Source organism: Maylandia zebra, linkage group LG17, assembly GCF_041146795.1.
Source record: "Maylandia zebra isolate NMK-2024a linkage group LG17, Mzebra_GT3a, whole genome shotgun sequence".
Taxonomy (NCBI): Eukaryota; Metazoa; Chordata; class Actinopteri; order Cichliformes; family Cichlidae; genus Maylandia; species Maylandia zebra.
In genome coordinates this window covers 16,732,938-16,854,833 of record NC_135183.1, presented here as the reverse complement: position 1 = coordinate 16,854,833, position 121,896 = coordinate 16,732,938, and the positions used below count along the sequence as shown (strand labels likewise).

The following is a 121,896-nucleotide window of genomic DNA, read 5'->3' as shown; positions in this document are numbered from 1 at the left end:
GGCACTGGTAAAAGATTTAGCGTCAAAAGAGGAATTAGGCAAGGGTGTGGAAGCTCTCCGTTGTTGTTCATAATGGTTGTGGAGATGCTCGCAATTCTAATTAAAAACAGCAGCGTTGCCGGAATTGAGATTATGGACAATTCTTTAATAATTAGTCAACTTGCGGATGACACTACTCTTTTCTTAAAAAATGAACATCAGATTCCCCTGGTAAAACAAATAATCACTACATTCTCAAAAGCTTCAGGCTTAAAGTTAAATTTAAATAAATGTGAATTATTGGCATTAAAGGAGTGTAATTCACAATTACTGTACGATATAAAGGTGAAGAAGGAGGTAAAATATTTGGGCATCACAATTTCAAAAGATCACAAAGTCTTAGAAAAAGTAAATATTTTAGATAATGTTGACAAATGTAAGACAATCCTAAATAAGTGGTTACAAAGAGACATCACAATTTTTGGAAGAATATTATTAACCAAAATGGATAGTTTATCTAGATTTATATATCCAGCTTACTCTCTATCAATATCGAATAAAGTTATTAAAACAATTAATAGCTTGAATTTTAATTTTATTTGGAGGAATAAGTGCCATTATATATCTAAAGATGATTTGGTTAAACCATACATTGAAGGCGGTGGAAACGCAATTGATTTTGACATAATGAATGGTGTTTTGAAACTTAAATGGTTAAAATCCTTCCTAAATAATCCACACTCCATTTGGTTTTTTATACCAAGTAAGGTCTTTAACACACTAGGGGGTATCGACTTTCTCCTAAAGTGTGACTTTGAAATTACTAAGCTACCTGCTAAACTCTCTGAATTCCATAAACAGGTCCTTCTTTATTGGAAAATGTTATTTAAACATAATTTCACTCCACATAATAGCCCAATTTGGAACAATAGATATATACTGATGAACAGAAAATCTATTTTTATTCAAGATTGGTTATCAAAAGGTGTTTGGGCAATTGCCCATTTTGTAGATGAGGAAGGACATGTTCTAGGACATCAAGATTTTTGCCAAAAGTTTAATATCCAATGTTCTAAAAGTAAATTTAATCGGGTTATAAAATCCATTCCATTGTCACTTAAAAACATAGTTGTAAATGATATAATATATTCTGACATCTCCCCCAAGTTAAGGCAATTATATATAGATGGTATTCGATTTTGTGATGTTAAATGCAACAATAAGTTTCTTAGATCTTTATTAAGGAGTCTTTATTCTCCAAATTTACTTAGACGTAATTACATATTAAAAGATTTCCAAAGGGAAGAAATTGAAAAAATAAGAACTGATTATATCACCTTCCCTATCCCTCCTAAAGGGAAAGAAGTCCAATTTAAAATCTTGAATAAAATTTATCCGACAAATAGACTCCTTAGTGATAGATTCAAAATAGAAACGGGTAATTGTGTATTTTGTGAAACAGAAGAGGAGGATTTGGACCATCTATTCTTTTTGTGCAATTTTATACAAATATTTTGGTTGGATTTTCATACCTGGCTTTATTCCAGTGGGATTCAAATTACCCCATTTACCTTAAATATGATAATGTTTGGAGTGTTTTTGAAAGAAAAGAAAGCTAATTATGGTGTTAATGTGTTATTAATCTTGTGTAAGTATTTTATACATAAATGTCGCTTTTTTAAGATTAAACCAACACTGGCTCACTGGAAAAACGACCTAAACCTGTTGGTTAAATCTTTGACTTTAGTTAAAAAGAAAAAGGCTGCTTTTTTTGTTTCCTTTGTAGAAGATTTTGATTTAGTGAGTTAATAATCTGTTAATTTATGTGACCCCATCTTTATATTTTATTTTCACTATATTTGAAAGTTGCTAATATGTAAGAAATGTTTATTCTCTGAATCTGTAATATATGGTGCATTTTGTTTGTATGTTTATATTACTAATAAAAAAAAAAAAAAAAAAAAAAAAAAAAAACTTCGTGGCCCAACATATCCCACAATGCATAGCGCAGCGGTGGGTGTGGATAATTTTGCCGAAAAACAAGAAGAGTAAACTTTAAGTACTGAATATTAGGAGGGGTGATCATGGCTCAAGAGTTGGGAGTTCGCCTTGTAATCGGAAGGTTGCCGGTTCGAGCCCCGGCTTGGACAGTCTCGGTCGTTGTGTCCTTGGGCAAGACACTTCACCCGTTGCCTACTGGTGGTGGTCAGAGGGCCCGGTGGCGCCAGTGTCCGGCAGCCTCGCCTCTGTCAGTGCGCCCCAGGGTGGCTGTGGCTACAATGTAGGTTGCCATCACCAGTGTGTGGATGACTGGATATTTAAAGCACTTTGGGGTCCTTAGGGACTAGTAAAGCGCTATATAAATACAGGCCATTTACCATGTCACTTATTTATGTGCAAATGTTTAATAACGAAGAACATTAAAACATTACTGTTGGCCACATGTCGGCAAAGTTATGTGACATTAGTGATGTTTGTACTAACTTGGTTTTAAAGCTTTTACTTTAAAATATACACCGTTCAATAGCTGACCTTAATCTTACAGAGAATGATCAAAGCTCATGTAGAAACAAACAAACAAATGAACAAAAGATTTTCTCCTTCATTTCTGTCAAACAAAGCTATATGAAACGTTTCCAGCTGTTAGTATCATGGTTGCTAGGCAACCTGGGCAGCGCAACTGAGGCTAGACCGTCCCATTTCACAAGCCTCACACTTCCGGCCTTAGCGGTCTTTAAGTACGCGGCCCTCGAAGATCGTTGAGGCTGCGTACTTTAAGGCTGCAGACTCTGAATTGGGATACAGCCTGTGTTGGAAGAAAGATTGCTATGAACCATACCTAAAAGCAGGTCAAAAGAAAAATAACGGTATAGAGACAGACTGGGTCCGGATGCAAAGAGACGGTACTTGCAAAAAATAGCGTGCATTGGAAATGTGGACCCGTATGAAATAACGGCAGTGGAGTAGAAACCCTGAAGACCAACCGCTTTTGACGTAGCCTGATATATTTTCGTACCTGTGGAGTCAGCGCGTACACAGCGAACCAATTTCGCAATTATAAATGTCTGGAAGCGCACATCCAATTCACCAACGGTTGGGTACAAGATTTGACTATTTTTAAGCCTGCACATCGTGAATACGTCATCATTCAAACAAAGGTAAGTCAGCTTGAGTGCTGCGAGTAAAATGCGTTTGATTTCCTCCCGAACATTCAGATTAGTGCAGCATAAATTCATTCATGAGGGAGAATTACAGTGAGAACATGTGGAGGCTGTTAGAGGGATAACATAGTGAGTTCAGTGCATTGATGTGACATTGTCCTGAAGGATTTAGTCATTCTCTATGGTTAAAGAAATTGCACTAATTAATTCATATTTATTATAAATAATCCTTATTACACATCTTCTACGCATTCTATTTTAGTTTTATACATTGATTCATGACCTGCAGAATCTCCTTATCATGTTAGGTGATTCATAATTGTCACTTAAAATCGAACTTTATGCTTTCTCCCTCTTGAAAGTGATTACATCCTTGCATTACATACTTTAGGTAAATTTTTTGCTGGCAGATTAAAAAAACAAAACAAAAAAAACCCAGGCAGATTTAGAATATAACATGCAGCGTTCTTTAGATGGATGCATAAAAAGATAAAAAATTACATGTATGTGCCAACTTTCTAAACACTTTTACATTTATGATAAAGTAGATTAAACACATTTATGTCGGCCTTGGCTCATAGTTCTTGTCTTTAAATTAACTTTGCCTGTGTGTGTTTCAGGTACTGCACTCTCAAAGACTGAATGAACCAGCATTGCAGCCATGGGTCACTGTGAGCATCACAGGGAAGGTTGAAGCCGCCCACTGCACCTGTATGGCCGGAGTCGCAGAGACCTGCAGCCATGTCGCTGCTCTTCTGTTTAATGTAGAAGCAACAGTGCAGATCCGTGGCACAAGGACTGTTACAGATGAACCTGCATACTGGGTTTTGCTGGGTAATATGACCAAGATACAGCCAGTGGTTGGACATAAGATAGACTTCTCCTCTTCAGCTGCCCCAAAAAAGGCTCTTGATCAAAACATAAACAAACCATCCGTAGTGACAGGTAAAAGAAGTTCCACCTGCTACCGTGGAGGAGTTGTCTGAACTGATGGGAAAATATTTCTCCAAGCATAGTTCTGTTCTGAATAACCCATCATGTTGTATTTAGGGGGTCTACATTTATGCCTGAAGTGCACTGCCATGTAAATAACTTGCATTTACTGAACATGTTCTTACTAAGTACCTCTGTTCAAAAGTTGAATAAAGAAACAAACTAATGTTTGCCTCTTTTATTTTAAATTAAAACCACTTTGTAGAACATCACATCAGTAGAATCAATGTCATGTATAGTTTACAAATGACAAAATGTTTACATAAAATCATGACAGCATTTAAATAATATCACCCACTACTAGCATTCTGTAATTTACTGTCTCTTTTGAAAACTTATCACTACATAAACAGCACAAGACTTTTAAGAGTATTTAACAAGAGCATTTTCCCTGGTTTTACTAACACACTGGGGCACATGTTCACCAAAATGCAGCAAACCTTCACCATCTTATCCAGGAGGGTCGGCTCTTCACCCACACATGGAAGAAGTTATCTGATTGGCAGGGTGGTGTGTAGCCAGGCCGTTCTCACTCCCGAGGCGTGTTGATGCAGCATGTAGTTTGAAGCAGGGATTTCGTAGTGCCCCATGTGTAGCGTTGGAACCCATCAGGATTTGTTTCATTCATTCCTTCGGCTGGTTTGCCTGCATAATGAAAAAAAAATTAGCAACTCTATAAATAGAACGTAAATCTACAAAATCACTCATTAGGATGTTTGTTCTAATTTGCTATGACCTCAGAGCGCATTGAAAATAAAACTAATAGGCTAGAAAGAGTGATATGAAATTATGTAGAACTTACCCGAATGAAAATGTCTGGAGCACCAACAGATATCTGTGGATGGTAGAGAACTGGATAGCAGCTTGTCTCACAGCTGCTATCCAGGCTAGACGCCTTCTTTTGGTAACGTCGGATACATGAGCTCCCTCACATTGCTTCCAGGTGGGGAAAGAATAAAAATAGAGCCCATTTTCCAGCTTATTCCCTTCCCGATCGTGCGATCTAACATTACAACTGACAACACAGCAAGGATGAACCATTACTCATGCTTTCGCTCCTTTTGCCCTTTGTTTGGCCTACTAAAATGGCGCCTCGGCAGCCTCTATGACGTCACCGAGATCCCAAATGAGACTGTGTGATAAACACAGTGTTTGGCTTGGTCTGCAGCCTCCTCAGGAACAGGACACACGTGATCAGCTGAACTTTCCCCCACAGTTGCTGTCAGAGGGATAACCTGGATTTCTCATCAGTCTTCGCTGTCTCTGGTTCTAAGGACCCTTAAAGCATTTATCCAGCTAGGCTTTATTAGTGTACACCACGGCTGGTTGTCACGTTGTTTGTTACTGCCACACAAGAGGGCGCTGTGGAGCTCCTCTGGTATCACACGTTTCACCTGACAGTGTGGTCAGTTTGTGGACATCCACAGAACTCTTAGGGGAGGACGTATTTTGTGATGGGTCTTTGGTAGGTAACAGTTATTTTTCATCATGATCTTGTGTTTATATTGGAAGCTCTCACAGTGTTGGTCGTTATGTTCCCTCTAAGCTGCGCGCGTGTGCAATTGCGCACTGCTGGCACGGTCTCTGCGCACAGAAAAAAAAATCAAACCTGAATTGAAATTAAAATTAAAACTTTAACAATTCTGATTTGCAGTGTTAGTCAGTAAGTGACTGGCTGCTCCCATATGGGATTAGAACGATGCCACCTTATCCAATAGTCCAGCCAATAATGCGATTCACATTTGTATATGCGCAGCTAATCAACATTGTTGACAGGCTATGACAGCATCCTTATGTGCCAACACCGGTGTTTTAGCTAGAAAAGCAGTGTGGCTGATGTGGAGTGAAACCGCCTTAATGACAACGTGGACAACCATTGGAGATGTGACCAGGACAGACGGAACAATTGGCGGAAAAAGTGTGGACTTTATACCAGTTTTTAAATTGTGTTGATAGACCACGAAAACCAGAGTTATGATAAAAATATTTGCAATGTTTGGTTTTCTTCCTGAGCACTATTGTTGTTTATATTTACTGCGAAGAAATGGTAAAAACGGCGTTTTATAAGGAAAACGCTCGAAAGCCCTCTCCGCCTGTGAGGAAAGATGAAACCAAAAAAACCCCACCCTTTCCTATTGGTGGAAAAATGTACCATGTCAACCAATCAAAGAATGAGATGGCAACATGGCATTTAGTTGTTTAGGGAGGGGGGAAGTTTTAGGAGTGACGGCAGTGTTTTGAGATGTGAGAGATTTGCTACGTTTAGCGCAAATCTTGTGTTAGTGTGTAGTGTAGTCAATAGTTTTGTTGTGTGTGTCAGAACAATGAGGCGACTACTGAATGTTACAGGTGTTACAGGAGTGATACATCTCCTGTTGTCAGGCCTGCAGGTAATCAGGCTGTTGTTCTCCTTTATCTCATAGTGGACAGAAATTACTTTTTGGAGTGGCACAAATAATTTGTGTGACATCAAATTTGATGCAGAACAGCTGATTTTTCTGTAAATAGTTTGAAATGTTTATTTAAAAAAACGCCTTAGCTGCATTTTTAGGTAAACAGCTGCAACAAACGTTGTTGTTTGCATAACTCAGTTACTTTTTTGAAGAAGTAACTATATAATTAATTGCCCAACATTGGTCATTATATACTGTATTTCGCAGACAGAGAGTTACAGGACTCTCTCCCAGACCACAGACTCATAATACAAGTCAGAGCTTTATATATATATAAAAAAAAGAAAGTTGTGTTTTCAAAATTGGAGTTCAAGTTATTTTTACTTCCAATAGTGTTAACATACTACACAGGTCATGAACAAGATTTCTTTTACATTTTCATTGTAAGTGGGCTAAAGCAGTTAATTAAAAGTAGTGTAACATAAATGTAAACGCTGTAATTTGATTATTTTAATAAACCATGTAACTTGGATGGATTCGATGCGTGACCACAGTGCACACGTCTGATGTTGCTCACAGTGCTTCAAGGGACCGCTCAGGGAGTTTGTGTGTTCGCTCAGACACATGAAAAATTAGAGGGAACATTGGTCGTTAAAAACGGGCATGGGGTCATGCGTGAGAGATGTTCTCCAGCTTCTAATGGCAGACATGTTTTTGTCTCTGTGCTTGCACAGTGGTTTGTGTGAGGACGCCTGGCTTCCATGTGGAGACCGCTTCCTGTTCAGGGGCTGTTCATTTCTGTCTCCATTTAAAAACAGAAAAACAAATCTGTTTTGGAATCATTATTTTTACTGAGATCTCATTGTTGAGTACAGAGACAGCCAGACATGCTGGCTCTTTACTTTAAGTTACAGTTACTCTTGAGTTACAGTTGCTTAATCTCAGTTACAGTTACTTACTGTGAGTTATTGTTACTCTGAGTTACAGTTACTCTGAGCTCTGATGCAGTGAAGAGTGATCACTGCGTCAGTGAGCAGCAGAGCGATGTGATTTTAATGTGTGATGTGACGTCACGTGACGGTTGTGTTTTCTTCCTTGTGTTTTTTATGTTTGCGGTGAAATAAAGTTTGGAGACAGGATGTCGTGAGTAATTTCAGTCTGAGCGCCTCTCAGAGGGAGCTGATGAAGAGGAGGAGGAGCGGCTGCGGGGCGCAGGGCGGGGCGTCGGCGCGCAGCAGCAGCAGCAGCTCCATCACCGACACCGTCACCGACCTGCTGGCGTCTGCGGGCTGCGGCATGGACCCCGCTGCCCGGCCTGTCTGTGAGTGTGGGCCGGTCCGGTGCTGCTTCCCGCGGTTCTGATGGTGAAGGCGGTGCGCGCTCAGAGAAGCGGAGCGGACACAGACCTGTGCGCGTGGAGCGGCTCGCGCTCCGATGCAGCAGCGGGAGGAGGAGGAGGAGGCGCCATTGTTTGGATGCGCAGCAGATTGAGAGGAAGAAGGCCAGGGATCGCGCGCGCTGACCGGGACACGCGCACCATGCTGCACCCGTTGTTCCTCGCGCTCCACCTGCTCTGCTTCACCCAGGTAAGGAGCCGCACTTCCGGCCGCAGCGGCTTTGTTCGACCGCAGGAACCGGGGAAGGGAAGGAGGGAGGTGTGTGTGTGTGTGCGCGCGCGCGGCGGACACGCGACAGCCAGCAGCTCGATGTGTCTGCGGAAAGTGGGTCAGTCGGCTGCAGCATCACACACACACATAGACTCAGACTCACACACTCAGTCTCACACGCACGCCACACAAATACAGACGGACTCACACACACACACACACCCATACACACAGACTATCACATTCAGTCTCACAGGCACACTGCACACACATGCGCAAATACAGACTCACACAAAGACACATACACAGTCTCGCACACATCACACACACACACACACACACACACACACACACACACACACACACACACACACACACACACAGACTCACTCTTAGCTGGTGCATCTGGGTAAATCTACTTTACACTTACAGGTATTAGGAGCAATGCCTTTATTACTGCACTCCTGCACATGCTCAGTCTGTTCTTTGTAAAGAGACTGAGTGGTCATGTGTGAAGCCAGATGTTCCTGATGTTTCTGCTGAAGCCAGAGGTTACTATAGCACCCCCTGTGGGTGTAGTCCATCAGCTGTTGACATCATCACACAGACTCGTCCATTTGTGCTTGCTGTGTGTCGTTTTTGTGGGCACAGTAACACAAGTGAGGTTACAAAAACAGAGAGGTGCCTGACCAGTGATGATGATGTCACTTTTGTCATGCAGTGCTATTCACCGGGGTGAAGATGGCAAGATGATAATGGCCCTGTGACATGCCACCTGTGGACACTTATAAAGCACCCGTCGGTTTCACGGTTAAAGTCAGCCTGTTGTGAAGGACCAGCGAGTGTTGCGCTGATGCTGGACGACTTCCTGTCTGCGAGTTTCTGTTTCCTGTCCCTGTAAAATCATCTGGAAGCTGCAGACTTTTATTTCCTGTTCAGTGTCGAGATAGTTGTGAAGTAACGTGGTAGGTTTACAGTGTAACGGGTTCCCCTCCACCTCGTTATCCTCGCTATCCGCATGCGGCGTTAATATCCTGCTCTGAGCGCTATCTGATGCTCCAAGCTTCCAATTTCCTGTCTTCTGACAGCTGCTCTGATTCGAGGCGCTGAATGTAAAGAGTATGAAGAAGAAGAATTTATGAAGCATTTCCTGTTTCACTGACATCAGCATCTTAAGTTTTGGACTTTTATTTGGACATAATATGACGCACATTTTAACAAATGTAACCGTGTGAGGAACTTTTACTTTGAAGAATAAATGTTTTATCCAAATCCAGATTTGTTTTTATCCAAATCTCCTGCTTTGTCTCTAAAATTTCAGGTTTAACAGCAGCGTACTACATTGCCCACAATCCTAAGGAAGACGCTGAAATCACTGATATGTTGCAGCTGTTAGTAAAACATATTTAAAATCAGTGCCATCAACTGTGGCAGTGGGCTGAAGGCCTTGGGAAGGTTTTATGTGGCCCGTGATGAACAAAGACTGTTCATCTCTCCACTGCACCCATCCACTGTTCATGTTGTAGAATGAGACAAGCCTGAATCTCCTCAGTGCAGGTGTAATTTCAGGTCTGGACAGGAACTTTAACAGCTAAGTTAGCTAAGAGCCATGAGGTGGCACATTGAAATTCACTGTACTACTGTGGCCACGCCCCCCAGTGAAACCTATGTCTCAGAGGTCCTTCAGATGAAGCTGACCAAAAATGAAGGCGACCTGATGAAATGTTGAGTTTGGCACCTGAAAACTTCAGAGAACTTCCTGTTTAGCTGTTACTTATGTATTCTGGCTTCCTACCACAGTCCAAAGACATGCAGTTAGGTTACGTCTACACTAGCCCGGATAAAATGGAAAACGGTGTATACATCTGAAAACACTCCGCGTCCACACTATTGTTTTCATTTGTTTTCACAGAGTTGTTCATCCACATTGAAACGCAATACAGGAAACACGTATTGCGTTCAAGCAAGACAATTCGACCTGCCTGATTTCTGTCTGCCGTTTATTTACTTTTCGGCTCTTTGAAATGTCGCGGAAAAGCACAGAGTTTTTTAAAACAATGAGGTGGAGTTGTTGCTCCAGCGCCCCTGCAATCCTGAAAAAGATAAGCGGCAGAGAATGGATGGATGGATGGATGACTTTTGTACATGCGGGTGTAGAGGTGGGAATAGGGGGCGTGTTGTGGGTCCTATTAGTGTTTGGATGAGCTTGGAGTTCAGAGGTCAGATAATAACAGCGGTTTTTTGTATTTTTAGGAAATTGTTTAATGTCAATCAGCTGTTCTCATTATTGTGGCTGTGACATCATCAGTGAGATTTATGGGTGATGCGTGAGCCATCACGTCCTCAGATCTGCATCATGGTTCTGGGGTCACTTCTGGACTGTAAGCCCACAGTAACCATGTGGCGCCGGCTGTGACTCAGAGATCTGTTTAAGTCGGCGCTCCACACGGTCTCTGAATATTCACACATTCGTGACTTTAATGTGCGTCTTGGATTACGTTGGAGGGTTTATCCCTGTATGTGACAGAGGGCAATAATGTGAGGGCATAATCAGAGCGGCGGAGGGTTAACAGAGGCCCGATTAGAATTTAATCAGAGTTAGATCTGCAGAGCAAACACTGAGCTTCTTCTTTGAGCCGCCATGTCGCCCATGCGATTCAGCTGCAGCCGAGTGGAATAACAACGAGTACAACCTCAGACACCCAGAACAGAGGCTGGACGGGCTTCTTTAGGTCAAAGGTTTATAAAGAGCAAGTGCCAGAATGATCCAGAGCCAATCACCACACACGACCAGTCTTCATCCTTCCTCATCCTCTCTGTAGAACATGGAAGGTTCTTCCTGCTTCAGCCCTCTTTCAGAATAACAGTTATCACAGCTCGACTTTGGGTTTTTATCTCCCTACTAATGGGAACGTTTACTTTGAAAGGTCTTATAAATAAGATAGGCTTCCTGTTGGCTTTGATTGTGTAATCAGCTGATGGACCTTTTACGTGTTGTTAGTCACATGATGATGGTTATGGTGAGCTGATGAAGAGAAGGTGATTCGCCACTTTTCCTGCTGAGCTCTAATGAAACGTTTAGGAAGGTCACTAAAGAAGCTCCTCCACCTCCAGCTCCACCACCATGATGCATTGGGATCTGATGAAGGACTGAAAATGATCAACTTCACCCTGAAGCTCTGTGTCATTTCAGAATCCAGACGGTGAGAACAGAAAGCCTCCACGGAGGGACGCATTGTCATTGATTGGTCCACAGTTTCACATGGGGCCATCTGATTGGTTGAATCTAAAATATATATGGAGCTGCAGATCCTTCTGGATCTTTTCTAGTGACAGGCGATGAAAATGAGGTTCACTGAACCCCTCAGTCCACATTTAAGGTCAAGAAAAACATCACTTACAGTAACGTGTTGAATTTAATTCCAGAAGTTAACTTTTAGTTTCCTTCCTCGTGTTCTTTACCAGAGCGTCTTCACATGAGTTAAGACAAACTTCCCTAATGGACATTAGAGGAACTGCAGCTTTTGGAGTTGATACTTACTTATAAGAAGTTTCTTCTCCATTTTTTGATTACAGCAATGAGCCCCAGCCCTAAATGTCGGACATTTTACCTTATTGTGGTCACATTACCTCATTAGGCTTGTTATAGTACTTGAAATAATCAACCAATCAAGTCCCTGTTCCAGCTTCTTAAGTGTGGGAAAAACATTTTCAGTCTCTTTCTGTTTTTTTACAGATCTTGAGAGCCGTAAACTCGCTTCCCGGCGTTTGATGCCCGATGTTTGTACCTCTGCGTTCCGCTTCATTCGGTTTGGTTGTTGCAGCAGCTTCTTCTGTGGGAACCTGCTTTGGAGAGCTCGTTGGAAAGGTTCTCATTGTTCTGTGAATGAGGCAGAGAGCTGTCAGCCATCTTTTGTTATTCCGGTGAAAGGAAGCACCGCATGAAAAGACCTCTGAGCCTCACCAGGCTACATAAAGAAAAGTGGAGATTTTAGTGTAACACTCTTGTAAGAGAGAGGCCAGAAACATGATGAAGGAAAGGCCTCAGATTGGATTTCATCAGAAAAAAACACCAAGCTGAACTTTTCCACGCAGGAAAAATAGAGTCAAGAGGAATCTGCAGAAGTTGTGAGGCTCAGGTTGTTTTTAGAGTTATGAAATTTACCCTCACCAGACTACATTCAAAAAAGGGAAGATTTACTCTGCTCTAATCAAGCCAAAAAGTCTGAGGTGAGCCATAAAAGTCTGAAAAAAGCCCATCCAGAACACCCCCCCCCCGTCTTCCCCACCTGCCTCCACACAGCTTTGCAGGTTTGCATGATAATGCTGGCAGCTGCCTGAGGGTGAAGCCTCCCGACCCCTGACTCCACCCCCTGTTGGCTGTCCGTCTGCAGCCATTCACAGGGTCACATTCATTCACTTACTCAGAATCACTTTCCCCTCATGAAAGGATGAGCTGGTGTCCTGACACAACTCTGAGGATTCAGTGTTTTTAGTTTTAGTTTCTACGCTCTGTTTGCTTCTTTCAGTTCATTTGTATTATTTAGAAATTTTAGTGTTACTTTAATTTTGATCTTTTTTATGATCAGCCTACAGTTGTAAGAAGTTCAGAACAAGTTTTACAATAGAAACACTCATCAGGACCTGATCATTAACACAGTTTAATACAGGGGTGTCCAACTCCAGGCCTCAAGGGCTGGTGTCCTACAGACTTTAGATGTGTCTTTGATGCAACACAGCTGATTTAAATGACTAAATTACCTCCTCAACATGTCTTGAAGTTCTCCACAGGCCTGGTAATGAACTAATCATTTGATTCAGGTGTGTTGACCCAGGGTGATATCTAAAACCTGCTGGACACCGGCCTTTGAGGCCTGGAGTTGGACACCCCTGGTTTAATAGAAGCCAAAACCTGCAGTTCCTCTAGCACCCAGCAGAGGCCAAAGCAGTGAGTCAGTCTCCATAGACTGTAATGTTAAAAACTTTACAGCAGAAATAAACATGTTTACAGCCTGATACAGAAGTGTTGTGGTCTCTATAGATAATTTCCCCCTTCATTACAACTGTACCAAACTTTTGTTAAGGAATAAAGATAAGAGTAAGTAAAAGAGAGGAATGAGAAGAAAAGCGTCTCTATACGCAGATGACACAGTTCTATATACAGGAGAAGAAGGAGACTAACAGTTTATCTGGGGTTTATATCAGGAGTTAGAGACACAAACAACTGCACAAGAGGAGAATATTATTGTAAGTCACCTTATTAACTTGCATTAGAGCTTAAAGTTTGCATTATTAGAAGCGTGGCCTCTACCTGCAACCTGCCTTATGTCAACTAATTTGAGTCTCTTAACTGGACCTCTGGACCATATTTGTGCTGTTGGAGCCTTTGGGAGCATTTTTAATTACTTTATCAGACCAATAATATGGCTGCTGTGAGATTACTGTACTAACAGGCTATCCAGGAAGTCTGAGCACCAGTTTTAGGAATTTATTTGGATGTTACCAATTAGCAGGCATCAGCGTCTGTATGTTGTTCCCATACAGTTTTTTCTAAGATGAGTCCAAAAACCAGTGACTGCTTCCATCTTTTATTTACAGTGTGTCGTTACAGACATTGATTGAAAGAAAATTGATCAGTGCTGACAGACCATTGATGTTGTTTTGTTCCTGTCTGAGTATGTACGGCAGTGCTTGACCCTCAGAAAGTCTGTGATCTGCAGAGAAATCGAAAACCTTTCTCTTTGGAAAAGTGTAAGCGGTGCTGAGTGTGTAGCTCTTGGAGCTGTAGGATTAGTTGGACAGTTAATGAGTGAACAGTGGGTGAAACTAAAGATAACCTGAGGAAATGTGTTGCAGGTTTTGATGTTCAGGCTCTCAGAGGATCTTCTTATTGACCAAACTCGCTGATCAGTGAAACAGCTGGGGTCATGTGATTCTGGCCCGATGTGGGGGCTGGGGGTACATTAGTAGCATTGAGCCCCCATGCTCTGCAGCGTCTCCGTGGTAATCCTGCTGCGCCGCCACCCACCCTAAACGTGGTGCTCCTTTCATCACTGTTGCCATGGCGACAGCAGAGCAGTGGAGCCTTGAATGAGTCAGTGTGGATTTTCTCTTCCACTCTCACTCAGGCTGATGTCGATGGTTGCAATGTGGCGACAGCTCGGGTTGTCACGATACTTGAATTTCTAACTCATCACTGATCCCCAAGAGAGTATTGCATATATGGGAATACTGCAGTACCACAGGAAAAATTAGAGGCTTTAGTGTTTTTCTTTTAAATAGAGACTGGAACAATACAAACAACAACAGAAGTAACAACAGTAACTATGTGACTGGTACTTTAAGGTTGTTTCTGTGCAGCTTCTGGTCGACTTTTCTGCTTCGGTCATAAAGACAAACCGGTCTGTCCACTGACCTCTGAACTTCCTCCTGAAGCTGTGCCTAGTGTTAGTGATGGGAGGGGTTCTTTCAACTCAGAATAGCTGTCTGATCAGATTGTAATTTAAGTATTGATTAATATCTGAGTATCAATTTTTGCCATCTAAAATAAGTTTTCAAAACTTGATTGTGTGAAGCTGACATATACATTCAGCTCATTTTGAAACTTATTTTTACTCTTGGAATTTGAACTGGATATTGGTGCAGCCCCTTAATTGGTCCTCTGAAACAAGCTGTTTTAGCTTCTCCCTGAAAGCACACTATCTTCTGATTGACTAACTTCACAGGCATGCAGAGGGGCAGCACCCAGAGGTTATGAGGTGTACTACAGTGAAACAATATATCCACGACAGATAATAAGAAAATAAAGAATAGGTACCCTTTAATTTAGAAAGTAGAAAGCGGCTTGTGGATTGTGATTAAATATGTTCTGGAGGTTCGTGTTCCCATTAGGATCAGCTCATCTACCACCTCCATCAGGTTATTGATTAAGCTCTAAACAATGAGAGCCATGCTCCACATATGAATCAAATCAAAACAAAATGACATAATCATGAATTAATTCTAAAAAAAAAAGTTTTGTTTTTCAAAATAAGGGCAACCTCCACAAGGTTGTAGATAGCTAAGACTTTCCACATTTTAAGAACTGAAGAAACCTCTTGAATAAGAGGTGAAATGCCTTCAAGAAATTTAAAGAAGTCCACCTGCCACCTGCTTGCTTTCCAAGCTCCTTAGATTATCGTGACCTTAATGACAGAAAACCTAGACAGACAGAAGAACAATTTCATTTTGATCCAACATCCAACTTCCTCCAAATACCCTGACTTCCAGCTTCAGGAAAGTAAAGAGGTACAGTTGAGTATCACCTGCATACAGGAAAAAGCTCAGTTAGATGTACTGTTGATGTAAGTACAGAAAAGAGGAGGACCCAGGATCGAGCCATGAGGTGCACCACACAGTCAGTTTCCTTTCCACAAACAAACCTATGTTCTTCCTTTTTCTTTATCTAACTCCACAAATAGACCTCAGCACCTCCTCCCCCACCTCCCTTCCCATCTTTATGGACCTGCTCTGTCCAAATACCGTACCACAGCAGTCATTAAGCCAGAGTGCCGGCCTGGCATTTTAAAAGGCCAAACCAGAGTAGGCTGAGCTTTTATTTGCCTCCTTTCTATAGAGAGAGACAGAGAGATTTATCTTCTACAGTCTAATGTGGAGGCGTGCTGTTAGAGGAGGTGAAGCTTCGTAGGCGGAGGTCGTTCACAGAGAGTTTTAACAGCAGTTGAAGGAAAATACAAAAGTTTTATATCAGGCACAGCAATTACAAAGATGGCTCTTTGATAAAACTGATAGTTTTATTTGATTCTGCATACATCATACAGAACATTTCCCTCATCTCTTTAATGGCTTTTTGAGAGAATTTGTGTGAAACACTGAATGATAACAGTTTTATCATTTTTAGATCATATATACTGTATTTACACAGTGTGTTTTTGTGTTCTTTAAATAGAAGTCAATTGATGTTTTCAACCTGAGGGTTTTTTTTTTTTTTCAGCGATCCAAATGTCTGTAAAGTCTAGATTGAGGTTACACTGTATTCTTATTAAGCACAGCGCTAAAAAGACAGTAAAACCAGAGCCTGTGTCCTGCATGGAGGAGTTGGGATAATGGTTGTTCTCAGCTGAAAGGTTCAGAAATGTTTCCTTCCTGGATGTAGGTCAGCTCCTGCTACACTTTACATTTACTAACATTTAACCCGCTTCGCTTTCTCTGTTTGTCGCTGAATATTTAACGTCCTCACGGTGTCAGGGTAGATTCCATCATGCCTCGGTGCAGCACACGTTCGTGACTGTTTGAAATGTGGGTCAGGTTCTGTGCGGATGGATAATCTGCTGCTCCGCAGTCACAGCAGGTCGCAGTGCTTTCATGAAGCTGCTGTAGGCAATCGTGTCACTGAGCTGCTGCTGATCCACAAACAGGAAACGCAGGCTCTAACCGACCGATCCGACCTCAGCCGGAGCGCAGCCGCTCTTAGATAAGATACATGGAAACTGACGGCACAATAAATACACAGAACCAAAACACACGAATCCAAGAATTAGTTTGACACTTCTGTATGGTTTTATCATCAGGAAGAAAAAAAAAACTCCTTTAAGGTGGAATCAGCTGACATCTCCTGTTTCAGACCAGGAACCAATCAGTGACCAGTATCAAATAGTGGGTTGTAACTGAATGAAATGTGTGGTGCTGTGATCATGTGATTCAATCAGCAGCGTGACCTTTATGCACACGGATGGTGCTTGGCGGGGAGTCGACCTCCTGATGTCAGATTTAACGAAGGCAGACCAGCCTGCTCAGCTCAGGACAGGAGAGACAAGAACACAAATCATCTTTGCGCTCAGAAAGAAGAGAATAGAATAAAACAGGCCGAGATTACGGGAACTCCGATGCTCAGTCTGAGGCTCCTCTTCACCCAGTCAAACGTGTTTAATATTGGTCATTAATTGATCACCAGCCAATGGGAGCCCTCTCTGCATCCTCAGTGTTGTGTCTTCTATTTCTCTTTGGCCTGATTCTTAGAGCTCTGGGGCCAAAGCATGATGGGAAATCATATTCATGGACACTGAGACTGCAGGGGGTAAAACTGACGGCTGGCTGTTGGCAAGTGTGAGAGGCTGTGCAGCTTTTGAGCTGTTTTCACTTTTGATTTCTTAACTTTCAGAAATAAATCATGTTCTGTTCCATGTTTCTTCCTGGACTCCACCAGAGCTGCTCTGCATTATTCACAGTTAATAATAATCCTTCTTTATCTAAACAAAGCTGTCTCTTTAATAACCCCTATCCGAGAGCCCACTTTCTTCTGATTGGCCTATTCTGGGAATCCTGTTGAGGGGCAGGATCCAGTGCGTTTGGGCCTCACCAGAGCTCAGCGGGTCAGAGTGAAAGGAGCTGCTTCATCTAAGCTGAAATAAACTTTAACCTCTTTGTTTGCTCACATTTTTCTTTTTCAGAGCATGACGGCGTTCCAGGCGACCGTAAACGACGAAGGTTTGATTGTGGCGACTTTGGATAGCTCAGACCTGCAGGAGAACGTCACGGCGTATGCGGTGCAGATCTCTGGAGAACCTCGAACCATCCTGATCCAGTTCGTAAACACCAGCGAGCCTCTGCTGTACAACGCCTCCTTCCACGGCCTCTGCTACACGGTGGGGCTGCTGCTCAGACGGGGACAGGCTTGGTCCCGCCCCATGAAGACAGTTGCCGTGCTCACGAGTAAGAACCTCTCCAATCACGGGGTTGGGGGTTCAAAATCACTGATTCTGATATTACAGGATCGCACCATGTTTAGCTGCTGGCCTTTACAGGAAATAAACCTGAGAGTCACTGCTTTCCATTTTTAATAACCTGGAACGTCATTTTGGACATTTCTGATGTTTTCTGATGTTTTTAAAACCAGTTAAACGATCAACTGAAATAATCAGCAGACTGTTTTTACCTTCAAATTCTCTTAGCTTGATCATCATCGGTGACTGCAGAAGTCAATGCTGTAAAAGTCTGATTTATCTGGATTATTCTGTAGATTTAAGCTTTAAAAGTGGTTGAGGTTTGTTTAATTGATTATGTGTAATACAGGAGCATACAGGGAGTGCAGAATTATTAGGCAAATGAGTATTTTGTCCACATCATCCTCTTCATGCATGTTGTCTTACTCCAAGCTGTATAGGCTCGAAAGCCTACTACCAATTAAGCATATTAGGTGATGTGCATCTCTGTAATGAGAAGGGGTGTGGTCTAATGACATCAACACCCTATATCAGGTGTGCATAATTATTAGGCAACGTCCTTTCCTTTGGCAAAATGTGTCAAAAGAAGGACTTGACAGGCCCAGAAAAGTCAAAAATAGTGAGATATCTTGCAGAGGGATGCAGCAGTCTCAAAATTGCAAAGCTTCTGAAGCGTGATCATCAAACAATCAAGCGTTTCATTCAAAATAGTCAACAGGGTCGCAAGAAGCGTGTGGAAAAACCAAGGCGCAAAATAACTGCCCATGAACTGAGAAAAGTCAAGCGTGCAGCTGCCAAGATGCCACTTGCCACCAGTTTGGCCATATTTCAGAGCTGCAACATCACTGGAGTGCCCAAAAGCACAAGGTGTGCAATACTCAGAGACATGGCCAAGGTAAGAAAGGCTGAAAGACGACCACCACTGAACAAGACACACAAGCTGAAACGTCAAGACTGGGCCAAGAAATATCTCAAGACTGATTTTTCTAAGGTTTTATGGACTGATGAAATGAGAGTGAGTCTTGATGGGCCAGATGGATGGGCCCGTGGCTGGATTGGTAAAGGGCAGAGAGCTCCAGTCCGACTCAGACGCCAGCAAGGTGGAGGTGGAGTACTGGTTTGGGCTGGTATCATCAAAGATGAGCTTGTGGGGCCTTTTCGGGTTGAGGATGGAGTCAAGCTCAACTCCCAGTCCTACTGCCAGTTTCAGGAAGACACCTTCTTCAAGCAGTGGTACAGGAAGAAGTCTGCAACCTTCAAGAAAAACATGATTTTCATGCAGGACAATGCTCCATCACACGCGTCCAAGTACTCCACAGCGTGGCTGGAAAGAAAGGGTATAAAAGAAGAAAAACTAATGACATGGCCTCCTTGTTCACCTGATCTGAACCCCATTGAGAACCTGTGGTCCATCATCAAATGTGAGATTTACAAGGAGGGAAAACAGTACACCTCTCTGAACAGTGTCTGGGAGGCTGTGGTTGCTGCTGCACGCAATGTTGATGGTGAACAGATCAAAACACTGACAGAATCCATGGATGGCAGGCTTTTGAGTGTCCTTGCAAAGAAAGGTGGCTATATTGGTCACTGATTTGTTTTTGTTTTGTTTTTGAATGTCAGAAATGTATATTTGTGAATGTGGAGATGTTATATTGGTGTCACTGGTAAAAATAAATTGAAATGGGTATATATTTGTTTTTTGTTAAGTTGCCTAATAATTATGCACAGTAATAGTCACCTGCACACACAGATATCCCCCTAAAATAGCTAAAACTAAAAACAAACTAAAAACTACTTCCAAAAATATTCAGCTTTGATATTAATGAGTTTTTTGGGTTCATTGAGAACATGGTTGTTGTTCAATAATAAAATTATTCCTCAAAAATACAACTTGCCTAATAATTCTGCACTCCCTGTATATGAAGGAGAATTATCCTCAACATGAGGATAATTCTCCTTAAAAAAACCTGTTGTTGCAAGGATTAGGAAAATGTTATTATTTTTTAAATTTTGCATATTAGACATGTAGTTCAAATAAAGGGCTTACATCTCTGTTCTGTAGTTCTGTGATCGTGATGTTCGACTCAGTTTCGTTTGTCTCCTCAGAGCCGCTTCCTGTCCGCAGCGCTCAGATATTGGACTATAAGGAGGCTCCAGAGACTGGCGTGGTGTTTGAAATTGATCCTCCGACCAGAAACGTCTTCAGCAGAGTCAACATCAGCTACGCTGAAGGACAGGAGCGCCGATCGATGCTCTATAAAGGTAGAACATTTCATTCTGTTTGTATGAGTGGGTGCTATTTAGTGTAATTTAGTGTTTTGTAAACCAATATGAGCCTTCTGCCTGAATGTGAGGACAGTTATTGTAGTTCACAGTCTCACTGGGAGGTGAAGGCACGTGAGTAGCGATAGAAGAATGTGTCTGTCTGAATAAATGCCCGGCCCCTTCCAAACTGAAGATTCTGATTGGGTAGAAATCCTCCGGGGAACTCTGGTGCGCCCTTGCCTTTCTCTAATGGAAAGCATTTCTGAAAGCACGTTATTCCACTTAAAGCGGCTTGAGACAACTGATGTTGTGATTTGGTGTTATATATAAATAAAACTAAATTGAGCTGAACCAAGTTATTTCAAGTTTACCTGCACACACCTCAGTGGAGGCAAATATAAAGGAAAGAGGACCCAGGATTGACCCCCGAGGAACTCCATTTCAATTCAATTCAATTTATTTATAAAGCACCGAATCACAACAACAGTCGCCTCAAGGCGCTTCATATTGTAAGGTAGACCCTACAATAATACACACAGAGAAAAACCTAGCAATCATATGACCCCCTATGAGCAAGCACTTTGGCGACAGTGGGAAGGAAAAACTCCATTTTAACAGGAAGAAACCTCTGACAGAACCAGGCTCAGGGAGCTGCGACCGGTTGGGGGAGTGAGAAGGAAGACAGTGTAAAAGACATGCTGTGGAAGAGAGCCAGAGATTAATAACAAGTATGATTCAGTGCTGAGGGGTCTATTAACACATAGTGAGTGAGAAAGACCAGACCTGATTTCAGCTGCTCCAGACTCATAGTCGCTCAGTGCTTTGGTGTTCATGTCCTGACTGCTGACAGATGTTAACACAGCTCCAGGAATAAAGAGAGTGTTTTTGTGCTAACAGTTTCTTTCTGCTTGTTGTTTGTAGATTTCTACAGGGGGAAGACAGTGTTTAAGCACTGGTTACCGGGGATGTGTTACCGAAACATCACCTTCCAGCTGATCTCAGAGGCCACCGTGTACCAAACTGCACTGGTGACCCACAGTGACATCACTCACACACCGCTGCATCATCGGACAGGTGAGGCCCCTCCCACTGTGAGAGTCCAGTGCTTGCTCTGTACTGAGTAGATTAGATTGGCTCTGAGGCAGACCTTCCTGCATGAAGCTCTAAGTTCTACTTTCAGGAATCGTTGCCTTAGTAAATACAGTGATCAGGTCTGGAGAACATGGCGGCCCGGTTCAGAGGCCTCCAGCGAGGACCTGCTGCCTCATTTTTTTAAACAGTGATGTATGATGAGACGGGAGGAGCTTCGTCTGGCGAGCTGACTAGCCATTTCCTGCTCAGAATAATTCACTCCCCTCTCTCCCCCCAGTGCCCCACCCTCCCCTCAACATCTCCTATAAGATCATCCATTTGAGCCAGAGGGCAGCTCCAGGTCAGCTCCCCGACATGCTCCCACATGATAGTGGGCAGCGATCCCCCCGCCAGGCCCGGGACGTCCCACTGATGGAGGAGCGGGAGGAGGAGGAGACCCAGGCTGAGGAGAATACCTCAGATGAGGTAATAGGAGTCACTTACGCCCCCTTCAACTCCACAAAAGTGTTGACGGTGAGCGCCCCCATTGATGTGAACAACAGCCGCACGGAGGAGGCAGAGCCTTCGAGCTACTGGCTGGATCCGACGGAGCCATCTCCTGCCGACAAGGATGAGGAGTTCGTTAATGGCGTGCTGCCCGAGTACGAAGACTCCAACGAGCCGGGCTCGGCCATGGCACTCCCTGCCGAGCCTTCTGTCCTGCCCACCAGGCTTCCGCCAATCCTTTTGGAACTGCGCTGGCTGCCACCGCGCCCACCCACCAGCTACGACGGTTTCAACGTCTACATCTACAGAGATGGTAAGCAGGAAGCAGCTGAATAAAGAACATCTCAGATGTTCCCGTGTTGGCATCTGAACCTCTCGCTCTGCTCCTCAGGTAACTCGACAGAAACAGCGACGGTGGATGAAAGCACTCACGAGTTCTTTACAGAGTTAACGGAGCCGGGAATATACCGTGTGCAAGTGACCACACTGAGCTCGTCTGGAGACTGCGAGTCCCGAGAGAGCAGTGGGGACACTGCCTTCACCTTCTACCTCGGTAAGTGTACAGGAAGTGATTATGGCGCATGCAGCATCGTGTGGCAATAAAGGATGGATTCAATCAAATGCATCTTTGTTCTAGTGTTGTCATTGTTAACGTAATCCACTTCCTGTTGACCTGCTCCTTCGCTGGTTTATTAATGGTTACAGGTCCCAGCGGCGAGCTGCTGGAGGACCTGCGAGAGCGTCCTCAAGCCGTTAGCGTCAGGCTGCTGGACTCGAGCACCGCTGCCATCTCCTGGGCGCCATCGTCGCAGAACCACAATGGGAGCCTGGTGTCAGTGGTTTCCACCACCTGCCTGAAGCCCAGCCTGAGCCAGAGGATGGAGAACACCTACTGCAGCGAGGTATGGCACGGCACTCATCACTGGCCGCGCACCGCAGATTGAAGCTCACACAGGGGGGGGGGGTCTTTTGAATAAATAATAAAAAAAAATTTTTAATACATATATATGTGTTTAACTATATAATCACAGGAAAACTCGACGAGTGACATCATCACCAACCTGACGCCGGGTGCTCAATACCGGGTGGTCGTCTATCACACCAATGGACCCCTGATCAGCCCGCCGTCGGAGCCCGTCATCATCGATATCGGTGAGCGTCACTTTATCACTTTATGCGTCTTTTTCAGTCCCACTTCCTGTTCACTGCTCCTGTTCTTCCTGTTCCACTCTTAAATCCCGCCTGTGTCGGTGTGCTGTGTCAGAGCCCACCGGCGTGCGCGAGCTCACCGTTTACCCCCTGAGTCCAACGGCGGTGATCCTCAGCTGGCAGCGTCCATACCACGTTGCCTTCAGGAAATACGTGTTGCAGACCTTCTTCTTCAACCCCGTCACGCTTGCCTCTGAGTGGACCACCTACTACGAGATCGCCGCCACCGCCTCCGTCATCGCCTCAGTGGTAACCAGTCTGTCTCCGTCACAGGAAACATTTCATGGCACCATGCCACGTCCACCTCACCGTATTTGTCTCTATTTCCTCTCAGAGGGTGACTGACTTGCTGCCTGCCTGGTATTATAATTTCCGTGTTTCCATGGTGACGTGGGGTGACCCACCGCTCAGCTGCTGCGAAAGCTCCACCGTGAGCTTCGTCACAGGTAATGCCTCACCGCTGCAAGGACGCTGCGAGGGAGGCTGGGCCAGGATCCAGCAAACACACTTAGACTTAAAAATAGAATAAATAGACTTTTAAATTTGTTTTTACTGATTTATTTAGTTTTTATATAAAGAGACATTTAGACACATAATTTCAAGCCATTTTTTCTTCATGAATATTTTTTATTCTTCTGTATTCATCCATCAGCTCTAAAAATAAATAAAAAATAAATTAAGAAATAAAAACATGCAAAATTAAAACACATTTTAGTGTTCAACATTTTAAATTTTTTTTTAAAATTTTGTTTAAATATTACTCAATTTGGTCACTCCCTGAAATAATACAATAAATATACAATTTAAAATTTATGCATAAAAATAGAAATAAATAAAATAAATGTATATTTTTAATGATCTAATTCATTTTGTTTTTATTTTATATCTTTTTCTGGGTTTACTGATAATGCAGCTCACAGATGAAGAACAAAACGCATAAATTTTTATTGTTTCTTACGTTTTTTGTTTTTTTTTAATTTTGGCTTTTATTTGCTGATATTTCTTGTGAAGATCCAGACGGCACATCTTTAATGTGTCTGCAAACGTATGATGCAGGTCTCCTTCCTCTTCCTCCTCTCAGCTCCCGAGGCGCCTCACATCTCCTCTGTGGATTACTCTCATGGCATTCTGTACGTCCGCTGGACATACGGCGAGCTCTTCATTGACCTGTCGCACTCAAGGATGCTGCACTGGCAAGTGGTCGCTGTCGGGAAGAAGGGACCGGAGAAGACGTACTCCGTTGACGTGAGTCCAGACACATCTGTCTAGGTGTTCACGACACTCTGAGACACGTTCTTGCTGTTTTAGGTGTATTTGTGCGTTTGTGTGGTGATGAGTGTGTCTCCAGCAGCAGCTCATTATTTCAGGGTCGAGCGGAGCTGTTATTGACTCTCTCCTTCGGGTTGGTTCGATGGTCTGATTAGCAGCAGGAGAATGACCTGCAGACGTCGCTGCTCTACGAGTCCAATTACCACCGTAGCCTGAGCTCGCTTCTGTGATCAAGTGTCTGAGGGTCCCAAGCCATGTTGGAGGTTTAATTGAGAGTGTATACAAATGGCGTGTAGATGTCAACTATATTCAGGATGTTAAGCAGTCTTCATTTCTACTAGATTGCTACTAATAGTTCTGATAAATGTGTAAACAATTAAACCAGCTTACAAAAACACAACAAACAAGAGAAATGTAACTTTATTTTGAAGAATTTATGTGAAATAGAAATCTCAGTAATGAGCATTGACCTCGGGGACTGAAACCAAAAATTACACTTCCTTTTCCAAATGTGGTCAAATGTGTATATAAAAGATGAGCATAGCCACCATGACATCATTCATTAGTTTTGTTAGCATTCTGGGCGCCAGCTCGTTGTTTTCTTGTTTCTTAAAATGTTTGTTTTGTTTGGATAAGAGGGTGGAATGCTAAGTTATCATCTAATGCTAGCTAACTTGGTTAGCATTGTTTAGCAAAGTTTGTCTCTATAATAACCTCACAGCAGCTTTATTATTGGTCAGATAATGTCATTAAAAATGCTCCAAAAGACTCCAACAACACAAACACAGTCCAGAGGTCCAGTTTGCTAAATGTAAGCCTAACTGACAGCTGGCAGCTACAGCCACCTGTCAGTCAAAGAGGCCACACCCCTAATGATGTAACCTGAGAGTTTCTGCGGACTCCATCACTGCTGGGGCCTCTGCTGGAGGTTAGAGGACATGGCTTTGCAAAGCAATGGCTAATGTCACATTGGTGATGTCCATCTTTTATATACAGTCTGTTCGGTCTTTGAGGTTGAATGTAATTTAAAATTATAATTAGATATAAGAGTACAAAGACTGAGTCAGCAGGTCTGCAGAAGTTTAATGAAGCTTCCACACTCAGAGCTGATCATTTATATTTAATCGTTAGTTCGTGGTGGAAGCAGACGGTCACAGTGACTAAACGGAGACACAGACAGCTGTGAGGATTTACTGCAGGGATATTTTTAGTTTTATTCAGGGCAGATTAAAAAGATATTTTAGGAAAATACCTGCACTGTTAATCTTTCAGCAGCTCCGCGTGGGACAGAGGCAGAGCAGAATATGACCCTATCAGATGGAGGAAGGGGGCACTCAGGACTGACTGTGTGCACGCTGTTCAAGTGTTATTTACATGTTGTTTACGTGTTGTTTACATGTGGTGCTGTGTCAGGTGACTCGGAATGTGATGCGGGCAAGCCTCCCTCTGCCTCCTGGAGACATCTACAACCTGACGGTGACGGCATGCACAGAGCGCAGCAGGAACACGTCCACGCCAAACATCATCAAACTGGGTCAGCGAGTATTCACTGCAATTAACAAAGATATAATAACTCTAAGAAAAACAAAGAATACAAAGGTATTCACTGCTAACAGACTAACTCCCCCAAAGTTCCCAGAGTGCTTTTTCAAAAGAATCATCCCAGTTTTCTTGAGAAAGCATAAATGATTTATATTAGTACACTATAACTGAACAATATTTTCACCCCACTGAAAGGCCGACCTTTAACTCTGTAATTCTCAGAGCTGTAAAATTGAGTTAAAGGGAGGGTTAGCTTCTGGATTACACTCAGTATTAAACTCCAGTAAAAGTTTGAGCTGTTGCTGAGAAAGCATCACGCATTAAACCAAAGAAATCACTTTAGACCTGAGAAAAAGAATCAGTTATGCTCATAAAGCAGGAGGTGGATTTAGAAAATTATCAAGTTATAATGTTGAGTAATGAGGCTGCAGACTGAGAACAATTCCACTTCTGCAGAAGAGACACCTTCGTGTCAGACTGAAGTATGTTGAGGACGATCTGGGGGCAGATCTGGAGGAACCTGAGAGGTTCTCCAAAGCAGAACGGGCTGGGATCATTTAGGAGATGAGTGTGAGACACTGAGCAGGCTTTTTTTTTTTTTTGGAATACTTTAGTTCCTGTGTGCAAATTACAACAATGTAAGCATCCAAAATAAAACCAGGATGTTTGGAAGAGCTGTGCAGCACTTCTTTTTCATGGGGGTAAAAATTCTGTCCTTGTGATAGGATGACGTATAAAACGTGTTTGCTGTTTCTGTCAGTTTGTAGAGAGATAATTGAGAAAATGAAACACTGGGCTGCAGGAGTTTTAAAACGTGAAGGATGTAAGTGGGAAAGACGTCTCGGTGCTGATCGCCGCGCGGCAGCCTCTCTGCTTGTTAATCTGTGCTGTGGGTCTGAGGTCAGACTCACAGAGTGAACATGAAACTTCATTTTCTCCACTTCCCCTTCTGAGCGTATCAGACTATTTCAGTCCTCCTCAGAGGAAGTGCGGGGTCTTTAGCAAGCTTCGGCTCAGCTCGGCCCTGCAGTTCACCACTGCAGTTCGTCCTGTACTGTAAGCTCTCGTGAAGGGTTTTCACTGCTGTTTCCTGCAGAGCCGGCTCCTCCCAGATCGCTGTATGCCGTCAACGCCACTCACTCGTCCGTGACTCTGCTGTGGACCGAGGAGGGAGTGGTCGACTATTACCAGGTCCTCTGCAGACCCAGCAAAGCCAGCAAGGAGCAGCTCAAGGTAAAAGTGCTTCAGCCATGCTCTATATCAGCTTTCATTGCCTCAGCTGCAGGTCTGAGACGATTAGGAAAGGATTACAAAAGAGCGAGATTACAAGTTAGTTTCAGCTCTGCAAGTGTTTTCTGTTTTAACTCATACAAATTCATTCATTTCAAAGATTTTTCTATGTTGTTCAGACATTAAGTCAACCAAACTTTTGTTAATTGTGAAAATAAAAATGTGATGCGCAGATAAATCAATAATAAAGGAACTACTTTTGTGTTTTGCTGATCTGAAAGTTTCTGAGATAATCCCGCAGAAATGTGGAAGTTGTTAAACATGAGATGAGATGACATGCTGATGAGAAATAAACCAGACAGATCGAGTGAGGACCGAAGATCGATCCCTGGGGAACTCCAAGCCTCATTTTAGCTGCTACAACTAAAAAGTTCGATTTTTGCAAATCAGATTTTAATTGCTGTAGAAACAAAGAGGAGGAATGACAGAAGTCGCAGACGTTTTCTTCGAGCATCAGCGTGAATAAATTCATTGAGGCTCTCTCAGGCTGGTGAATTTGTTTCATATTGGCCACATGGGATCTGTATTAACAGTTTTCTGATCATGTGACCCAAAGAATAATAAAATGCAGTAATCAATAATCCCAAACTGAAGCTCCCTGAACACAGTAATGAACCCGGACACAGACACAGGGGACCAGGTTTGCAGAGATAACGAGCTGCTGATGCTGAACACGTGTTTTTACCTGCAGGCTTGAAATTTAGTTTGTTCCCAAGCTAACGAGCTGGATGCCGGCTTTAATTAAAGAACTGAAAGTGTGATCAAAGCTGAAAGCAGAATAGAGTGAGTTCACATCTAAGGGAGATGGTTGATTGTTTCCTTCTTTTATTTTAGCTGTTTAAAACTTGAGAGTAGACTGACTCAAAATAAACTCACACAAAGCCTGAAGTCTGCAGTAAAACATGATGACATGTCATGAAATGCCTGGGTCTTGTGGTCGGGGTGTCCTGCAGCGAGTTGAAAAGCTTTCATGGTGTCTCGAAATGAATCAGATTATATATAAAAGGATGAGTCAGCGTCAAATTATAGGAGGTCCAAAACTCGAGCTCTTCAGCACCATAAACCAGTTGAAACTTTTCACTTTCAGTCTGAGACCAAACTCAGATCTGTGAGGACTCTGATGTGATTGGTTGCATTTGACCCACACCAGCTGAGGTGGAGAGAGCACGATCGGCCTGATATTGTTGGGACAGTAAAACAAGATTATTTTTATACAGCTGGCGTATATCCCTTTAAGCAGTTAAATAATGACAAATGGCAAACAATTGGGAAATCTGTTGTTTCGCATCTGAAAGGAAAAAAATCAGCTGATTTCTGATCAGATTTTTTGAGCGTCTGTCAGTCTTAAAGTCTATAGGAGAAGAGTTTAGAAAACATGGTTTTCTTCCCGTATCGAGCTTTCATCCCTGACTGTGTTTTGTTGTTTTTTAACGTCCTTTCAGTGTAATGGCTGGTTTACCGTCTGCAGGCGGAAGTTTTTTTTATCATGAAAGCAAAATGATGTCCCAAAGAGCCGCTCAGCACCTGTGTTTGCTGGTGCGAGTTGGTGTTTATGTGGATCAGTTGCAGCTAATCTCATTAGAAAGCTTAAAAGTGAAATAAATCTTTTATTTTGGAAATAAATCCTACTTTACTTTTAAAAAGAGAGAAAAAAAATTTCTGCCTGTGATGCATTTGGATGATTTGACCACAACCTCTCGGGTCATCTGCATGTTAGAACCCAAAGCCTCTGACAGCAGGAAACTTACAGCTGTTTCCAGCTGTGCTCCAAAACAGCTGCTTTTGGAGTCATCAGACAGGTTTTTTCTGCAGATGATGAAGAACATGGTGAAGGAGGCGTGTTTTCGTTGTGGATGGCTGTGGGTCACATATATGTGCTGCGTGGTATCTGTGGGATGCTGTGAGTTTGTACAGCAGCTGACTCGCTAAGAGAACATTTTTGATATGAGTCCAGCTTTCAGGTAAAATAAAGGCGAATGACTGCAGGGAGGTTAGCAGGAACTGGTGTTGGAGGTCTGGACCTTGAGAACAGAAACTTGGTCACATCCATGGTTCCATATGAAGAGGTAGGCGATAAAAGGAGACTAACAAAAAGGATTTAGATAGGCCTAGTGCTGCCAAGGGTAATTTGGCAACACGTGTGCAGAGATGCAGGTCAATAAGATGTCTGATCGTAGAATGGCAAGGAAAGCTTCAGGCTGTTGTTAATGATTCAAACTTGAGTGCACTGCTCGGTGGTTTCTGTCCAGTGAGAAGTCTCTCATTTGACCAAATTTAAAATTAGAGTTGCAGAAACAGGAAGTGCCACGTAACCATGGAAATATTTGGGAAAATTAAGACAGTACAATTTTCTTTAGCTTCTTCTTTTTAAACGTCTTGACAGATTTAGCAGTGAAGCACATACTGGAACCAGGGTTATAGTAGTAACAACAACAAAACACCAAAGAGTTTTGGAAAATGTGAAATATGTGGTCATAAACAAAAATACAGTTTTAGTGATTCAGTCTTACTGCTCAGCACCAGGCTGGGGTCAGCAGCCGCTCAGCCCTTTGTCTTTATCTGGACTACAAATCTGACCTCTTCTTCCTCTTCCTCAGGCCCTTGAGCCGCAGACCTCCACCTCCCACGTGGTCACCATTTCTGGTTTGATACCATCGTCCAGCTACAACTGCACCGTTACCAGCTTCAGCTACAGCACGCCCAGCAAACCCACACACATCAGCGTCAGCACCGTTGGTAGGTGGCACCATTTACCTGCACCGTAGGAGGGCAGTGACTGTCTTTATTTGAGCCCTGAAACATCTTAAAAGTGAAAACTGAACTAAGTGCAGCTCTTTAATTTGAAGATTTAAAATGTTTTTAGTCACTCCTGCAGGCAGTAAAGTGAACTGCAGCCACTGAGGGTGAGTGTGACATGAAGAAGATTTGTGCTGTGGAGCTGAGCTCAGTGAACTCTTTCCAGCTGCTTGCAGCGACTCAGTGAAACATTTTGGTGCCGTTAGTCACAGAGGAGCAGCAAGCTCATTGGTTAGCACCTTGTCATAACAGGTGTTAACCAGTGAGTAAGGATTGTGAGATCCACCCCTCTTTCAACACAACAAGAAGCTCACAATTTCTATGTCGATCTTTTATAGTATATCTTTGTAGCAAAGTACAGTTGGAGGCCACCCGCTTGATAAAAGAACTTTAATGTGAAAGTACCATACAGGAAGGGTTCTGTGTTGAGAAAACTGATGAAATCGGAGAGGACTGTGCTGAGAGGTAACAACGTCTGTCTGTGCGTCTGTCTGTATATCTGCAGCCAAAGAGATGAATCCAAGCGTTGCTGCCATCTCGGCTCTGGCTGTCCTCAGCATCCTGCTCATCAGCCTGCTCGTTCTGTTCCTGCTTGTGCTGCGCAAGAAACACCTGCAGATGACCAGGTAACTCAAAGTCAGCACAGCAGCAGTGCCCTCTGCTGTCACGCAGTCATCTGTTGTTCATTTGGCCTTAACAGCTTCACTCTGTGTGACAGTTACAGTGTTTGAGATACAGTGTATGAGTTTATTGTGCATGAGTTGTAGTGTATGAGGTTAGTTTCTGTGTGCATTTCTGCAGCAGATCCTGCAAAAAAAACAAAACAAGCATGCGTCCTGAATGTCTTGTTTTTGAAATGCCCATTGAGATCAGTTTATGGACTTTATTCTAGTTTTAAGAAAAGTAAAGTCCTTCATTTAGAATAGAAATGATGGAATTTGGATCACAGTTATTGGAGTTTATGAGCATGAATAATCTTGGAGCTTCAGAGTGATTCACAGCTGAATTTCTGAGGAAATAACTGAGAGGGTGTCTGCATGCTGTACACTAATCTGTAAAGCGGTCAAGCTGTGGTCTGCTGTGGTCAGCCGTTAATGCCCAGCTAACTGGCATTCATAATTCACAACACCTTTTTTTCTTAGAGTCATGACACGCACGAGTTAGGACGCAAACTACTTCCTCTTGTCAGGAGGCTGAGCGGCATGGGCGGTGTTTACGAGGCACTTTATAGACCTACACGTTATTGAGGAAGCAATATTTACACAGTATTACACTGTGTGTACTGTAATATGTGTGTTTTACAGATTTATAGAATAATGGTATTCTCTTTTGTACTAAAATAAAATACTGATTTTTTTGAATGTATCTTAATGCTACATCTCAAATATAATGTGGAAAATAAAAAATACTTGTATGACAAAAATAAAAGATTTACTTTTTTAACATAAAAATTATGAAAAAAAATCAATTTAATACAAAAGTTAGAATGAATACATTTTAAATCAGTTTCTACTTTGCACATTCAATTCAGGAGTTTTTGTATCATATTTATGCAGGATATAAATGCTGTGACATTAAAATGGTGCATTTAAAAATGTTGACGTTAATTTAAAATTAAATCATATAATTTTTACTCAACAGTTTTCGTTACACTTACGTTATAATTCAGGTTTTTTAATGTAGGTCAGACTACAGACGCACTAGAACCTTTTTAACATTGAGTAGTGTTTTTTAAATGTGTCAAAATAATTGAATGCAAAAGTTAACATTATAAAATTATAAATTAATAGTTCTACATTTAATTTTATGTGGCCAAAGTCGTTAAAAAATGTAATGTAAAGCATTAATAAACATCAGTAAGCAGAATTATTTCAAATTTTTCACATGAGCCAATCAGAATGCGGCATGCAGACTTTTACTAGTGAATCACATGCAGAGGTTAAAATGTTTAAACTGTGTTACAAAGTTATGATTACCTTATGATCGTAACTTTACCCTGCATCATCTCTCCAGTTATTCTATCTTTTTCATTTTTATTTTTCACCTTTTTGAATTTTTATTTTTTAAAATGTTTCTAAAATGTTTGAGCAAAGAAAGTCGTTATTTTCCGATGGCTTGATAAATTCTTTACTTCACTGTAAATTTTCTTTTCATACTCACTTCACAGCTTCCTCCATTTCCTTATAAGTCATCTATAATTTCTGAGTTCCTCAAACTGAGCTGTTCTCACCACATGTGCTTTTTAATTTCTGTTTCAGAGAGTGTGGCGCGGAGACCTTTGTCAACTTCGCCTCGTTTGAGAGAGACGGAAAGCTTCCATATAACTGGTACGAGCTTCGTCATGTGTTTGTTCATCTTCAGATCACAAATTAAGCGTTCACGCACGGGTGGATGTTGTTTTAGCTTGGATTTTGAGTAATCACACAACCTCGGTTTGGATGTGCAAACACCCACGAAAGACCCAATCAGAGGCAGATTAGCAGCCCGGAAGGGGGATTGAAGAGGCAGATTAGGGATTTGAACATATAGGCACAGATTATAGCTCATCTGTGGTGCTTTATACAGCTTGAGGTGACGATGACCATGATGATGATGATGACGACGACAAAGAGCTCAGCACCCTTGCCTGCTTTGTTTGGACCAGCTGAAATGGGGTGTTTGATGATGATGAAAGCTTTGAATTTCCCCTAATCTCAGATTAAAAGGACAAAATGTTGCTTTTTGAGTCAGTCGTGTTAATTTGTTCAAAACAAGAAAAGATAATTCAATTTTATTTCTCCTTTAAAATCAAGCAGAAGAGGCAAAAAGTGCCTGTTTTTAAACTGTGAAGTGGCTGATGGATCAGATTCACTCACATGTTATTTCTGACAAACATTTGGAGATTTGTGATTAATATAACAGCTGAAAGACGGTCAGTTAAGGCAGAACCTTGGCTTCCATCTGCTGTTGTATTTGACCTTCCATCACTAAATGCACATTTCCATCAGAGTGTCTTCTTCTTCTTGATGTGATGGTGCAGTTTGCTTTTAATGTGCATGTGGACAGACTCACTGTGTGATGTCACAGCAGTGTGGATGTGATGAAAACGCGATGCCCCCACTGATGCTCCAAAAGGAAATTCTTTCAAGAGCATTTATCTGAATATATCAAGTTTTAAAGAACTAAATGATCCCTTTTTATGTTATATAACAATGGAACCACTTAAAGAAAAACAAAAACCACAAACAGCATAAAAAATAGAGCAAAACAATATAAATATGATGTACAGTTAGGTTATTTATAGTTGTAAAATATGAAAGGTATAAGCAAGAAACACATCATGATGAACAATTCTCCATATGTTTTGTACAATGTTATGTTTAATTCTGATTGAACTCTTTATGCCTTGAAAGCCTAATAGGAGTTCTTATATGAACTGAGCAGTTTCTGTCATATGTCAGGCTGCTTATTGCGCATCAGAATTTAGCAAAGGTGGTCTCTTCCAATGGACCTACTCTTGGAGAAACCCAAAAATGACTGTAATTGTCATCAAACCACCTCTTCATTAATATACACTGAAGTGTAGAAACTTGCTACACCTCAGGGGAGGTCGTCAAATGTCATGTTTGTGGGGGGAAAAACTTAAGGAAGATAAGTCTTAATGTAATTAATGTAATTTACCTTCTAATTAACCTGATTTTTATGTGAATTCTTTGATTGCTTTCAACAAATCCTGAAAAAAGTCCAAAGCAACCAGTGTAAAACCAGTATGGTGTACCTCAAAGCTCACTTCCTGGGATATTCATTTTTTAAACTCACAGTTTTACACTTTTATGACATAGGTTAGATAATTTTATTAGCAAGAAGGTGATGCAAATATTTTTCAATGATAAAAATTGGAATGAAACTAACAGTGTATTATCCAGTGTATCTAGCCGGCTAAATGTTTTCTCATTTTTATGAACAAGTCAGCAAGATAATTCATCCAGTAAGTTGTTTTAGTATTAGTTTTAGACTTAGTTTTATTACTTGATACTACAGAGACATTTAAGTCTGTGGCAATAAAATGTAGAAGTTTGACATGACTTAAATTTTAATGTTTGTGCTCCCGAGCTTCATCAAGAAAACTCAGGAAAACCCAGACGGACAAAGAGGAGTTCATAAATGTATCGGCATCAGTGGGGTCATTACCCAGGCACCACAAATGTAAATGAGATCATCAGGTTCATAAAGGTGGCTGTCACTGCCAAGTGACAAACTGAGAACTGTTTATACATGGTGTCGGTCCTGGCTGAGGGTTGCATTGTGGGATGGCAGGGAGGACGCAGTGATGTCACAGACTCAGGCTGGGGGGTTGTGTAAAAGAAACAGAGTGACCATTGACGTCCAGCAGCATACAGACTCCTGTTGTCCTCCAGAGACACAACAGGACACTCTCTGAGCGGCTGCATGATGCATTAACTCTGTGTTCAGCACTAATGTGAAGCTCTTGACGCTCTGTGCCTCTTTACTAATGGAGCACCATGTTCTGTCCCCAACCTATCACCCCCCTCGTGTCTGTTTTTTTTTTCATTTTTTATTTTTTATTTTTTTTATTCTTGTTTTTATTTGAACCCCCTTCAGGCGAAGAAGTCTCTTTGCCTTCCTTACCCTACTGCCATCCTGCCTTTGGACTGACTATCTTTTGGCTTTTTATATTAATCCTTGGTAAGTAAGCACTTGCTGGCCAAAAACACTGCACTTCAGGGGCATGTCTAAGCAGAGCCACAGCCGACAGTATTGATCAGAGACACTGTTTTACTCTCAAAATTAACCAAAGTGAGGAGTCACGGATCACGTCTGGATCCAGAGTTCACAAATAAGTCTGGTGGTGTTTTGTATGGAGTAAAACAACAATCCATTTGTCAGTGTGATGTACCTCAGGGTTTACATCATTCATATTTTCTATTTTTAGGTCAATATTTTTTTTTAATATCAATTACAAAGAAAACCAAACTATTGCCAACAAAACAGTCCTTTTCATTCGTCAACAATGGTCCACATAAAACAAGAGAAGTGAGCGATTACTGGGTCAAAAGCTTTGATCCTTCTTTGTAGCAGTGAAATAACTTCTGATTGGCTATAGGTGTTTTGGTGCATTTCAATAGGGAAACATTGTGGTTTGGGTTAAAATAACCACTTCATCAAGTTTAAAATAATAACCACAGAGTTAAAGTAGTGCAGTGACTGTTTTGGTGGTTGGTAGAAAACAAATAGCCATGTCCTGTTTAAAAGTACAACATTAATAGACCTATCCAACCACCTTGAGCTCCTCCCTGAGTTTTATCCATGCTTCTATAGCCAAAATACACTCATTTATCTTTTAAGAAACTAGTGCCTTCATTGCATACCACGCCTGCATAGGGATGGTGTGGCTGAAAATGTCCTGTGATGGTTCTCTAATTCTAGCAAATTTACTTAGATTAGATAGTGAATCTAGTTTTTCACAAGGGTTCATTTCAAGGCCTGTGTTGTTTTTCCAGGACACACTCATTTAATATGACTGAATGAAGTAGCCTAATTGCAAAGCCATTGTCTTCTTTTGCAAGTTTAAAGTGAATTAAAACCAAAATGTAACAGGTTTCTTCAATAATCCATGCTCCACGTCGCCACCAAGCTTCAGGATATTCAGTTTGGTACTTATTGTGTAAGAACCGCTACCTCAATTCAGCACAATACATAGTTTATGTTACAAATGCACCCAAGATCTATTTTTCTGTCACCAGGGATTTACTGTTTTATTTATGCATGGCCTTTAGTCCTCAAATTTGAATACAATTTTGGGTGTGTGTTTATAGCATTATGTTACACTTAATGCACACAAAAATTCTAACTCATCAATTTATTTGGGACTAAACCAAAAAACAAATGTGATCATTTTTAAGTTATCTAGTATAATCAGCTGGGATTTCTTACTATTCATGTTTACTAATTCATGTTTATATGTAGATAAATATCAAATAAAACAGTCAAATAAAAGAAAAAAAAAACAAGAACAAAATATTATCTTTAGATGTATAAATAGATCACTTGCAATTCTGCTTCTGTGAATATGAAATCTGGTGTTCCTCAGGGATCCATTTTGGAACCCTTTAGGTTTTTTTGTGTTATAAATTATTTTTATTTGTAATGTTTTCTTTAGTGTTAGTTGCTAGCAGGAGACAAAACTCAGTGTTGGATTGGACATGTGACTGTTTGTTGACAAGAACCAAAATATATCAAACTTAATATATAAAACATCACCAGACTTTTCTTTAGCATTTTGACACTTCATTTTGAAACTACAGGGAACTCCCGACATAAATAGGTAGTCAGATGTAATTTCTGACATGTTAAACTTTGTCTTGCAATGCTGTGTCTGTGGTTACACCTTCAAAGTCACATTGAGTGTATTTCTACTAACATGTTGGATGTACTTCAGCATGAAGCGAACTCTCGATGCTAACTCCGGCTTTGGTGTCTGCATGCTCCCTGTCTCTCTCTTTGTGGACTTTCTCTTTAGAAGTCTCTTTGTTACTCAGTTGTGATTTCTGTTCTCTCATAGATTGTAGATGTGATGTGCATGTTGATGGATCAAGATGAACTAGCGGATTGTGTTTTAGCGTCTCCAGATTTCCTCCCACTTGATGTTTGAAAACTTGGTTGTAAACCAAGGAACTTTCAGGACATCATGAGTGATTCAGGGGGAAATTTGGCCCAATTTAACACAATTTGTGTTAAATGGTTGAATGTAGATACAGAAGTATGAAGAGCAAAAATTACAGAAGATGCATGATTGTGGAGAAACTTAATGGCTCAGTCACACTAGGGTGAAAATAGGATGGCAACCTCCTTGACCTCCTGGGTAATCCAGAGGTTAACTGTGTAACACCTTTAATCTGGGCAATCACAAGATGACTGTACAGGTCGCCTGGTAGGAAGCAACCTGTCTTGAAACGGTCGTATTCCAACTCGGACTGACTGCAATCACTCTCAAAAAAATTGGAGAAGATTGACAAATAAGATCTTGATAATGTATAAATGCAGACAGATTGCCAATATACTGAAGTCTGAGTCAGTCTGCACTGATAATTGCAATTCGTCTACAATCCATCACTTTGTAATAAGGACCTCAACTCAATTGGTTGCCAGCTGATTATAATCTGATTATATTCCTACAGAAAAGCAAGCTTGTGTGTACAGGTAAACTGCTGTGTTATTTGTGTTATTTTTAAATCTATGAGATGAATGTGTTTGTTTTACTTTCTGTGTTTGTTGATTGCAACAGATTTGTAATTTAAGCAAATGTATCCCAGTTAATTGCCGTATTATCACAGACAGATTGCATGTTATTGCCAACTTGACCCAATGTAATTGTAAACTGGTAGCAGACTGACTCCATCTTTTTGTTGTTTTAATGCTGTGTTGACACTTTGAAGCCAGCAACTGACTGAATGGTTGCAGATCTGGTCCCTTTTTTCCAAAGCAAATTTCCAAAGCAAATTCAAAAATTATTTCAGAGGCAAGGCAAGTTCATTGCACACTTTTGCAGTAATTAAGGTTGTGCCATGGTTTGTTTTCCTTAGTGTGACTGTAGCATTAAGCAGGTAGCAGATCTAGATGAAGACGATACTTGTGAGCATGACATTGTCTTGCTTTGATGGGTCGACTTATTTTGAAGTTCTGCTTTGTTGGGTTGGACCGATGCTTGGGTTCGGTACTGGCGTTATATGCAAAAGTGATTTGTGTGAATCTATCTTACTGAAGATAGACCATAACCATAACCCTAGCCCTTTTATTATTGCGTAGATATATGACAGAATAGGAACCTCAATAAGATTTCAGTTAGGCAAAAATGTCTAAAAACTACAACCCATCTTTTATCTGGGACTAAATCCAAAACAAAATGACTTGGTGCTTTTATGCAATTCAGTAAGTGACTGGATTAATTAATGAACAGTTTAGTTGGAAATTATCTATCGGAATTTCAGGACCAGGACCACGCCTCCAAACATGCTCCTTCCGGTTGTCATCTATATAGGTTCCCCCAGTTCTGCAAGCTGTTCATTCTGGTTTACGTGCCCCACCCTCCCTCCCTTCTTGTTCTCAGTTCTTTAACTTCTTCATTTCTATTTAGTACATGGGGATCTGCCAGGCCTGGGAGCCATCGCCAGTCCCCTTCGAGGCTTTCCCCAAACCGCAGCTCAATTCATGTCAAAGCATTCATTTTTACCCACTAAAACACTGTCAAATCTAAAATGAGGACGTGGGCCCAGCTAGTGAAATATTTTATTGTTGCCATGGTGCATCATAAAAAAAAAACTAATACTGAAAGAGGCAATTATATTTGCTCATTCATCATAACCTGGAAATTTTGTTCATGCCAAAAAATGAAATGTGAGATCTAGTCTAGAATAAAATAGAATCCAACCTGTGGCCCTTTGCTGCATGTGTTCCCCTCTCTCTCTCCTGCCGCTTTCCTGTCACTCTTCACTGCTTCTATCAAAAAAGGCCCAAAAAAGAAATAATATTTCTAATTTTTGTCAGTAAAAATGAAGTGATTATTGATAACATTTAAATACTTTTTAAGAAAGATATTTGGTGTTTTACAGTATCAAATGTCTTAATATTTTAAGCATTGTGGCAGTTCACAAATTTGATCTAAAATAGACCATTTATTTATTTATTTATTAATAACCACAGAACCATAGTTCAAGAAATGTATACAGGAAATGCTTTAAATAGAATATTCTACCTGCCCATGACTCTTAACTGTGGAACTAAAGTCTGAACCTTCAGCCTCTGGGGCGAAAATAGGCACAAACACTGAAAACCTCCAGTTCCTCTCATCTCTAGCAGAGGCTGCAATCACAGTATTCTAACATGGTGAGCGAAAGCTCCAGGCGATCCAGGAGAGAAGAACAACTGCTGCCTAGTCAAAAACCCTTAGCGATCCCTTATGTGTCAGGAGTATTGGAACAGTCGACACGCATTTTACTCTGAACACACTGCGCCAAAAATTAGGTCCCCTGGCACAAACAGTGTAATATAGTGTACCCTGTTAAGTCCCAGGAGGATTGCTGTGATTTATACTTGAGGGAAACAAACAACCTCTGGTGAAGTGGATGGCGCGACACAGAAGAGCTACCTCATCAAGCAGGACTTCACAGTCTGTTTACGCCTACAGGCCAGTGGACACTGTTTCAATGATGAGGATGTACACATCCTGGACAGGGAGGAACGCTGGTGTGAGCGCGGAGTCAAGGAGGCCATTTACATGAAAAGGGAAAGACCATCTCTGAATTGAAGACGGGGCCTAAGGTTACATCTGTCACCATCTTACAATACTGTGATTGTTACTGATGGCCATTGATCAGTTGTCATTGATCAAAGGTCTTTGATCAGTGGTTGTTGATCAATGGTCATGACAATTTGGATATTTATCATCAAGAAACTACGCTACATCCACATGAGCAGAATCAACTTTTTAGACTCCCGTGTTAAAACTTTACAGCAGAAACAAACATGCTTACAGCCTTATACACAAACTGTTTTCATCTCTATAGGTGATTTCCCCTTCATAACAACTGTATTAAACTTATTACAAAAAAACAAAAAAAAACCAACTTATTACATACTTATTACATATTGAAGAAGATTTTAGCAGTTTAAGTGGGGCACATATCAGGAGTCAGAGACAAATATGAAACTGTTAGGGGTGAAATTTTATATGTTGTTATAACCCCCATGTTTAAATTGTAATATGGCTTAAAATTTCTATTATTAGGGGTGTGGCCTCTTTGATTGTCAGGTATATGGAAACACAGGAAGGTGTAGCAGCTAGCTGTCTGCTAGGCTTCATCTCAGCTAATTGGAGTCCTTGAACTGAACCTCTGGATCGTGTCTGTTCTGCTGGAGCTTTTTGGGTTTAATGAGCAATTTACAAACGAACTGAAAACAAACCACACAGCAGGGGGAGATGCTACATTAAGGGGTAAAAACCTGCATCGGTCAAAGCCCAACATGAGCTAATGATGTGAATGAAGGAGGGGTCAGAAATCATCACAAGGACTTGACATGTTTGTATTTTATAGGAGCAAGACTGCTTTAAAGAAACGGAAGCTAACAAGGTAACGACGACTGCATGCAGCTTTCAGCCTGTGGGCTTCATCTTTCTGTGTGTGTGTGTGCGTGTGTTCACCACTAATACCATCCTTCAGCCAGAAAACAGTTTTATCCAGCAGTCTCCTGAGAAATTGAACCAACATTAACTGTGTACTCAGAGGGATTTCTGACTTTTGTGGGTGTTGAAAGGTTTGTTAATAAATTATTTCAGGTGCATGAAATTGCTCATGCTTTACCTTAGTGATGAACTCATTAATGCATTGCAAGAACTTCGACCTTTAGGTGGCAACAGATACATTTTTGCTCCATCTTATTATTACTATGGAGTAAGTGTTCCCTGTGCATTGTAGTACCTATGTGTTAATTACCTGTTTATGCTGGTTACCTGTAACAGTGTTTTAAGAACCAATGCAAAGTTTTTGGTGATCAACAAATGTAAAAGAAGTCTGAAGCCTAACGTTTCTGATACTGTCCAACTTTCTTCAAACTGCCATCTATCCACCTATCTTCTTAACCACCTTCCTAGTACCTATCTACCTACCTACCTAATTACCTCCCTACCTGTCTTCCTGCCTTACTATATGCCTACCTTCCTGACTCCCTTCCTTTCTACCTACCTATGTTACCCTTTCCCTCCCCAAATCCCTGTTATTCCCTTACTGCCTACCTAACTCTCTCCTTAATTACATCTATCTGCCTGCCTACCTCCCTTTTATCTTCATTATCTTTCTACCTTTCCTTCCTACCTCCACGTATACCTCTCTACGTTTCTTCTCATCTTCCTATCTACCTACCTGCCTTCTTCCGTCCCATCTTGCCTAACTGTCCTCTTGGCTATGTCCTTCCTACTTTCTACCTGCCTACCTATTTATGTTCCTACCTATTTCTCTTTCTTTCTACCTACTTACCTGCCTACCTGTGAGCTGGTGCTGTATAGATATAGGCCCATCTATCATTCAGGGCAATTGGATTGTATTACAGCAGTTTGTTCTTTATTTTTCTTGACTAATTTATTTAAACTTACTTAATTTAAAATTTTCCAGTTTAAAAAACTGACATTAGCAAGCTAGCTGTAGCTTAGCTACTCTGAATCAGGCGCTGGTTATTCTCTTGTGATAGCTGAAAATATGACTTGCACAGGGCAAGCTGGCCAGTGAGGCGCATGGATAAATGAGCTGACAGCATCAAGGCTTCTACACTGCTGCAGTGTGAGCTAAAGAAATGTTGCTGAGGTGAACTGAATATACAAGCCTGAGGGTTTCATAGAACCAACTGCAGGTTGTTTGGGGTGAAGAGATCTTCAGGTCCAACATTAGAGCTCATTAAAGGTTTTGTGCAGCAAACATCTGCCCGTATAGGACTTGGAGCTTTCGTTATCGGTGAGATTAAAAGCGAAATGTAAAGACGGTGGTGGGTGTCAGCCATTTGATAGTGTTTTTTTTGTGCTTTCAGCCCTGTGCAGCTGGACGACTTTGAGGCCTTCTTCAAAGACATGAGCAAGGACTCTGCCTACAAGTTCTCCTTGCAGTTCGAGGTACAACTTAAATCACGTCTTCTGAGACCAACAGGCCTGACGTTTGTTCTGAGAAGCAGAGGGAAGCATCTGAAACCCTCTGTGTTTTTTATATCATTTAACTTTGGTTCTGGTGACGTTTCTGTAGGAAAAACCAAAAGAGGAAGTGAATAAATGTCCCAAAATGACCTTGATAAGCTTCTAGGCTAGTGAGTGATGAAATAAAGTCTGCAAATAAAGTCTGATTTAGATCAGCAGGAGTGAATGCTGCTCTAATACATCGCCTGACGTTAGCAAGTGAGCAGGATCTTACATATTTCATCAGTTCACACATAATATTTAAATGTTTACAATTTAAATGAAATATGTCTTTTAGTTATATATTTATTCAGATGCATGGGTGTGCCTTTCAAGGGTGTTGGGCGACACTTCCCCTTACTTGGGAAAACAGCGAGATGCTTAATTATCATGTGGCGCCTGATTTTGTGTTTTTCTTTACGTAAATAAATACGGTCTAAACTGAAGCACAAAAAACTAAAACTGAAAATGAAATCAAATTTTTAAAAATGTTCCTCTAGCGCTCAAACTGCAGTGAGGCTTAAACCTTTTTCTGCATAGTGGGTGTGTCATCTGATTTTAGGGTGCTTTATTCCACAGCCGTTCACAAGTAACAATCAAAACATGTCCTGTTAGAGCAGATTCGTGCTGGTAGGTAGCATGGCAACAGTGGTGGCTGCAGACGTGCTCGCAAGAGCATGGGATGGGTTTTCCTGTCGTATGGACACGTGCCACTCATTTGAAGGGAGACACATGCAGACATTATATAAAGTTTTCTATGTAAAACTTTATATTCATCCAGGTATTTTAAATTTTTGAATTCCTTAAAAAATACAGCGTTTTAAAATCTGATTAACTTTTGATACACCCAGTATTATACATTTATTCAAAGTGGATCCATTCCCCTTATTTCCACCTGCATTTTTTACTGTTGACTGTTCAAGCAGCTATGCATGATTCACACTTCAGAATAATCCTTCTTTATCTGATGCCAAGATTCAGTTCAGTCGCTCTTTGAAACAACCCGTTTTAGCTCCTCTTCATTTAAACCAGCTTTCTTCTAACACTCACAAACAGAAACATGTCAAATCACTTGTTTTGAACTTGAACAGGAGGTGGGTGGGGCTTCTGTCTACCCTCTCTTACATCATACAGTTCCAAGAGAAGGAAAAACTGTGATAACAGTTAGAACAGGCTGCAGGGATTTGTGTACATGCACTGAGCTGATTATTAGACACTCTGGACATTTTTAATATGAACATCCAGCACAGGAACAGGAAATGAGGAGAAGACCCCTGGGTCCATTTTACATCTCACATAACCTCGGAGCTTTTTAAGAGCATTTTAATTTGAAAATCTGACTCAGATTTAAATGATCCTCATCCTTAATTTTAGTACTGATGTTTTTTTTTCCAGGATCTAAAGAGCATCGGTTTGGATCTTTCCCATGATGCTGCTGACCTTCCCATCAACAGGCCCAAGAACAGATACACCAACATCCTCCCCTGTGAGTCTGCACTAACATGTATATATCTAGATTTAAATATCTAGATAAAAAAATACACAAGATCATCAGAACAAAGAGGAAGGCGGGGCCGGACTGAAAGCAACCCGCTGATCATGGGGAAACCATAAAATCAACCGTGAGCCTCCACTTTTACTGATTTATTGCCCAGAGAAAATTTACTTTCATTAGACGGTCTGTAATAAATGTGTAAAATGGAGCCTCGCGGTGCTTTTTCTCTGACTTAAAAATCCAGCTCGTCAGAGTTGTATTCTGAAACCAGCGCACACCACTAACTACAGTGAAGATGCCATTATTAAGTGCCTTTATAGAAATGGAGAGCTTTCATTTTTTCTGATTCTAAAGTCACGTGAGCGTTTGTGTTCCTCGGAGTACGAGGACAAGTTTTACTGTTTGGTGACGACCTGTAGTTTATCTTGGGACTAACGAGAGAAAATCTGCTCTAAGATGACTTCAGTCGGGTGAAGCTGATCTCGATGCACAATGACGAAGGTTCAGACTACATCAACGCCAATTACATACCCGTGAGTACATCCACAACACAAATGTGAGGAATTAGCATCCATTTGTTTTTCATCTCTTTTATAGTCCATGTTTTGCATGAATTACTTTTTTCTTCTGTGCTTGTGTTTGGATTCCAGGGCTACAGACACAATAAAGAGTACATCGCCACGCAGGGTCCGCTGCCTGAGACCCGCAATGACTTCTGGAAGATGGTTTTGCAGCAAAAATCCCCGATCATCGTCATGCTCACACAGTGCAGTGAACGGCGCCGGGTGAGACTTTATGTTTAATCAGTTTAACTCTTTGTAAGTGGAAAATCTGGAGGTTTCAAGCCGCTTTAAATTTTATACTTAAATCAAAAAAAATAACAGATACGTAAAAATAGACAGACACGTAAAGATGACTCATTAGAATAAGTATTAAAAGACTGATTAATAAATAATGTTTTGAAGAAAAATTGTAGTAGCAAATACTTGCTAAAAATGGTTTTCGAAGGATTCTGATTTTTTGGTGTTTATTTATTGGTGTTTTATTCAGACTGAGCACAAGTAATGTGATTAACACAATCAACAGACAGTCACATTACACATATCCACCTATGGCTCAGCACAGAATCACCATCTTCACCTTTCATCAGATCAGAAAATGATTCTTGTTTAATTAGAAGAATAAAAACAAATAAGATGTTGTGTTTTTTATTTGCATAATGAAATTATTAATGTCATATTTCTAAATTAGTATAAATAAGGGGAAAATACATACACACAAATATTTTGTGTTTGGGGGGGGATCTGAAGACGAAAATTTCTTTAAAAAAAATAAAGTAAAATGACAGAAGTTGCACAATTCTGCCCCCTGGTGGTCATTTTTAACTGTGGCTGTAATTTTCTTCATGTTTTCAGGTGAAGTGTGATCATTACTGGCCCTTCAATGAGGACCCTGTGATGTACGGTGAGGTCAGTGTAGAGTTGCTATCTGAAAGCGAGTCTCCAGAGTGGATCATCAGGAAGTTCAGACTTGGATATGTGAGTTTCTTTGACTTCCAAACGGCTACTGACAAAAGCTTCCAGTTAGTGCATTTATCGAACGTGAACTGTTACTGCCACCTGCAGGCTGATGAGAGTCAGGACGTCCTCCACCTGAACTACACCTCGTGGCCGGATCATGGCGTCCCCACGGTAAATGCCATCGAGAGCATCCTGCAGTTCGTCCATATCGTCCGCCAGCAGGCCAACAGGACCAAAGACCCCATCATCGTCCACTGCAGGTAAGGCCACTCCTTAAAAACATCTGCAGATATTTTATCTTGCTGTGACTCATCTGTTAGCGTCCTCTGGTGGATACATGGAAAATCTAAAATAAATCACCATTATTGAAACTTTTTGTCATTCCTGCTCATTAAATGAAATAAAATGAAACGGCGTACCCAGTGGTGGTGCAGTCTGATTATTTAAACAGAGAAGCAGTGCGCAAATGTCTTCAAAATAAAACATTAGTGCACAATATATGCCACTATTAATGGTTCTACAAACATGGGCTGGATTTTCTGGATGGTTGCAAAGATTCTAGGATCCTCGATGGAATTGGATCAAGTAAAAAACCGAACCCAGGTCCCAAGAATTAGTGATGTGGCAAAAAATTGGGGTTATTTAAAAGGAAGAAATGGTGGTTTGTGGGAATGTGTGAATCATTGAAGAGGTTCTTTCTGTAGCCCTTCCCTGATCTCAGTGTTTCTAACTTCAGGACCAGTAATCTGTGGAGCTGTGTAGCCATCTTAACACTAGAACCACGGACTGGATCATTTAGACTTATCATTTAGGTATTTTAAAAATCGTGTAAATCTGTCACATTCAAACCCCATCATCTTGTATTTCATGGCTTTTCCTAAAACCCTCAATCCACCAACTTCCTTAGATGTCACTTAAAACTTTTAGAGCCGTGGAGCGTTTCTTTGGTAGAAATACTTGGAACCATGTAGACTCTGACAGATGGGTATGTGCTCGACAGATGTTTAATGGTTTTCTATTGTAACTGAGACATAAAAAGTCCTCCTCTTGGTGTTTTCTGGTAGCCAATGAGGTCCATGTTTTTTCATATTGCTTCTGTATTAGAACCAGAACTGAGTCAGTTCTCCATTAGTGGAAACTGACCCACCTGCCATTAACGTCCCAGTTTGCGTTCAGGTTTTATGAGCGGTTGGGTAATGTCCTCATTCTTTCTCGGAGTGAATTTATTTATCCAAGTTTGATTTCTGCAGGTTTGATTTTCTCAGAGCAGGAAGGCGACTCGTTTCCTGACAGTCTGAGCCATAAAAATGCAATTAGAGAGATGATGTAATGGCCATTATGATGTCCATTAGTGGACTAGCGACAGCAGCGATTTGGTTTCTAATGATGCCGCCTGTGTGTGACAGTGCTGGAGTCGGCAGGACTGGGACCTTCATCGCTCTGGATCGCCTGATGCAGCACATCAGAGAGCATGAGTACGTGGACATCCTGGGCATGGTGTCGGAAATGCGATCGCATCGCCTGTCGATGGTTCAGACTGAGGTCAGACACTGGCACATCACACCAACACATACATGTGTAAATAAGACAGTTACTTGAAGAAGTCATTAAGTGTCCACACTTTAGAAACCGTCAACTGGATTGTGCCAATGTGTCCTCAATGACCTGAATTTGTGATTGTGAGTATCAAAGGGTGGACGATTAGTTCAAACGTGTTTGTTGTCTGCAGGAGCAGTACGTGTTCATCCATCAGTGCGTCATGCTAATGTGGCAGAAGAAAAAGCAGCAGTCCATCACCTCGGACGTCATCTACGAGAATGCCAGCAAGACATAATGAGGACACCTCCAGACGTGAGTCCAACCCGAAGTATCAGGGCTCATCCCGATTCGCGACATGCTTTATGGTTATTCACGGTATAGAAAATGATTTAGAGCATCCATCCATCCTCATCTTTGTCGCGGGGGCTACACCCTTTTCCAGCCATTCTAGGGCGAGAGGCGGGGTTTACCCTGGTCAGGTCACATGTCTTTGGACTGTGGGTGGAAGCTGGAGTACCCGGAGAGAACCCTGCTAATCTTCATTGCTACCAATGATGATTAGCAACAACTTTCTAGAGGAAGTGGTTAAATGTCTTGGACTAATTTCAGTGAACCCTGTCAGGTCTGAGTCAAGCCAACCCTAAACTCTGTTATGAAGAAAAGTTTTTTTTAAGTGTATAAATATAAATGCCATGGTCTGATAGCTGTCTACCTCAGAAACTAATCTGTGATAAAAAAGTTTGACCTTAAATTTAAATTGAATTTATCTCTGCATCCATCATCTTCTTGTTGATCCAAACGAATGTCTTTGTGTTTTAGACTAAATCCTCCCTTTGTGCTTAAACCCTTCTGCTTGTTTTGCAGGCTGTGAACACACCCCAACCTCCTGTGCTTCAGGCATCCATTCTCTGCAGAAGAAGACTCGCTTCATCATCAGTATCAAAAACAAACAAAAACAACATAGAACATCTGGGCGAGAGAAAACTATTATCAGTCTCTTTCTTTGAATTGGTGTTAAAGCATGGGATGGAGTTTTGCCTTAAGGAGCCTTCACTGACTGACCAACATGTTCAACCACAGCCCTGCCCTCTGAACTGGACTGACTCACACCAACGTGGGCTCGGAGGAGCGTTGACAAGCTGCGTCTGTTGAGGCAACGAGTCGGTGGAACGGAGTCAGTGGTTTTTCATTTTTATTTATGTTTTTAATCTCAGGAGTCGCTGTAAAACCAGCAAGCACACTGGCCTCCCCTTCAAACCTTTGTTTTAGGTTCAGGTTTTGCTTTGCCCGTCGTCTTGCACGGTGCAGCTTTCCTGGCTTTTTGGGGCGTAGGAGTCGGCGGCGGTAGATTTCATCGTTACGCACTGCCACACCTACCGCACACGTCGATAATTAAAAACCCCAATGGCTCGAGCTCGCTGATTAACTGCCAGGACTGCTGCACAGGAAGAACCCAGCAAACATTCACTAAAGAGCGAACCCAAGATGAGCACAAATCGGATGTTTGGAGACACTTACGTCATCTTTCCATCATGGCTGCATATGCCAAACTTCAGAAGTGAAAAATGAGGAACTTTTCAGATTTCTGCTCCAAATTACGGCAGAAAAATATCATCATCATAACACTATCCGAACTTTATCATGATCAACCCTAGCGGTGTGAATGTTTGCTAGGTCTGTACAACAAGAGGGCACAAACGAGTCGAGGGGAACGCCGTACCCACGCTGCCATCCGTCGCCGCTCGGCGTGTTTGAGGCCAGTTTAGAAGCTAGAGACTGTGGTTGTAGAGCTGTAGTTTGTATTTGCACTGAGGCCTCTGAGCTGCTGAACAAGAAGGGAAGCATTTTGCTGCTGCTTCCCACCGTGGGCGATCAGCACGCAGTCACCATGCTTGGAGCTGTAGATTAACGTTAGGACTACTGTAGAGCTTTGGACTGTCCGATCGGGCTGGCAGAGGAAAAGGACCGTATCCGACAGCATGGACATCGGAGACAGAATCTCTCAAGTTTCCCCGTTACTGGCCCGAAGTCACAGAAACATATCTGCTCAGCATATCAGCAGAGCTCATCTGGGTCCCACATAAATTGATTTTTCACCGTCTAGAAGTGCAGTCAGTTATTGCACAACTACAAATTATACCTTTGAATCTGGACTAGAAAGTATAAATACATAAGTTACAAAAATATCTGCATTTCAATGTCCCGATGCAGTCAGTGGTTTTCTTATACATGCCCACAGTGACTTCCTATAAAGAAGTACTACACCGATAAACGTTTAGCGTACATTTCACTGGACGTCACGTGTGATCCAGCGTTTGTAGTGCAACAAAACAGAATGTACGCATCCTGTAAGTATCTTTGACAGTTTAAAAGAAACTTCCTTCACAACGGTTTGTTTTCTCGTTCATTTTGAACTCTAAGCTTTTCTATTTAATTACAGATTTTTTTGTAGTATTTTCAATGAGTAAAACACCCAAAATTTAATCATTAACATTTTATGTAGTATTTCCTACCTTTTTACCATGTCACATACTACAGTCTAGTATGTATTAGACTAAAAGTATTTTAAACATGTGCATTTCACTAAAATGCATTTTGTTGGGTTTTGTTTTTGCCACAGTTTAACATTTTGAAAGGATTTTTCGGGCATTATAAGAAAACCAGTGAGCACGGACATTTAATAAAAAACACCACAGTTCAGGTTTTTGCTGGTTTTGGGCCCCTGGTGTCGGTTTGCGAATGGCTGAGACCGACTCATCAAATTCGATCTGTACAGAAAAGTATTGAAGCATCAGTGTCTGCTAGTTAGATCAGATTCTATTCAGCGATTTAGTTTTCATTGTTCATCTTTCTACTGAGTATTTCACATGAAGGGCAGAAGAATATTCTCATTTCCATCATTCCTCAATGATTGTAGAGAATGTCTACTGAGCAGATGAGTGGTCGACTTCAATGAACCCAAAGTTTTACACTCGATTCAGGACATACAGGGTGTCGTCAAAATAAGAGCTCAACTCTGGGGGACGGGAGTATAATCATTTGGGATAGCTATGACTTTGGAATGAATCACAAAAGCTGGTTGAACAATCCAAATAAAAGATTTGGTAAAATGCTAAAAAATTTCATCAAGCTTATAAAATGTATAACACAAACTCTGCACTTCCTACTGTCTACAATCAAAATTTATTGTTATTTTAGAAAGTGTACTGCAACATACATGGTGGGAAAGGTGGAGCGCATTTCAGATGAATGAAATCAAAATTCAATTTGATTTCATACCAAACTGAATTGTAGTTTTTTTTCCCATAATAATTACATTTTGGCACATCGAGCAAAGCTTTTAAATTGCTTTGCTAGTTATTCCCATAATGAATACTAAACCAGGTAACTCTCACTTAATGCTGAAGTACAGATTTTTATTTTGACGACACCTTGCATTAAGTTTGTGCAAATATTTCAGTAATTAATGAATGTTTAAAAAGGCCACTGGCCACTTGTGAAATGATTCATCTTTGTGGCCTTGTGCTTACCACACCTGAAGTCTTTGCCTGTCAGCCGTCTCAGATCCTCAACGGTTGGGTACTTCGGTTCAGTCGCCGCTCGATCTGAAATAGTTTCCATGTCACTCTTAGATATCAGATGTACTGTACATACTACTACTACTGCTTAACTATTCTGTTTCTACTCGTCATTGCAAAGTTATTCTTGTGGAGATGTTGCTTTAGAAGTTTGTTTTTTAAAAGTTGTTGTAAATGTGAATCATCTTTCTCTGAGCTCAGAGCTGAATTCTCGCCGGCGCCGTTTCTTAAGCCTCAGCGTTTAGAAGCGTGACGTGGACGTGGAGGATGCATCTGGGGTCTGAGAAATGCACTTTGGTATGACTGTCAAAAAAAGATTTTTAAAAACTGACAGAACTTGCAGACAGTTTTGTGAAGCTCAGCACTGAAACTCTTCTACAGTTCTTTCTTGCTTAGTGTGTGTCCAGTCGAACTCGTACGTCATTGGTGCCATTATTGTGCATTGTGTCACTTACAGTTTGAAGGATGATCCCGAGCTTGGGTCACCGTCACAGAGTTTTACTGTGTGTGTTGGAACAAAATAAAAATGTTGCAGTAAAAACAGTGTGTGCTAAGTATAACTGTATGATCTTACATAATAATTTAGGATACCATCATGTGTGTTGGCATAATGGCGATATAATTTTTAAATACAATAGTTATGAATACATAGATTTACATAGCACCATGAATATAAAACAGTAGCTCTTTTGAACAACAAGGTCCTGAGTACTACTTAAGGGAAAATTAAAATCAGAAGGTCGCCAACTGAAACGTCAACTTTATGGAGTACAATGTGCCACAATATATGATTCTAGCTTTTCTGACCATCTCACTGTACCGTATTTTCCGCACTATAAGACGCACTTAAAATCCTTTAACTTTCTCAAAAATCAACAGTGCACCTTATGTATGAATTGTGTTTGTGCTTACTGACCTCGAAACAATTTTATGTGGTACACGGCACTCAAAAATGTTTTAGTACGACTTTGGTAAGCTACGAAACCGGAACGCTTGATGGATTGTCGAAACATTACGGCTACCGTAGTCAGGAGCCTCGAGGACTCTGAGTATCTGGGTCCAAAACTCCGTCGCTTCAGGTCCCAAAGTCAAATAAACACTGTGGCATCACTGAGAGTTAAAAACCGTCTAAATCTTTAATAAAATGATCAGCGTTGCTGCTTTACCAGGTGTAACAATTAAGTTTGACATCCAGGCATCCATGAAAACAGAATTTATTAAATTTAACAGTTAGAAGTTAGCAGGAAGTTAGCTCGCTAGTTTCCACCTAAACATGATATAGCATGTTCTGACTGAGAGATTTCTGAAAAAATTAAAACGTACAGCTCTGCAATCACTTCCAACATAAACAAAGACAGAAAACTAAAAAGCAGTGACGTTTGTAGGGTTACTGAAGTTGGACTAGCTGGTATATAATGATGTGCTACGTGATGTACCTGGTAGCGACACGGCTATGTTAGCATAAACACAGTGAAGCTGGAGGCAGTGTTGGTCGAGTTACTTTAAAAAAGTAATCAGTAACTAATTACTGATTACTTCCCGCAAAAAGTAATCCCATTACTTTACTGATTACAAAAATAATTAGTTACTTAGTTACTTTTTAAAAACATGATTTACAACCTGAATAGGTAATAAAGCAATAGATCTTTCAGCCCAATTCTACACGGTGGGCCATTTATAGGGATACACCGTAATAAAATGGGAATGGTTGGTGATATTAAAGTCCTGTTTGTGGCAAACTCCTCAAGATGGGTGGTGACATTGGTGGCCATTTAGAAGTCGGCCATCTTGGATACAACTTTTGTTTTTTTTCCTAGTAGGAAGAGGGCCATGTGGCACATCAAAGTTATTGGTAATGACAAGAAAAACAATGGTGTGCTTGGTTTAACAGGGTCTAACCCTGTTAAACCAAGCACACCATTTTTAAGTACAGGTACTTAAAAAACGTAAGTACCTGTACGTTTTTTTACATAATCCATCATATAAAATGTAATGTAAAATGAAAAAGTCTGTTTTTAAAACTTGTTTTATTAGTTTTAATCTTTTAACTTTATGCATCAAGCAAAAATTTAATTATATGCAACATTCTCTGACTGGAAGAAATTTGTTGAACATTTAAACCTTTTTGCACATTCCAGCATATAAAATAAAATAGTTTTTTGTGTTTACACTCACTCTTTCAAATAGATGCGAGTAAAACACAGCAGAAAATAAAGAAAGTCAAAGACTCAGCGGTCCTGTTGCTCTATTTTCACCAGTATAGCAGGAGTGAGGCAGGCAGAGGTTTGCCCTGGTGCAGGTGTGTCGCAACGGTCAGTGGAAGGATCCGGGAGTTTCCCATTCTGTGGCAGCGTACTCTGTGCTTGCTCTGAAGTTTAGGGTGTTTTTCGCTGTAAAAAGTTTTCTTCACATGCAGTGAACAGCGGACGCTAATGTTTTTGTCACTTTTTACGGAATCAAACTCAAAGTAAGGTCAGTACTTCCACGCTTTAAACGCTGCACGGTCATACTCTCTCCCGCACTTGTCATATTATCCATTGTTGATCTGCACACAGCTGTTGCCGCGAATGTCGCACTCGTTTACGTCATTCTCATGAGACACTCTCGCAAAAAAATAAATAAATCATGGCTTTAGTAACGCAGCGTGCTTACAGGAAAGTAACAGTAATCTAATTACCTTTTTTGCAATACAATCCCTTACTTTACTCATTACTTGAAAAAGTAATCGGATTACAGTTACGTTACTTGTAACACGTTACTGCCCATCTCTGGCTGGAGAATGAACGCTAACTTTTTTCCACTCGATAAAACTTAACGTGAGGGTTCCTGATGGTTGGGGACAAATGCAATCGCATTGGAGGATGCTGTAAATGGACCAAACTTCAGTCAGGAGAAGAACTGAGATAATCCATACACAATACGAGGTTAGTCATTAATATACTGCAACAACACGGGAATAGAGCAGCTGCGAGAGAATTCATCATTAATGAATCAATGGAACGGAAGTGGAGGAAGCAAGAAGAATTAGTTGAGTAAAGTTTGACTTTTTTGAAAGTTTTAAAGTTTGACTGTTTTGTTTCGCTTAATCCAGTGCGCCTAATGGTCTGAAAAATACAGTATTTAAATAAAGAATGAATTTAAAATTTGAACTTTGCTGTGAAATGACTCTCTGAAAGAAAGATGGCTCAGAAGCAGACGTGAAGATTACAGGAAAGAAAAAAAAAAAAAAAGGCTCCATGATGACATTAAAAAAAAAAATGCTTTTAGTAAATGTTTTATTGCAGAATGAGCAGATTTACATGGAAAAGGCACGAAGAAAACTATACACGTACAAATGAACTCTAACCTTTCCTCCTGATTGGCCTCTATACATCTGTTTGGGTAAAACTACACTACGTACACTTTTACTGTTCTCTCATTAGCAACAAGCAATTCTCCATAAACTGAACTACTCTGCTTTAATCATTATTTGTATTACAGTGCTGTGCTACAGTTCAGACAAAGACAAAACTTTCCTTCAGAAGATTAAGTGCATAAGTGGAAACAAAATCAATACAATCAATGCCACAGTGAGTACAGGCTCATTTCTGTACATTTCCTTTTCTATGAGCATTTACATCTTTCATTTACAGTGTTTTCAGGCTGCTTGTACAAACAGAAACAGTCTGCATGTTTTTACTTTATTTACTGCTCACTGATCTGAACATCTTCTGTTGTTGATTTTTGGCGGTAAATTCTCAAACAATAGCCAGTGTTCAAATAATGTCTGAGCGTGCTCGTGACCAGCACGAACCAATCCAGTCACAGCGGGAACCATCACACCCGTGACTGTTAGAGCACATCATCGCTTCAGTCCCAGTGGTCACCTCACTGATTGGGTTGGGTGGTTTTCAGAGTGATCAAAAAGGACAGATTTTTCACATTAAAAGCCTTTTAAGAAAACAGATTACACCCTTTTCAACTTTTAATGTGAAAGGTCTGGACTCCTTAGTGTGAGTCGTTATTGTGATCCAGTTCAAAATCAAGTCCATGTGAATGTGTGCGTGTAACCTTTAAAATGTGAACTTAAACCTGTGAACTTCCTGTCCCACAGGGGGCGCACTCGAGCTCATCCAGACAGAATGCAACTCTGTGGAGCTGAAGAACAAAAATGCTGATTTTTCTGGGGTAAAATTTTTTCTTTTCCATCAGGTTTTCGATAGAGTATACAGAGTTCAATTTGTAGATTTCCCCCCCCCCATTTTTTTCACGAGGAGGCTGATAGTAATGGCAATTACTAAACCTGAATATAGTCAGCAATCGCTGGCATCACATCACCTGCAGCTCGAACAGGTAAGATGACCAATGAGACAGAAACATGAGGCTACCTGTTGCTTTGGACGGGGCGTGATGAGTTCAGCTACATTCATTTTGTGTTTTTACCCTCAGAACAAAGTCAAAGAAAGACTTTCAGATCTGAGCCATTACAAACACCTCAGCTGCTTCGGCTTGTTTCATTGGTTGTTACCTCTGCCTGAAAAACAACAGCATTTTTATTCATGTGCAAAAATGCTGATTACCAAATATCATTTCCTTGTAAGAAATCTGATCACTCACTCTGTGACAGATGTTCTTCATAAGTTATTTCTATAAAGTTATGTGCATTTCATTTTGCTTCTAGTTTTAAAATAATCCGAGAAAATGAAATCCCATCAAATAACTCTCAAAAACATTTAAATGTATATTTATCAGTCTGTTAGCATAGATGATAGAATAATATTCATTTAGTGAATTTCATTTTTGTAACAAGCAGTCAGGCATGTCTAAAGTACCAGGCTCAGTTTTAGCCTCTCCGTGATCTCACTGTGCCCAGGCACAGAGGGAATAATCCACGTGTGCAGGGTCAATCCCTCTTTGGAAATAAAAACACAGGATCAGCACTTCCTGTTTGCTTTTAGCCTTTTCCACAATCTTAACTCAAAAGACATAAATCCTGAATGTCTCAGCTCCACGAGTCTTCTTAGAGTGCAGTGTGTTTACATCATTACATCATGAAACGCTCCTATGTGTGACCTGACCGCAGTGATGGAGCGGAGAGGACCGGGCGCGGCACTGATGTTAATACTGCGAGGCTTTGCTTTGGAAACTGTGAGCAAACAGCTTTTCACCAACTAAACGAGTCCCCAAAGTGTTCATGTGAACTCCAGGCAAACATGGCAGAATATTGTGTGTGTGGCAGTCCGGTGGGCGGTCGGTTTGTTTCTATGGAGATGAGCTGAGGAGTTCCTGTCTACGCCGCATGATCTCCACGAACGCCGCGCGGTCAGCCGCTGCCTGAGGATTGAGAGAGCAGCAGGCTGCGGTTTGAAAAAAAGGATAAGGTACAGCAGAGGGAGGGAAGAGGAAGGGAGGAAGGAAGGAGAGGAGCTGGGTGGAGCTCAGTGGGCGCCGCCTTCATCGAAAGACTCCACCCCTGAATCACAGGTGCTGGCTGCCAGTTTCTCCTGCCGCCTCCTCATGATCTCCTGCAGCTCGGAGCCTGCACTCTTCTGGAGACGCAGACGAAACAGAGACATGAACAAACACTCATCAGGACACAAACGCACATTTGATCTCGGGAAACTCTCGAGCGCCGCCTCGTGAGACGAGCCCATTTAGACAGCCTGCCTGACTCACTGCAGTTTAGTTTTCCACCAATAATCACGCACTAAAACCACTTTGTTTTTGCTGAGCTTTACTGAAACAGAGTGTTCCTCTCCACAGATTACAGGTGGCCATCCAAGGGTAAAGGGAAATTTAAGAGAAAAAAAAAAATTCTCCATGAACTTGAAACGTCAGAAACTACGATGTAATTATAAACTTTTTTTCTTCAAGCTGATCTTAAGTTTGAATTTTGGTAATTATCCACAGCTTTTATTTACATCGGTCTGTTACCTTGGACAAACTACAAGCTCCTGCTTTCCCGGACCACCTCAGCCCGTTAGAGCGCCCCCGAAAGTCTCACCTCGACCTCTGAGCTTTTCAAGCAATAAATGTAAAATCTACTGAGCGTCAGTGCCATCGCTTTAGAAGATTTTTTTCGGCGCGTTGAGGTGAAATCTTCTGTCGGTCAGAGCCTAGCGGCGCCAGCTGGCTGCAGTTTGGTGTAAACTCAGCCTCGGGAAGCCTTTGGCGACTGCCAAGCTGCAAACAGCATGTGGATGAATGTGTCTACGGTGTGGTGTCAGGAAGCATGCTGGGTAACGGGATTTTCTGAAACTGGTGGCACAAACACCTGCTACACCAGAGTCTGTGTGTTCCCAGAGACGAGATGATCTGGAGCAGTTCGTTCACCGCAGGGAGAAACTATAGCGTTTGAGGCCGAAGTGCCGATATTTGTGCAACCAGCTGCAGGTGGAAAGAAGCTTGAGGTGTTCAGGTACGAGAAGTGATCAAAAAGATTACAGGAAGCAGCCAATTACAGGAAAAACCCTCATGCCACTGAAATTTAATCAGTTTGCTCTTCAGCGTCGTCTCATGTGCACCTCTGGACCTCTTCCAGATGTTTCCTGTTGTGACCCGTGAGTCCTCCTCAGAGCTCAAATGTCACATTCACATCTCATGTAACAACAGTTATACTAAATTAGTACTAAATTATACTAAATTAGCAAAATTGCATTTTTACTTTAGTTTAATGAGTTCAAACTATTTTCCCTTTTTGTTATATTTCAAAAGTCTATTTTCATATTTAGTGAACTAAAATGTTTTTTTCACATGTAGTTTTACTTTAATGAGCTTGCAAAAGGTCCAGAGGTGCAGAAGAAGATCTTACAGGCAGATTGAACAATTTTAGGCAAGTGTTTGGTTGACATCTGAAACTTTTTGGTCACTTTATTTAAAAAACTGTTTTAAAAACTGATCCAGGACCACAGACAGCTAATTTATACTTACCAGACGCTTCAGTATTACAGGTGCTTTCACAGGTATGTCGCCACTTTACTTATCTAAGATGGTATTTCAAACCATTCAGCATGGTCCATGTCTAGATTGTGGGTTCAGCAGCTGATCTGAATCTGGATGTTTTCAGTGTTCGTTTCTTTATAAAGGACAAACTAACAACAGTAGATATTAAATCTAAATTAAGTGTGTTTAAAAAATAAAAATATGAGCTAAAACTAACAATTGATGTGTTGGAGGAAGTCCTGAAACCCAGATCCGTACATGGAAAATGTGTTTGCACATTTTACCAAAAGAAGGTGAAAATTACTACACATCCAGGTTTCTATGGGAGGGTGGGGCTGTGAGTTAGCAACAGGTGAGGGTCAGAGGTCAACAGGAAGGGCATTGTTTGGGAGCTGCTTCATTCAGGGAGATTAAGAAGGACTTTGTGCACAGCCACAGCAGGAAGCCTAATGCTGACTACCTTAAAAATGCTGCTACACATGAAACATCTGGAGCCTCGTTCTGATGGCCAGATTCAGGAATTCTGAGAAAAGAAACTAGTCTGGAGTCCTGTGTCGATACGAACAAATCCTCCGGTGCAACCGGTCAATGTTGGTCTTCATCTGTGGGCTAATTATAGACTATAAATCCAAAAGGGCCAGGTAAAGAGAGCTGACGGGAAAGTTCTGTTAGATGAAAAACTCCCCAATATCAACAATCCAAATTCAAAAAAGTTTAACGCACTAAGACTCATTTAAGACTTGTTCCCCCCAAAATCAAGACCAACTAGTCCTAAGCTTGGAATACTTTTCCTAAGTTGAGAACAACAAGTCCGAAAGAAGCAGCAGTTGCTGCAGCATCTTGGGCCTTTTTGGCTTCTAAGTCATGTCACTAATTAAGAGAAACAGGAGTCCAACAATCTAAATTCAAAACCTTCCAAACTCGCCAACAGTCCCAAACCTATGGCCACATCAAGACCAGCAAGGCCAAGTCAAGAAGAAGAGCAAGACACAATAATGGTAAATGTTGATTCAATTTTTGTTGTTGAACTTAAAGTGGTTTATTGACCATGATCCCTAACCCAAAAAAGGGCCAACAATCCAAAAGTAAGACAGGTAAGTCCCAGTTAAGACCCCTCAAACATGCGCCTCACGCCAGGATGAACAAGTCTCGCGTTCGCCTGACATCTTCTGACCAAGTTTAAAAAAAAAAAAAAAAAAATTAGTACTAACAGATACTGGAACATGTTGGTACCCAAAGAGGAAATAAAATTAAGGGTTTACTTGAATCGCATTAAGTATCTTAATTTTGTCATGAGTCATGGAGGACCTCCTGTTGAATACCACAGCATGTAAAACCCCATGAGTCCTCCATCTCATGCAGTTTCCTTAAATCTGGCCAACAGAATGAAGCTGCATTTACATGAACACGATACCTTTAATGAGTGTGGTAACAGAATCAGAAGATCAAAGGAGGCTCAGAAGAAAACCTGCAGGTGGGAAACAGACACCAGAACACCAGACCTTGCCAGAGTTTGGCGACAGAAAGCTTAAAGACAGAAAAGATCGTGAAGAGGCCTCCAGCTTCCAGACACAAACACATGGCAGCGAACAGATTACAGAGATTACAATCTCTGACCCCTCAGATTATCTGACAACGTCAAGATCAGGATCATAAGTGCTGCTGTTGTCTACAAATAAAACGCTTCCCTTTAAAGAAGTTTAGATTTTATTACAGGAAGTGATCCGATTTGTATTCCAGCACAAAACGTTTTAATAATAATAATAATAATAATAATAATAATAATCCTCAGCATTGAGGTGTCTGTTAACACCAACAGCCTGTTGGCTCCCTCTGGTGGTCAAACTCAGCGATTTAGCCCTCTTTCATTTTCACTAACTTCAGTAATCAGTTAAATCGGCGCTGACATGTCAGATACTCAGATTGTTTTGTCTCCGTTTCCTGCTGCACGCGTTTGTCTGATGAACCAATCAGCTGTCAGGAAGCTTGGCCTCAACTAACAACACGATCTGATAAAATGCAGTAATAAAACCACACTGACAGACACTAAAGTGAACAATAACACGATTTCACCATCAAAGATTCATTTGTGAAAACTAATCTGTCCTAATACAGAACGTTTGTGTCAATGATCCTTTAATCTAAGAACATAATCATGATGAGGATGTCTCTAAGGAAGCTGTTTAAACTCAATAAAGGCAGGAAGTACAGGTCAAAATTCATTTTTAGATTATTTGAAACTTAAAGTTGTAGTTTGTCAGTTTTATTCTTTTAATATTCAAACTTTATTCGTTAAATATTGTGGCTCCACCATTAGATTCATGGGATGCATGGGACTGACGCTTCTGTAAAGTATTATGGATGTATAATACAGTTATTATTGTAATGCAATCTTAAGCTATTTGCAGTTCATCTCCTTTAGTCCTTAAAGAAAAAGTTAAATCCTTTTAATAAAATGTGTAAAGTCTAATTATTATTCTTCAAAAAGCTGAAATATAAAAAAAAAAAAAAAAAAATCTTGTCCTGAACATGAAATTAAAATAAATACATCAATTAATTAAAATAAAATAAAATAAAATAATAATGAACGTGACTATATTTTCAGGATATTAGAACAGGCTAACTTTTCATTTTATTGGGTGTAAAATATTACTGTTCAAATAAGTATGAACTCATTAGTGAAATATAAAGATTATGAAACCTAAGACCATTTTAACTTCAGCGTTTAAATTATGCTTCCTGTTTTATAAGAATATATCCTACATTATGACTGCCTCATTCTCTAAATACACAAACTTTACTCTGAAAATATATTTTAAATACGTTTGTATTTAATTAAAATGTTTTTGCTGTTCTTGAAGATTTGAAGTATGAGGTTTGATTATTGTAGTTTTATTTCTAAAATATTCCAGCTTTAATCAAACCAAACCTTTATTTTGAAATACTGCACACATTTCCTCAGTCTTCCTGTCTCTGTTGCTTTCCTGCAGTTACTGACATTTCTGCTTCCTTTACTTAAAATCAGACTGATTATAATGAATAGGAATAAATCTGATGGTGACGTCGGGTCTGAGCAGTGACACCCACCTCGAGCGCCGCCTTCTGCACGGTGACCTGACTGAAGACTCGGGCGCCGTCGTCAGGACAAACCGTCCTCAGCTCCTCCTTGTTGAGCGAGAAGAGCTGAGCGCCAGTGAGCACGCCGAGGCTGGTGATGGTGCTGCACACACACACACACACACACACACACACACACACACACACACACACACACACACACACACACACACACACACACACACACACACACTCCATTATAGCCTCTCCAATTATGTCCCCCTTTCCTTTTACAGTTTGTGGTTACACACTACAATCATGAGATGGTTAAAAATGATGACGGGTAAAGAAAGTGACATCATTTTATTTATATGACCCGCTTTGAAGCATGAAAGTCACACTGTGGATTATTTTACTTTGAAAAACTGTCATTAAAGCTTCCAGAAGTGAACGTTTCCTGTTCTTGGTCATAAATCCAAACGTTTTAGTCACATGACTGTCAGGAACATGCCTGATTGGTCACATTCAGACTTGACTCTCAGACTTGAGTCCAGTTTGTGTTTTTCTGGTTTCCTTCCTACTCTAAACACAGGTTTAAACTTTAGGATCAACTGAGCGTGTGGGTCAGTGCGGGTTAAAGCAGCAGACTTACACGGGGCTGAAGCCTTTGGCCTCCAACCATGCTTTGACCTCTTCTGGTGTCGAGTCATACGTGATGCTGACCGACGGCGTGCTGCCACTGCGGGCGGGACCCTGAAACTTCTTCTGGGCGCTGCGACCGAGCGTCAGCCTGTGCATCAGCTCGTCCTGGACCTCCTCCATGTTCGACTTCCTTCCTATGGACAGAAACACAAACAGGGTTACCTGTACCATGTCACCTGCCTCTGATGGTCTGGATTCTTTAAGTAGAAACATTTATTCAGCAAGTCTGAATATTAAAAGTATTCAAACTGATCACGGTTTGATTTTCTGAACTTTATTTAAAAAAGATGGGATTGTTTGTGTTTTTAGTCTAAAACAGGTGTTGGGGCTGAACAGCTGGATCAGCAGGTGTTTCTGGACTTACGGCTGCCAGCGGCAACAGCAGGTTTCTGGCTGTTTTGCTCCCTCATGGCGACACTGCCCATGTCGCTGGACGCGTTGCTGTTCTGTCGGCTGACTGTGCTGCTGCCGGCGGCCAGCTTTGTGGGCTCGGCGGCCGGAGGAGGCAGTGGCGGCGTGGGGACCCTGGCGGGGGCTGGAGCAGGAGGAACCGGTGCGGGGGCTGGGGGCATTGGCGTGGCAACGGGTTGGCTGGGGACAAACTCTGTCCTTGTGGTCTGTTTCTGCAGGATACAGATGAGTTTTTCAGTGTACAGTTGAGTGTACAGGTGAGCATGTCTGTTCATCTCCAGCTCCATGTTTTACTCATGACTCCTCAAGAGCAGCTTTGCATGATTCACAGTTCAAAATAATCCTCATTTATCTTATTCAGCGCATTAGCTGCAGCTCCTCCCTAAAAGCCTGCTTTCTTTTTATTGGCTGACTCCTGGAAGCCTGCAGAGGGGTGGCACATATTGTTTTCAGCTGTCTGTATAAAATAAATTGGATTTCTACCTCAGGAACTTTAAATTGAGCTCGCAATGAATCATTTTCCACATGCCATCAGGTCAACTTTGGGGGCGGGGCTTGCAGCGCTGAATATTCCTGATTGGTCAAGCCCTTCAGGTAATTTTAAGCCACCAGTATCTGCAGCAGCTTTTAAAACATTTTAAAGCACAGCCTCTACTTTCTCATCAGTCAGATTTTTCAGGGTCAGGGTTTAGGCTTCCTGCAGTCAGGGTTTTCCGACCCTCTGCTGGAACTTCAGGTGGTGTAAAAAAATTTAAAAAAAGGACCTGGACTAATGACGAGACACCTCTGTGAACAAAGAAAAACTGTTTTGATCTTTGAAATATCTAAAGCGGTGGAGTCTGTTCAGAGCTGGAGGCGAGCAGAGTGCTTCCCTCGAAACAGCAACAATCAGAGTCTCAGTGGTGTTTACCTCGTTAAGCTCTCCCAGTAATTGCTGCCAACAAGAAATGAGACAGATGATGGCGATGAGACGATGAATCAACATGTGTAACTCACTGCAAACTGAACCAGGGTCTGTGAGGAGCCACTACTGGTCACTGACCTGATCCTAGAAAACCTCTTAAAGGGACAGCCCACTGCTTTATTTTAGCCTTGCTCAGACAACAGCGGCACCAACAGTAAATGTTTATTCAGCGATCTACAGCAGCGCCACGAAGAACCGAAGAGAAACGTCACTGAGTTTCTGTCGGCTTTGGCATTTTACACTGAAAACCTCCACAGGAAGTAAAGTATTAAAGATAATCCATCACAATTGTAATCCGTTAAACCACAGAAATTCCACCTTTAAAGATCAGCACGTTTACCCTTTTAGAATATAAGTAAAAATAAACTGAAATAAACTAAGGTTTAAAAATGTATTATCAACATTTCATATTATACTATAAATAATAATAATACTACAGTGGTCCCTCACTATAATGGAGTTCAAATACAAAACAGCATTTTGTGCAATTTTGCATTCTTTTTTCTTTTTTTAACAGCGCATTGTGTTCTACATCCTGATTGACAATGATTGGCTGTAGACCAATCAATCTCGTGCCGTGTCTCCTGTACAATGCAGAATGCGTTCAGCATGTCAAATTTACAAATTACAAATTTTCAAATCTTCGATTGCTAGCAGTGTGATCTGGAGTGCTGTATTGTATGTTTTCTCCCCAACAAACACAACAATGTCAACAAAACATTTTGTACCGTCAGAGGCAACCATGGGTGCCTTTGGTTTCATTCTATAATATTGGACTTATTTTTCTACGAAGGTTTGAAGAGTGTTTAAACAAGAGAGAAAAGTGTGAAAATGTTCATGCCTGTCTGAGAAAAGTGTGTAGTGAGGGGTTTTACAGCCTTAAAACATCTATAATAATTGTAAAAAATAAAGTTGGCTACTTCATGGATTTCACCCATCACGGGTCATTTTTAGAAAGTAATAATAATAATAATAACAATAACAACAATAACAACAACAAGTAGTAGTAGATATTAGAACAATAAGTAAAATGTCCTTGGAGCTATGACGGAGCTCTGGGTCCTCCTGGTCCAGTCCACAGGACTGAGAGGAAAAACAGCTTTAATCTCTCTCTCAGCTGAGAGTCATTTCATAATTTAAAGGTAACCAGATTCGCTCAAATGTGACACTGTCCCTTTAAGATCACAGCAAATCAAACGCAGGAAGTGGAAACTACAGCGAGCTAGAAACACACACCCAGCTCGTCCTACCTTGAACAACTCAAACTCCCTCCTTGGCATCATAAGCTGATGATTGATCATAAAGACAGAACATGAATTGAGGTGACTGAGATGGGACAGGAAGTGAGCCGCTGCGGTGAGCGTCAGAGCGTGCGTTACCTGGACGGTGTGGCTGTAGATGGGCTCTCCTCGGCTGGTCATGTCCACCGCTTTGGTGATCTCCAGGATGTTGTTTGGCACGTAGCCCGTTGCACCGCAGCCGTTACGAACCTTCCACCACTGCTTCCTGTCGTCCAGCACCTGCCAGGCAAGAGTCAGGGATTACTTCACTCAGTCTCCCCCTCCTCCTCACTTCCTGCTGCGTATTTTCTGTTCCCATAGAGATGGGCATGTTTAATATGACATGAAGTCAATGTCTACACATTAAAGCTCTGAACACTCAGTTTATCTCAGTTTTTTATACTCTTGGATCGCTTTGATGTCATCTTAGACACAGAAGCCCCACCTACCAGCTTTTAAAACCTTCTCCAGCCAATCAGAAGAGACCTGTTTTTAGGGGAAGGCACTTTCAGAGAGGAGGGGCCACACTAAGGTCTAGTATCAGCTACATGAGGATTATTCTGAACTGTGAATCATGCAAAGCTACTCAGAGTCCAGGAATAAACCACGAGCAGAAGAAAACTAATATGATTACCTCAACCACCTCGTCTTTAAGCACCGACAGCTCTGTGTTGTTCCTCCCCACAAAGTCGTACTTCGATTTGGCAAACATTTTGGGCTGCCCTCTGCCATCAGCGTCGAAGCCTCTGAAACACACCAACAAGGAAGACTTCAGTCGAAAAAAGAAAGAGGACCCGAAGCAGCACAGCAGCTCCACAGGGCCAAACACCGAACTTTAAAGGTAGATCAGTCTCCGAGGAGGAACATCAGGTCAAACAAAAACCTCTTCTCACTTTAAGTCTGATCGGTTTGGATCTGACGCCATGACGCTGCTGAACATCGTAAAAATGCGATGACATAAACTAAACGGCTGCAGCCGTGGAGAAATGTCCCACCGACAGATCAGAGGAGCGTCAGCCAGAAGAAGACAAAGATCATAGCGAGCGAAGAAGAAAACCAGCAACAAAAAAAAACCAATCAGCAGCAGGAGGACAAACAGGAAGTGACAGAAGATTTATCAATATTTTAGCTGATTAAAGTTTACTGATCAATGATTATATTTCCTCACCTCTGTTTTATATTCAAATATAAATGAAATGTTCTGACGTTGATAATTAAACTGAGTCACATTCAGTAACACTTCATTAATGCATGTATTATTTTCAACGTTAACGCCATAACTGCATTAATGCGGCAAATCTACGTTTGCTCATTAACGCGGATCGCCCCGTGTGAGGGCTGCATAGAATCAATGCGTTAGTGCGGTTAGTTCGTTAAGGCGGGTCGCTCGTTAACGCATTAGCGCCGTGAAGCCCCTTGCACGGGGCGATCCGTGTTAACTCGCTAACGGAGATTTGCTGCGTTAATGCGGTTATGGCGTTAACTGTAACGAGATTAACGCTGACAGTGCTAGTATATTTATATTCATTTATTATGAAATCTTATTAATTATTCTATTTGAGCATGCATAAATATTTGAATAATAATTATTATTGTTATGATGTTGATGAAGAAGAAAAAAAGGAAAATTAGATTGAATTCTTTCTTAATTCTGGTTTGTTATATTTTCTTTGTTTACATACGTAGTTGTTTAACCATTTATTACTTTTGAAATATCTTCATTTGAATTTTTATAATGAATTTCTATTTACTATTTTCTTTATTCGCTCATGTTTGAACTTCCTCTTTTCTTTAGTTAATTTTTTAGAAATTTTGTTTTTAGTTCATCTAATCATTGTTGATTGTTGTGTGATTTTTCTTTATTCTGCTGTATTGATTTTGCCCCTCCCAGGCCTCCGTAGAGCAGAGCAAGCACAGCAGTGGGATCAGTTCTCCAGGGCGTCATGTGACCTGCAGTTACCGGTCTACACGGCGGCTGGCGGCGTGTTTGAAAGCAGCCACGGCCGTGTCCTGATCCAGGATCTGCATGCGTTTGTAGGAGGTGTTGGTGAAGGCATACCCGTCAGCAGGGGAGAACCTCTGCAGCGCCACCTGCAGCAGAAACAGAAATCATACCACGAGTGAGTACCGCGTCAGCGAGAGAAAAGCTTAACTCAGAGCCACTTTCACATCCCGCCCCTTACCTCCTGAGCCACCCACGGCCTTGGGTCCTCCGGTCTCTGCAGGTTGGCGTTGGCGAGGCTTTCAGCAAGCTGAGCGAGCTCCTGCTCACGACTCGGGGTTGTCGCCGGCAACGCAGGTGGTTCCCAACCATCACGAAACCTCAGAACACACGGCGGGAAGTAGTGGTCCTTCGGCCACTCCAGCCTTTAGGAGACCAAGATGTTGATCAGTCAACCAATTAAATCAGTCGACTAATCCATCGGTTACTTCCTGTCTGACCTGCTCTTTGTCCATCCGTCTCCCAGGGCAACCCACAAGTGTCTCTCCTCCGCCGTCCCCGAGGCGTGAAGGAAGTCGATGGCGTCTCTGGTCAGCAGAGGAATGACAACGCTACGAGCCAGATCAACGCTGCCCGAAGCCTGGATCACCTGAGCGGAAGGAGGAGGAGGGTGTGACAATAAAAACTTTTTACTTACATTTACAACACTGTTTGGGGTTGTCTTAGGTGTAGCTGCTCTGGTGTTCCACCTGAAGGTCTGAGGGTGGAACTGAGACTGGAACCTGAGATTCAAGGTTGGAGCAGCAGTTGTGATATGTGACGGTGTTTGTGGACCAGCCATCACACTGATCTTAGGTCTCGAGTCCCTCATGCTCCTCCTCCATGTCAGGGGTTTGATGGGAGGAGAGATTCTGCCTCTCAGCTAAAGGATGGATGGATGGATGATAGGTGGAGCCTCTATCTTTCTTTAGTTCTTAAGGATTTATTCCAGCTCCATGCCTGAAGTCAGAGCACATACAGGAAGTAGCTGTGTGAGGCGCTAACGCTGACTTACCATCTTTAGTGGTGTGAACAGGAAGTGGACCAGCTCCACGGCACTCGGGTTTTGGATGTGGTCCTTCAGCTTCCCCTGCAGACGGAGCACAGAGAGCTCATGAGGCAAGAAGCAGGTTCATCACCAACGAAACTATTCAGTCAGTCTGACAATAAATAATCAATACATTTAACCTGCGCAAGAGAAAACACGGACAAAAGATTCATTTATGATCAGCGAGTTTTATATCAGCAAATAAACTGTGAGAGGAGGGAGGAAGGAGGAGGGAAGGGGAGGAGGAGGAAGAGAAAGAGGAGGTAGGAGGTACCAGCTGGTTGAAGGCATGCTTGAACTTCTGCAGACAGTCGACAAACTCGTCTTCGCTCGGAGGTTTGGAGCGCAGCGTCAGGACGCCCTCTGGTGGACACAGAACATGACAGAGGTCAGTTTGTTTAACTGAGGTCAGTCACAGGTCACATGACTCAGAGGAGGGAGGAATGATAGGTGTTCCTGTCACTCACACTAATTTATTAAAACAGTTTGGAAATAAATCAATAAATGTATTGTTGAGGAACGCAGTGATTCAGAAATCTGAAGCAGCCTAATGGGAAACAGCTGCCAGCGAGCTGATCTCTGATCAGCACATCCCTCACTCTGGTTTCAGCAGGATCTGTCTATGTGGACAGTACTGTATTGTAGTATCAGCACTTTTACTGCATATTTTGATTGGTGTGGCTCTGCTGCCTTCTCACCTCCGGGGCTTTTCTTCTTGCCCTTCTTGTTCTTCTTCCTCTTGGAGAGCTCACCGAAGGCCTCGGCAGCCTTCTGAAGTTTGGTGACGAAAAACTCAATGTCATCCAGGATGTGGTTCAGGATTTGCTGCGAAAAGGAGAAGCTGTGCTCAGGATCTTTTAATGTTTGATTCACCTTCACGGTGGCTTGCAGGTTTCCTGTATGCGTTATTTAATGATTAAACCTGAACAACAGCGCAGCGTTAAGCGCTCTCAGCTCCCTTATGTAAGCAGATTTGCTCTCCAAAGCTTCCAAACTCTGATTATGCTTGAATGAAGCAGCCTTCTTCAATCGGCTTAAATCTTCTATTGTGCCACAACCCCGGGCCGACCTCAGATTCAAGTTTAGCTCCTCCAGCTGCTCTCAGATCAGCCTTGAAACCCCACCCACACATGGGACACTCACCACATCGCGATCTACGCGAGCTGCCGTCATCTCCACCGGCCCATTGTCCTGCGACAGCCGTCTATCGTCTGCTGCAGAAGGGAGAAAGCGCATGTGTGAGGAAAACGTAACACCTGATTCATGAGAAAACATTAAAGTGTGACTGAAAACCAACACAGACATTTTTATTACTACGTCCTATCACCCATATCAGTTCCACACAGAGTCACATCACAGTAAATCCTCAAAGAAATAAAAAGCAGAATGATTCATCTGAATAAACTTTACCTGCAGCCTTTGTATTAAAAAAACAAAACAAAACTCAGTATTTGTTGCTTTCACTGTCAAAAAGAAAACAAAAGAACAAAACAAAAACAAAACCCATGTGAGCTTGAAGCAGCTGGTCAGAGATAATCCCAAATACTCTGCGAAACAAGCCGCTTAAACTCCTCCCACTTTAACCCAAATTTCTTCTGACTGGCTGTCCCTCACAACCAGAAGGTTTGAACCGCAGGTGACTGGGGCTTCTAGCAAGTGACATAACTCACCCTCGTACTGCTCATTGGTCCATGCCGACCAGGCTGCTGCACGACTCTTTACGTCCACCAGATCAGGTGACGGTGGCGGCTGGGGGGCAGGAGCGGAAGGGGGAGGGGGGATAATGCCATCGCTCTTCAGGATCATCCTGCAGACAGACAGATCAGCCAATCAGCTTCTAGGATGAGAAACTGGGCTTAGTAACCCTCAGAGTGTCTCAGCTCTTACTTCAGGGTCTCCGGCCGTTTTTTCACTTTGCTTCCTTTGGCATCCATCATGGCACTTTCTACGTCAGCTTGGATCAGATTTGCCTATCAGAGAAAGAACATAGATCATTAAGTTGTTCATCAGGATGAAACACATTTATAACGTGACATCTGACTCTGTCCAAACAGGCCGGTATTGTTGGAGTCCCACAGGGCTCTGCCCTCGGTCCTTTGCCGTTTACATCAAAGCTGAATTTTAATCAAAGTTTTCATTTACTAGCAGCAAACAGGTTTCACAGCAAACTCCTTCATCACACAGTAAAGTCAACTTTAAAGTGTTTTAGGACTTTTGGCCCTCAGGGCTAGCTTAGTGTCTTGCCCAATCAGAGGCTGTTTACTTTGATTTCGTCGCACTGGAACAGGTGGAGGTCGGGTTTGACCTGACCCGGCTCTTTGCAGATCAGAGCCAGGATGGAGTCGTAGCTGCAGGCGTTCATCACGGCCTGGCAGTGCTGGATCGAGCCAATCTGGAAGTTCTCCAGCTCGTTCTGAAGGAGAAAAACCCACAAGTCAAAGTCGGAGTGGGTCACACTGAGCTTAAAGCTGAGGTCACACTGAGAATCAGTGTTCTTTTTTTGCCTTTTGTAATTAAAACAAACAAACAACCCCCCCCCACAAAAAACAAAACCAAAAATAAATCCTTGTTTTTAGCCTCACCTTTGTTCCTAAGTCAATGAGGCTCACCATCTTCTCCTCCACCTGCAGCAGCATCTCCTGTGTCCACACTTTCCCTTTAGCATCGAGCAGACGGAGGCGTCTGATGCCGTCATCCACCGTGATCATCCCGTCTTTGCGGTCCAGCACAAACGTGGTCAGGTGCTGAACAGACAGATTTAGAGTAACGGCAGGAAACTGAACATCAGCAGGACAACAGGAGCTTCAAGCGATCACAGTCACAAACAAAACAGCTTATGTTTTTTATAATTTAAGTGGTGATTTTTGGTCACTTTGTATGTGAAAACCTTAAATTTGAACACGTTTGGTTTGATAAAATGCAAGGCAAGAGGAGCAGGCGTGAGCACCAACCTCCACATGATACTGCGATGTGTCTGTCAGGCTGTTGATGCTGGTTTTGGTGTAATGTTTCCTTTGTTCTGTTAAAAAGAACAGAGAAAAACTCTTATTCTGGACTGTGAATATCATGTTTATGTCTCCCTAAAGTCCCCCTGGGAACCTGACTGTGTTCATATTTCATGACTGAAGCTGGAAATTAGCATTCAGCTTTGATTTTATGGACTCAGCGAAGGCTTGAGGAAACTGTAATGAGAAGATGGTTTTATGCTGCTCCAATGACCTATAAGTGACACTAAAGCAACACACATGACGATGCTCTGAATTAAGCAGAGAAGAAGAGTGAACCTGGACATGTGATGGATTAAAGGTGGTGTTTGCAGGAGGACGTCAGTAATTCAGCTGCTTCAGAGCCCCTCCGGAAGGAGGTGACAGATGTTATCAGCTGTGATGGGAACAAAGAGGCCGCTGAGAGCCGCAGATAAGAGCCAAATCTGCATCGTCACCATTATCTCCACCTGGCAGGAGGACCGGCACACAGCTGCTCACAAATCAGCGGCAAAGCAGCAGAACAACAGCCAACAGCGACGTCCTTGCTAGAGTCCATGTGTCGTTTCAGTTTTTAAACAAACTCATTCACATGTGCACCAACAGGTAATGGTTTCACAGATTACCCATGATGCTCCTCTCCACCAAGCGCCAGGACGTTTGGCTTTTATTTGTGTGAAAACAAAAACAGCATTGAATCCTTCAGCTCTCATCACAGAGGAACGACCTGAGCTCAGGCTGGAGCTTCTTCTTCACTTGAATAAATTTCCTGTTCACACACGGAGGAGGGATCACATGAAAGTTTTGCCTTAAAGTCCAGCTGTGTGTTTGCGCGTTTTGGACTTCCTGCAGGTTAGAGGGCGGGGCTAACTGGGTTTGTTGAGACTGTGAGGGACGCCATTCCGTCATTGGTCCCAGGAAATGTTAAAGTGACCTATGTGATCAAAACCGTTGTTTAATCTTGGTTACATGATCAAACACAGTGCTGACGTCTCTTTGGTGACCTGAAGCCTCCTCGGACATGGGCAGCAACTCCAAACAGCCCCTGGGCGACTGACAGGGATCAGAGCGAATTAGCAAAATAAACCTGGCAATGAAATCCTGAGCAGAGCTGAAAGTTCAAAAGTTTGGAGAACAGCAGCCGACTTTTATCCCACGAATGACCCGAGCAGCCAGAGTAACCAGATCCTACATCACTGAAAACATGTCTCAGAGGAAACACTGAGCCTCTGACGAGGTTAACCCTCAGCCGTCCAAATCCTGGTTGGAGTCTCTGGACACTGCAGATCTTCCTTCTGCCTCAGACACGGCAGAAAGTTTCAGCAGGAATCGTTCCTGCAGTGAGAACATTCACACACACAGCAGCTCCATAATCCTGCAGCTCCTGATCACATCACATTTACCTCACACTCAGCCTTAACTCAGCGCCTCCAACTGAAGTTTATATCAACAGTAGGCCCGCTGGACAGCTGTGGTAAATGTCAATGTGAGCATAAAATTTGATTTCCTGCTGATGAACTGAGGAGGCCTCAGTCAATGGCTGAAGAGTCTAAAGCTGGAGGTCTGAACTTCAGTCACATGTTCACTGAGGTAAAGTTCACTGTGACGGAGATCATAGGAGATAGAGACCAGGAGCTACTGCACACGTGTTCACAGTAAGACCTGAGGGCTAGCTCACACGAATCAAACATCTGTCCCATTACAGATGTTTGACAACACGAGTCGTACCCCCGAGTTTGGACTTCAAACCTCTGTCTGAAGATAATCGATGCTTCACAAGAAACATCGACTCTGCAAACACGTAACGCCCAAACGAGGCAAAACACGACACACACACACACACACACTTTCATATCTTGGTGGGAACATCTAATTGACTTACCCTAACCATCAAAAATGAATGCCTAATCCTAACCATAGCCTAACTGTAACTTTCACACTAAAACCACATTTTGAGTCTCAAAATGCCTTCAATCTCATGGGGACAGCCTTTTGTTGCCATAACGGACTGTTGGCCCCCCCAAAAATAGTAAAATTCCAAGTTTTGGTCCTCACAAAGATATGTAAACGTGGTACACACACACACACACACACACACACACACACACACACACACACACACACACACACACACACACACACACACACACACACACACACACACACACGTCTCACTGTGACTTTTCTTTTTGTGTTTGGCAGACGAACGAAGAAAATAGATTTCGTCAGATCCTGTGAACAAAGATAAAGCAGATAATGAGGTCATGGATCATGTCTAATTTCTCTGAAACCCAATAAATCAAACAAAGATTCACAGGTGAACGGAACCTGCTCAGGTTCAGTTCACCTAACTCACCTGGAGTCTCAAACTCAACTCCAAGTCTCAGTTTGTTTCAAGAATAAAAGCACCTAAATCTGAAGTAATGAAGACTACAGCATGTGGTGTTCAGAGAAATCTGTGCATGTTGTTTAGTCCTCACTGACGTCATGACCTTAAACCATTTCTAACATCAGCTCCTCTCACAGGTAACATTCCCACCTGCAGACACCTTACAGTCAGCTACCCATTGTACCACCCCGATCACGGATGTCATCTCTGAACCAAGCTTTATTATAAATGAGGTCCAGAATGATCCAGGACAGCCTCACCATTTCCCAGGAGGAGGAGGGAGAAGGGAGGAAGGAGGGTCCTCACCGTAAAGAGCTTTGGCACTGGTCTTGGCTTTGTGCATTGCAGGCTCTGGAGATGGAGCATCATGGCCGCTGGGACAGAAAGCAGAACAGAGTTAGGAAGTCAAAGGTCAGATCTGAGATCAGCTGATGATGCAACCAACAGCAGCTTCTGATTGGACGCCAGGTGATTTTACCTGACAGGGATACTGCGTGAGTGTTTGGTTTTATTTCACTTCATCTCTGAGGTGTCCGAGTTTGGCTTCTGTTACAGTTTTATTTATGATGTCACTTCCTGCCTCCCCTCCTGTGCTGATCTCAAACCGGCATCCCGCCTGTGTCACTCGATACTTTTGCACGTTCACACTTTAATTCGCCACATGAAGACGTTTATAATGAATGAGCGCGATTACAGACTACATCAGAGCCACGCCGGCACAAAACCTGACACCTTACAGGAAGCGCAGCACAGCAGCTGGTCATGTGACACACCGCTGATGATTGCCACACAAATGAATCTGTGCCAGGAACTCACAGGAAGTTATTCTTATGAAGTTATACGCGAGACCCTCTTTAAATGATTATTGACTTTATAAATAAATAAAATCAATAATCATTGATTTCAGATCAATATCCAGTCTCCATATATGACTCCAAGCCAGAGAAATTAGCTGGTCTATCCCAGATTATCCTCTTATGTGGGCAGGGACACGCTGATGTTTTTAGGGCTGGGGACAGTGAATAAACACACGAACCAGGAAAAACAGAACGGTCCTGCTTCAGAACCAGAAACCATGAGATCCGGTCTCTGCTCCTCCAGAGGTCAGACAGCTGCTTCCTGTCCACATCTCAGTTTATTTCTTAATAACACCGTCACAGAAGCAGATGCCTCGGTATAGACGTAACAGAGACCAGTAAAGCTCCTGAAGCGTGTCCGGTTTGAGTTTTCATTAATTTTTAATCTGAGGTTTTCTCAGAGAGAAGCTGAGCTGCAGTAATATTTAACTTCTACTGCTGCGAGACGAGAAGCGTCAGCACGGATAAGAAACTCAGAGACGCTTTCAGTTGGCCACAAAAATCCTCCAAAAACTGTCATTTTACAAACAAACAACAAAAGTTCTGACTTAACCATTAAAATTGTTTAATGGGCACTACTCAGTAATAACTGGAATTATTAACAAAACTGAACATTGTCATGCACACTTCAAATACATTTAAAATTGAAACTGTAAATATTTTTTAAGCTTTACCAAAGACTATACAAAAGTATGTTTTAAATAATAATTACTATTTTATAATAATTCATAATACAAGACTTACTAATGAAAGATTTCAGTCGTTACAATTAATCTGCAGTTAAACTTAAATTTACTCAGTTCATTTACATCACAAATTTATGGTTGTATTTTATGGTATTTTTAAAAAGAAAAGTTGTAGTTTTGTAATCTTATTTTGAAATCTGTTGAATATTTAAAACTAATACTTACCAAATTGTTTAAACTATTTTAAAAATAGCCACAAAATATACACACAACGAAAATTGAAACTGTTCAAAATAAAATGTTTTATACATTAACCTCAGTTATTTACTTAAAGAATTGATGAACGAAATTTACCAGAGTCCAGTAAAAGCTCAGTATTAAAATAAAACTTTAAAAACCTGAAGAGATTCTCTTATTTCAGAAACAATCAGTGTCACAGAAACAGCACAGGTTATGCCTCATATCAGAGTAAGCATTATTAACAGTGTTTCACATTCAAAAAGTGACCATGTGAGCTAACGTGGCTAACATGGCCAATAGCAGAAAAGGCTGCTGGGAAACTCACTTGATGGGCGAGCTGTAGGAGCCGAAGACGCCCGAGGCGAGAGCTGGAGGTTCGTATCCGTTCATGCTGCTTCACGGTGGACCATCAGCTGGAAGAGACGCAGACGCACCATGAGTCACATGACCACACTGCTGGGTCAAAGGCTAGCTCTGGGTAAATGTAATACATTTATCTGCTGTGACCAAACATCTGCACAAAGCTCATACCTCCTGACACTACTGGAATGCACTGGTGCCGTAAAACCACAATTTTATTGATATATGCTGAGGTGTCAAAACTCATCATTTTACTAAAACTAAATTAGTGGAAACGGCACAAAAAAGGCCAAACAGCAGCTCTTCAGAGGCCTGTGGGTCCCCTAAAACTCTATAACTCCTAAAAGCTGAAAATGAAGCTGAAAATGAAGCTGCCACGCTGCCGTTCCTCTGACATCCAGCAGAGGCAGCAGTGGTTCAACCTGTAAGGTATGGACGCTACGATGACAGAGCAACCACCTGACCGCCAACATGGCTGCTGCGAGTACTGCCAGAGCATCCAGGATGGCTGCTGAAACGCGAGGGTTTAATCTGGATGTTTCTGAGTGCTGAGTGGCGAGTCGCCCTCAGAGAGTTCATCTCATTAATGGCTCGTTGGGCGTTCCCCACGGAGCGGCAGGGAAATTAAAACTGCGTGGCACACAAAGGGGGCCCGAGCATATTTATGGTAGTTAATGACACAGTATGTACAGTGCAGCCACGCGTGATTACTTTTCCCACAGCGCCATTCAGCTGGGACTCATAGCCATGGTAACCAGGCTGCAGCCATACTGTTTGTGCTGCAGAGGAGGAAAACCTGTGAGACCGCAATCAGGGAGAGATGAGTCCACAGCAGGAAGTGATGTAACGACAGCAGAGTGAAAATACCAAAACACCATCTCAAAATACACTGGCTGGTTAGCTCCTCCGATCATGAGCCCTCGCGGGTGACAGCAGCAGAAACATGAGGACACAAAGGTGAGGAAGAGTCAAGGTACAGGCATTACAACCCAAACCAACTGAGACTAGGGCCAAGGCCGGATCTGTGACCTCATCGAGACCCTGCCTCCAGCGTGACAGGAAGCCATCACAACCCCAAATAAGCCCAATATACGTCAATGTTTTCAAAAGGTACAAAGACAGCAGATACAGAAAGCAATGAAGAAGAACCAACCACATAATCCGCTGTGTGCTTCTCCACTAAACCAATACAATCCAAACGCAGGAACACCGCCACTGATTAATGACGTTCAGAAAATAAATTTTTTTGAAAATCCAGTTCAGCTCTAAATGTTCATGTCTGAAGGCTGTGATGTCTCTGGTGGGCGGTGACGCTACTGCAGGATCGTTTGAGTGTTTCGAAATTTGAATGATCATTTACGTTTTACTCCACCATCAGCATCTGGCTTGATTCTACACTGATTCCAAATTTGTCATCCTGACTTTAACTTGCTCACCTGAGCACGTCCACCCACCTGTGCAGCCCCAGTGGCTTTAAATCCTCATCATTACTCCCACAAAGCCCCGCCCACTCTGATGGATATGAAGTTAATTTTCCCACCACCTCCTCCTGACACCCCAGGAAGCTGAAGGGGTCAAAGATCACGCTGGTTAGGCTCAGTTTTGTCATCTCTATTTGCTCTGGGAGGAGATGCGGTCACCACGGCGAGAGCCACTTCTTCTTTTCTCACTTATCTCAGGCGGGGCATCAATGGCGCTGTGAGGTCAGCAAGCTTTACGATAACGAGGCGTTTACAGCATGATTGTTTAAATAGAGTTTCCTGAACGTTTCCCGGTATCCTTCACTCAGCAGGAGGAAGGTGGGGATTAGGTGTGTGTAGAGTTAAAGCTCCTTACCGATCCTGTGACACACACTTTAATCCTTTAAATGCCATGTGGATTTCAAAGTAAAAGCACACAGATTTAAACTGGTTTGTAGTGCTGGGCGATATGACGATATATATCGTGTGAACGATAGAAAAATGGCTATCGTGCCGTTTGTCTTCTGTCGTTTCTAACCTAATTTTATAATTTATTACATAAAATATATAATTAAATAGCCTGGGGCAAATATATCAGCGTTGTCTTCTCACTATACAGACTCTATTTTCTCTTGCGTAAATTTAAAAAAAAAAAAAAAAAAGGAAAGGTTTTTCACAAAGAAACTCCGTCTTGTTGTTTTGCGACATGGTGCTGCTTTACGTGCACCCAGATTTGCAACATGCTTTACAGTAACTCAAAACGATGGATGCGCGACAGGTTGCAGTTTCATGCCCGGACATGCAACAGGACGGCTACACAGGCAGCTCAAGAAGAAGCACTTTTACCGAATCTGGCATTTGGTTATAATTTTTGAAAAACAAAACAAAACAAAAAAATTAAAAGTGAAGGCCACAGCTGTTTTCATTTGATACATTTATATTGCTGCACTAAAATGTATGTTTGTCATTTTTGTGACAGTTCCGTTAAATGTCTCTTCAAAATAAAGTTGGAGAAAAGAAACTTTTCAGAGAATAACTGGAAACGTGGCAATATTGTGGTATATCGTGATATAAAATAATTCATATCGTGATAAATATTTTTTCCATATCGCCCAGCACTACTGGTTTGTGTCAGGAAAAGAAAAAGTTCACTTTGATTCTCGCTGTGAGTCACACCTAAAAGCCCCCTCAGTTACCCACAGTCGTATCAGGCTACAAAAAATAAAATGCCATGTTTATTATGAGTGTACATTATGAATATAGGACGCTGTGATGTCACAAAAATATGGATGTGAGGACAGGTCGGCTTTCAAAGGAACTCCAGCTGTGAATAATAAATGTGTTGAGGTGAGCGGCGGGAGGAGAGGAGAGTGACATGTTAAAGAAAAGAGATGAAGCGGGGAGTCACCAGGCTGATAAGAACGTCCTTGTCGGTCACTCATTAACTGTGTGTTTGATCTGGGAGGCGTTTCCACGCCGACACTGGAAAAACACCCTGCTCGAGCCGCCACACGCTCTGGGCCTCTAGACCTGGAAAGGTCGGACATGAAGCAAGAACCGTGAGACTCCACCCACATAAAAGAGATGACACTGATGTCAGGGTTCAGAAGGTCACCGCAGCACCGTCGGCTTCCCTCCATCTTTACTCCGACAACAAACATCCACCTCACAGCGTTCCACTGAAACAAATTCAGGATCAAACTCTAATACAAGTGAAGGTGGAGAAGAACACACACCCTCAATCCAGTGCTCCGCTCACACTGCATCCATGTTTCAGAGAGAAGACATTTTCTACAACTCCTCCTTTTAGTTTAAATCTCAGAGTTTTTCCCATTTCCTCACTGAGGTTTCTCAGTGCAGATGGTGAACGAACTCTGCTCATCTCTCAGATATTAAACTGCTTGTGAAACAGCTCTGTTACCATGGAAACTGCTTCTGGTGTCTGCCGCTGCCTCACAAACCATCAGCTGACACAGGAGAGCCATCGCCGCCACGTCTCATCCGCTCAATCACAACTTCATCACCGTGCCCCTCCAATTTTCAGTTTTCCAGTCCCTGATCTCAGATGGCGGTCATGAGTCATGTGACTGGCTTCACAGTGAGGAGACATTGATTAACGTCCTCCGATTGGTCTGTAACCCAAATACTGAGCGTGTTCTGCAGCTTCAGCAGGAGGAACAGTTTGATGCCTCAAAGTTCACTTTCAAATCTTTTATGACACGTTTATTTTCATGTTCTCTAGTTTTATATTTTTCTGTAAATTATTTTGACTTCTTTAACTCTTTTCTTTATTATTTTATTTACATTTGTGAGAATTTTTCTTAGGTGGTGTATTATTTTTTTTTTTTTTAAATCAGTTTTCATGACTTTCTTGTAACTTCAATTATTTGCAGTGTTTTGTCTCATTTCCAATTTTATTTAATCATGTCTCTTTAGATTTCCCTGGTTTCTTTTTCTAGCAAGTACCTTTAAAAACATAATTTCATTCATTTATTTCTTCATTTTTTTATTTTATAGTGTTATTTTTAATCAGTTTTTAAAGATTGTTGCAGATTTGAATGTGAACTGTATGTTGAAGAAACACTTTATTAAATAAAAAGGTAAAACAAAAATTGGTGTCAGTGATCGGGTCACTGACACCAATTCGCTCACAGCTCCATCACCTCCGGAAAAGATCCATACTCATCAGCAGTGACCGTGTGGTGCTGACATTGGACGCTGCAGCACGTGTTCGCCAGCTGACCCGCTTTCAGACCCACAGCTGGAGGCACCTTTCCACCTGCAGTTTGCTCAAGAGCAGGTCCGCGAGGGCCGGCGCAGTAAAGGAGGCTAAAAATAATCCTGAGTAATCCTGAAAGTGCTGAAGTCTTCATTCCTGCTCAGAGGGTCACGGTGCCCATTACAGGCGGCCTCGTTACACCGGCTCACAGCAAGGGAGTACCGAGGAGCACACTGCACAGAGTGAGTGGAGAGTGGCTCGTCTCTGTGAGAGTGAGTTTCAGTGAACAAGTGCATCTACAAACACACCGAGCATCATTGACTGACACAGATTGTGGCAGGCACGGCAGCAGTCACAACCATGACCTGCTGACATCATGGAGGTCACACTGAAGGGCGCTTCAAACAGTTTCAGCAGAAACTTCCTCCAGTCAGAGCCACAGAACTGAACTGATCTCAAAGAAGTTCTGAGCTCTGATTACACCTGCCGCCAAACACAAACACGCCCCGTGGGCCTGCTGATTGGTCAATCCACCTCGTCAGCAGGTATTTGAGACAAAAGCGGAAAAGAATAAAGAGGCGTCCACGCCAGCTGAATGAATCAAATGGTTTGATTACCTCTTCAGCATGCCATCGTGTTTGGCAAAGGCCTGATAACAAGCCATTCATTTGATTCGGGTGTGTGGGAACAAGGATGCATCTAAAAGCTGCAGGACGGTAGCTCTCGAGGACCGGGACTGGGCACCCTTGATTTACACCCTGAGGACAGACAGGAAACCTTTGGCACCGTGAGCTGAACCGGCTCAAACTGCCAAACTGCAGCCTCAGAGTGACGACTGCAGCGGATCCAAAAATCGCAGCATAAAAGCAACTTCCTGTTGTCTCCTCAGGAGCTCTGATACAATGTTTTGTGCCACGTGGATCATTCACAGACATTCAGTCCCTGTTTATTGGTCCTAAATTCTGTTCAGGTTAGGATAAACCCCGCCCACTCACATCAGCAGTTCTCTTCGCTTCCATTGGAGGGAGTATCAGTCACTTGTCTGACTGAGGTTTGGGTTTAACAAAGATCTCCTCGGGACTCAAAACATCTGGCTGCAGATGCTGTGATTCATGATAAACTAAGATCGTTGTGACCTGAGACCACCAGTTTGTGAGAGACAGCCAATCACAGGAAGCAGCTTTGAAAGGGAGGAGTTAGAACTTGGAGAGCGGATTATTCTGAATCCAGAAATTGAACCGCGGAATCCTTGCAGCAGACAAACCCACAGACGGCGTCTTCTCAGACCACAAAGCCTCGGTAACAAACCAAGCGAGCACCTACCTGTCCAAGTCGTCCACAGGTGAGCGGAGTGTGAGGTCGATGCCGCAGACGGCTCAAATAAAGCTTCTCTGACTCCAAGCATCATGTGGTGGATTAGCGAGGATCCAGGGCTTGGTGCAGCACCGGGATTCGCTGCAGCAGCGAGTTGGCGTCCAGGATCCTCTGCTTTAAGCCTGACTAATCACTAATGACGGACAGGTGGGGGATAGGGAAGGGGCGGGGCTTCCAACTGACAGGTGGCAGTGGAAACACCGAGTGGGCTTAAAACTCTCAGTTTACTCTGTGCAGAAGAGTCATGCAACACCCAATACTGTTATCAAAACTGGTCGCTAAGGAAATGTGCGGTTTATTTTTGTTTTCTTTTAGAATAAATGACTCATTGTGAGGGAAACGCATCTTATCAGCAGGCCACGCCCACCGCACCCATGGAGATCAATAAAGTTTAATCTAACCTGCAGCAATAATGGGTCCTGATTCATCTGTGGTGCTGACCCGCTTTAAAAATAAAATGTTATTTGTTTCACACAGCTGCTGCCTGATGACATCACACTTCAGTGTCACGATTACTTATTGATCTTCAGCAGCTGATCAACAGAGCCTCTGATTCAGACTCAAAGCTTCTCCTGAAGCTCAGAGTGCAGACAGATCTTCAGTTATTGATCAGTTATTGCTCACAGGTCATCTGGACTGGATCAGAAGTTTGATCAGCAGAGAAGAAGAACCTGGGATTTGTTGATCTGGCATTTCATGGCTTCATAAACCAAATGTGTCCCCATGACTCCTCTTTGACGATTCAGTAGTGTCACAGAAACCAAACACCAGTCTCCAGGCAGGACTTTAATACCTGATGATATCACCGACTCTGATCAGGTACCTAACACACGTGAGCGTGTTGTTGTGTTTCCTTCTTCTGTTGTTGGATCCTCGAGTAGAGCACAGCAAATGTCCTCGGATTCTTCTCACAGAGCTTTGTGCATCGCAGCGCCCCCAACAGGTCAAAGTCTCAACTTTCAGATTCAACTTCCTGTTTCTGAGTACAGTCTCATCTCTGATTGGTCCATGCTGATTGGTCCATGCTGCCCTCCGTGTGGAGGATGGGGCAGGCGGGCCGTGGTGTGCTTCAGTAAATGAAGAGTCAGTCCCTCAGGAGGTCCTGAGCTCCTTTACTTCCTGTCTTTGCTCCTTACGACAGCGTGTGATACCTGGTGTTAGGTGAGACAGGTGAGTCGCAGGTGAAACAGGTGTGCCGACGCCCTTGCCTCCTCTTTGTTCTGCTAAAAATCAGACCGCTGGCTCAGTCCGAAACCCGACTCCCAACCGGCCCCAGTTTCCCATTTCAAAGCCATAATCCTGTAGCAACACCTGGCAGGTACGGTTACATCACACTGTCGTCACAGCAACCACAACACAGCCAAACAGGGAGAGCTCCAGGGAGACGCCCAGAAGATGGGACAGACGTTTTTCACTTTGATCTCAGAGTTCATGGGAAAAGTTTATAAGTGATATCATCATAATGCGTGTTTCCACTCCATTTGTACCTGCTGTTGACATCACACACAGACCCTCATGACAACACGTCCACTGACCCTGGAGTCAGTTATGGTGCACAGTACAGCACAGTTAAGACCCGCTCACCATGGACAAAACCCTCCAACCACCAAGCTGAACACAATCAGAGGTGGAGTGGAGCAGCACAGGCATGGAAACATCCAGAAATATCCTGCGAGGCTCTCAGGAGGATGGCAGGCTGACGATGGTTCCCATGAAGAGCACTGATCCAAGACCAGCTGTGGCCTGCAGCAGCCTGACAGGAAGCCCACATACAAACACTCGATTACACAACCAGCTCAAAGGTCCTCCAACTGTTCAGCTTCAGAGCCCGCTGACCTTTGACCTGCAGGAAAAACAACCCCATCTTCCAGCAGTAAACACACACACAGCTGAAGCAGGTCTGATCACACCTTCTGTCAGAACCACTTCAGTGAAGTAACAGTGACCTAGACGTGACCTCAGAGAGGCTCATTATGGTGTATGGGGGAAGGAGCTTTCTGATAAACATCAGGTGACTGTGACCCGGTCAGGTCACTCACCTAGCTGCTCTGCTCTCGGCAGTGATGGCACGAGGTTCAGTGCACCACATGAATCCAGGTGTTAGCCGGTACCACCGGGAGGAGCAGAGAGCTTCCAGGCCGAGCCGAACAAGTGGAGCACCGGGCAGCCCTGTGCATATAGCCGGGGAGGGTCGCCTGCTGCCTGGGCCGCCTCACACACCTGCCCGCTGACTGCTCGGATCCGCCATCAAAAGCAGGCAGGTGTTTTTATTCCGGAGAGAGCGAGCACCCGGGCGCAGGGAGGAGCTGCCCTTCACCTTCATTTACTATTATGAACACACAGTGTGCCAAACTCCATTTAAGATTCTGTTGATTTAGGAAGAACTGGACTCCAGCCAGAATAAATGAAGGTGTGGGCTGTAAATGAGAAGCTGGGAGCTGAAATGGAAGCTTCCAGCCATTCCGGCGCACACACTGCCCGCTCCTAGCACCTCTATCCGGAATAAACTGGCATTAAAGTTGGTCTTTAGCTCCAGTCACCCATCCACTAAGACTCTTTTGAGACACACCAACAGCAACAGAGAGCGCGGCCATAAAAGTTTAATTTACACTCACTTGAGCCCTGTCTGTGTTTTTGAGTGAAGCCGAACTGAGGCCGAGACACTGGAGCTTCAGGTAAAGAGGACTCGGGTATGTGTGTGCGCGCGCGCGGTCACAGCTTCACTGTGTGTGATCTTTCCGGCGGAATCTGGTGTGGGAGCCCGTGACCGCAGGGCTGCTGCCACAGAGCAGAGGGCAGCTCAGCTGCTCCGGTCCGCAGTTCCACTAAGGTCAGAGGCTCGAAGCCGCTCACAGACCACCACCCACGGCTCAGAGCCGCCGGACTAACCCGGACCTCAACGCCCCCCCTCCGCGGCGGATCAGGAGACTCACCTGCAGGTGCGGCTTCAAAAATCCCGAGGTCACAGAGACATGGCACAGTCCGCGCTGAGAGCTCCGGGCGCTTCACCGGCTCCTGCCTGCACTCTGTGTCTGAATAACTGCACTCCTGTTCGGCTGCGGGAGCTCCTAGCGGAGATTAATCTGCGGCTGACTCTGGATCAGCTTTAAAGCAACGGACCGCAGTAGAGGGCGGTGTGTGCCCTGAGTGAGGACTGACAGGACAGTCTGCCTACTTGACCACGCCTCCTTCACGCCAATCAGGTCGTTCAGTCTGACGTCACTAGCCGTGTCTGGGCCTAAACTCTGCTGCAGGTCCATATATCAAATGATTACTCAGCATTACTGAGAGTTGAAACACTGTCTAAAGTCTTTCATCTTTAATAAAATGATCAGCGTTCTGCTCTACCAGTTGTAACAATTGAGTTTAACATCCAGGCATCCATGAAAACGGAATTTATGACATTTAACGGAGTTAGAAGTTAGCAGGAAGTTAGCTCGCTAGCTTCTATCTAAATACAATATAGCATGTCCTGACTGCGGGGTTTTGGACGTGATAACAGAGCTGTACGTTTGAATTTGTTTCCAAAACCCCGCAGTCAGGACATGCTATATTGTATTTAGATAGAAGCTAGCGAGCTAACTTCCTGCTAACTTCTAACTCCGTTAAATGTCATAAATTCCGTTTTCATGGATGCCTGGATGTTAAACTCAATTGTTACACCTGGTAGAGCAGAACGCTGATCATTTTATTAAAGATGAAAGACTTTAGACAGTGTTTCAACTCTCAGTAATGCTGAGTAATCATTTGATATATGGACCTGCAGCAGAGTTTAGGCCCAGACACGGCTAGTGACGTCAGACTGAACAATCGGCTAATATGAACTAATGAAATAGTTATGATATTGGTAATACAGAGAAATAAAAAACAAAAATAACTGGAAACATTTTATTATCAATATTTTTTTATTGAAGTTACAGTGTGTCAATTTTTCACTAACAGATGTCAGTAGCTGGAGTCTGCTGAGTTTTGTTTTCTTAACCCTCCCAAATCAAGAGCATAATCCTAGCTACGGTGGCTGCTGTAGGACAAAAATGTTTTAATCAGCCAAGAGAGATCAAAGACACTGAATCTAGATTTTACCTCATAACAACTGGCATATTTCTACTACTTTTTAAAAAATACATTATAAACACATTTGAATAATATCAATACTTACCAATAAATCTGGAATAAAACCCAGAAATGTGTCAATTAGATATTTTGGGTTCTCCTCAAAAATGTGGGCTACTGTTCATCTGCAAAGTTGCAGGTTCAGATCTGGCTCGGAGTTTTCCCTCTTGCAAAGGCTGGCAGTGTGTATCTGTTTACTCTGGAGGAGGCTGCAAAACTTCATGAAAGGACTCAGACATAAATAAATGGTAAATGGCCTGCATTTGTATAGCGCTTTACTAGTCCCTAAGGACCCCAAAGCGCTTTACACTACATTCAGTCATTCACCCATTCACACACACATTCACACACTGGCAATGGCAAGCTACATTGTAGCCACAGCTGCCCTGGGGCGCACTGACATGAGTCGATGACTCAGTTATTAAGCTCAGATCCCACTGATAAAAACTATAGGTGAGCTGCTGAGGATATGCTGAACTTTTCTGCCGTAACACTGCTGTTTGTTCCACTGCTGGGCTACGCTAGCTGCTACTAACATCCATTAGCTTCTGTTAGCATCTGTTAGCCCTGTCTATAACACAGTGTAAAAACGTAATTAACCTGTTTTTATATTAGATGGATTTTACATTATTGTGGATTGAATGTTATTAGTGCACCAGTTCAGTGCTCGCCACTGAAAGCTATAAATATCTTAAAAATATTCCAAAATGAGGGACATATTGATTTTTGATCTATAAATGTCTCAATTAACCAATAATCTTCAATTTATTGAGACAGTGCTGATCAGGTCACCTAAAGCTGCCTTCCAGCCTACACTCAGGGAAGAAGGGGGCCCTCGCAGTGATAAGGCAGCGAGGGCCCCCCCTGCTGGGACAGGACACACTCAGCAACAGAGAGGCAGAACCTCTGCCTGCAGTAAAACACCATGGTACTAGTACTCACTAAAAGTATCCGAGTATAGTCAGGACTCTTCCACGTGGCCTGAACCCAGAGATCAGTTTGTTAGCCAGAATCCTCAGGGAGAAGAGCTGTGAATGATGAAATAATGTAATGAAAATAATCCAAAAATCAGTCAATTGTCATGGTGACGACAATGAAAACAGGAGGTCATGTGACTGGAATTTCTGTAAAACCTTTTGTGAAAAGACTCAGAGTTCGTAACTGCGGCTAGCCTTATGCACACGTGTTTGTAAGAGTTTCACCTTCAGGAGGAGAATATCTTAATGAGTCACACAAATATGGCAAATGTGAATTAAAAGTCTGACACACAATTGCAAACTGCACAAAATCTGAAAAATCCTGCCTGTTTTCAAAGAGAAACATTTGTGTGAAACTTTAAAGCACATTGTCAGATCATCTTCAGTTGTGACATCACAATAATTTGCCCCACTTAGTAAATCTGTCCAGTAGTCCGTAAAGTAAAACTTGTCTTATTTTCTTATGTTTTACCTGCTGTGTATAATTCCTTTTCTCCCCTGATGGGTTGAACAGTGACCACACAGAACCTTAAACACACTCTGATCAGTTGTTATAGATCATAATGTTGAGCTCATACAACGTTCTACACGCAGCAGCAGGTCAACAGAAAGCAGTTTTTCTTCCACTGGTGCAACGTTTAAATGTAGCATGTCATTTTAACAGCTGCTGATAAAAACTGAATATGTCAGAAGGTTATGGGTGAAATGGAAAATACTGTTATGTTGAACATTTATATGCTCATTTCTGCTCTGTATTGTCGTTGTCATAAAGGGTGAGATGCTCAGTCACTATGAATTATAGGGTGGTGTCTTCTCCTCCCCTTTCATAAAGGATGGTCCAGCCAGCATCTCCTCTGCTAAAGGAAACAATACAAGAAGCACTGACCCTCCTTTCCTTAGTGTTTTGGAGAACTGGAACAGCTCAGATTATGGCCATCATGCAGATACTTGGCCCGCACCCCATTCTAAGAGCTTCATAAATAGCTGACCCTAATGACTGTGGTCAGGTTTGGACCAATCACAGTGCACATCTGAATCCTGTTTAAACGAGTCAGTGTGGCCTTCATTTACCAGGTGAGTCATTAACAGCCTGTTCCTGGCTGGCTGGAAACAGGGAAGCCTGCTGAGGACATGCAGGTAATGCAGCCAATGCTGACCCCTGCTGGTGAAAGCTTCAGTGGAGGGTAACCTTAAAACACAGTTTCCTGTTTGTTACTGAAGCGTGGGTCACCACAGCCTCAGCATCCAGAGGAGCGGTCATTGACTGGAGCCTTCTGATTGGTCCATCAGCAACATTACCGGTCGCTTTAACTCTTTAAACTGCTCTGGAATAAAACAGCATCATCGACGTTGTTTACTTACAAATCTGCAGGAGGAAAATATTTACATGTAAAATACAAAAACTACATTAAACCTGACTTACAGTACGAGGATGATGAAGCAACGTTTCATACAGATGAAAACTGCATGAAAAAAAACTGAATCATATATTCTGATTTATTTATACTTTTTCTTTTATGTTTTGTACTTTTCAGACTCCCATACAGGAAACACATAAGGAAATAAAACAGGAGTATCTGTTTAATTAATGTATCATTTTTGATAGTGTATAAACGTTTGTTAAAATTTCAAACTGTTTGACTACATTAGATCTATTCATATTTCTCATTTATTGATAAATATGGGAAAAACAATTACAGAAATTAATTTTATTCTACAAGGTGAAATTAGCTGATTATTTTATAATCAATAATTTGTCCACTTTATTTTTATGGTCAATAAATCCAAAGGAAAATGAATATGGGAAAAAAAATGTCGTGTTCCGTACTGACAGAACATTGTGCTAAACATGTTTTTAAAACTTTAAGAATTTATTTCTAAAAACCAAGCTTCACAGATAGAGTTACATCTATGTCAGTGTCTGAGAGCAGGGCTCAGAGGTGTAAATTAGCCTTTGTATGTGTAGTTTCACATCCACTTTAATTACACGTCAGAGCATGTATTTTGTATTTTTTGGCAGTGTTGGTCTTCCATACAGTGTGAGATTAGAAGTTTAAAGATGAAGCAGACAAACTTACACATCTGAAAAGTCATATTTTTTATTCTTTTTAAACACTCTGAATCAAACCAACCTCTATACCACAGTAGTGCAAGATTACCTGTGAATACGTCTGATCACATGACCTGCTGTCCATCCAGGTGAGGCCAGAGATCCCCTCTGATTGCCTCAGAGGACACCTGAGAGTTAACCTGCCAACAAGCTCCTTTGACCCCCCCCCCAGAGAGTCTTGGCAGTCTTTGTTTCACTTCCTGTCGTCAATCACAAGGTCCAAGTGTGGCAGGAATAGCCACCACGGCAAAACACATAGGCGATGTCTGACATCAGTGTATTGATTTAACGTCCCATGAACCAACTATTCCCAATGTACTAATGTCAGAAAACAGAAAAAATCGTTCCAAAGCTGACAGGCTGCAGTGAGTACTGCCTCCGGTGGAGGTACTGATTACTACAGCCACAATTTTCAATCACGAATTGATTAGAAGTGAAAAAAAAAGTTTAAAGTGCGAGTCCCTCAGACAGGTCTGCACACGACATGTTAAAGCAGCGGTGAGTGTTCAGTCACAGCAGCTCTCTGATTCGACGCATTTCAGCATTTCCTGTTTTTAAACTGTTGGAGTGACGTTTTGGCCCTTTAACGAGTTACCACAGCAGCACGGACATGTTAACCAGTTCCCAAAGTGCTTCTTCCAGACCTCATATCCTGATATTAGCTCAGAGGTCACGCCAACCTATGGTTCTAACCCACCCTATGGATATGCCCACGTAAAGCTGCAGTACTCTCTCAAGCCCCTGCCACCAGATAAACACAGATGAGCTTCATCACAAACTCCTTCACCACTCGGCAGCCATCTTGAAACGCATAAAGGCACTTATTAGGCAGTTACTGTGGAACATGAAGGTCAGGGAACAATCAGACTGGTCAGAGGTAGAGTCAGGTCAGGGGTCAGATTTATTTGACCTGACAGATTACGCTGTACAGATGATGTCAAATATGTGATTGGAAGGCCAATCTCCGATCACACTGAGTGGATCGTTGTGGAAAGCAGAAAGACGATCATTACTGTGACAAATTAGATTAAAGCCAACCGCTCAGAGGCGTTACCAAGATGGCTGCCGAGCTGTGAGACCACTCAGATGGTCTGACCTTCATGAAAGGTTGTTACCCCAGCAGAAACCTGCCATTAGACTCAGCTGTCATCGATTAAGAGCTGCTACACTACCTGTATGCCCCTGAATGCCGCTCACACAGGAAGTTCCATCACCGTGAATCAGACCCGATCGAGTCATAGCTGGTTTGATTTATTCGACTTTTACCTGCATTTAAAAACCATTCAACTGCTGGCTTCGTCCCCTCCTTGTCCTCCACTGTCAGGGTCGGCCCTGACACAACACGGAATCGTTGGTTTGTGTTGCGTGTGTGAACTCACGACACCTCGATGACCTCCATACTGCCCGAGAAGCTTGATTGACTCCCCGCCGTGCCCATTTCCTCGCGGGAGCGGCTGTCCGCCATCCCATCTCCAAACTCCATCTGGCAGCTGCGCCGCTTCAGCTGCTTCTCAAAGCTGCTCTCTTCGTGCCAGCTCCTCCTCGAGTCACCGCGGTCATGTGTCCGCTGCCGCCGCCGTACCGCCTCCAAGCCGTGATTGCAGCTGTACGCCGTGAAGCCGCCGCCGCTCAGGATAGCCGATGTAGAGTAGAAGCGCGTGGACTCTGAGGAGAGGTACCATCCACTGGCCAAAGAGGAGGTGGAGACGGTGACAGGGCCCAGTAGGATGTCCGAGTGCCAGCCCTTCAGGGCGCTGCCACCTCCTGGTTTGGCGAGGTGCTGCTGGCTCCGTGAGAGGCCGAACAGGAAGCTGGTGGCGTTCTCCTCCATGCTCCCGCTCCGGTGCAAGTGGTGGGAGCAGTTGGTTGGAGCGGCGGGTGGCTTAGCAAAGCCGCTGGAGGCCGATGACACCGCTGGCTGCGGGCTGCCTGCCTCCTCCTTATCAGGGCTCTGCTCCGGCGTGGACTGCTCTGAAACCTCCTCCACTGGCGAGAACTGGCAGGGTTTACTCGTTGTCTCTTTGAAGGATGGCGGCTTGTAGAAGTCATTGCTGTCCCCCGACCCGCTGTGAGGCGCGAAAACTCGATGGGTGCCGCCCCCGCCAGGCTCGCCATATGACTTGATGTCCAAAGAGAAGGAGCGTTTCAACCGGGCACTGTCTTCTGAGCCGTCGGCGAGCTGCAGGCCACTCAGAGCCTGAGCCAGCAGGCGCTCCTCGGGGGCATTGGCTAAAACGCACGGCAGGGTCAAAGGTTCCAGCAGTGTCACGCCGGGCGTTGGGACCGCATCCTCAGGCTGAGCGCAGGCCTCGCTGCTGGGCTCCGGAGGATGGAGACACTTGGGTTTGGCGTCCGTACCAGGAGGACTTTTTATCTTCTTCTCAAAGTCCAGCAGCTGACCCAGGAAGTTAAAGTTGGGCGAGATAGTCGGCCGCTTTTCCTTCACAAACCTGAATGAGGAAGAGAAACAGGAGCATGACTATGGACAGGAAGCAACACGACAGGTTAATGAGGATCAAACACTTACGGCTGTCAGCATCATTCAATACCAAACATGCGCACATTTAAAGTTTGCATTATTAGGGGCGTGGCTTCTGACTGACAGGTGGAGGCTGACACATGCAGCTGTAGCTGCTAGCCGTGTTTGTTAGGGATCGTCCTAGTGACTGTTTCTTAGTTGAGAAAAAAACAAGATGAACCGACTCGTCTAAAAGTAAATATTCAATAAAAACAAATGCCGCTTAATGACAAATTATCATCTGAAAACTAAACTGCGCACAAAAATCAGCCATTTTCTTCTGCTTATCTGGAGTTGTCAGGGGAGCCCAGACCTCCCTCTCACCACCTCCTCCAGCTTAGACTGAATGAATGACTGAACTCCTCACACTATCACAAGGCAGAGTCCATCCACTCCTAGGGGAAAGCTAATTTCTGCCACTTGTGCCTTCAATCTAGTTCTTTCACCTTTAAAAGAACTAACTACAGTGTTAACAAACATCATGCCGAGATTAACTGATACATGGTGTTTCTCGGGCAGCACGGTGGCACGGTCGGTAGCACTGTTGCCGCACAGCAAGAAGGTCCTGAGTTCAATTACACCATCAGGCCTTTCTGTGTGGAGTTTGCATGTTCTCCCTGTGTTTGCGTGGGTTCCCTCTGGGTACTCCAGCTTCCTCCCACTGTCCAAAGACATGCAGTTAGTGGGGATAGGTTAACTGGTTAATCCAAATTGCCCATAGGTGTGAATGCGGGAGTGAATGTGAGCGAGAATGGTTGTCTGTCCCTGTGCGTTAGCCCTGTGACAGACTGGCGATCTGGGCCCCCCGCAACCCTGAAAAAGGATAAGCTTGGATGGTGTTTCTCACCAACAATGCTCCAGCTGGTGGCGTCTGACTAATCCGCCCAACTATATAGCTGCTGTGAGGCTCGTGTACTAACAGAGTGTCTGAGCTCCAGATTCTATGCAAACATTACGTGGATGTAAAATAAATGTCTAAACTTGTCTCTGGTTGCTTGTTGGGGCTTCAGAAGCCTTGTCAATGGCTGACTGATGACTACAACCTGGTTATGTTCAGAGTTCAGTGACCTCTGATGACATCACAGGGGGAAGAACTCAGAAAACTGAGCATTCAAACATTTTAAACTAACAAACAGACTTGGTCCCAGGTCAGATTCAGAAGTCCTGACTTCTCACCTGTACGCCTCGTCCAGTGACATGTCCATCCTCTTCATGATGTAGGCGATGGCGATGGTGGCCGAGCGGGAGATTCCAGCCAGGCAGTGGACCAGGACTCGGGCGTTGGAGGCTTTGGCCTTCTCTGAAACACAACAAAGTTCAGACTGAGCAGAGAGCAGTAGGGTCTGGTTTATTCAGTCACACAAGAGAGGTGGGCAAGTGATGCTGACCTATGAACTCCACCGAGCGATCCAGCCACGGCAGGATCTTCTCACAGAACGAATCGTTGACGGGGACTCGGAGGAAGTGGGAGTCTGGGATGAAGTCTGGTTTGGGGCAGGTATTGCTGGCGTTCAGGACGTAGGCAATGTCGTTCTGTTGTATCAGGTCCTGGAAAACAAACACAGGTTTGGATCAGAGCCGGACCAGAGAGGCTGGACCCCAAGAAGAGAGAATTTAAAAAAATAAAATACATTTTTTTTAAAAAAGCGTTCGGGGGCAGGGCTGTGATGTGGGGGTGGTGCTGTGTCACCTTGTTGAGGACATCCCTCTGACAGCCCAGGTACAGGTGAGGCAGAATACGGGTCGGCCCGATGTTGGTGACGGGCAGGCAGGGTTGAGAGATGCAGGAAGGAACCAGGGTGGACTTCCCCTCACAGAGACCAGGAAAAAGGTGAGAGAACTCGGAGAACCCACCTGAGACCACACACACACACACACACACACACACACACACACACACACACACACACACACACACACAGTCAGCTGACAGTGAAATAATGAGGTCAACAGCTGTGCTTCCTTCCGGCAGGAATCAGACTGAATCTTTGTCTCTGCTCGACTCAAACATCCTCATCACCTGTTGCCAGGCAACAAGCCAGAGCATCGATGTTCTGCAGCCTCCTTTGGAAACCGATTTATTTCCAGCAGAAAGTGCCAGGTGAGTCCAGCTATTGATCATGTAAAGAAAACGTTCTGATCTATAACTACACCTGTGATCATGATTGTACACAATCCAAAGACAGAACCTGAAAGATGTTCACACAGTTTTTAACTGAGGCCCAAACACTCCTGGTTTAAATGTCCTGGTACTTTTAAAAAAATAAATAAATACATTTAATCAATTAAATTCTGTTACAATTTTTTTAAGTTTACTGACTGATTTTTGACTTTTTTTAAAACTTTTTTCAATTTTTTATGATTTGTGTTTTTTCTTTTATTTTTAAGCATTTCTTTTACATTCTTATTTTAATTTTAAAAAATTAAATATTCTGTGTTTTTGTAGCTAATTTTAACAGCTTGTCTGTTTATGGATTTAAACATAGCATATGAGCACTTCCTGCTCACATGCCTGTCTGACTCAGTTCGCTGGCGGGCGTGTTTTGTGATCCTCGGCGCTGATGAAGACTCTGGTCTCCCAGTGGAAGTGGCTGTTGTGTAACTGAAACCTCAGAGCTAGCACTTTGTTTGGTTTTTCTGATGTGAGGGTGGAGCCACCGTGCAGCATTACATCATCGTTACATAACGCCACACTCAGTAGAAATAGCTGCAGGCAGCTGCAGCATGCTCGCTCAGAGCTAGAGCCGATCAGAAATCAATAATCTGATCGGTTCCTTCCCATTAGCTGCTGCCATCTCACTTTAATCACCTTTAACGAGTGTAAATGAGGTTTAATGGCGTCGCAGAGACGTCCAGCAGGTAGCAGCCGCTCGCTTTCAGAGGTTTCCTGTTTAAACTTAGATTACAGCTGCATGCCAGAGTCAGAGGCTCAAGATTCATCGTCATGACTCGGTGAACCCGGTGAACTGCTCACCCCCCACAGTTAAACGTTCCCTACAGGCCACACTCTGAACTTTAGTTATGGCAGAGCGACGCGGGTGCAGGGAGGCTCACCTGAGAGCAGGTGTACGGAGGGGAAGCTCCTCTCCAGTTTAACCAGCAGGACACTGATAAAGGACTCGGAGCTCAGAGCGGCTGGGTCGGCAGAGCTCTGATCGTACACCACCACCTCCTGATCGGCCTGCAGTTCCAACTGCAACACAGATACACAGGTACATCCAGGATCAGGAAAAGAGAAAATAAATCTGCACATAATAATAAAGGATATTGAGCTTGTAAAAAAAATAAATAAAAAATTCCCATCAACTTGAAACTAGAAACAATGCCTCAGTGAGCATGTGCAGATGAATGGCAAATCATGTCAGCATGACCCAACAACTCCACTCACCACATCAGGCACGGTCACGTCTGACTCTGAAAACATTGCAACAGCACTTAAAGCGACAGCTGTGTCCATCTTTTATATACAGTTTGTGACACAGTGACCAGTCATTTGTCCCCTGGCCTGCTCCGTACTTTAACCTAACGCATCGTTCTGAATCTGAGCCGTATTCTAACCACACCGGAGCAGCCCCCACCCTCCCACCACCACCACCACTACTCACCTTCTTTTTGGCTGAATGCTGCAGCAGCTCGGCAATCTGCACCTTGTCCTGCTGCAGCCTCCTCTTCATCAGCTTGGAGCAGTTCACGTTTACGGCCTCCAGGATGTGGGAGGTATTGTAGTCAACGAAGGGCCGGCTGTCAATCAGCACCACCCGGTCCAGCGCCCCCTCCAGCAGCGCTACCAGAGCTTCTGGCCCGATAGGGCGCACAATCCCGGGCCTTGCCATACCCAGTCCAGTCCGCGACCCCACACGCTCACACATGTGAGCTGCCTCCTCTCACTTCCCTACCACCCCCCCACCCCCCTCCCTGGTAGTAATCCTCCTCCTCCCCCCCTCCTTGTGGGCGTCCCGGCCGGCAGTCCAGCACAGTGATGCAGTCTGGCCAAGAACCTCAGAGGATGAAGAGCTCCATTGTGTCGGCCGGGTATGATGTCATCCCGATGGCAGCCCCAGAGAGAGAGAGAGAGAGAGAGAGAGAGAGAGAGAGAGAGAGAGAGAGAGAGAGAGAGAGCCAATCCCAACTGTGTGTGAGATGGTGGTTCAGAGTGTGTGTGTGTGTTCAGTCCATCAGTGTGTGTGTTTGCAGCGAGGGGGAGGGGCTTTCATTCACTCCAACAGCCGTCTTTTCTCCTGATGACATCACTCTGAGTTTTAAAATCTGAAACACAAACAGAGTCAGAGTGAGTCTGCATCACAGTCGCTTCAGAAACATTCAACGACGCCACGCCAAATCAGGACAAACCTTATTCACACAGAAAACCATGACCGTGAGACAGGTGGGTCAGGTTGTCCGGCACATCAGGATGACACAAAACACATCGCGCCCAATTTCACTAAACTTTATAGAGAGCCTGAAACATGAGCAGAGGAAGGAGCTGGAGAGTTACGGCGCTGTTCTCATTGCTTTCCTGAAAACCGTGAAAAAGAGACGTGCGTTTTGGAGTAGGGCTGCTCGATTATGGCAAAAATGATAATCACGATTATTTTCACTGAAATTGAGATCTCGGTTATTTGACAATATTTATTTAACCCTTTAAGACCTACCATAGAACCAAGTCCGCCAGAGCTAATATTATTTATTTATTTATTTGTTTTTGTTTTTTTACATGCTGTAGTGCCATTTTTGGGAGCATTTCAAGTTGCTATACAGCAATACAACTGTTATAGCCCATATTTTAATAATATGTATGCATTAAGTCCATGGTAATTACATTAATTACAAAAAAGTGCAATAAACTACAAAAAAATTGAAAATCGTTTTTGTTTTTTTACATATATTTCTACTTGGGGAAATTTAAGAGGCTTATCCCTCAAAACTTTAAATACAAAAAAGTTGCAAAAAATAGTTTCCCACCACAGGAAATTTATTTTGAGTGTCTTCATAGTTTTATTTTGGAGATACAGCAATTTTTATATAATGCAGGAAAAACAAAAAACAATCCTATGATGCAAATTTGCAAAGAAAACAGCACGTGCATCAAAATAAACTATTTCCAGCAGTGCAATTTGAGTTCTAAGCATCCCAGAAACTATTCAGAAAAGTATATAGTCAAACATGACTTATAAAAACACCAGTATAGGCTTTTAAGGCCTACAAGTAAAAAAACTACATTTTCCGCGAAAATGACGTCACTTCCGGTTTCGGACAGGAAATGGCGGGCATGAGATAGTTCACGTTGACTTCATTTTCATTGTTGGAAGTGTTACGAACAGCTGATCGGATCGGCAAAGCGTGTTTCTGGAATATTATGTTTTTGTTCCTGCAAGCGCTTTTTGTGCAATTTTTGCAAAGCTATATGTGGAAGGAAACCGTGACCGAGGACAAGCTGATGGCATAAGATGTAAGTACAACTCCTCTGGTTTCATATGCAAAACAAATTATTGCGCTAGCTTACACGGTTCCTGTTCTACAGGGATTTAAAGGGTTAACAATAACAATGTATTGAATAATGACTTTAAAAAAATAATATAAAATAGTGTGCAAATACTGATAACAGTGCAAATGTTTGCAATATAAAAAATAAATGAAAAATGTAAACATCTATATTTAGTGAACTTTGCAGTGTTGCTCTGTGGTGCAGCTACGACACCGTAGCAAAGTTTACACACTATGTCTACTTGATCCACGTCTGACTCCGCAAACCCATAATGTTTCCACACCACTGAAGTTTTTTTTTTTACCTCTCTTTTCAACCAATGGCAGTCACTCTCCTCTCCAAATAACTTCTGCTTAGCTTTCCGAGCTTCCCTTGGGTCCTCTTAATTGTTGTGACGTGTGTTCGGAATGCAGAGCAGTGCGCTTGATTTGCCACACGGAGCAGCGCGAGAGTAAAGCACGAGGGAGGGGCTAATAATCGGCTCAGTCATTTTTAATGATCGTTGAAATCCCAGATCGTAATCGTGATTAAAATTCGATTAATTGAGCAGCCCTATTTTGGAGTGGGCCTTACAGTCAGTAATAAAGATTTAAATCAGTTGTTTGTTGGGAGGAGGTACACTACATGCAGGTGATCTCACCTTCCAGCTGAAAATAATTATCAAATAACACCCTCATACTGAGCTGTGTAAGAAATCAGCGATGCAGTGGTTTCTGTGCTCGAGCTCGTAAAAGTGTGACGAATGATTGAGCTGCTTCTTTGAGCTCAGGTGTTGAAGCACTTATCTGCACAATCTCACACACACACACACACACACACCTTCATACATCAAATTACTTTTTGCACAGTGTTCAGTTTTTTGCACAACCCACTGTCATTGTTGCACCTTTCAATTGCACTGTCTTGTGTCTGTATCGTTCTATTCTGTCTGGTGTTGCACTGTGTTTGTTTTGTTTTTTGCAATTTTTGCACAATTGCACTTTATGTAGTCCTGTGTTGATTGTCTGTTATATGTAGCACCATGGTCTTGGAGGAACACTGTCTCGCTTTACTGTGTACTGTACCATTGCACATGGTTGAAGTGACAATAAAGCCACTTGACAACTTGATCCAGCTGTGCAGGTATGACAGAAGCTGGTCTCAGGATGACTCACAGCTCTGCACCAGGACACTCCCTCATGCTGTAAAAGTTAGAGCCGAAAAATCCCCAAACTTGTTGCACCTTCTCCTCAGAGTGGGACTTAGTTGCTTGGCACATCTGTAAAGGGTCCTGCTGCTTCATTTTAGTGATGTCACCGAGGTTCAGCGCACAAGTGGTCAACCGTTAAACTCGCGGTCCCAGCCAAAGGAAAGTGAAACCATCCACCTGGGATAGATGGAGTGGTCCCAGGTCTCTACAGCTGCAGATAACACAGCGGAGAGCAGGAATCCCAAATCACCTTCACAGGTAACTGTAAGCAGGACTGACCCGTATACAGCCAGGAGACCCAGAAAAAGTCCCCACATTTTATTTCCTTCTGTCGGCGGCACCACATTTAAAACATGTTAACGAGACGGAGGCAACGCTGTAGCTCCACAGACTCACCAGCATCTCTGGAATGGCTCGAACTTTGCTGGACTGTTGATGAATAAATTTATGTGAGATGTAATTAAGACACTTTATCAGAGGGAAAGTGTGACTTTAGACCAGGGGTGTCAAACTCGCAGCCCTGGGTCCCCTTGCAGCCCACGTGTTGTTGAATTTAATGTTAAAATAAGTTCTTTAAAAAGCAAAAAAAATTTTAATATGAAGGCAATATGAGCAGAGAGCACAAACATGTTTAAGGATTGACTGTGTTAGTAAGAACGTTATTTGTAAAGAAAACACCAGCAGTCAAAAACTAATGTGTAAAGTGTAAAAACTAATGTCTGTCTTATTTTGTTAAATACGAACAAAATTATAGGAGATGTGCTGCCATGTGTTTGGCCAGAAAGAGAGTAACAATTTATTTATTTGGTAGTTCATTGTAAGGCTTCAGTTAGTTAAGAGTGAGGGGGAAAACAATTGTGTTCACGTTTTCAGTTTTGTCTTTTTATACAATATTTGAAATCTAAAAAACAAACAAACAAAAGACACTACATTTTTGGAAATATTTGTGGGTGTTTTCCTGTTTGTTTGTTTTTTAGTACTACTTGAAAACACTAAAGTGAGCTTCAGGTCATTTAAGTTTGAGACCCTTGCTTTAGACACTCGAGCCTGACATCAGCTGCACAATTTTAGCTTATAACCAGCTGCTGCTGTTTAGCTGGGTCGCTGTCAGCTGTGGGGAGACGTGAGGGTCACATGTCTGAGCAGCTGACAACGACGAGAATATATGAGCACGTTTATCTTTGTTTTCATGTGTTAGACTTCACTCAGGAGAAGCTTGAGGAGAAAGAGGATGAGGTGGAGATGAGACTGATAAAAGTGGTACCTGTGATGGTTAAATGAAACCAATGATTGAAGGAGTGTGGACAGTGGTTGCAGAGCTGTGATGGTGTTTAAAGAGTTAACATGTCCACAGTGAGCTGCACACACAAGACTGCAGCTCCAACATCAACCTTCAGGTGTGTTAGCATCACGTCCACATTAAAACGATTGTGTAAACTACAGCCATCCCTCCAAAGAGCACTGACCTACATTCCCCCCCGACAGAACGGATGGTTTATGTGGAGGAACTGAATTAGCGCCTGCAAGGAGGAATGTAAAATCAAGAGGAGACCAGCCTGGAGCCATGAACCAGGAAGAAAGAGGACGATTGTGTTTTCTGGAGCCTTTAAACAGCAGCTGGAGCTTCTGGCTGTGTCTCCAACATCAGGTTCCACTTCAATCCAATAATTCGGATCCCGCTGATGTTTTTCCAAGCCAGGACATTCCTGCTCTGACACCCGATCTGTCAAATTACCGGCTACGAGCCACAGGAACAGATGGCATCACGGGCACCGGTCTGCAGAAATGCCTCGACTCAAATCACCTGCCAGCCTCCTGCAACATCACACACTGAGCTCAGGCGGCATGCCGGAGTCACGTGACCCACCGTCGCCATGACCATTAATCTTAATTGGAACCCACCTATAAAACTTTCATGTTAAACATGAACCCCTGCGGCAGGAGATCTGTGACAGGAAGTGAGGTGACCAGGCGCCTTGTATAACATCACTACTGCATTTAGATTCAGAGAGACAAACAGGCTGCTTGGTCGTCCTTCTGACTCAAAAACCTAAAAATAGCCCTGGAGTGTTATTAAGCCGATGTCACTGTCACTAAAGCAGAAAAACAAAAATAATCTGAGTGGTGGGCGCTCACTGAGTACTGACCTCCTGTCAGAGTTTGGTTTTCTCTGGAGGCTCGAGCTCTGAGTCATGATGATTTTAGTCTGAGGGCGAGCGCCGGCCTCGTCCTCAGCTCTACACCACAGGTAAGAGTCCAGGTAGAGGCTGTTATCAGGTGTAACAGAGCGGTGAAGTCGGGCCTCTGAGACACAGAGAGCCCTCATCTTCAAACACCATCAGATAAAGAGCGCTGCCACTTCCTGCTCCTCTGCGCCTCTACATGTGACAGGTGCGCTCAGAGTTTGAGCTGACAGTGGAGACCGGTCAAAGGTGAATGACCTGAGGTTAAAAGCAGCCAATCACAGGACTTTAGCCCTGTGCTGACATCACACACAGACAGGTTAGACTCCCGCTGTGCTCACCTGAGCCAACACTCTGAAAATGACGCTGGAGTGTCGACCAATCACCCGGAGGCAAGCATTCAAAATAAGAAGCTGGTAAAAAGGTGGGTGGGGCATGCTGCAGCAGATTGTTTTAACTATTAATTATAATAAAAAATTTTAAAATGAGGCTTCCAAATCCACCACAGAGAGGAACTTGTGGTTCAGCCCCAACACATGATCAGCTCATTGTGCTGAAGAGGAAGTAAACCAGTGCTGTGATGGCTATAAACAACACCATGATTGAGCGTTTAATTGTAATTGGTGGAAACGCTGTCAGCAGCTGGCCGTCACCCTGACATCACTTCCGGTTCCCTCAAGGACACTGATCAGGCTTCACCACCATCCTACTGACCTGCATGACACTTAAATTTCCTCACTGAGCACACTCACTAAACGTAAACGCATAAATAAAAATTATTCACTGCTCTGGTCATGTGACTCACCGGCTCTAAACTGACACCTCTCAGCATCAGTGCAAACGTTTAAAAACAAACCACTGAAAACGGCGAGGTTTTCCTCTCCTGAAGGAAACACACAGATAATAAGTGAGTTAGCTGGGTTTCATTTACCTGACAGTGCTTATGAAATAATCTAACACAGGTTAGGCTGATAAAGGTCCACCCTCACAGGTGAGTATTGATTACTGACAGATTGATTATTGGCAGCTTAAACCATCAGTTTTCAGTTCCTTTAGACTGTTATTACCACTGAGATGAACCACAATTGTTTTATTTCATTAACTCTGTTCCATCACAGTCTGGATATCTGTAAGAACACAGACTCTCAGGGGACTGTCTGGACCGGTATAGCTGTACAGTACACACCTACAGCAGCCGGCTAGGTTGATCTAACCCTGCAGTATTTCAATCCAAAGTTTTATTATTGTACAGGCTGTGTGGACCCTCTGATGCTCATATTATCCTTCAGTATGTTGATCATGCTTATTTGCTGCCTGCGTTTGTACTGACAGTGTGCAGAGATGATGCAACAGAGACGGTTCTCAAATTTAAATGTCAAACCTTCTTCTGAAGTCTGAAACGTGACTCTGAGGTCAGATCACTCAGAGAAGTGTGAGCTTCATTTACTCAGCTTACCTGATTCACACACCTAATGGTCACCTGTTAACTTTGTAATAACTTATTTACAGTTGGATGTTTATTTCACTTAAAAAAAATAATGGAACATTTCCATTAAATATATTATTTATATTTAAAATAAATGTACCTTTAACTTTAAGGACATTTAGTAAGGGAAGTCTAGTGTGTGCTGTTAAAAGCATGCTCAGCAGTTTAAAGGTTATCTGAGAGTCTGAAGGGTGCTTCATTTATCAGACATTAATATAAACAAATAGGCTTTATCTTTTATTTTAGGAGGTTTGGGCAGATTTAAGGAGAGCTTAATGTTTACAGCTCTGTCATCGGTGGTGTTCAGGGTTATCTGAGTGAATCACGAGGAGATTAATGCTCATACTTTACCTTTGAGGAAGTTTCACCATGTTTAAGGAAGACTGGTCAAAATGAAATTGAGATGAGCAGATAAAGAGTTTCTGCGGTAATAAATGGATATCTGCCTGCATAGACTGAGTTAGTTATTATTTATAAGGATGTTAATACACATACATAACGCTAGTTTTCATTTTAAGGAAGTCCTGGCATATTTAAGGGAACTTACAGGCACTGGAACTGTAATATGAGCTAATATGAGTGGTGTCAGCAGAGTTTAAGGGTAATTTAAACAAATAAGTAAATTTACTATTATTTAAAAGGACATTACTACCCACAAATATTGTTCTGTCTTTATTTTAAGGCAGTTTCGGTATATTTTAGCGCAGTCACAGACGGTCTAATACGAGCTAACCTGTGCTGTTGTAGTGTGAGTTTGATTTAAGGGAGGCCTGGCTGCTGTTGGAGGCTCCTCGCTGGTTCTGGGAGCTTCGGGCGGTGTGGGCGACATTTCGGATGTTACGTTGGCCGTTTTATAACTCTCTCAGCCCGCTGCTCTCTCACATTTTATCGGTGTGTCTCCGCGTTCTGACCGCCACTCCGGCTCACCTAAAAAGAAACCGACGAACAGCGACGTTTTCCCGCTAAGTTCCCCTCAGACGCGGGGTTAGCCCGGGCTGACACACGGAGCGAACTTTAACTTTAGGCCCGGTAACGGAACTTCAGCCGCCGCTCGGTCACTCTTGAACCAGAAATTTTGGTGAACTCACCGTCTGAAAACTCGACGTCAGAGTCCGGACAGCAGCTCCTCCGACCCGGCTGGACAAACCGGGGGAGTCCGCCTGGTGTACCGGAGAGGACGGGTCGCAGAGGAGAGCAGAAGCGGCGGAGGGACTCGGTGAAGTCCTGGTGCTGCCATAGAACGATGAGGTCACCGCGATAAAAATAACAGCATGGCGTCATCGTCAGAGCTGCTCGGCTCGGCGCAACGGGCTCTTAAAGGCGCAGGCAGCGATGCAGTGCGCACGCGCAAAGTACTGCCTCTGGAAAAGCCCGAGAGTGCTGTGTCCTGCAAAATATAGTGTATATACTGCAAATTATATTGCGAAATATACTGCAAGTTATACTGTAAATTATACTGCCAAATATATTGCAAGATATACTGTACAATATATTGCGAAATATACTGTATATACTGCGAAATATACTGTATATACTGCAAATTATACTGTGAAATAGACAGACAAGTTCACTGTACAATATACTGCAAAGTGTAAGTCACAGCAGAAGATGATCCTGGTTTCAGATGAAAGAAGACCTTCCATCTGTTCTCACCTGTTCCCCGCAGACACCTATAGCCTACTGAGTAGGCTATAGGTGTCTACTCACTCATATGAGCCTGAAAGTTTACCCAGAATGCACTTTGTGAGGAACACAGATCAAACACGGACGCAGTTTTGCTCCTCTCCGTCACAGAAACAGTTCATTCAGACTTTGATCAATCACACAGGTGCTACTCACAGAATAACAGTCCTGCTCTCGTGACGAATGCAGTGTAAACCTGATCTAACGGAGCCTGATAGTGTTTTTCAGGCTTGAGACTTTCATGTGCTCTGCTGCACTCAAAGTGTTGGAAAAACAGTGAAAGCATTAATCTGGAACCTGTGTACTTGGAGCACTGAAAATACTACCAGCATGCTGGTAAAATGTCAGATTGTGGTGGATGGGATATTTTTGTGTGTTTGTGTAACCTTGCTGATTGTGTAATGTTTCTGAATCAGCTAGTTGTCTTGGGATGCCGAGCACAGAGATGACAATGTAAGCGACACAAGCAGAAGAAAACTGAAAGCTCTCTCATACTGGAGCAATTAGGACGCATGGCTAACTCTCACTGATGAAGGCATCAGACAGACGGTTGTCATCTCATGCCTGCTTTCAGATGCTCTGAGCACGCTTGTTTCTTCTCACAGTAAAGACTTTCATCTTTGGTTCATCTCACGCCAACAGGTTTAAAATATAAATAATTAAAAGAATTTCTGGCTGCTGAAAAAGTAGCTGGAAATGCACAGGAAGAATCAACGGTGTTCAACAGACCAATCACAGCAGCTGCATCAACCTGATGTACAGGTACTTTTTTTAGAGGTGCAGGTTAGGTTAGAGTGTGGAATTAGGGGAGTTTGTGGCTACATTGTAGTTATGATGCAGACCATAAATCTAAAGTAACGAACGCTAAAACACGCGTGAACAAGCTGTGAGAAGATTGGCAGCTCAGTTCGATTCAGAGAGAAGCTGATTGCTGAAGCAGACCAGAGATTAGGATCTGATCAACGAGCACAGAGAGTAGTGATGGGCTCACATGTTCTGCCTCGCAGCTGCTCTAAACGGTAAGCCTGAAAAATAATATCAGTGTTATGTCTTTTATTCTGACACAGTGTTTCACTACATCACTTTCTCTAATGGTACCGCAGGAGGTACAGAGGTCAGAGGTATAACCATAGCAACCAGTTAGAATCACACTGCATGAAGAGGTTTGATCGTAGCTCTAATGTAGTACAGGTACAGTCAAGATAACAGCCACACCTGAGGAGGAACGGCAAGTGAATGTGACAGTCATGGTGGTATCTGTGATGCAGAGACAAATCGAATCAAATCACTTTTATTGTCACGTCACAAGTGCAGGTACACTGGTACAGTACATGCGAATGAAATTCTTGTGTGCGAGTTTCACAAGCAACAGAGTTGTGCAACAATACAATAACATAAAACAAGCAAAATATAAGAATGGCTAAATCTGAGAGTAATAAATATATGTACAATATAAGAATGTATGCATTACTGGATGTGTATACTAAATATGTTTTTCTACGTGTGTGTGTGTGTGTATACATATTTTACAAATTAAATAGAGTAAACAATAAAATAAAATATACAGAGGTTGGTAGTTGGACATGTGCAAAACAGTGGCATTTATATACAGTGTGGAGTGCATAATGTTGAAGTTCCAGTAGTGAAGCTGAGGTGTCTATGAAGTGTTCAGCAGTCTGATGGCCTGATGGAAGAAGCTGTCTCTCAGTCTGCTGGTACTGGACCGGATACTGCAGAACCTCCTTCCTGATGGAAGTAGTCTGAACAGTTTATGGCTGGGGTGACTGGAGTCCTTGATGATCCTCCCCGCTTTCCTCAGGCACCGCTTCCTGTAGATGTCTTGGAGGGAGGGAAGCTCACCTCCAATTATCCGTTCAGAACATTGCACTACTCTCTGGAGAGCTTTGCGGTTGTAAGCGGTGCTGTTGCTATACCAGGTGGTGATGCATCCAGTGAGGATACTCTCAATGGCACAGCGGTAGAAGGTCCTGAGGATGCATGCCAAATCTTTCCAGTCTCCTGAGAAAGAAGAGGCGCTGCTGCACCTTCTTCACTGTTTTGTTTATGTGTCCTGACCACGTAAGATCCTCAGCTAGATGTACACCAAGGAACCGGAAGCTGCTCACTCTCTCCACAGCAGCGCCGTTGATGGTGCTGGGGGTGTGTACTTCTCTGCACCTCTGGAAGTCCACTATCAGCTCCTTTGTCTTTGCGACGTTGAGGGTGAGATGGTTGTCTTAACACCAGTAGGTCAGGGCGCTGACCTCCTCCCTGTAGGCCGTCTCATCACCGTTGGTGATAAAACCCACCACTGTAGTGTCGTCCACAAACTTCACAATGACGTTGGAGTTGTTAGTGGCCGTGCAGTCGATGTAGAGTGAGTACAGGAGAGGGCTCAGTACACACCCCTGTGGAGCACCAGTGTTCATTAGGATGAGGTGATGCTGCCCAGTCTGACCACTTGGCGTCTGTCAGACAGGAAGCTAAGGATTCAGCTGCAGAGGGAGCTACTCAGTCCTAGATCCTGCAGTTTCCTGTCCAGCTTCGAGGGAACGATGGTGTTGAATGCTGAGCTGTAATCTACAAACAGCATTCTCACATACGTGTCTCTCTTCTCCAGGTGTGACAGGGCAGTGTGTAGTGTCAGGGCTATGGCGTCATCAGTGGACCTGTTGTGGCAGTATGCAAATTGTAGAGGGTCCAGTGAGTCGGGTAGTGAAGAGCAAACGAAGTCCCTGACCAGCTTCTCGAAGCAAATCCCACTAGTTGAACTGATCACAGCCACAGAAAGAGAAATTTGAAACAACAACATTGCAGACATAGAAGCAGAGCAGCTGCAGACAAAAGTTTCTGCATGTCTCAGCAATGCAAAGCCCCCAGCATCCAACATCAGCATGAAGGAGGAAGGCACTTACATCAGTTAGTAATGACAACATTATCATCCTTCTGCCAGACAAGGGTAGGTGCACAGTTTTGCTAAACCATATAGACTATCATGAGAAAATTTGTTCAGTGACAAAAATACTCATGAGCCCAGAAACAAGACCCAGGAAGTGACTACAGGAACAGGGTGATAGATTTTCTGGAGCAGGTAGAACAAGATAACGCTACTGACCGGACCGCATACCACAGGCTATTTCTAGGGGTGTACCTTTAAGATCACTTGTCTGTATGATCAACTCGATCACCTATAACATCTCAAAGTTTCTGGCTTTGATGCTCAACCTGTTGGTAGGCAGCTCTGAACACCACATCCAGAACACCTTAGATTTTGTTGAGAAGGTGAGAGACGTCATTATGGAGGCAGATGAAACCATGGTCTCGTACGATGTTACATCTCTCTTCACTTGCATCCCAGTCACGGAAGCATTGAAGGTAGTTCGTAAGAGGTTACAGGATGACCCCAACCTCAGCAACAGGACCACTCTTCAGCATAGACCAAGTGTGTTTGCTTTTGGAACTGTCTTCATTCCACCTATTTCACATACAAGGGTCAGTACTACCTAGGGTTCCAGTGCTAACTGAGGTTCCTCAGTTTCACCCATTGTGGCCAACTTGTGCATGGAAGAAGTGGAAAAGATGGCTCTGTTATGCTACCCTGGAACACCCCCAAGTCATTAGTTCAGGTATGTGGCTGAAACCTGGGTGAAAATTAAATCTCAGGACATACCACGATTCAGTGGTCACATTAACTCAATGGACCAAGACATCAAATTCACTGGGGAGAATATGAAAAGTAGCAGGTTAGCCTTCTTAGACTGTGAGATTTCCATCAATAATGGGGGACATTTAAAAGTCGATGTATACCGTAAATCAGATCAGTATTTAAGGTTTGACTCTCATTATCCACTGGAGCACAAACTGGGTGTCATTAGGACACTACAACACAGAGTGAACAGCATCCCTACAGACACAGGGCCCAGGGAAGCAGAAGAACATATCAAGAAGGCTCTGAGTAAATGTGGTTATCCCAGCTGGACATTTGAATCTTGGAATCATTTTTGACCAGGATATGTCCTTTAATGCACTAATTAAACAAATATGTAAGCCTGTGTCTTCTTGTGTCTTGTTTTGTGTCTTCCATTTCTGAAATATCTCTAAAATTAGAAATATCCTGTGTCAGAGTGACGCTGAAAAAACTAGTTCATGCATTTATTACTTCTAGGATGAACTACTGTAATTCGTTATTATCAGGATGTCCTAAAAGTTTGATGAAAAGCCTTCAGTTAATACAAAATGCAGCAAGAGTACTGACAGGGACTAGAAAGGGAGAGCAGAATTCTCCAATATTGGCTTATCATCAGTCAGTCCTTTTCTACATTAAGTGCTTCGTAGAGACTGTGACAGTGACTAAAACCATCTGGGTTGTTCCTAACGGAAAACCTTGGTTGACAAGTGGAGTACAGGCTCTAATCAGAACAGGGATAGTTCCCTGTACAGCACTGCATGAGCCAACATAGCAGGGGCATCAAACATGGCAAGGAGGCCTACAAGAGGAGCATAGAGAGCTGCCTCACCGACAGCAACCCCAGGCATTACTGACAGTTTGCACTTTCTGAAGTGTTATCTGGTACATCAGCATTACAGGTTAGTAGGGCAAGCCACTAAATTAAAGAACCCACGGCCCTACTCAGTGCTACAACACCCCTTTGATCTAATTTGAATACTAGCTACATGGGTTGGGTGCTACACTATGATTCACTGAGTGTTTCTTCTTCACACACTATGTGCTTATACACCTCTCTGCATTTAATCATTAGTTATTGTTAAGTTATTAATCTCTGGCTCTCTTCACACGTGTTCACACGTATCATGACAGAACTGGGCATGATCTTTAAAATAACATCTACTGTCAGTGACATCAGAGGAATGAACAAAGTGTGTGTAACAGTAGCCTGATGACTTCATACTTCACCTGAACAGTCTCAGCAGGATCCACCATGATTGCTCTCCATGTCTCTTTGTGCTAATCCCACTAAAGCTTCCTGAGGAAGTAAACTCAGAACAGAAGCTCTGATATTTGTATAACCTTCTTCCACAACATAATCTTCATTTCCTCTAAATTTCCAGCAGCTGATGTAACAGGATTAGTCAGCAGGTCATGGGTAGATTAACATACATTTGACCCTTTGGCCTGTGAGGAGATGTCATCATAGAATCCACTCTCAGGGACAGCAGGATGTGTTTTCTTAATATAAATAATTGAATGAATGAATGAATGAATTCTAACCCTCTGAATGTGATGATGAGATGATTGTGGAAGAGGAGAGGTGGTTATGGTTATAAGTTATGGCTCTTTAAAGACTTTAAGTAAAATAATAAAATATATGTGCATTTATATCCAACGGTGAATTGGTGTATACTGAAGACTGAGCAGTAAAGATGAGCTCAGACTCTTCATCAGTTTCTGTCCTGCACACACTGACCGTCTGTTCTCTGTGACAACAGCGACCCTTACAAACCTTCTTCATATTATTCTGTTTTCTTTACACCAGATGACGGCAGAATGCAGGTGAAAAACTTTATTTAAAACATCAAAGGTTGAAAAATATATCTGTAGTATCAACTTCTTAAAGCATTTGGGTAAATAGTGTGAACTTTCACCTCTTAACTGTGAACTTTCAGCCTCAGATTCTAAAGTTTGATATTTAATTTACTGAGGAGACTTTTTAAATTTTAGAGGCAAAACTCATCAGAGAGACATTAAAGCGTTTTACTTTTAAGATCCAAATTATGAGATTCTAAAAAACAACTTCACCCATTCACATGGCGTGATCTCAGACTGAAACTTTAACTGAGCGTCCAAATTCAGACCGTCATTGTGAAAAGTGAGAATTTCTGGTCAGAGGAGGGTTGGGAAAGGAAAAGGGAACAGGTTTTATTGTAAGTTTTATTGTTCCCTCATTTTGGGAAACCCAGAGTTTTATCGTGTAGTTAGAGAACGCACTTTTCAAGACCTGCTCTGTGCTCTACTGCAAATCATGAAGACGATATCACAACAATTCATTTCTTCACCAGAGTAAAATGAACAAGCTTTTTAAAGGCGATATCACAAGGCGTGGTAACTTATTTGATTACACTAGGGTTTAAGTAGATATACTGTTTATGCACATTAAACATATAAAATGGTATAAATACATTCAATATATTAAACTAAAGCTGGAGCTTATTTATTACATATAAATATAATTTGTTACTGCTAACTTACAGATTTTCGAATTGTTAATATTTTGCTTCTGAACATTAAACGTTTGAGTGTGTCAGATATATTTTAATATACTTGTTAAGAATAGAATTAGTTTTTATCTGACTATTTACTCGGGTTTGACGTTATTTATTTATTTTACCATCTCACTATTTCCGGTTTAGTGGTAGCTGTCTTTGTTCCATTATTTTATTTAATAAAGTTTTGGTTGTAAAAAAAAAAAGTGACGTAAACGCGTAGACGTCAGCAGATGTAAACAAAGCAGGGAGCTGTCAGACTGATCGGTGATCAGACTGATTGATGAGCTGCTTCTGGAGCCCTCGCTGATGATACCGAGCCGGTTCGTTCCGTCCAGACTTCCGGGAACACAGTGTGATCTCTGAGCGGACCTAACGGCAGCCTGCGCGTTAGCAACATGGAAGACAACAAGGTGAGCTAGCTAAGGACTGCTAACGGCTAAAGGAAACTGCGGGGTACTAATTAGTAGCTTTAACTAGTCAACGTCTGGTCACTTCACCTTTGTCAGTGTCGATAGTGTCGTTAACCTCCTATGACCTGCCGTCCACATATGTGAACATCACATTTTGGGTTATTTAGACCAAAATACTGAATTTTGCTCTACAAGGGCCTGATATCCACTTACAAGGACATTATACTGCTACTGGTCTATCAAAATTTTAAACGACTATGCTCATATATGGCTCTCATTTTTCTTAAAAACAAAAATTGTTTTTACATTCATCGGGCCCCAATATACCCAAATATCAAAGAGAAATTAAAAATGCATGCAGTGGAAGAGTTCGGGTCTTAGGAGGTTAAAGAAGGAATCACTTTAATGGGCTAGATTACAGCTGTGTATCCTGTGTGCTAACCGAGGTTACGTTAGCTCCCCGTGCCGTAAACATGTTTATTTCAGGAAGGATAAGAAATTATTATTTATAGAACAACAAACCTGCTGTAAACTGTCTGCAGCTCACAAGAAGTTTATTTATTTAATGCTGATATTCATCAGCTGTCAGATATTATTAAAAAAAAACCTTCCTGCTGTCCTCACACCGAGGTCTGAGGGACTTCAGGACTGCTGACGCTGTTTTCCAGTGTTCTGATTGGTGAGTAGAAGTCAGTCGTACTTGTTGGATGATACAGTAACGAAATACTTTGTTACTGTATCTGTAGTTTACTTAAGTAGGTTTTTTTTCTGACTAGTTTTTAACTTTTACTCCCTGCATGTTTAAACAAATATCTTAACTTTCTACTCGTCACTGTTTCAGACAGGCTCGTTACTTTTCCTTTAACTGATTTGAGGGGAGTCATTATTTCAGTCACTGCGAGCCTCCAAACTTAAAACCAATCTGAGCCTAAACAGAAACACATAAAAGGAAATCCCATTCGTTTATTAATCACCAGGCGATGTGGCATAAAAAGAGATGTAGTCAGGGGTTACAGTGGGCCGGAGTTTTGATTTATTTATTCATTTATTACGTTTTTAAATTTTTATTTTTTTAACACAACACTAGAACGACTGCAGGTGTCCATAGGTTGTGTTCACAGTACTTCAGCATCTAGCTAGCTACTGAAGAGGAGCGAGGATAAAGGGAGTAACATTTTGTGTTAGGTAATTTGAAATGCAGCACTTTAACAAACATCAGCAAACACACGAACTGTTTGTGTGCAGTTTGTCACACAGTTGCTAGCTAAAGGTCCAGCTTCTGTATTTCACAGGGAGAGAAAAGAAAGAGGGGTAACTACACTCAGAGATGGAGAAAGATAAGAAAGGACAGGAAACGAAGAAGAGAGCTTAGATTTAAAAGGACGGCTCATTTAAAGCTTACTCGTAAGTCCTCATCAAGTATGTTATCCAATCAGATATTGGGTCTGTACATGTGCAACTGTGTTTTTTCATATTGTGAAACATGCTAAACAAACTGAGGTAGACTTAACTGTGTTATTTAAGGCCTGCATGAAAATCATCTGCAGGTTAGTGCAGGATAAACAGCTTAGTTTGCTGTACTGTGATGGATTTAAAGTAAAGAACAGTATGTGACTGGTGCACAGTGGCTGTGGTTCCATGGTCAGATTTACTTTACATGAAGTGTAGCAGAGAGTCATTTGAATTTTAGCTTATGATGCTGAGACTCATTCACTGAATTCCACCTTCATACCAACTTTATAGTGTCTAATATAAAGACAGCATAAACAGTGTACTGTGAGTGTATGGAAATCAGCCAGGACAACTCATGAAACATCTGCTCACATCTGGTTGAATTCAGGTGTGTAAATCCACAAAGAGCAGCAGGTCAGCTGATCACAACCTGTACACTAAGAAAATTTACTGGAGCTCTCAGTAGAAATTATAGTGAGTTATGATATTTTTTCCCCAACACTGAGCAATTAAAACTGATTTTAGTGTTCACCCACCTGCTGAATCCACTCTAGCCCCTGACTGCATTCATTTTGTTGTTTAAAAGTAAAGTCACCCTCTACAATGCAGGCACCAGAAAAGAGTTTTTATTTTCCTTCCTGTTCATGTTCTACTTAACCGATTCAAGCTGAGTACAATTATTGGAAATAAAATTTAGACTGAAATAAAGTTTGTATTCATATCGACTAATATTGTTATGTCAATGCTGCATAAAAATAGGTGGAGGAAATGTTCTTTGAGGAGCTACTTTTTCTTTCTCTGAGTACATTTCAGAGCTGGTACTTTTTTTTTACTTTTACTTGAATAAAAATTCAACTTTTACTGGAGTATTTTTTTAACAGTAGTATTGTAGAGAATGTGTGTACTTTTGCCAACTCTGCTCATTCAGGTCTAGTCTGGAAGCTAATTTGAGAGCTTTCACTGTAAATGAACTTTAGCACATCCAGGCGTTCTGTGTGTGAGCTGGCTCAACCAATCCAGTCAGAAATAACAGGTATCACCTCTCTGCTCAAAGCACATTAACAGACCTGGTGGTGTCTGCTGGTGGTGTCTCTGTCCTGTGTCTAATTTATCGCTCGTGTCTGCTTGTCATCAGATGGCGGGCAAAGTGAAGAAGCCGGGAAAACGCGGCCGTAAACCTGCCAAAATCGACCTGAAGGCCAAACTGGAGCGAAGCCGGCAGAGCGCCCGCGAGTGCCGAGCCCGGAAGAAGCTAAGGTACCAGTACCTGGAGGAGTTGGTTTCCAGTAAGGAGAGAGCCATCTGCGCCTTGCGGGAGGAGCTTGAGATGGTGAGACAACACCAGTTAGACATGAACTCAGATTTCAAACACATGATTGAGCTCTGTGCCAAAGAGAAGCTTCATAACACCGACCACAGAGGTCAGACACTCCCAGTTTAAACACACAAGTCTCTCTACGCTCCGTTTCCTGGTATTTAAATAAAGTTTGAAAATGGGGCGCACACAAATGTAAATGGCCTGCATTTGTATAGTGCTTTTCTAGTCCATAGGACCCCAAAGCGCTTTACACTACATTCACACACACATTCACACACTGGCGATAGCAAGCTACATTGTAGCCACAGCTGCCCTGGGGCGCACTGACAGAGGCGAGGCTGCCGGATACAGGCGCCACCGGGCCCTCTGACCACCACCAGTAGGCAAACATGGGGTTAGTATCTTGCCCAAGGATATTTGGCATGCAGCCAGAATGCAGCCTGGGATCGAACCACCGACCTTCTGATTAGTGACTGACCTGCTCTGCCACCTGAGCTACAGCCACCCCATGTCACAATTAACATTACTTCACCCAGTTTCTGTTGAGAGTAAAAACACGACCGCAGTCACCTGGACAGGTACAACTGCAGCTCTCTGGGCGATGAGTCAGGAGTTTAACTTCAGCTGTGCTTTTAGTTTCCAGTGGTTATGAGAACACGATGAAGGTCAGGTCAAATGCTCGTCATATATATTCATCGTATATAGACTGTTAACTTGCTGTTCACTTGTCTCCTGTCGTCCTCCTGCAGTACAAGCAGTGGTGTTCGGCCATGGATCAGGGCAAGATTCCATCAGAGATTAAAGCTCTGCTCACCGGAGACGAGCAGAAAATGCCTCCAAGCGGTGGCAACAAGACGTCCAAGAACAGCAAGAACAACATCAGTAGCAGCAATGGGCAGAGTTAGACGCTTTTCCACCTCCTTCTCCTGCTCCTCTCCTGCATTTCATCACTCACACAGGACTCATGAGACCTTTAAACCTCCAGAGAATAAACCTCCCTCTGTTCTCAGCACGGAGGTTCACCTCCTCGTACAGTGCATGTAGTAACCCTCACAGCCAGCAGGGGGGGTACAAAAGCTCCTGGCTGCAGGTCAGATCCGACATCTTCACACAGAAGCAGCAGAAAGTTGTTTGTGGAGCTGAAGCTTAATCACCATTCCAGTGAATAAAGATGTTAAACTTGAGAACACAAATACATGCTCTGAACTGAGGATCAATGTCTTTCTGTGGTGGTTTGCAGGTCACATGACTTACTCCTGTTTCTAAACTCTTATAGTGACGTGTGTGTGTGCAGCTGTTGGACAGCTGTTGTGTTATTGTTGTCTGGTCATCGGGTCAAGCCGGGCTTTCCTCTGGTTTGATCCTGATAACATCTGTGAGCTGAAGGACTGACTAAACCAGCAGCGAGCAGGTCGGCGCCCGCGGCTTCTTTTCACGCACTAAAATCTGAAATCTTGTTTCTGAACAGCTTGTAAGCTTTTTTTTTTGTGCACCTTTGTAAACATAGCTGAAGCACTTTCTTTTAAGATTGTAGAAAATGTGTGTTTAAAATGTCTAAGAGCAAATAAATAAATAAACTGTTTGATCCTCAGTGAAGCTCAGAGTATCTTCTGTTCATGCATGAATCTGAGGACGGGATAGTTAAGATTCATGCATGGATCCCAAACATTTGTACTTACAGCAGGTAATGAGTGTCCCGTAAACAATGTGCAGATTAATGCAGACTCGCAGGAAGTGCTGTGACTGTCTGCAGGAAGGAAGAGAGGGACTTTGGATGAAACACAGTCTCAAGACTATGGGATCTGATTGCACTGATGTTAGTGCAGCAACTGCACAGACGGAGCCACCGTGTTCATTCTGCAGGGACTGTGGAACATTTAAAGTGCAAGTTGGTACACACATTTACCTTCTATGAAAAACAAGGTCCACACAATAAAAACTCAGGTGAGGCTCAGCAAGTCACAGAATCTTCCTAACTGGCAGACCACAGGCAGTAAGGATGGGCGGACATGTCTCAGCCTCCACCACTCTCAGCACTGGAGCCCCCCAGGGGTGTGTCCTGAGCCCCCTGCTGTACTCTTTGTACACATATGACTGTGTGGCCACTACCAGCTCCACCACCATCATCAAGTTTGCTGACGACACCGTCGTGGTGGGCCTGATCTCTGATAACAACGAGACGGCCTACCTGAAGGAGATTAGGAATCTGGAGAACTGGTGCCAGAGGAACAACCTCCTTCTAAACGTCAGTAAGATAAAGGAGCTGATAGTGGACTTCAGCACTAAGCAGGAGAGGAACTACCAGACCCCCGTCATCAACGAGTGCCCAGTGGAGAGAGTGGACAGCTTCAAATACCTCGGAGTTCACATCACGCAGGACCTGTCATGGTCCTGTCACATCAACACCGTGGTGAAAAAGGCCCGTCAGCGTCTCTACCACCTCAGACGCTTGAGAGACTTCCAACTGCCCTCCAAGGTGCTCAGGAACTTTTACTCCTGCACCATAGAGAGCATCCTGACGGGAAACATCTTAACCTGGTTCGGGAACAGCACCATGCAGGACAGACGAGCTCTACAGAGGGTTGTGCGATCAGCTGAGCGCACCATCCGCTCCGAGCTCCCTGACCTGCACTCAATCTACAGCAGGCGGTGCTGGACCAAGGCCAGGAAGATCGTGAAGGACCTCAGCCATCCCAACAACAGACTGTTCTCTCTGTTGAGGTCAGGAAAGCGATTCCGCTCCCTGAAGACCAACACAGAGAGACTGAGGACGAGCTTCTTCCCGCAGGCGATACGGTCTCTCAATCACACCACCACACAGTCCTGACCCACACATATGGTTCTTACACACACACTGGACTTTCTGGACATTGTTTTCACTTCATTACTTAAATCACGCTGCTGTTATTGTGTATATGCTGCTGTTATTGTGTATATATTTATTTATATTTCTTCATACATTCTTATATAGTTCTATATTGTGTATTTTGTTGTACAGTTATTTTATTTTCAACTTTAATTTATATATTTTAGCTTGTTCTCCCAGTTAAATTTACCCTTCATTCTAATTTGTGTTGTACAGTTATTTCATTTTTAACCTTAATTTATATTTTATTCCTTCTTAGTTAAATTTACCCTTTTTAATTTTTCATATTTATTTCCTATCTTATTCATAGCCTTTTCCTTTTTTGTTTTCTTTAGGTCACGAGCAGTTGTCCAAGCATTTCACTACATATCGTACTGTGTATGACTGTGTACGTGACAAATAAAATTTGAATTTGAATTTGAATCAGGTAAACATAACCTGAGACTAAGAGAAGCATGTGATGTTTCCCATTGTGTCATCATTTATTACACACTGAGCAGTCTGCAGAGGCACTGTGTGAAAACCTCAGTGCGTTGTTACTGCATCCATATCAGTTAATCAATGGACTTGATTATCTGACCATAAGCAAACAAGAGCACCTCTATCAAGCTGCTGCTGTAACACAGGTGAGCGACACCTGTAGATCACTGCAGGTCACTGCTGCTGAAAGAGATCCAACCAAATCCTAGAGTTTCTCAGTGTTTTTGAGCTTTAGTCAAATACACGATTACGCAGTGGATTATGTGGTGCACTGACCTAATGTTAGGACCAACTAATGCTCGTAACTTTGCAGCAATGTTGCAGCTCACCCCTGATCTGTAATGTATATGCAGACTTCAGATATCCACACTTTAGCGTGCACAAGTCTCAGATTTACTAATGCCTTAAAAACAGAAAGAGGTGATTGTGCAGCAATGACTTTACTGACTTCATTAAATTTCACTCTCTAAAAGCTTGCTTCTGTTTCTCTGTCTTTTGTCTTCTGGAACATTTTCCTGGATATTCCCACAAAAACTCATAAATTTCCTTCATATAACAAATCATCTTTAATCACACTGATCAAACTTCATGAGAACTGATCACAGCTACAAACATCCATTTGATCTCAAGTCTGGATATTTCAGCACACTGGAAGGAGGACAAATATTCAGGTTCTATCCTTGTCGAGCGTTTTCACACAGCAGTGCTGAGGATGATGTTGAGGAACCCATCTCAATCAGAAATTACAGGACTTAAGTCCCTCTGCAATCGCACTTTAAGATTTAAGCTACCGATCCACACCAAACGAGTTCTGCCTTGATGCTTTTTAAGAACTAAGCACCATTCTGAAAGTGAACCGAATCAAACAGTGTCTGCATGTTGTCATGTTTAGCTATGACCACTCAGCTAAGTTTGAACCTGAATGGGTCTTGCTGACATGGTTGTTAAAGTCATAATTGATCCTGATTGTATTCCAATGATTCAGCCCAGTTTATTTGAACAAGCTTGGATCCTGGGCTTTGGTATATAACCAGCTCACTGTTACTCAGTCATTGTGACAAAGCAGATAATGTCAGTGTTAACATTTTAGCCTTTACTAACATTAGCATCTACCACGTACATTACTGTAGCAAACCAGATGCAGTTACAAGACTTTTATGATCGATGACCACACAGAAAGTTAGCTAGCTAACAAGTTGACATCAAAACACAAAATGGAATTTATCCATGGAGAATGATCCATCAAAACACAGCACGAAAACAAATTCTGATTGAAATCTGAAGTATAAAAATCACCAATATGGCTGCTATAGGGTTTCTCACATCACAAAAAGCCCTTTATACAATCTGAACACATTCGGTAAACGTTTTACTTAAATACAGTGCTAGCATGTTAGCCTCCAGCTAATTCACCTGCCACCACTGGCACTGCTATGTTAGACAAGTTTATGTTTGTGAGTTCAGTTTTAAAGCTGTCCAAGCTCATTCACACAAAGGTATTTGGAGGGTTCGCATTAGTGGGCCAAGCTACCTTCTTTTCTTTAGCTTCTCGGTCAAATGTATCGTAGACCGAGTCTTTAGTCACCATCTTTGCTTGCACTGGGATGTCCACCACCCCAACATAATTCTTTTTGGCCATGCGGGAGCTTGCGGTGATGGTGTAGGCATTACTGCGGTAGCATTTCATGGATGACATGCAGAATGTCTCCCGCATGCCACGTCTGAAGTTTGCATTGTAGACAGAATACAGGGTGGGTTTGGATGCTGTGGAGCTGAAGGAGATCCAGGAGATGGCTGTGAAGAAAAGCAGTCCCTGCCTACTGGGCCCATCAGAGTCCCTCGGATGCCACAGTTGGGCAAGATAGAAGGGTGTCCAGGTGAGGAAGAAAACAGAATTAAGCATAAGGAACATTTTGATGGTCTTGACTTTAGTCCGCGGGACAATGTTCATTGTCCGCCGCACAGTGTGGCCATCAGCACTGATCCTCCAGATGTACCTGACCACCCTCTGGTAGAATGATATGATCAATCCAGCAGGGACCAGAAAACCAATGAGAAGGTGAACTGCTGCGTAGACTATGCTGCCCCAGCTCTCAGGAAGGAAAAAGTCACAATGACTGTCTGTAGATGTAGATCCATAGAAGAAGAGGCAGGGGGAGACGAAGGCTGCATCAAATAACCACGAAGCCAGAATCATCTTCTTTGCCTTTTCTCTGGACACTTTGAAGCTGAGGGGATAGACGATTGTGTAGAAGCGGTCTATTGAGATCGAAAGCAGGACGTAGACCTGCACACCTGGACAAAGGTGCTGTAGATAGCGCACAGCCTTGCAAGCTGCTGTGCTCATTGGCCAACGTCCAGAGGCAACCTGCAAGAGGACGAATGGGGCACAACCGAGGCTCATGAGCAGGTCCGCGCAGGCCATAGACACCACAAAATAGTTGGTTGTGGACTGAGTCCGTCGGCTTCGGTGGATGACCAGGCATACGAGGGCATTTCCCAAGATGGAGACCAGCCATAGAACCCCAAATACCAAGCCTAGGACGGCAACCTCACCTGAAGTCAGCTCATCAGGGACAGAGGTAGTATTCAACTGGCCGGTGGACGTGCCCTCGAGGCTGCAGAGGGGAGTTGTGGGTAAGGTTGCCAGGACAGTTGAGTTTTCTCTCTTGGAGTAGTTAAATGACATCTGATACATGAACGATGGCAAGTAGATGGAGGGATTGACACCGACTGTGTTTGATGTCTGGGCATACACCATTGCTGTACTGCTGGGTCAGAGAGCAGCTGTGGAGACACAGACATTTGGCATTAGAAAAACCACAACCAAATTAATGTTTGGGAAATATTTTTCAACATAAACTGTTTATTTATCCCAACAATACTCCTGATTACCAGATACAATCGACAGCTCCTCACAATCCCTACACCAAGTTATTACTCAACAATAAATAGTTCAGACATGCAAAATAAAAAGGTTTGTTGGTTGTTTGGTGGTTAGATAGACTACTGCTGGTCATCTTTCAGAAAGGTGTGAGGCTCAAGAAGTAATGAGATTTGTTTTATTGGCGAGATACGTAGGTTAATGGCAAATTTTTTGATAGATACAAAGGTAGGTAGTTAGGAGAATGGGTCGTTGGTGTGTGAACAGATAGTCAAGTTAGTTGACAGGTACGTAGATTGGTATTCTGGTAGGTAGATGAGGTCATTGGGTAGAATAGCTGGTTTGTGAAAGCACCATAGGTTATTAGATTGGCAAGTCAAGTGGTTAGGAAAATTGATTGATTAATAGTTGGCTGAGTGGTATGTTGGCAGGTGTGCTAACAAAAGATAGAAACTGCTTTATCTCATGAGGCCCACCTGTCTCAATGTTGTAGCCAACATCAGGTGAAAATTAGTGACAGGCTAGTCATTCTTCGTTTAGATTTGAAAATCAAAATCGACTGTGCCTAATATTAGTTAATGCTAACTTGCATGCTAATGTTGATAGATTACTAGCTATCGATGTGTCCTGAATAGATAAGGTCAGCCGTACTACCCAAATGCCACAGTTGGGTTGCTAACTTAGCATCATCAACTAATGTGACAAAATAACCTAGCAGTTTCATTGCATTCAAACTCTGAATGTAGTTCAGTTAAAGGCCAAAGAAGTCATTAATAAGAGTTTGTTGATGTTGCACAGGGAGCTTAAATAGATTGCAGGGTTAGTCAGAATTAGCGTCATTGATACACAGCTCCAGAAGCTTGTTTGTAGATTGGCATTGAGATAAAGAGTGAAGGATATGGTCGGTTGGTAAGTTGGTAGGAAGTTTGAAAGTTTGGTTTGTTGTTTGGATATCAGATAGTTAGCAGTAAGTAAGTTAGCTGAGAGTCATACTGGTGAGTTTAAATAAGATAAGATAAGATAAGATAAGATAAGATAAGATAAGATAAGATAAGACTATTGATCCCACAACGAGGAAATTTTTGCGTTACCTCAACTTAGGTCAGAAGGAAAATACAAAAAATACAAATAAAATACAAACAAATAAAAAGATACGTAAGATAATACACTATATACAACGGTAGCATACACAGTAAGTGATTATGGTTTGTTCATGTCACAGCCATGCTCATCTCTGAGTTCTAATTAAAACATTTACAGAGGGTGATCTTTGCTCAGTAGGAATTCTACTTGGGACTTGAAATCATGGACAGGAGCGTTAATGAAGCCGTAGTTCTACTTCAGAAGTCACGTCTGGGGAAATGTAGAATCTCCAGATATTAAAAAAGTGAGGAAGCTGTTTATGTTTTCTTAAAATCCAGGAAATGTCAGAGGCAGCAGTGCTCAGGACTGTTTTATGGAAACACAGCTGCATGTTTTCCTCTCAGGTACAAGACAAACTCCACCACATGGAACTATTCATCATCACCGTCCTCATCTCCACCTCAGAACTTAATTCCCAGTCAGTGCTGCAGCTGATTTGATTAATCCTCCATAGAGAGCCGGCTCTCCTATGAGGTCGCTCTTTAAGGATGTGAAGAAGCTCTCAGAGGAGATTCTGTTTATGGCTGCCGTTGTGTTTACTCTTCTGGATTTAACCTTAGCAACCACATCCATCTTGACTGATGGTGGGTAGGTAAACGAGGGAAGCAGGACAACGCAGTTTAAACTAAAGCGTCACCAAAAGAGAGTAAACATAAATCACTCTGAATTATTTAGGTTTTTGGTGTGTTTAGCTTTCTGACATTTCACGCCCCAAATGATTTAGTATAAGGTGTAACTGATAATTAATGCAGACCTGTGCTTTTCCTTATTAACCATCACACACTAAATATTCCTAAAGATATTATTTTTAACTCTCAATCTGTGAGAAAATACACACAGTCACAGCAAGACTTCAGACACAAAACCCCGAGGCTTTCATTATTATATCTGGAGACTTTAACCATGCCACACTGGACTCTACTCTGGCTGCTTTTCACCAGTTTGTGAATTGTTCCACAAGGAGCAACAGGACAATTGACCTACTGTATGCTAATGTGAGAGATGCATACAGAGCCACCCCCCTCCCCCCACTAGGGAAGTCAGACCACAACCTGGTTTACCTACAGCCACAATACACACCCCTCGTCCAAAGGCAGCCTGTCACAACACGCTCCATTCGGAGATGGACCCCAGAAAAGGAGGATGCTCTGAGAGACTGCTATGACACCACAGACTGGGATGTGCTCCTGAGCCCACATGGTGAGGACATAGAGGGGGCGACACACTGTCTTACAGACTACCTCAACTTTTGTGTGGACACAGTCGCCCCTGCTAAGACGGTACGGTGTTATCCTAATAACAAACCGTGGGTAACACAGGAAGTCAAAACTGTCCTCAACATGAAGAAGAAGGCTTTCAGGAGCAAAGTGAAGGAGGAGATGAAAGCAGCACAGCGGGAGGTGAAACGGTGCCTGAGGGAAGCAAAGGACACCTACAGGAGGAAGGTGGAGCAGAAGTTGGAGAGGAACAATATGAGGGAGGTCTGGAATGGTGTGAAAACCATCACAGGCCACAACACCAAGAAAAGCACAGTGGGGGGGACTGTGGAGAAGGCAAACGAACTCAACAACTTCTTCAACAGGTTTGACCAGCCCACAACCCCCCCCCACCCTCACCCTCACCTTCACTACAGAGTCCTCTCCCCACTCTCCTGCCTCCCTCGCTTCCCCCCCTTCCTGACACCATGACACCCCCTCCTCCAATCCCAGCAAGACATCTCCCCCCCTCCCCTCCTCCCAAACATCTCCCAGTGTCACAGTGGATCAGGTCAGGAGGCAACTGAGGAAGCTTCGCCCCAGAAAGGCAGCAGGCCCAGACAAGGTGTGTCCTAGGATGCTAAAGGCATGTGCTGCTGAACTTGGGGAGCCGCTACAACGAGTCTTCAACCTCAGTCTGCGACTGGGGAGAGTGCCCGCCCTCTGGAAGACATCCTGCATCGTCCCGGTCCCCAAAAAGAACCGGCCCAATGAGCTGAATGACTTCCGACCGGTGGCACTGACGTCACATCTTATGAAGACTCTAGAGCGGCTCTTCCTCAACCTCCTCCGACCACAGGGACAACATGCCCAGGACCCACTACAGTTTGCATACAAGGCGGGTGTCGGAGTGGAGGATGCCATCCTGTACCTCCTACACAGAGCCCACTCACACCTGGATGGGGGAAAAGGCACGGTCAGGATCCTGTTTCTTGACTTTTCCAGTGCCTTTAATACCATCCGGCCCTGTATGCTTCAGGAAAAACTGAACAGGATGGAGGTGGACCCCTGCCTGGTGGCTTGGATCTCCGACTACCTCACCGACAGACCACAGTACGTCAGGCTGAAGGACATCACGTCTGACACTGTGGTCAGCAGCACAGGAGCACCACAGGGAACTGTGCTGTCCCCTCTTCTCTTCACCCTGTACACCTCTGACTTCTGCTACAACTCTGAATTATGCCACATTCAGAAGTTTGCAGATGACACGGCCATCATGGGGTGTATCTGGGATGATCAGGAAGAGGAGTACAGAAGTTTGGTGAGGAACTTTGTCGCATGGAGTCACACAAACCACCTGCAACTCAACACCTCAAAGACTAAGGAACTGGTTGTGGACTTCGGGAGGTCCAGAGAAGGTCCACTGCCGGTTCAGATAGAGGGGGAGGAGGTGGAGGTGGTCAACAAGTACAAGTACCTCGGGCTGTGGGTGGACAATAAACTGGACTGGTCATGCAACACAGAGCACCTGTATAAAAAAGCCCAAAGCCGACTGTACTTCCTCAGGAGGCTGAGGTCTTTTAACATCTGCAGGAAGCTCCTGAGGATGTTTTACCAGTCAGTGGTTGCTGGAGTACTTTTCTATGCTGTGGTGTGCTGGGGGAGCAGCACAGCAAAGAAGGACTCATCCAGGCTGGAGAAACTGATCAGGAGGGCTAGCTCTGTGGTCGGCATGAAGCTGGACACTCTGGTGACAGTGGCAGAGAAAAGGACACTAAAGAAACTGCTGGACATTATGAACAATGCTGGGCATCCTCTGCACACGGCCATTAACAACCAGAAGAGTCTGTTCAGTGACAGGTTGCTTCTCCCCAAGACAAGAACTAACAGACTTAAAAACTCCTTTGTCCCACACGCCATCAGACTGTTTAACTCCTCTCTGGAGGGGAGAGGGAGGGGAAACAGGAGGACAAAGGAGGGGGGAACAACTAAGCTGTAGTGCCTCTGCACCTCACTGTACAATACCTTTTGTGCAATACTTTTTGTAAATAGTCAACAGTGCAATAGACTCAATACTTGAAATGTGCAATTCACTTGTATTTTTATTTTTTATTCCTATTTATTCTATTTATCCCCTTTGTATATTTTATTTATATTTGTTTCTGTATTTATATATGTGTGTGTGTGTGTGTGTGTGTGTGTGTGTGTGTGTGTGTGTGTGTGTGTGTGTGTGTGTGTGTGTGTGTGTGTATATATATATATTTATATATATATAACAATTCTGTAACTGTAACTTCGGTCGTTGCTGTGCTTTTTTTGGAAATCGAATTTCCCAGAGGAACCCACCCGAGGGATTAATAAAGTTCTATCTTATCTTATCTTATCTCTTATCAATCATGCAAAGCTACTCTAGAAGAGTCCAGGAATAAGAGTATGAAACTGGAAATGAACAGAATAAGGTTACCTTTAATAATTACTTAAATAAGTCTCCAGCTGTAATTTAACCCTGCTGTAAATCTTTCATATTATAAACAACACATGCAGACATTTGAAAACAAAAAGTGTAAATGTACATTTAAATTATTGATCTGGATTAATTCCACTCTGATATAAACACAAAGGACTCAAAGCGAACAGTTTACTTCATCCATAACCAGGATACTAATAATTAATAATGAACACAAAGCACTTTTTACTGAATGACTAATTAATTATTGTTATAATGTCATAAAATTACAAATGTTCATCATCATGCTCTCACACTGCCAGAAACTTTCTCAGTTTTTGTTCAAAATGTTCAGCAACTAAAATCTGATATGTTGATTTACATGAGTTTATTAGAGAATTACAAAACTCCAGATTTAATTTACTTTATTTGCTTTTCATACATAATGTAATTTAAAAAAAAAATCAGTAACGTTTTTATCCAATAACTGATAATCAGCCGGTTAGGTGTCTGTTTGCCCTGAACATTAGAGTCAAAAAAGAAGTGATCGATTAATCGATGCATGGAAATAAATGAGCAGCTATGTTTTGTTTGTTTTTGTTTTGTTTGGGGTTTTTTTTGTTTGTTTTTTTTACATCAAAGTCCTGATT

The 121,896-nt window shown here is 42.8% G+C and overlaps 5 protein-coding genes across 17 annotated transcripts in view; 2 read left to right on the top strand and 3 right to left on the bottom strand.

Annotated features, from left to right (window-relative positions):
- The first annotated feature begins 7,667 nt into the window (after nucleotides 1–7,667).
- Nucleotides 7,668–50,192, top strand: ptpro (protein tyrosine phosphatase receptor type O). Of its 3 annotated transcripts, XM_004564901.3 has the most exons (27): nucleotides 7,669–8,112; nucleotides 17,583–17,844; nucleotides 19,962–20,117; nucleotides 21,042–21,194; nucleotides 21,490–22,011; nucleotides 22,090–22,251; nucleotides 22,404–22,600; nucleotides 22,730–22,850; nucleotides 22,963–23,156; nucleotides 23,242–23,353; nucleotides 23,989–24,152; nucleotides 25,590–25,710; nucleotides 26,815–26,951; nucleotides 29,606–29,744; nucleotides 30,310–30,430; nucleotides 32,063–32,131; nucleotides 34,407–34,490; nucleotides 39,896–39,931; nucleotides 41,379–41,460; nucleotides 42,913–43,003; nucleotides 43,469–43,545; nucleotides 43,663–43,797; nucleotides 44,428–44,550; nucleotides 44,638–44,792; nucleotides 45,939–46,074; nucleotides 46,262–46,383; nucleotides 46,936–50,192. In XM_004564901.3, exons 1-26 carry the CDS (start codon nucleotides 7,888–7,890, stop codon nucleotides 46,364–46,366), a joined length of 3,879 nt encoding a protein of 1,292 aa, XP_004564958.2. In that variant the 5' UTR covers nucleotides 7,669–7,887; the 3' UTR covers nucleotides 46,367–46,383; nucleotides 46,936–50,192. The 3 variants fall into 3 exon arrangements, with proteins under 3 accessions (XP_004564959.2, XP_004564958.2, XP_004564960.2); XM_004564902.3 differs by lacking the exon at nucleotides 34,407–34,490 and having other exon boundaries at nucleotides 7,668–8,112; XM_004564903.3 differs by lacking the exons at nucleotides 34,407–34,490; nucleotides 39,896–39,931.
- A 2,715-nt stretch (nucleotides 50,193–52,907) lies between these two features.
- Nucleotides 52,908–82,222, bottom strand: eps8a (EGFR pathway substrate 8a, signaling adaptor). 9 transcript variants are annotated; one of them, XM_023152840.3, is made up of 24 exons: nucleotides 82,016–82,222; nucleotides 73,495–73,582; nucleotides 71,693–71,760; nucleotides 68,965–69,032; nucleotides 68,596–68,757; nucleotides 68,277–68,426; nucleotides 67,901–67,983; nucleotides 67,684–67,820; nucleotides 67,157–67,227; nucleotides 66,712–66,838; nucleotides 66,288–66,376; nucleotides 65,981–66,055; nucleotides 65,427–65,575; nucleotides 65,168–65,351; nucleotides 64,945–65,075; nucleotides 63,619–63,730; nucleotides 63,084–63,224; nucleotides 62,955–62,990; nucleotides 61,651–61,674; nucleotides 60,694–60,952; nucleotides 60,280–60,463; nucleotides 59,658–59,790; nucleotides 57,985–58,038; nucleotides 55,074–55,177 (listed from the first exon to the last, which is right to left on the bottom strand). In XM_023152840.3, exons 2-23 carry the CDS (start codon nucleotides 73,557–73,559, stop codon nucleotides 58,027–58,029), a joined length of 2,460 nt encoding a protein of 819 aa, XP_023008608.1. In that variant the 5' UTR covers nucleotides 73,560–73,582; nucleotides 82,016–82,222; the 3' UTR covers nucleotides 55,074–55,177; nucleotides 57,985–58,026. The 9 variants fall into 9 exon arrangements, with proteins under 9 accessions (XP_023008605.1, XP_023008609.1, XP_012778356.1 ...); XM_023152837.3 differs by lacking the exon at nucleotides 57,985–58,038 and having other exon boundaries at nucleotides 52,908–55,177; XM_023152841.3 differs by lacking the exon at nucleotides 57,985–58,038 and having other exon boundaries at nucleotides 52,908–55,177; nucleotides 65,044–65,075.
- A 4,031-nt stretch (nucleotides 82,223–86,253) lies between these two features.
- On the bottom strand, nucleotides 86,254–100,432 carry dusp16 (dual specificity phosphatase 16). Of its 2 annotated transcripts, none has more exons than XM_004564909.6 (7): nucleotides 100,232–100,432; nucleotides 92,406–93,066; nucleotides 91,855–91,993; nucleotides 90,491–90,654; nucleotides 90,189–90,348; nucleotides 89,977–90,100; nucleotides 86,254–88,732 (listed from the first exon to the last, which is right to left on the bottom strand). In XM_004564909.6, exons 2-7 carry the CDS (start codon nucleotides 92,667–92,669, stop codon nucleotides 87,658–87,660), a joined length of 1,926 nt encoding a protein of 641 aa, XP_004564966.1. In that variant the 5' UTR covers nucleotides 92,670–93,066; nucleotides 100,232–100,432; the 3' UTR covers nucleotides 86,254–87,657. The 2 variants fall into 2 exon arrangements, with proteins under 2 accessions (XP_004564966.1, XP_076731571.1); XM_076875456.1 differs by lacking the exon at nucleotides 100,232–100,432 and adding an exon at nucleotides 98,463–99,053.
- Nucleotides 100,433–107,250: 6,818 nt separating this feature from the next.
- Nucleotides 107,251–111,822, top strand: crebl2 (cAMP responsive element binding protein-like 2). Of its 2 annotated transcripts, none has more exons than XM_004564910.5 (3): nucleotides 107,251–107,461; nucleotides 110,049–110,243; nucleotides 110,981–111,822. In XM_004564910.5, the coding sequence occupies exons 1-3, from the start codon at nucleotides 107,447–107,449 to the stop codon at nucleotides 111,134–111,136; spliced, it is 366 nt and encodes a 121-aa protein (XP_004564967.1). In that variant the 5' UTR covers nucleotides 107,251–107,446; the 3' UTR covers nucleotides 111,137–111,822. The 2 variants fall into 2 exon arrangements, with proteins under 2 accessions (XP_004564967.1, XP_004564968.1); XM_004564911.4 differs by lacking the exon at nucleotides 107,251–107,461 and adding an exon at nucleotides 107,542–108,140.
- Nucleotides 111,823–114,144: 2,322 nt separating this feature from the next.
- gpr19 (G protein-coupled receptor 19) overlaps nucleotides 114,145–121,896 on the bottom strand; it is an 8,273-nt gene continuing 521 nt past the window's right edge. The window contains exon 2 of the mRNA XM_004564912.2: nucleotides 114,145–116,364. Within this exon, the coding sequence (XP_004564969.1) occupies nucleotides 115,064–116,338 (1,275 nt within the window). The 5' untranslated portion in view covers nucleotides 116,339–116,364 and the 3' untranslated portion in view covers nucleotides 114,145–115,063. The remainder of the gene's footprint in view (nucleotides 116,365–121,896) is intronic.

Excerpts from the sequence above, each read along its gene's own strand:
- crebl2 (XM_004564910.5), top strand. Across the intron at positions 110,244-110,980 it reads TGCGGGAGGAGCTTGAGATG|TACAAGCAGTGGTGTTCGGC; the intron begins GTGAGACAACAC and ends GTCCTCCTGCAG.
- ptpro (XM_004564901.3), top strand. The coding sequence starts at position 7,888 with ATGGTGAAGGCGGTGCGCGCTCAGAGAAGCGGAGCGGACACAGACCTG. Across the intron at positions 21,195-21,489 it reads ACCGCTGCATCATCGGACAG|TGCCCCACCCTCCCCTCAAC; the intron begins GTGAGGCCCCTC and ends CTCTCCCCCCAG. Across the intron at positions 23,354-23,988 it reads CACCGTGAGCTTCGTCACAG|CTCCCGAGGCGCCTCACATC; the intron begins GTAATGCCTCAC and ends TCCTCCTCTCAG.
- dusp16 (XM_004564909.6), bottom strand. The coding sequence starts at position 92,669 with ATGTGTGAGCGTGTGGGGTCGCGGACTGGACTGGGTATGGCAAGGCCC. Across the intron at positions 90,655-91,854 it reads CTCCGTACACCTGCTCTCAG|GTGGGTTCTCCGAGTTCTCT; the intron begins GTGAGCCTCCCT and ends GTGTGGTCTCAG. Across the intron at positions 90,349-90,490 it reads AGAGGGATGTCCTCAACAAG|GACCTGATACAACAGAACGA; the intron begins GTGACACAGCAC and ends TTTGTTTTCCAG.
- eps8a (XM_023152837.3), bottom strand. The coding sequence starts at position 73,559 with ATGAACGGATACGAACCTCCAGCTCTCGCCTCGGGCGTCTTCGGCTCC. Across the intron at positions 68,427-68,595 it reads TCATTGACTTAGGAACAAAG|AACGAGCTGGAGAACTTCCA; the intron begins GTGAGGCTAAAA and ends TTTCTCCTTCAG. Across the intron at positions 63,731-64,944 it reads GCCAGCCGCCGTGTAGACCG|AGGCTTCGACGCTGATGGCA; the intron begins GTAACTGCAGGT and ends GGTGTGTTTCAG.